General features: G+C 39.8%; 3 protein-coding genes across 3 annotated transcripts; 1 reads left to right on the top strand and 2 right to left on the bottom strand.

The window, feature by feature from the left end:
* Positions 1-15,779: 15,779 nt before the first annotated feature.
* Positions 15,780-35,328, top strand: ntrk2b (neurotrophic tyrosine kinase, receptor, type 2b). Its single transcript, XM_055019103.1, has 16 exons — positions 15,780-16,578; positions 18,585-18,659; positions 18,736-18,807; positions 18,896-18,964; positions 19,053-19,204; positions 19,367-19,503; positions 21,429-21,561; positions 22,026-22,339; positions 22,643-22,714; positions 23,552-23,651; positions 25,034-25,222; positions 25,799-25,929; positions 26,050-26,222; positions 28,345-28,585; positions 30,548-30,706; positions 32,391-35,328. The coding sequence occupies exons 1-16, from the start codon at positions 16,376-16,378 to the stop codon at positions 32,574-32,576; spliced, it is 2,406 nt and encodes an 801-aa protein (XP_054875078.1). The 5' UTR covers positions 15,780-16,375; the 3' UTR covers positions 32,577-35,328.
* Positions 35,329-37,673: 2,345 nt separating this feature from the next.
* Positions 37,674-48,635, bottom strand: kcmf1 (potassium channel modulatory factor 1). The gene is made up of 7 exons (XM_023264684.3): positions 48,439-48,635; positions 46,504-46,671; positions 46,178-46,317; positions 43,673-43,774; positions 43,373-43,556; positions 41,484-41,778; positions 37,674-39,269 (listed from the first exon to the last, which is right to left on the bottom strand). Exons 1-7 carry the CDS (start codon positions 48,452-48,454, stop codon positions 39,005-39,007), a joined length of 1,170 nt encoding a protein of 389 aa, XP_023120452.1. The 5' UTR covers positions 48,455-48,635; the 3' UTR covers positions 37,674-39,004.
* Positions 48,636-49,442: 807 nt separating this feature from the next.
* Positions 49,443-116,099, bottom strand: itga1 (integrin, alpha 1). Its single transcript, XM_023264690.3, has 30 exons — positions 115,696-116,099; positions 88,691-88,811; positions 83,683-83,792; positions 79,017-79,105; positions 76,301-76,415; positions 74,207-74,334; positions 73,364-73,512; positions 71,978-72,128; positions 71,575-71,749; positions 71,326-71,399; positions 69,583-69,730; positions 68,059-68,204; positions 66,435-66,578; positions 66,064-66,315; positions 65,676-65,806; positions 64,591-64,766; positions 64,331-64,482; positions 59,718-59,828; positions 57,271-57,347; positions 56,617-56,746; positions 56,444-56,521; positions 56,246-56,322; positions 55,563-55,652; positions 53,278-53,380; positions 53,012-53,128; positions 52,832-52,930; positions 52,653-52,757; positions 52,392-52,487; positions 52,161-52,274; positions 49,443-51,409 (listed from the first exon to the last, which is right to left on the bottom strand). The coding sequence occupies exons 1-30, from the start codon at positions 115,742-115,744 to the stop codon at positions 51,353-51,355; spliced, it is 3,564 nt and encodes a 1,187-aa protein (XP_023120458.2). The 5' UTR covers positions 115,745-116,099; the 3' UTR covers positions 49,443-51,352.
* Positions 116,100-125,467: the final 9,368 nt, after the last annotated feature.

The following is a 125,467-nucleotide window of genomic DNA, read 5'->3' as shown; positions in this document are numbered from 1 at the left end:
AGCACCTGTCTAATATTGTATGGGTCCCCTTTATGCTGCTAAAACTCCTCTGATCCAGTGGGGCATGGACACAGGACCTCTGAGGTTGTCCTGTGGCTGTGAATTCTGTGGGTCCTGTGGGCCAGAGTGGGACCTTCCTTGATCAGGCTTGTCCTGGCACATCCCATAGATGCTCAGTAAGATTTGGATCTGGGGACTGTGGAACCCGGGTGAACACCTTAGCTCTGTCGTGTTCCCCAGGCCACACCTGAGCAGTTTTTGCGGTGTGTCGGGATGCATTGTCCTGCTGAGATGCCAAGGAGGGTTGGGGAGGTTGCTTGACCTGCAATGTTTAGGTGGGTGGTACATGTCAAACATCCACATGAATGTCAGGACTCAAGGTTTCCCAGTAGAACGTTGCATTATAACAAGATGATCGATGTTATTCATGTCACCTGTCAGTGGTCATAATGTTGTGGATGATCGGTGTACAATTATGAAAATAAATATAATTATGTTTAACTGTCTTGGCAGCAGTACATATTTATACAGCAACTTCTATACATTCCAAAGTCTATTTATCTGAAGAAACTGGGTCTGATAAAAGTACATTATTTCCTCCCACAGAGAATTAACTAAAGAAGGAAAGGGAGGAGTGGATTCTTCATTTTTAGAAACAAAAAAGTAAGCCAAACTGATTGATATGTGATGACACTAGGAGAAGGCTATTGGTAAGATGCTAACTGTTGAGTACTGTAACATCTTTCTAAAATAAGATTAACTTTAGCAATCTGCTCTAACTGACAGACACATCTCTCTAGCAGAAACACAACCTACCAAAACGGCACAAGAAACACAGTCCGTCGCCACAAATCAGGAAATTAGTTGCTTTTTTTTTTGCCCACAGGGAACAGTGATATTCCAGGTCAAGACAACATTGTTATCAGTCGCTAAACACTACTATCTACTACTAGATAATGAAAGCCTTTTCACAGTGACATATGACTTTAACGGACAGGCTACTGTAGCAAGATAGAAAATTAGTAAATTACACCTACCTCAACTTGATTTTAATCTGTTACCAGTTTTGTTTTATTTTTGTTAGCAGGTTCTATGTTGTTCTTGGAATTCATCTGACAATATCATCACTGATCTCACAATCAAACATGAATACTATTTGATACAAGAATTTTAAAAACAGTTTCTGGTTTCACCTGGCCATTAGATGTTCTGCTCCTATGGTTGTCTTTGTGTGTTTACATTCAAGAAGTTTTATGTGATTGTGTCACTTCCTCCATGCACTTATTTGAACTCTTAGTGACCGAGCTCCATCGAATCTTAAAGACCTTATTGTACAGTATCATCCTAACAGAGCCCTTTGCTCTCAGACTGCAGGTTTACTCCTGGTTCCCAGAGTTTCCACAAGCAGAGTATGAGGCAGATCCTTCAGTTATCAGCTCCTCTGTTGTGGAATCAGCTCCCAGTTTGGGTACAGGAGGCAGACACCTTTTCTATGTTAAGAGTGGGCTTAAAACTTTCCTATTTGATAAAGCTTGTACTTAGGGCTGCTTGGGATCTCCTGAGCTGTCCCTTAGTTATACTGCTATAGGTTTAGACTGCCGATGGACTCCCATGATGCACTGGACTCCTCTACTCTACTCTTCCCCCGAGGTCCTGTGTCCTGTACTTGTTCTCTCCGCGGATGTCTCTGGATCTGGAGCCACATGTCCCTGATTTGCAGCTGCTGGTCTCACCTCCTGCTATCCTGCCATCCCCCTCAGCCTCACTCTCACCCAGCCAGTCAAAGCAGATGGCCGCCTTCCCTGAGCCTGGTTCTGATGGAAGTTTTTTCCACTTCCCTATTTAGGGTCCGAGCACCGAATGGTGTGAAGACCCTATTGGAATGCAAGGAATTATTTATTATTAGGGTCCGAGCACCGACTGGTGCGAAGACCCTATTGGAATGCAAGGAATTATTTATTATTATTAGGGTCCGAGCACCGACGGTGCGAAGACCCTATTGGAATGCGAGGAATTATTTATTAGGGTCCGAGCACTGAATGGTGCGAAGACCCTATTGGAATGCAAGGAATTATTTATTATTATTATTATTATTATTATTATTATTATTCTTTTCCGGACTTCTGAATTGCCTTTTTGGCGGCCTTATCATACCCCAAAACGCATCAAACGTGGCATGCTCATCAGGCCTCGCAAAAAATTTGATATTTTATGGGAGTTGCGCATGTGTGTGGCAAAATGGCTCCATAGCGCCCCCTGGAAAATTGAAAATTTGGTCATTTGGCCAACTTGCACGATGTTTCATGTACAGCTACAAAATTTTGTATGCATATTCAGCACATCAGGAAACCCAAAAAAGTCAATCATGACCACGCCCTAACACCAACAGGAAGTCGGCCATCTTGAATTAGCTGTAAATTTTTCAAAATTAATAACTCATCGGGTATAAGTCCGACAGACGTCAAATTTGGCCAATATATGCAAACACGCGACCTGATGAAAAATTATCAAAATGTTCATTTCATTTCAAAGGGCGTGGCCATGGCGACTCCCAAAAAAATGGATCCTTCGCCATGAAACAGGAAGTGGTGTCTAACTCAGCTGTACATGGTCCAATCTGCCTGAAATTTGACATGTGTGATCAATGTCCAGCCCTGACAATATCCATGTGGTTATATACATTCACAGTCATAGCGCCACCTTGTGGTAGCAGGAAATTGACATTTTTCACACTTTGATGCACTATTCTTAGCACGTTGACCAGATTCACCTCAAATGTGGTGACATAAGCCTGAACACATTGATGATGATTCCCAAAGAAAATGGTGACTCGTCGTCAAGGGGCGTGTCTGTGGCATTGCGGCGAATTTCGATTTCTCGCCATAAAAATTGAATTATTAATATCTCAGCTGGAAATGATCCAATCCGGACCAAACTTGATGTGATGGACACCAGTCCGGTTCTGAACACATCCACATTCATAAATTTAGAAATACTCATAGCGCCACCTATTGGCAACAGGAAGAAATTGTCATTACATTTGCACGTGCCCTTGCCTGATACTTTGTCATATGATTCTGAAAATTGGTCAGGTGAGTGACCACACATTGACGATGGCACAGTGTGAAGATTTTGACGATTCATAAAACGCTGTTGCCGTGGCAACGTATCGTTGCCGGAATAAACAAAGTACTTTTTGACAGGTTAAAAATGCTCAAATGCTCGCCAAAATTACCACACATATCTGGACCGGCAACCCATTTCAGATTTTAGGGAAACTGCACATGTGTTTGGCAAAATGGCTCCATAGCGCCACCTGGAAAATTTCAAACATTTACTACGGCCAGTACGTGTCACCTAGAATTATGAAACTTGGTAGGCATATGTAACTCGTCAAGACACACCAAAATGTAATTGACAGCCATGCCCAAAACCCAACAGGAAGTCGGCTATTTTGAATTATATGTCATACGTTTCGTCGCAGCGCCACCTGGTGGTTGGAAGGAAATGCTCTATAACTAGCCTGGTCATGGTCCGATCTGCCTGAAATTTTACGTGTGATCAGAGTCTGACCCTGATCACATCCATAGGCCAATATACACTCTCGGTCGCAGCGCCACCTGGTGGATGGACAGGAAAAGCTCTAGAAGTAGCCTGAATATGCTCCAATCTGCCTGAAATTTTGCACGTGTGATCAGAGTCCAGCCCTCATCGCATCCATAGGCCGACATGCACTCTCGGTCGCAGCGCCACCTGGTGGATGTGCGTGGATTCGCCGACCAGCAAGGATGCGAGGACCCGTCCAACGCTGCTTGCAGCTTTAGTTTACTTTTTGATCGCAACAACTTGTCAAGATATGGAAATGATTTTAATTTGATATTCATTTCCACGTGTAGTAATCCTGACACCACAGCATACAAACTAAACAGGAACTATTAAGGAAGAAGTTTCGGTTGCCTTTTCGGTTCCCTGCCTTGTAAATGGAGAAAATTTATTTTTAAAAAAATGCATAAAAGTTTTCTTGGTGCATGAACTGAGGCTGCTGACTGACCTTATATTGCACAATGTTCAATGTCTTTAAATATTTTCACAGTAAGGATTCATCTGTCGATCTATCTATACCTGAAACCTGATCCTCTGTATATAGTCTTCTACATGTTTGTTGTTTTTTTTTTTTAAGAATAAAGTCATCTGTATATAATGCTATGGGCAATTTTTGCACCGTTTTTTTCTTATTTATTCTTGCACTGCCTTTATACTCTTATACTTTCTCCTTTCCTAAGGAAGAAGTTTCGGTTATTTCCCCAGTTATGTTTGAAATGTAACATTACTTCTTCAGCTCAGTGCATCAGTGATCATATTGGTTTAGTGGTTGGAAGTCAATAAAACATTAGCGTCAGTCAAATTGAATGTGTCAGTGGATGGAAGTGGTGGTTGCCTTGTGCTGCTCTTCACTTGACTGCAGCTCCATGGCTCCATCTGCTGGACGGACAGAAGTGCAGCAGCTGATGGCAGCTTCTTTGACCTCACGCTGCTGTCAGACCCACAGATTAGGGTTTATTTCAGATATATATAATAGAAAATAGTAATTAAAAAATAAGCTGATGTATTTTTGCAGCAGTGAGTTTTACAGGGTTAAGAGCAACCAGTCAAAGGTTATTACTGAGGATTTTAAACAAAAACATTCAGGCAAACAGTTAACATCATAGGGTGCCTGACATGTTTGGTTTTTTTCCGGGTCGATACAGATTTTTTTTGTAATCAAGGAGATCAATAACCAAGATTTGGAATCACTACACATTTGCAGAAAAAATAAAGTTTTTGAACAGCACATAAAGTTAAGTTAAAATTAAAATAATCACGAGTTGCAGCCTTTGCTTATTTATGTTTTACATGCTGAAGTTGTCCTTAAGTGTTTCACTGATCAGATTGTGCTGTGGGCAGGAACAAGATCAGAGGGAGGCAGCTGCAGCAGACCCAAAGTAGTTTCACATTCATTTATCTGATCAGATTTCAGGGGGCTTTTTTTTTTTTTTTTTTTTAAGAAATGGGACCAATAATTGAAAACATGCTAAATATCAGATGGGATCATTGGTGTCACAGGACATCTGCAGACACAGGTCAAAGATTACAAGGAGTTTATTTAACGAATGAAACTAAAACCAACACAGAAAGGATAACTAAACCAAGGTGAAAACAAAAAGGGGAAACCAGACTAATTGTAGGAGAAAGGTTCTGGTTTCAAAGTCTGTGGTCTGGCAGAGAGCGGAAGAATGAAGAACCGGGCCTTCGTGGATTAAGGTGATTGAGAACAGGTGAATCAACCCCCACATCTGTGAGAGAGATGGATGGATGGATGGATGGATGGATAGATGGATGGATGGATGGATGGATGGATAGATAGGTAGGGAGGTAGATGGACCATAGATAGATGGATGGATAGGTAGATCCTGCAGTGGGGAAATTTTCAGTGTGGCAGTAGCAGATAGGAAAAAAAGTAAAAAAAAAAAAAAAAGCAGCACTCAGTGCACAGATATAAATAGATGCTTTCTCCTTAGAGAAGAAATAGAAATGCTTGAAAAAAAAAAAAAAAACCCTGTGAAATTGCACATATTGACTTATTTACATTTTATTGCAGTTACTTCGTGGGTGATCTGAACTACTGGGAGCAGGCTTGATTGAACACAGTCTGACTGCTGCAGGAAGGAAGGACGTCCTTCAAACATCGTGGGTGAAGCAGTCTGTCCCTGAAGGAGCTGCCGGTGATGGTCCTGTTTCCTGCAGGGGGTGGGAGATGTCCTCCATGATAGACAACAGCTTTGTCATCATCCTCCTGTCTACCACCAGCCCAGGACAGAGCTTGCTTTCTTAACCAGTTTCTTTAGTCTCTTCCTGTCTGCAGCCGTGATGCTGCTGCTCCAGCAGACCAGTCCATACAGGATGGCTGATACCACCACACAACCATAAAAGGTCCTCAGAATTGCTCCCTGCACCCCGAAGGACCTCAGTTTCCTGAGCAGGTGAAGTCTGTTCTGACCTTTGTTACACCGTGCGTTGGTGTTCTATCTCTAGACATGTTTGAATGTCTTTATCAATAAATGCTCAAACATATGTTGAGTGTCAGCTCAGCTCTTTGTTCCATACATGTAAATGTTCCTATGTGATTGGTGTCTTGCAGTCAGAGTGTAAAGAATTGAAGCTGTCAGAGGCTTTCTGTGGTGAAGAGGCTGCAGGACATCAGCTGCTCCAACAGGTGAAGCCTTTGTTCTTTGGCTCCAACCAGAAGCAGCAATAAATCAGCATGAGCTGCAGCTTATCCACCTCATAGAGTGTATAATAAAGAAACCAAGAGGTTTTAGTTGATAGCTGTCGCTAGCAGTGTGTTGTTCAGGTTGTGAGGAGAAGTAAAAAGCTTACAGCACGTGGTATTCCCAGGTAGTCTCCCATCCAAATACTAACCAGGCCCAACCCTGCTTAGCTTTGCAGATCAGATGAGATCAGGTGTATTCAGTGTCAGAAACAAACCTCACATGATTCAGATCTCCACTCACACCTTTTATTTGTCATTTGGTTGCGCCAGTAATAATTGATAGCATCATTTAAGCAAAGTTAGAGCAACATCTTGTAGGACAGGTGGTGTAGAGGTAAGTTTTTTGCCTCCCCGGTACCTTAGTACCTTTATTATCTTCACTTCCTTAATACTTTTGTGTACCATCATTTACGAAAACTAACAGCTACACCCAGTAGGAAGGATAGTGCAGTGGTAAGTTATCTGCCTCTCATCCAGGAGGTCCTTGGTTTGAATGCAGCTCAAGGCTCTTTTTACACTTTGGCTGCATGACAACCTCTTGCAACCATCATTACAACAAACTCCACCAGGGACCTTGTGTGACAGATAGCTCACACAGAGGGTGTGTGTCTGTCATGTGGATGGTCATGGTTCGAATCCCCGCTGGGAACCTTGTTGAGGATGATAGTGGAGTGGAAAGGTTGTGGTGTGGAGTGTCACTGGACTGGATCCTGGGAAAAAGGAAAACCAGGAGATTTACCCATAAGCAAGGCACGAAGGCACGAAGGCACGAAGGCACGAAGGCACGAAGGCACGAAGGCACGAAGGCACGAAGGCACGAAGGCACGAAGGCACGAAGGCACGAAGGCACGAAGGCACGAAGGCACGAAGGCACGAAGGCACGAAGGCACGAAGGCACGAAGGCACGAAGGCACGAAGGCACGAAGGCACGAAGGCACGAAGGCACGAAGGCACGAAGGCACGAAGGCACGAAGGCACGAAGGCACGAAGGCACGAAGGCACGAAGGCACGAAGGCACGAAGGCACGAAGGCACGAAGGCACGAAGGCACGAAGGCACGAAGGCACGAAGGCACGAAGGCACGAAGGCACGAAGGCAGATTTTTTGCAAAATTTTGCCCTTTTCTTCTATTCGTCAAGGCGGTGACATCAACACTGGAAGAAAAAAAAACAATCCACAAAATCAAAAAAAGAAGATAATCTACCTACAACTTTTAAAGAACACGCTAAAAAACACAATACTAAAAAGTCACACTCTTCTCCTCATCACTCATTTTTACATTTTAACACAATTTCAAAGCCACACAAATCACATTCTTCATGTCAAATCACTTCTCTTCACTACAAATGGGAGAGAACAGCAAACAAATAAAATACAACTTATGGCTTAAATATCTTCAAAATCTCTTTGCTATTCCTCTACATTCAAATTCCTCAACACCACTCAACAATCACCTGCAGGATCTCTTACTTCTTTCTTAGCTCTGACAAAACATCTTCAAGAGTCTGAGAAGACAACTCATTTTCAACACATTTGCTGTTTCGTCTAAGTGTCCACACACATCTCCAGTCATCCACAGGCCTCACCACTGATCAGCTGCACAAACTTACATGTTAAACTTCTCCAAAGATTAAATACAGGCCCTTCTGTCTGATCACAACTTTTACTGGTGGCTCATATTTCAAGTTCATTTCCTTGCAAAGTCTTTATTTTGGATTAAAGTGGGATCTGTGACCAGGCAGATCACTTGTTTATTCTTAGCATTTGGATTTCACTGACATTCCTGTCATGTAGAAAAATAGAAATATCTTTGCATTGATTCAGCTAAACTAACTGCAGACACTGAGAGGCGTAAAGTTCAACAAATGCTGTTTTTATTTACTTCACTGGTGACATCAGTAGATGCTTGCAGTGAAACCACCACTGCAAATATTTATGCATTTAAGTATTACAACTGAAAACTCCCTACAAACGTCCACTTCTAACACCACAAACATTGTCCAGAGGAAATGATATTAGCTGAACATAAAAACATGTAAAACAGCTCTGATGCTTTCATCCTGAGCTCCACTCAAACATTTCACTGTGCAGCAGCTCAGCAGTTTGTTTAAGAAAAGCATTTAGGTTCAATCTGTGAAGCCCAAAACCCACCAGCTTTGAAAAATGACACCATTTACCAGAGTCACAAACTGTAAAAACAGAAGGAATTGTTGGATTTTCTATGTGAATGTGTCGCCTCTCTAGTTAACTCACCCGGTTACGTCTCCATCCTGACGCTGCTCTGCTGGACCGGAGCTTCTGGACCAGCCGGGTGGACCTTCCTTCACAGATCTTCCCGGTGGGAGTGATTCTGAGTCGGCCTTGGTTGACTGCAAACTCCTTAAAATGGACACATGGGAGGAAATCGTGGACAAATCGATACAACAGCTTGTTCGGTTTGTCCTGTTCTTAAATGGGTAGAAAACTGCTGAGAGCTCTCAGTTCAATTCAATTTTCAATTCAATTTTATTTATATAGCGCCAATTACAGTCAAATTGTCTCGAGACGCTTTACAGAACCCATATGCCTGACCCCCAGAGCAAGCCAAAAGGCGACAGTGGCAAGGAAAACACCCTTTTAACAGGGAAAAAAACCTCGAGCAGAACCCGGCTCTAATGTGGGGGGAACCATCTGCCTGCTGGCCAGGCGGGTTGAGAGGGACAGAAGAGGTAGAAAGGTAGAGATAGAGGGATACAGATAGAGGGGTAGAGATAGAGAGGTGGGGGGTGGGACACAAGGACCATAAAACACAGCCACACATCTGAAGCATCCAGCATCCAGCTCTGGGACCAGGGACACTCGGAGAAAGGACACAGAAAGAAACAGAGTGAATGTAATGCAATAATGGTATATGTAGTAAATACATAGGTAGTTAGAGAAGGGCTCAGTGCATCAAGAGAGGTTCCCCAGCAGCCTAGGCCTATAGCAGCATAACTAGGGGCAGAACTAAGGGACGTCAAGAGGGGAAGTCAGTTGTGCAAATGAAAACACAAGCATACCCCGTCAGGGTCCCCCAGTCAGCCCTAACTATAAGCTTTGTCGAAAAGGAAGGTTTTAAGCCTGGTCTTAAAAATAGAGAGGGTGTCCGCCTCCCGAACCCAAACTGGGAGCTGGTTCCACAGGAGAGGCGCCTGATAACTGAAGGCTCTGCCTCCCATTCTACTTTTAGAGATTCTAGGAACAACAAGTAAGCCTGCAGTCTGAGAGCGAAGAGTTCTGCTAGGATAATATGGTACTATCAGGTCTTTAAGATATGATGGAGATTGGTTGTTAAGAGCTTTATATGTCAGAAGAAGGATTTTGAATTCTATTCTAGATTTAACAGGAAGCCAATGAAGAGAATCCAATATAGGAGAAATATGATCTCTCTTGCTAACTCCCGTCAGTACTCTGGCTGCAGCATTTTGGATCAGCTGTAGATGTTTCAGAGAGCTATTGGGACAACCTGATAATAAGGAATTACAGTAGTCAAGCCTAGAAGTAACAAATGCATGGACTAGTTTTTCTGCATCACTCTGAGACAGGATGTTCCTGATTTTCACAATATTTCTCAGGTGGAAAAAGGAAGTCCTACAGATTTGTTTTATGTGCGAGTTAAAGGACATGTCCTGGTCAAAGATAACACCGAGGTTCCTCACAGTAGTACTGGAGGCCAATGTAATGCCATCCAGAGTAGCTATATGCTTTGAAAGCAATTCTCTAAGATGTTTGGGGCCAAATACAATGACTTCAGTCTTGTCTGAATTTAGTAGTAAGAAATTATAGGTCATCCAGGTCTTTATGTCCTTAAGACAATCTTGCAGTCTAGCTAGCTGATTAGTTTCATTTGGCTTCATAGATAAATACAATTGAGTGTCGTCAGCATAACAATGGAAATTAATACAGTGCTTCCTAATAATGTTGCCTAAGGGAAGCATGTATAATGTGAACAGTATTGGTCCTAAGACAGAACCCTGAGGAACTCCATGATTAACCCTAGTATGCTCAGAAGAGTCATTGTTGACATGCACAAACTGGAACCTGTCTGATAAGTAGGATTTAAACCAGTCCAGTGCTGTCCCTTTAATGCCAATAGAATGTTCTAGTCGCTGTAATAAAAGTTTGTGGTCGATTGTATCGAATGCTGCACTAAGGTCCAATAAAATAAGTATAGAGACCAGTCCATTATCTGACGCTATGAGAAGGTCATTAGTAACTTTCACCAGAGCTGTTTCTGTGCTATGATGCACTCTGAAGCCTGACTGAAACTCTTCAAACAAGCTATTCCTTTGTAAATGTTCACATAATTGATTTGCAACTGTTCTTTCCAGAATTTTGGAGAGAAATGGGAGGTTGGAAACTGGTCTATAGTTGGCTAAAACATCTGGATCTAGAGTGGGCTTTTTAAGTAAAGGTTTGATTACAGCAACCTTAAAAGCCTGTGGTACATAACCTGTTACTAGAGAGAGATTAATCAGATCTAACATTGAGGAATCAGCTCTGACAGAGTGTTGCTCTGACTCCATGTGTGACTGAGGCTGGAGTGAACAGAGCTGCTGCTGCTCAGATGCAGCTTCTTATTAGCACAACAACAGACGCTGCGTTCACTACGTCTGTGGGTGTGGAGCTGATAAAGAGGATCTTCACCACTGACCTGAGCTGCTGCCACACGGTGAGACGTCCAACAGAGTCACTGAGCAGCTGATGATGAAGAAGATGAAGGCTTCAGGAGGAGGTGGAGGAGGAGAAGCTGCAGGGCCACATGAGACACTGAAGAGACAAACCAGAAATGATTCACACACTAGACATGAAGAAAAGAAAACATCAGAGAGTGTAAAATACAAGAATGAGTCCTGAACATCACAGGCGTAACCCGTAGAGCTACATGACCACACATGTTCTGGTCTTGAAAACGTGTATTAATCCAATAGAAAGTCTAGGGGTAGGGTTAGGGTTGGAGAGGAAGGTCCTTACAGTTGTAATGAAAAAAATAGGGTAATTAATATTACACATAAATATTTTTAATGTTAATACTAAGCAGCCGAATATTCTGAGAAATTAATCCGTGGTTTTTCCTTCAGCCGTTGTAGATCTAGATAACCTAAAGGTACAGTGCAACCACAACGGCTGAAGGAAAAACCCCAACTTTATTCTAAGAATTTTTTGGCTAGTGTGACTTAATATTAAATTATGAAAAAATGTATAATTTTATATCCATGTTTTTGGTACATTGCTACTGTCAGGACCTTCCTCTGTAACCCGAACCCTACCCCTAGACTTTCTATTGGATTGATACACCTTTGCTGACAGCCAACATGTGTGATCATATAGCTCTGCGGGTTAAGCCACTGATGCATGTAGTTGGTCCTCAATGCTGAGGCCCTGGTTCGATTCCCGCTCGCAACCCTGTGCTATATTAGTTGTTCTCATTCTTATTTCTACCCCATTGTCTGGCTGTCTCTCACTACGCCTATCCATCAATTAACTGCAAAAGACTACAACACTTATTTACAAATTTCCTGTTTATTTATTAAATACAATTCTTTAATTTCTTACATCTTTTTTCCCCCCATACTTTATAAAAGTTTAATTGTCTTAACTTTTTCCCATTTATTTAATTGCTTCTTTTTTATGTATTTTCTTTCTTTAATCTTCTTCTTCTTTCTAGAATTTAACACCAACCTTCAATTTTGGGTCATTTTTAGACATTTTGAAAAGCTATCAACTCAAACAGGGTAACACCGACAGATATGAAATTCAGCCAGGATGTACTCCAGGCATGGGTGATCAAAAGTTATCAAAATGCTCCACAAAAGTCTGAGGGCGTGGCCATGGCAGGCTCCCAAACTTTGATGCTTCGACATGACACATCAACTGCTGTGTAACTGCCCTAAACATACTCTAATCTGCCTCAAACTTTACATGTATGATCAGAGTCCCGCCCTGATGACATTCACATGCTGAAATACAGCCACAGTCATAACGCCACCTGGTGGATAGAAGGAAAAGCTCTATAACTAGCCTGGACATGGTCCGATCTGCCTGAAATGTTATATGTGTCATCAGAGTGCGGACGTGATCACATCCATAGGCCAATATACACTCTCGGTCGCAGCGCCACCTGGTGGACGTGCGTGGATTCGACGACGAGCATGGATGCGAGGACCCGTCCAACGCTGCTTGCAGCTTTAATTTGATTTGAACTTCTGCATGTTATTAACCCTCGTGTCATCCTGCGGGTCAAAATTGATCCATTTTAAAATTTGAAAATGTGGAAAAATAAAATATATTTTCACAGTGAAACGTCTGATGTCCACATTTTCAATATTTTTGGGAAATCTTTGAACATTTTTTGGTGGGAAAAAAAAATGTTTCTTAAGAACATTCACATAAAAATCAACCAAAATCCTATGAAATTCACTTGATTTTGGTTGATTTTTTTTGTGAATGTTCTTAAAGAAAATATTAGAAGTTGTATTGATATATGTATAATGATTTTTTTATATTTTTAGGATTTTTTTGGAAGATTTTTACTCATTTTTTTGAAATTATTTACAAGAATTTTCTTGCCAAATTTGGGGGATTTTTAATTATAAAACTTTATCGGAATTTTCTTTCTGAAGGTTTTGCAAATTTTCAGAAATTTGGGGAATTTTTTTGCAAATTTTTGGATTTTTTTTAGACAAGGAAACTATATTTTTTGGTGCCCGTAAATGAGGCCAACAGGAAGGTTAACAGAGAGTTTTCTCTTTCCCATAGTGTTGTCCTCTCCATCCTCTTTCCTTGTAAGTCTTTGCAGGTATTTCTGGCTCTACAGCTGCACAGGTCTGATCTGCAGCTTCTGGTCCCACCAACCCGTCCAGTTATGTTCTCCTGTTTGTCTCTGCTTGTCTTTACTCCCTCCCCTTCACCCTCACCTCAACGAGTTGTGGCAGATAGCTGCCCTTCCTGAACCTGGTTCTGCTGGAGGTCTCTTCCTCCTGAGTTCTTCCTCTCTGCTGTCACAAATACATTTGTTCAGAGAAAAAATAAAACAAAAAGAAAAATGAAAATTTGAAATAAAAAGTGTTGCGTGTCAGCCAGTGTTGCAAGACAAACAGGGAGCAATTGTTAGAAGTCAAATCAGCAGTAAGTGTGTAAATCCAAGAAATCATATGAGTAATAGAAAGGTTTTAGATATTTTTACATGAATGAAATTATTCACCTGAGAGATTGCAAGGGTACATAATATGGAGTGTAACTTTACTTTTAAATAAAGTTAGTTAAATGTGTATTTTATATCATTTTGTACAGGGTTTTAACAGGAATATAAAGTTTACTTAGGTAAATTCACAAAATAAATAACACAGTAGCTGAAATCTGAGATTTGACTTGATTAACATCAAGTACAAATTCAGGTAACAGTATCCACATTAAAAACTATTTATGTAAATTGTAATCAAGAACACAACAGTAAGCATATAGAGTACAGAGAGTGTTGGGATAAACACTAAATTACTTTGTAGACATGAAGCTGGTGATGTGCAGCACATGTGCACATATATAAGTGATACGTAATGATGATGTACACATAAAGTACAGTCTTAAACTTGGCATTTCTATGCAGAGATTGCTTTCTGGCATTGCATGACTGATCTGACAGATCTAAAAATAAATCCAATTTGTTGTTCCAGAATCAGAACTATTGTTTGTGTGTGTAACCAAAAAAGAAAAAAAACACTAGCCTGAGAGGGGTTGGCTAGTCCAGGATATAGATCATTGGAGTCACAGCTGCATCGCTGTATACGAGGTTCAAGACAAGTCTGCCACCAGCTGGTTCAGTCAGAGGCTGGAGCAGAGATGGATGCTGCAGACGTTCAAACTGTATGTGCAAGAGGAGGCAGATCTTTTTGTCTGGAAAGCAACAAATATGTTACATACACAACTTCTCCACAGCTGATCTCACTTCTTTCTACAGTTCAACCTCGTGTTTCAGAGGAGGAAGCACCTCAGAGTAGGAAACCTTCCAGCTAAGAACATTACCAAACTACTGAAAAGTTATAGAAAATTTAAAAGGAAGTTTCCCCTTTTTTCAAAAGAAAAAAAAAACACCATGCACTCTGGTGTGCAGCTAGATTCTCCTTCAATCAGTGTAAATAAAATGTATGATAAATCAACAAGGCCATGAGATCAGACTGATTCATTCCAGAGCCTCCACCTCACTGCCTATTTATTGCAAATCCTGAATTACGTCCACATTTCATCTGTTAAACCTCCCCTTCTCTCGTAGCATTGTCAAGCTCCTTCAGATATAGGCAAGGATCTATTGCAAAATAAAGAACTCTCTCTTCCCTCTCCTACTCTGAGGTTACCATGGAGACAGATATAATTCAGTTCTTGATGTTTCTCATAAAAAAAAAAAAAGCCTGCGTACATATTTTCATCTGCAACCATAGCGACACTTGACATTGTCCGCGCTATTTGTAAAAAGCAAGTCACCATAGCGACACTAACCATCCAGGCTGTGTCATAGATCATGTGTCCTGGCTGAGCATGCCTCCTCATCAGCAGTGAAATTTAGGAATCCACTGGTAAACAGGGTTCTGTCTGACACACATCATCACCTGGGAGTGATGCTCAGAGGAGGGAAAAATAAACACATCTGACATTTAATATAGGATATTAAATTAAAAAAACAATATAAATTTTAAGAGATGAATATGCACATCAGTGAGTGAGAAACAGATTTGGATATTGTTCCCAGACACTCAGGTCAGGGTTAAGAGTTTGTTTACAGTGTTTTTTTGTGTAATAATCCGTGCAAAAAGTAAAAGAAAAGTGTGTTTAAAAAGACTTCTCATTAGGAAAGGGGGGAAAAGACACTTAAACACAATTCCTGCTGCTGTATTGTGCGCTGATCAGTGATTGGAGAGAGACCCACTGGGAGCTTGCAGACATAGTATAGGTAATTATTTTTCATAGATGCACCCCGTCTTGTGCGTCAACCGTACGTCACACTAGGCCTAATGGCCAAGTGTACAACAGTGCTGTGCGTGTGCGGAGAGAAGAAGAAGAAGGGAAAAACGCTGCTTCCATCCAATGCATGGCTCCAGAGTGACAACAAAACCAGAGTTTGCATCACATACTTGTTGTTGTTGTTGTTGTTGTTGTTGTTGTTGTTGCACAGTGGAATCTCACTGTGCAGCGTCTTCATAAAAAGCTGTGTGGTTTTAAATCTAAAATTCCTATGAATGCAACTTGCCAAACGTGAAGCCTCCGGGGTGCCAGCAATAAGCCCCAGTGATGTGCGGTGGGTGAGGATGGGTGAGGTTGGAGGGAAGAGATGCGCTCGTCCTCGGCTGTTAATCGATAGAGGGATGCAGGTAGCCTTCCTCCCCTCTCCACACACACACACAGGCAGCATCAGCACCACGCATCCTTTTACTCCACTGTGCTGCCTCCCTCTCTCTCCCTCTCTCTCTCTCCCCCATCAGCACACACATGAGAAAAATCATCGCTCGTGGAGGAGGAGGAGGAGTAGCGCTGAGAGGGGGTGTGGGGGGGCTCCTGCCTATTGATCTCTAAAACATCTGGAACACCTCATATTTGTTTTTGTTTGTTTGTTTTTTTGGTCGCTGTTTCTTTTTTCTTCTTTTCTTTACCAAGGCAAGAGAGCCGGTGGTGCGTGTGGCCGCGGCAGGAGCAGTGAGACAGCAGCAGGACGGACCACTTGACACCTTTGCTTCACGGCATCGATATGCAGTAGTGTGATAGCAGCTCTGCGGAGACGAGGAGGCCAGTCCATGGCATCTTGATATTAAAAAACAGTGGTGCTCTGCGCATTCCTCACCGACAGCCTGATTTTTTTTTTGCCCCCCCTGCGGAGCCGGAGAAAAAAAAAGGGTTAACTTGGGAAAATATATGAAGCAGCGGAGGGGAGGGAAATCTTAATTATCCAATTTGATTCTTGTGTATTTTTTCTATTTTATTTTTTGGAGGGGAGCGTGGTGGTGGTGGTTGGCGGAGAGGGGGGGGATTCGTTGGGGATATCATCATTTGGACCTGCGATATGGACTCCAGCGCGGGGGAATATGGCATGGCTCGTTTTGGATTGCTTTTGGTTTGGATGGGGCTGCTGCTGTGGAGAACCGCCGATGCCTGCCCCGCATCCTGCACTTGCAGCATCTCAAGGATTGTTTGTATTGATTCCGTGCCGGGGATCGAGGATGTCCCTGTCCTCATGTTAGATGACATGGAAAACATCACCGAGATGTAAGTGTGTGTGTGTGGAGACGATCGCAGCAGAGGGGCTTATTAACTTATTAGGATGCAATGCGTAAAATAAAGACGCGATCGTGGAGGTCGCAGTAACACGCGCAAAAAATTAAATGCTTAGGCTGGAATAAGGAATACTAAAAAAACGTGAATAAAGGTGGTGATAAGAGCAGCAGCGGCGTTAATAACTGGAGGCCTGATGTTATTTTCAGGTGTGGATGAAACAGCAGCAGATCTGCGCACAACACAGCATTTGTGGTTTTCTACCTACAACCAGCATGTTTGTCTGATCATATATATATATATATATATATATATATATATATATATATATATATATATTGATATTGATATGCGTGTGTGTGTGTGTGTGTGTGTGTGTGTGTCGAAGATAGTGGCTGCTCGTGCGTGTGCGCGTAACGGTGGCGAGAGTGCGCGTCAGGGGCTTATTTGGATTAGTCGGTGTTTTCCTTTACAAAACAGCTCCAGAGGCATCGTGGTGGAGTAAAAAGGCCCGGCGCAGCCTCCCTCAAAGGTGTTTCTTTTTTTTTTTGGGCGACAGTGTGTTGAAGCAGCCTGCTGAAATATATATATATATATATATATATATATATATATATATATATATATATATATATATATATATATATATATATATATATATTTAAGATGACCACACTGTTGGCACATCGCACACACGAGATCAGTTGTATATGGAGCCCCGGCAATAAGGGCTGCTGCTGCCTACAGCTCTGTAGCCTTATCTGCGTCAGTGTGTGTAGGCCTGTGTACCTGCTCCAACCCTGCACAAGTACACAACTGCACGGCACCCAGTGGAAGATGGATGGATGGATGGATGGATGGATGGATGGATGGATGGATGGATGGATGGATGGATGGATGGATGGATGGAGAGGGGGGCAGACAGACAGACTGGAGCTATAGGCGTCACATCATCAGCCCATCACGGATACAGTTTACTGTGGTAACATGATTAGTCAGTTGGTTGCAAGAAAGTCTATCAGGAGCCTGTGCCTTATGGATTTTCCTCCATTTGTCTGTCATTTTTGCAACAGATTCAGCAGCTGTTATGTTTAAAGCACATAGAAAACTTTCCTAAATAATACTAGACCTGTCAGCTTTGGAAAATAAACCTTGATTTAAAAAAAAAAATCTTATACTTTGGATAGATGGTGTCCAGTCCACTTGCAAACAAGCGTCTCCCCACATTTTCAGTCCTTGAATCATTAAAAGTTTTTCTTGAAAACAGTCAAATCCAAGTTGTTTCTTCCCTGATCATTTGAGAAGCTGAGTTTAAAATTCAAACTGTAATCAGTATATTAAAATAATCCCTAAAATTGCCGCTGTTCACTATCAAGTCCTGGAAAACATTATAAAATGTTTCACAAAAACAAAACAAAGGACTGACTGTGTTTTTAAAAACAAATCATGTACCAATTATTAATTATTTTCCACCTAGACGTCAAGTGCCTATTACATATTTTATAATACATTATTAGAGCTGTGATTTAATAAAAACATTGCTAAATGTTGAAGAAATTGTGGCATTATTAGGCCACAAAATGCATTATTTTTCTATCTTTATTAAAAAAGTTTCACATTTTTCCCATGTCTAGTAATAACTACAAGTATTATGAATAATGTCTACAATAAAAGATGCCACTGTGTCAATACTTTTCTAGTGGTTCACATTATACTGACCTTCCAATGTGCTACAGACTAAACTCTTAGTGAAATCACATAGAGCCTGTAAAAGATTGACCTCTCTACAAAACCAAGCTGTTTCAGATGGAAACAAAAGTTCAGTTTCATAAAATAGACGCAATTCTTTTTTTTGCACTTTTGATCTTTTTATGTGTAAAAATATAGCAAGCAAGCAAGCTAGTTTCAGTATCTGCATCTATTTTAACTCACATTTTTGGCTCCAGATTTAACGGTGTGTGATTTTGAAGTTTTTCGTTTGTTTAAAAATTTTTCCACAGATACATCACCAATCAAAACAGGCTGTTCGACATCAGCGACAGCAGTCTGAGGCACTACATCAACCTCAGAAACCTGTAAGTATCACACAGTTTTTAGCTTTACATGTGGTTAAAGTAACTGAGAGTAACTCTACAATTTAACCTCCAACAGGACGGTGACCAGGACAAGACTGACGTCTATATCATCAGGCGCTTTTTTTAACAATACAAGACTTCAATATGTGTAAGAAGCATTTTAAAGTCAGTTCTTTTATTGTGCACACATGAGATACCTTGTTTGGATTTATAATGTTTGTTTTTTCCTTTTTTAGAAATCTCAGAGACAATAACCTGTCAACATTGTCATGGAGAACGTTTCAGAACTTTAACATCTCATATCCGTAAGTGACACATGCACATAAAATTGCTAGTACATCTCCCTCCCTTTGCACAGTCCCTCATATTTGTGTTGTTTTTTGGAACTTTTAGGCTCCTCTTGTCTGGAAACCCTTTGGACTGTGTTTGCGAGAACCTATGGATCAAACTGAGGCTCCAAGAAGAACCAGACAGTCCAGAGCTGACATGCATAGACGAGAGAGGCGTGGCGAGGGACTTTGTGACGCTCACCCCACCAGACTGCGGTAACTTCAAACCGTGTTATAATAGGAGACACTTTGTGTCCGATATTGACCATTAGAGAGGCTCCAAATAGAAATCGAAACAAAGACCGAAAGAAACATGGAAGCAAATCGATCTATTGTGTATTTGATCACATGTTTAGTTGTGCTGTTTGTTTCTTGCAGTGGTTCCTACAGTGGAGGTCACCCCCAAAAATCTGACCCAGATGCAGGGGACTGATGCTAAAGCTGTGTGTCGGGCCTCGGGCTCCCCTCCTCCTGAGATCCTCTGGAACCTGGATTTACTGTCGACCCACTACGAGGTGAGATAGAGTTAAAGCTCACAGTCTAACACTTTTGGGCTCCTGATTTTATTAAGATTTTGCTCTATGAGTGAAGAGATAATGACTTGGACGCCTTGGTAATGAGCTCCAGTGAAATTTCAAAGCTGCCTCTTCACTACAACTACGCTGAACTGAAGGCCATGGGAGAGCTGCAGACTGGAGACTTCACCCTGAGTTTGGCTTAAAGGATGATTTTAGGGATTGTCTTTTATCAAATCCAATGAAAAAAAAAAAACAAACCAAATATTAAGTTGGTCCTACTAACATGCCAAACCCTGATAGAGGTTAGTCCTCTTGTCATAAAGCTCCATTGTTGTTTAACAACCTTTAAACAAATATTCCTTCATTAACACATTGCCTATATATACAGTTTCAAAACTATGTAATCTATATTGAAACAGTCTAACTCCAGTTTGAGTAAAAATAGTGGCCACCTGTTTGAGGAAAATATAATCAAGTAACGAAATTTGTAATGTCTTTAAAAATTACATTGTCACAAGGGACCAGTGGATGTAGAGCTGAGCGCTATTTGAGTGTTGAGAGATGGACATGTTGGTCTCTTCATGAGGAATAAGAAAACATAGAACATAACTCCAGCCCCCAAAAGGACTTCCGTACACTTGACTTGGACTATAGACTGCTCTGAAACTAGTTAAGCACTACAGACTCTTTAAAGTCAAGTTAGGCTGCTTAATTTGAGAGTACATTGATGTAACTAACCTATGTAAAAACATGACCAACACAGCTTTGAAAGAAAAAATACTAAAATGACCAAAAAGCATTCAGGGACTCAAAATTTGTAAGACTTGTGAGTTATATGCTTGTATATTTGAACATCCAGACACATTTTACTTATGAAAATATATTAATCAGCTCATATAAAAGTGGACATAGGTCGATTGGATTTCTATTCTACCTTTAGCTAAATATTGCAGTAGAAGAAAGGCATAAATCCATAACTGTTGGACAACTATTCTGGTTGTTCCATACAGATGCTTCTCAACGGCCACCCCCAGTCAGATAATGTTTACACTGATTTTGTAGCAACTCAAAGATTTTCTATCATTGTCACTGAAAAGTGTACACACAGGACAAAAAAATAAAGAATCACTTTGCGCATGTTTTAGTTAAAGTGTGTATGATTTAGGTTTGGCTGTGGATTTAGTTAAAGCTCTTGTACAAACGCTTAAACATTGTAGGGATGAAAACGACTTTGAGGAGCTCTGAAAACAAACTGCAGAAAAGTAAAGACTGACCCAGAACCTGCAGGCAAAAGACAAAAAGTGAAGGGTGGATGGACACTAGGACACTTTTGACATTAGAGTCTTATATGGACTTATCTGATGTAATTTAAGTTGTCCACTTGTAAAAAAAATCGAAACTTTAGCAACTATTCTCGGTTTTAATTCAACTGAAGTTTACATAAAAAAGCTTATCATATTGTAAATGAGATCTCATGTACTTCTACATGGCTGTATCACCTGCATAAGCAAATGATAAGAGTGAGTCACCAAAATACGACCATTTGACCAACAGTGATTTACTGGGGAAAAAAAGACTACAAGACTTCGTGCCACCCAAAGTGACTGATAGTCTGAGCCCCTATAAAAATGGCCAGCTGATCCTGTGAATTATATTCCGATAGTTTACTGTTTTAACTGGTAATCCATATATACTTGAACTATTTTAACCATTTACTGATAGAACTGAATCTCCAACAGTTTTCCTGTAGCCAATATTTAGCCAACTATTTTCCATTCCTTACTAAAGGTGACTATTCAAAGTTTCTGGCTTGCTTTGCTAACTTCCCTTCATGTCGTCTCAGTCAGTTGTCATATTAATGTGTTACTGCTAACACCAGTTTTCCATAAAGTTAAATGTAACTAGTAATGTTGCATTTGCAGATCGAACCTCTGGACACTGAGAACCGCCTCACCTTGTCAGGCCTGTCTCCTTATGATAACGGCAGGGTGATCGTATGCAGCGCCGAGAACATGGTCGGTCAGACGGAGGCCACCCTTCAGCTCAACATTCTCTGTAAGGACTTTAACCATGACATACATCTCTAGAAATTATATTTACATTGCTGGGTCTAATTTGTCTAATTTCCTCTGTGATGAGCTTTTAAATGCTTCTTCTAGACCTTGTTTTTCCAGTGGAAGCAGAAGGCTCCTCACTTTGTTATCATTAGTGTCTCTCGGCAAATCTTATTGACTCTCCGTGTTTGCTGTCCATAACTCTTCCTCCTGTAAAGCTCCTCATGCCTCACCGTGTCCCTCTGCTTGTTCAGTACCGCCGCTCTCCTCATTCTCCCCTTCCCATGTTTTCCTGTTGTCACTGTTCGACTGTTGTGCGATCACTCTCCCTTATCTTCCCCGGCTGCATCTCGGCTCTCTGAGCCCATAAATGTTGCTTTTCCTACTGCTTCTCTCTCCAACCCCCCGGTGTTTATTTCCTATCATCCCGTGATTACTCTTCCTCTACTGTTGCCTCCGTGTCAGTTGCCCCCACCATCGAGCAGCTGCTGGGTCCAGAGCGGGACCACCACTGGTGCATCCCCTTCACCGTGATGGGGAACCCCAAGCCCGAGCTGCAGTGGTACCTCAAGGACGCTCCCCTCCAGGAGCAGGACTACATTCGCACCATGATCCATGTGTCCACCGAGAACGAGGACCACGGCTGCCTGCAGCTGGTCAACCCCACGCACATCCACAATGGCGAGTACAAGCTGGTGGCCACGAATAAGTACGGCCAGGATGAGAAGAAGGTCTTTGCCCAGTTCATTGACCCGCCTAACATCAGCCACACAGGTGAGGTTCATTCACTATGAAGTGAGTTTATTTCTGAAGCTGACTGCTAACATGCTATTTTATTCTTTTCTTTGTTATAGATGATGACTACTGTAAGTAATGATTCCTCTTTATAATATATATTATCATGATAATACCCGGATACGAAGTTTAAAATGAACTCTGATGATGTCCGTCTATCTTTCCTACTTCGCCCTGTGCCTCCATCATCGTCTGCCCAGACATAGGTAGGTGACTCCACATATAACACTACACCCATTAGACTCCCTTAGAACATGTTTGCACTTGACATTGTTTTTACTTTTAAGTGTTCAGTATGTTTATTTCCAGCAAGTGTCTCTCCAGACCCACCGCTGCCTCCGCTGGATGACAGTGTTGCAGTAAGTAAAACTAACCAGTGTTTGCCATCTACAACAGTGGTTTAAAACACATGTTTACGATATGTTTTTCTTTGTGTGTTTGAGTTATTTTAATTTCGTTCATTTCAGCGTTCCCTCAGATTTAACCCTCTCAACCCCAAAACCTACTGGTGGCCTTCAAAGACATGTTTTCCTGTTTTAAAATCCTCCAAATGACAGCATGTATCCAAGTCTGAAACTGTATAAACTGTCGCATATAAAAATCCTCAAAAAATAAAGCATTTATCAGAAGAGCCTTTAAAAAACAAAAACCTCTGCATTCACCAGCACAACCAAAAAGCTGCAACCGACAGTCGCCTAACAGGACTTCAGAGACTTTTTGGCTGAACTGCAGGCAGTGTTTACGCAGAGCAAAGAGAGACTGAGAGCGAAATAAAACATATTTGAATAATAAAATAAATGCAGCATAGCTCAGAAACAGTGTACACAGAAAGGAGTTGCCAGTAAGTTGCTGGAAGATACATTCAGCATGGTGAAATATCTTTGTAGAATTGATATAAGGAGTAGTATGAAAAACACCTATTTTGTAGAAGTGCTAGAAATGTAAGTAATTAAACACCTATATCTATAACTATGTCATACTACACAGAGAACACTTTCAGTTCTCTCTTTCTATTCATGGTTGTGCTGTTTCCATAGAGGTGCAGGACTTTATATTGCAGTGAAAAATCAACCTACAGTAAGTAAAAATGTGACAGGAGCCGAATAAGGCCAGAAACCGTTTGGGGTTCAGAGGGTTATTTGTGGCTCCTTGATGTTTTGTAATGTTTCAGAGCGTCTCTTTCTTTCTGTTTCCAGGTATATGTAGTTGTGGGAATCGCTGGAGTTGCCTTGACAGGCTGCGTTCTGATGGTGATCATTCTAAAATATGGAAGAAACTCCAAGTTTGGTATTAAAGGTGAACTTTCTTAAATTAATTCATTTACATTTTGGGAACTATACCAAAGTGCTTCCTTGCCTACAGTTAGAAGAGAAGATTGATGCCACTGTCACAGCTGTTAAATGTGAAGCTACGGTCAGCAGATAACTAGTTTATTGGACAGACCCAAGCCAGTGGTTCAACCTTGTTTCCAGTTCTTGTGCTAAGCTAAGCTAAGTTCTAATCACTGGCTGGTTTGTATTTATTGTTGATATGAAAGTGGCATCAATCTTTTCATCTTATTCTTGATAAGAAACTGCATTTTCTAAAAGTGCTTTACACCAAAATGAGAATAAAATTAAATTAAAAAACGATAGTGAAGACGATAAAATACAGGAGCCCATAATTAAGCTAGTATAAAAGGTCTGATACAAGTAAATGACAGAAAACTACGTAAATGTGAGCCTAAAATGTGCGTTTTAGGGTTTTATTTAAAGCTGTTCACTGAATCAGATGCTCTGACCTCCTCTGGATTAGTTTCCAGCAGCTTCATGAGGGCCGATGACACTGAATACAGCATCTCTATACGTCCAAGTTTTACTCTGGGGAATGTTACACAGACCAGAGTTGGAGGATCTTAGAGATCTTGAAGTGGCAGAATGAGCCAACATGTGAGATAATAAATTCTAAAATTAATGAAAAACCAATTAACACCCTTTAAAACTGGAGAACTGTGTTTTTGGTTTTAATTAGAGGAGTGTTTATTATTGAATCTCTTGACAACATTAACTTTTCCAGTGGTCTATCCATAACTGACCTGTAAACAGTTCATGAAAACACACTAGATCCATTTTTTATTACTGTAAATTAAATATCTGTCAGTTTTGGAGCTTTTAATCTAAATCTAAAGACAGCATCTTCTGCTCTGAAAGACTATAACTGGTGTTTTTGGATATCTTTTACAAATCAACAAAGAAAAATGTCTAACTGATGTGAAAACAATTCCAACACTAATACTATACTGTACAATTACGCACATTAGAAACCCATTCAGTGTGTTGTCAAGCATGCGTGTGGTTGCGTCATTAGATTAGCAAATGGAATAATAAAATTTGAAATGCTGTATTAAGTAATTATGAACCATTTTTCAGGATGTTAAAAGCCAGTGCTAGTGCTGACTCAGAGCTACTTGCAGTTTCCACTGTGTCAGTATAGAAACGACTACAGGAATTTGTGAGTCATGCTTTCATGTTGTTCAGGATGTCACCTGCCTGTGATCGTCTGATGTCTTTTACACGACCTGGAATCCCTCTTTCTGTCGCTTTTCTCTTCCTCTGTTATGACCAACACCCTGCACTTCTTCTTCGCTCATCTCTCCTCCTTCTATTTCCTCCTCCTCCTCCTCCTCTGTGGCTCCCTAGGCTCCTCCTCAGTCATCAGTAATGACGATGACTCTGCCAGCCCTCTTCATCACGTCTCCAATGGCAACAACACCCCGTCGTCCTCGGAGATGGGTCCAGACGCAGTGATCATTGGGATGACAAAGATTCCCGTCATTGAGAACCCACAGTACTTCCGTAACTCCGGCAGCATGCTGAAATCTGACACATGTGAGTTACCGCCTCGGTCGACAGACGTCGGGTAACCTGCGCCTTTTCTGATAAATCCATGCAGGGATCCGTGTGAGGCGCCGTATTTGTTGTCAGCATCCTGCTGCATTGTGATCAGGACTCCTGCTCTGTGGGCCATCGGGGCAGCTGGTCCTTAGAGGATGTGCGGGAAACACAAGCTCAGCAAAGTTTATTATGAAATTTTCATTAGTGCTGAATCAATAAGTCGATTGATTGAAAAATAATCTGCATTTTGAAATCCTGTGTCTATTTCTAGCCTTTTCAATCTCTAATTGTGACTGTGATCCACTGAAATATCTCTCAGTCTGGAACTTTTCATCAGACAATTCCTACAATCTAAGAACACTACTTTGTGACTGGTATTTTGGATATCTGACACAAATTGACGAAGAAAGTATGATTTGGGACATTAATTTGACCTGCATACCTGTGATATATTTCAACCTAATTCCAGTGAAGGGAAGTCTATGCACATTTTCCATGCACCAAATATCCACTTTCTGATCAGTATGCACACATGACCTTGAGACTGATTTGACATCTTCTGCATTAAAGTTGTCCAGCACATCAAGAGACACAACATCGTGCTGAAGCGGGAGCTGGGAGAGGGAGCCTTTGGGAAGGTCTTCCTTGCTGAGTGCTACAACCTGACACCAGACCAGGAGAAGCTCCATGTGGCAGTCAAGGTACAAAGCAGGAAACCATAGATAATCAATGCGCTGGCCATTCAGTTCATTTTTCTATTGATTAGATGTACGTTCTTCTCACCGTGTCCCCCTTGTCCTTGTGTCCTTGCCTTTGGTCAGACCCTGAAAGAGGCCAGTGAGAGTGGCCGAGCAGACTTCTACAGAGAGGCCGAGCTCCTCACCAACCTGCAGCACGAACACATCGTCACCTTCTATGGAGTGTGTGTAGAGAGCGATCCATTAATCATGGTGTTTGAATATATGAAGCACGGTGACCTGAACAAGTTCCTCAGGTGGGATCCTTTTGACTGCAATGTGTCAAATGAATAGTTTTATTTTTATTGTATGATGAATAATAGTTTATTTATTGTATACAACTGTTTTTGTTATCAAAAGTTTTCATGAGAGGTTTGATGCTTCTGTCACAGCTGTATGTTTAATCCTCTGAACCCCAAACCCTGGGACTGAAAGGCATGCTATTTTTTTTAATAAAACACCAAAATTATACCATTAATCAGAGCCAGAAACTACACAAACAGAAGAAGAGCACTGAGAAAGCGCAGTACTCCGCCAAAGCTGCCCAGTTGTTGTATCAATTCCGACGACTGAAATCTTGAAAAAACTTGTGGCAGAAATCACAGCACTATAGAATGTGGCCATTTAATATAGATGCGCCCACAAACAAAATGACCTTGTGCTGAGCACAGGCGTGTGTTATGCATATGTAGACTACGTACAGATACCAAATCACGTGACCTAAATATGTAGCGGGCAGCAGGAATTGATGGAACTCAGAAACACCCCCATAACTTAATCAATTATTCCTTGTATCATTTCCGATATGGATGGATAAGTCCAGATAAGTCCGCAGTGGTGGATTTGTAGTAGGATCACTATCATGCAATCGTCAGCAGGCAGCTGACGTAGTGTTCACTTGTTGTCATAGTTATAGTGACGCTGTGTTGTTATCTCACAATGATATAGAAATCTTTAACAAATCCATGGATCCAGACTTTAAGCTGCATCACTGCCAAACCTGATCAGTTGGTCCTTGTGTCCTTTCTGACCTTTCCTGAAAATTTCATCCAAATCCGTTGGTCTATTTTTGAGTAATGTTGCTAACAGACAGACAGACAGACAGACAAATGTAGAGCCGATAGTCACATAACTCTGTTGAGGCTCTGCCTCCTTGGCAGAGTAATTATTGGATTTTTAAGTGTTTCATTGTTCTTGAACTGTGCTATCAGGAAAACTATCCAAATTTAAGCTTGTAGAAAAATGCAATATTTCATCAAAAGTCACTTTGTTCTACAGGAAACCAGCAGAGATTCCAGGAAGTCCTCTCAGCCAACAAACAGTTCAGCACAAGACCACAACTTATCAACTTTATACTTTTGTGTTTTTGTGCTGATTAAACAAACTAAATTTAAAATGTTAGTTTTAAAGGTGATGGTGTGTTGATTTTGTTTCCCCATGTATCCAGTCTTAAGCTAAGGTAAGCTAAGCGAAGCTAACCACTCTGTAGCAGAAAGATATGAGAGATACTATTAGGGTGATGTTTGATTAATATTCTGACATATTCTGTGAGATGACAGAAATTTCAGAAAATATTTCTACTGAGGAAACAACCTATTTATTGCAGCATGCTGAAGCAGTATTACAAATCTGTCATTAGGTCTGTTTAATATTAGAACTGAATAGATTCACAGGATTTTTGCTTAAATCTGATTTCTGTATGTGTTTAAATTCCTTGGTTTACCAACTGACATCCCTATCTGGATATGTTATTTACACATTACTTCAACAAATGTATAGCTGAAATGACTAATCAATGAGTTGATCAATAGAAAATTAAATCTGCAATCATTTTGGTTGCCAGAAATTCAGAGGGTCCAGTTCTCAATGTTTTTTTGTCAGTTTTCGTAGTCTTTTTAAAGCACCTCATCTGAAACCATCCCCAGGCCTTGAAAAAAATGTGACAGAAAGGTTTTTTTTGTGTGTGTGATTTTACAGATTACATTTATTGGTTAACTGAGAAAATAACCTATTTATTGGTTGCTGAAAATTACAATTTTCTATGCCAGTTCTAATTTCTGAGAGCAGGGTCATGGCTTACTTGTGCTATCTTACCAATAGTTCAAAACCCAAAGATATTTAGTTTACTATCAAATATAACAAAGACAAGCAAATAATTGAGTGATTGGAATAAATGTTTGTCATTGTCATGTTAAAAAAAAAAAAAAAGGCAACTGATTATCAGAATATTTCTAAGTCAATATCACAAAATTTACAATGTCACAGGATGAACGCCAGAATTGTCCACTAATAGCAGATGGCTGCTTTTGGTATTTTATTTTTTTCCTCCTGCTGTATCCTGGTTTATTTTCTGTCCTACTCACTGGTTTCTGGGTGCAGGTCCCACGGTCCTGATGCAGTGCTCATGGCAGACGGTCAACACAGTATCCTGGTGGAACTCACTCAGTCCCAGATGCTGCACATTGCCCAACAGATTGCTGCTGGCATGGTCTACCTGGCCTCCCAGCACTTTGTCCACAGAGACCTGGCAACGAGGAACTGCCTGGTAGGAGAAAACCTGCTGGTCAAGATAGGAGACTTTGGCATGTCCAGAGATGTTTACAGCACAGACTACTACAGAGTGAGTATTTTAAATAGTTTCCCCTTTTCTCGCCTCATTTTGCTCCCAGTCACTTACTCACATGGATGCACACTCATGCATACTCACAACCTTTCTGATCTATATACACAGAAATATGGAAATGTTCACTCATACGCATAAATGTGTAATTAGAATTTTATTCCAGTTTGGGTCTGGAATAACTGTGTAGCTGCAGAAATGACAATTTTTAACCAGAGGTATTTTATCTATTTTTAATGCCATTTAAATGCAAATTCTATAATCTGCATAAAATTACTGTTTCCATGGTAATGAGGGCCAACAGTGCTAAGAATGCATGGGCAGTTTTCCTTTTTCCCAAGGCAAGGTGTTAATGCGTCCCTTCACTCAGAGGAACAGCATCACATTTAACCACATCTCATGTTATGGTATACTGTATGTAGTGACCCACTGATGTGCAGATTACACTCATATAAGCACCCGCTTTTACAACATAGGTCAATGAAACAAAAGGATAACATGTAACATTATGTTGAGGAGAAGATGGATTCATTTTGTTTCCTCAGCCTTTGTGTCCTGGATCCCAGCTTGAATCCCACAGTGCCCTCTGCTGCCCAAAGTGGAGTCAGGAATCCAAACTCGCACAGAACACACGTCTGAGATGTATTTCCTTTCCATCTGATAAGATCACCTTAAAGACTGCCAACACCAACTCTTGATGTCAGATGTTTTTATCAAATGGAAGGCAAATGCATGAACAATCTGTCTAATGCTCTGTAATGCTGCTCTCATTTTAAAAATCAAAGGCGATCAGTAAATTAGATGAAATAGGAAAATAAAAGTAGCATTTAACTGACCATGCAGCAGTGAACAGCACTAGAATTCCATATTTGTGCACCATTGTTGATCTTCCAATTACAAAATCCACCAATGGATGATGAATTAAGAATATCCAGCTGTTTTTGAAATGTTTCAGTCTGTACAAAGTGGTGGAACGACCCACTGACATTTCCATTCATGGTTCCCCACCACAGCACATTCAATCTAATCAGCAGCTTTAAAATACAGTCATCGACACAGAATGTATATAAAAGATGGATGCAGCCACCCTCAGCCATTGGTTTGTGGACTACTACTTTGAGGCCTTGAGTTTGGAATCTGGCCATCACTGTCTAAGTCTTTCAATAACCAATGTAACAAATGAGGGTTAGTTTTAAAGATACACAGTGACATGGACGTGACCTGTAGCCCTGTTGGAAAGCAAACCCTGCTTTATCATATATTCCCTCCAAATGGGAACACAATTTACATAACAATCACTGTGCTGGATTGAGGGGGACTTGAAACTACCACTTGATACCATAAACACATTAGGAAAATGTTCACTGAAGTAACTAATCAAAAGGGTAATTCTACATACCCCCTACAATCTGACTGCTTTTACAACCAGATGAGTTGCCCCCTGCTGGCTGTTAGAAAGAATGCAGTGTTGGCTTTAGCTGTGTTAATCTTTTACGTTGTCTATGGACATTGATTAAACCCCTAAAAAACTCATCTCTGTGTATCAAACCTATATATTTAGATGTTTTGTCATAAAAAATAATGCCTTAGATGCCTTAGAATGACTTAGATGTAATGCTACACTGTTGCTTTCCTGACTTGCTGCAACTAAAACATACCAGCTCAGCTCTGACTCTGCTCAAACAGTGCAAAACTACTCTGTGCTACACTTTGGCAAACCATAACATTGTAATATTATATAATTCAGCTGTTTGAGCCAGAAACTGCTTCAGAAGAAGAATAATGACACAGAAAGTCCCACCACAGTTTAAGTTGGCCAGCCATGACTGCGTATTCTACTCATGATGTGTCTTTTAGCTTTTAAAAAAACCACCATATGAACATGTTAATCAGGTACAGAACACTTGCCTTCAGTAGGCGTTGCGGTGTTGGTCTTTCCGAGTTGCTGTCCTCTCCTTGCAGGTGGGCGGCCATACGATGCTGCCGATTCGCTGGATGCCCCCAGAGAGCATCATGTACCGGCGGTTCACCACGGAGAGTGATGTGTGGAGCCTCGGCGTGGTGCTGTGGGAGATCTTCACCTACGGCAAGCAGCCGTGGTACCAGCTCTCCAACAACGAGGTCAGAGTCACGTTTACATCCGTCCTACTCAGAGTTACACAGTCATATAGGCATTTCACCCCATTGTCTTGTTATAGCAAAAGTCTTAAGTTAATGGAAACATTGTAGTCAATCAAAAGTATTTAACTATCTGAAGAAACTCATAGAAAGATTCACATTTTAACAGAGAATCGGTAAGCCATCAACATTAACATTATTTCAGTAGTGAACTAGATGAAGTAACAGAAGTAATACTTACCAAAGTTGTTTAAAATAATTTGATCAGTGATTAATTTTATCAATTTATAGAATCGTGATTGAACTTGTTAGATAATCCTGATTAGGAAATATTTCACAGTTTTTTAAAAATTAAATGTCGTTTTGCCAATCATGAAGACCAAAACTTGCAAAAACAGTCATTCCAAGTCTTTAGTGCCACTGGAGGAGTTTTGTCAGGCCACAGAAAATATAGAAAAGGATCAAAAATGTTTTGCATGAACACGATAACATATCATATCAATATCATGCCCATTGACTTTGGGTTTAATTACACTGAACTATGGCCTTGAATGTGGAATGGAAGGCATCAACTACTTCTATATTTAAAAAAAACAAAAACATTTTTACACTCTACATGTTCGAAGTTCAATAAGACAGGGACATATCCTAGAATATGCTACTAGTGCATTATGGGAAATTTAGCTTCCATTGTTTTTGGACACTGACTAGTGACTAAAAGCTGTGATATCTCCACCACTGGTGCTTCAGCTCTGAACATTACTAAAACACTTTAGATATTCCATAGTATTGAAGTAAATGTTTGAATTTTGAAGCTTGTTAAGCGAAGAAAATTCGTATCTGGCTGTTGCTAAAAGAAGCTTGATGAAAAACCTGATGTAGAACTGGCTGCAGTCTGGCCTTCAGAGGCACAGCGCTGACAAGTTATGACCATCATCATTCTTTTCTGGTCAATATTTTGGGAGAAAGACAAAAACACTGAAAGCTACGTCTCTGGGATTAGAAGTCCACCTGCTCTTGTCTGTGTATTAAACATTTTCATAAATTTGACAAACTATACATTGTTTGAATGCACAAAAAAAAGATGCCATTATAGTTAGGGTTAGGGGGTTATAATTACTTTTAGTTTAAAAAAGGACCTTTTACTACATAGTGAGGACTTTTTCAGACCAATTTCTTTCCCTCAGATTTTTATTTCCTTAACATCATCGTTGTCCTGTTAATAAAAAAAACAAACAATATGCATATTTAGTCCATATTGGACAGTGACAGTAAGGACATGACTGCTAATGAGGGACTGGAACAAGACTGGACCAAGCTCATTTCCTGGACATGAATCTTGGATTTGTTCATCAAACAGTTTGAAACAACAGGAAAATACACATTTTTCTGCTGAATAAGGTGAAACAGACTCATTTTGTTTACTGTATGTGGACAGATGATACCCGCTGTCATTTGTAGCCGCACCCTTCCCAGGCTTACTGTGAGCAGGAAAAACCCTGCATGGTTGGTGCTTTTATGCTCAGACCACTGGGCCACCTCTACTTTTTTGTTTCTACTGAGAAAAATATGCTTCCAGAATGATGCATGCTGAAACAATTTTCCTGATGATGACATTTTATCTAGATAAATCGGTGTCATTTGAGTATCGCAGGCGAATCGAGTCTCGTCCTACTGTGTCCTGCAGGTGATTGAGTGCATCACACAGGGCCGAGTGCTGCAGCGACCTCGCACGTGTCCTAAGGAGGTGTACGACCTGATGCTGGGCTGCTGGCAGAGGGAACCCTACATGAGGCTGAACATCAAGGAGATCCACAGCATGCTCCAGAGCCTGGCCAAGGCCTCACCTGTGTACCTGGACATACTGGGCTGACGTGTCCGTGTATGTACTCTGCGTGCATGTGTGCTTCGTATGTGGACAAAGTGTTTGTGTGTCCGACTGATGGGACGGAGACTAGAGGCGAGGAGGGAGTGAAGGCTGAGTGACTGCGTCTGTGTACAGAACCTGACTGTAAAATGTCACTGTAAATGCTACTGTCCGTGTCCTCATCACATCGAGAAAAGCCTTAAATTCTAAGTGATTCCGGTTCCGCTTTTTCTTTTCTTATCGGTTTGCAACTGGGGCATGTTTTCACAAACGGAAACCAAAATACGTACAGGATTATGTAACTCTATCCCAACCATTAACACTCCAGACATAAACTGTATGCTAAAGGCATAAAAAGAAATGAGACAGCTTATTCTGTCCATACTAAACCATCATCCTGCTGTAATTCCATATTAGCTGGGAATGAGCAAAGGAAATATAACGTGCGTCCCCATGATGGACAGTATGTGGACACATCTTTGTAGATAAAGCTTTTTTTTTTCTTTCACACATATTCTACCAGAAGACAAAATTAATTTATAGCTGAAGCTTTTCCGTTAATATATCACGGACTATTTTAATATTTGTAGAATTTATAAATGTTGACTCTGCTTCATAGCAGTTGATTTAAATCTGTGGCTTCGGAGTCATTTACAGAAATTTGTATATGATTAGACACATACGTTTAAAAAGGAACAAGTAAAACCCCCTGTAGATTCTTATAGATGCCTGTTATAACAACCTCTTCCACTGAGGGACTCCCCAGCGTAAAATCAATGTTTAAAACACAAGGGCATACAGCATTTTAAGTTGTTTTTTGTAATACTGCCATGACCATTTGTCATATCTTCTGTATATATCTCCTCATATTTTACAGTAACTACACATCTATAACTACAAATGTTTTCAATTTTGCAGCCGTCTGCTCATTTGGCGTAGCTAAAGCACAGAGAACGAGGACTTGGCTGCACATTTTTGTTTTTCTTTTTTTTTTTCATACACCAGCAAAGCCATTCAGCAAATCTTTGTTGTTCGGTGGCCCATACCTGTAAAGTGATGTGGTTTGTATGCATCTTCAGAGGCAGGTTGTGGCTGCCGAAGAGATTGTGGGAATTTCTTAATGAGGGGTTCTTAGTTTTCAGCACTTTGGTTTTGTATGCACTGAAGCCGTTAACTGTTTATCTGTCATTTAGTTACATTACAAGAGTGTACTTTGAAGATCTAATCGTTAATTCTACATAGCGGGCTATGAGAGGGCAGTAAAAGGATTAATTACGAGCCCTTGAAGTGTCCCAGGGGGGCTTTCATCGCTCCTCGCAGCCCCACACTCAGGCCTGGTGGTGAGGCTAAACGTGCACGGGCGGAAAATGGTTTTAAAATTCACTCTTGTAATATCTCTGATAGTTTTGTTTTTCTGAGATGAAAAATAAGCAAAAATATTAAAGCAAACTTCTGTAATAATCTTTGCATAATAGCAGCAATTACTCCCTCATACATGTTTTATTCCATACGGAGGCGTAAAGCAGCGAGACAAGAAGTTACGTTTGTTAAGTGCACTTTGTAGCGTTACTTAACCCCTCAATGCACAACTCAGCTGCACCTACTAACAGAAGAGAATCACCTTTGCTCTGCTGGCCGTGACTAAAGCAAGTCCAAACTCTGAAACTCTTATCCCCTATGAAAACAGATTTCTGTGTCCTTCTATGTTTTTATTCTGTATAAAAGTCACTTGTCTGCTGTACATAAACTGCTGTCCATTCTGTACAGTTCTGATATTTGTCTATATGAACAGTAGGCTATGTTTAATAGTATAATCCGTTTTAAGCAGGTATCATGTCAAAACTGTGTGACATCTATTGAAGACAACGTGTTATGGGCCACTGGCAATACATACTATATGTAAATACGATTTTATTTGTGCTACATTGTATAATTTCTTTGTGCTCGTTCATAATACCAGTGAGAATACAATCCTTTTTTGGCAACTTTTGATCTGCAGAGGACTTTATTTGAACAATGTGTTTTTCTCTTAAGAAGAAAAAAAGAAAAGAAAAATGATCTCCTCTTTCCTCTCCACTGTGATGGGGAACTCACACAGAGGCTGCCTGAGACGCTGTCTGTCTGTAGGAGGACCACAGACTCTAAACATCAGGATCTCTCCTGGCCGACAGACGTCCCGGCAGGCACGTGGCCGATGGCGAGGAGGTCAGAAGGTCGCCTCCTGGCCAACCCCACCACTCAACCTCTGACTGACTGTAGCCTATTTTGATCCTCTTTCAGATGAATAACTGTGACTTTGCATCATGAATAGTATATTATTTTGAATGTAATCTAGAAGGGTGGGGACCTTTTTTGAATGTAATCTATCTTGGGGGGTGGGGCGTTAATGACTTTTTTGTAAATATATGGTAAAAGAAGAAAAAAGATGAGTTTTCATTCCTGTGCAGATAACAGATTTTACTTACCGTGTGAATACAAAGACAGTGTGCTTGTGTGTGTGTGTGTTTGCACATACAACTGAATGCAAGCGAGCGTGACTGAGTGTGTGTGTGTGTGTGTGTGTGTGTGTGTGTGTGTGTGTGTGTGTGTGTGTGTGTGTGTGTGTGTACTCTCCTGGCAGATTTAATCCTGCTTTAATCAGCCAGTTCTATCAATCAATTCAATGCTTTGTGCATCATGTGAGTAGCTTATCCACAATTAATGGAAATGTTCCTTGTGATACTGTGCATTTAATAAAGGTGGTATGTCTTACAATACGCTTCATGCCCTCAGGATTCTTGGTGTCTCCTGCTGCAATTCAATTCAAGAAACTGTGGATACACTCCGTTACATAATGCGCCTTTTGGGAAATATGAAGCTAGCTGCAAGTTAGCTTAGCTCACAGTATGTTTTTTCAAGTACTGTGGAGAAGCAGTCAAAATCTTTGATGATTCATCCGTGGCTAGTTCAAGAACCGGTGGAAAGTTGAAAATCTCTCTGTTTTTACAGTTTGTAGCTCATATAGACTTTATACTTTAGAAGCATTGCCTTTAAAACCTGCCAGTGGGATTTGGGGTTCAGAGGGTTAATGGGCTTGACACCATCAGCTGTGTTGTAATGAGGTGGTGTTACACAGCAAACAGGTGCATGCAAGTGCTGTAGTAATCCATGTAATAGGCTAGACCTGCTCAGCTAAGTAAATACAAACGACAGTCCATCATTACTTTAGGACATGAAGGTCAGACAACCTAGAAAATTTCTGTGTTTGTACTTTGAAAGTTTATGCAAACGCAGTTCAAAGCACACTAAATGAAGACCAAGAGTTTCTCCTGCAGCAGATCAGAGTCTCAGCAATCAACAGTTACCAGCAGCTCAGATTAAAGTGGACATCAACACTTCCCAGAATTCAAGCAGCAGTTTTATATCAACTTAAGGTGTTGGGAGGAGAATATGAATCTGGACTTTGTGGTTGAACTGCTGCAACAAAACCACCACTGAGGAAGACTAGGATGAAGAATGTACTGCTTGGACTAAAAGGCACAAGGTATGAAGGGTAGACCAGAGATGCATGTGCACCATGAAGCATCAAGGAGGCGCTGTGATGGTGTTTTGTAGTTAAGAATGCTACCATAGCATTCTGCAGTGACACACCATAGCATCGAACCCAGAGCCCAACTCCAGACTGTAAGAACTATTTGACCACGAAGCAGAGTGATGCATCAGATGTCCTGTACAACAAACTGACCTAAATCCAACTGAGATGGTTTGGGACGAATTGGACTGCAGAGGTAAGTAAAAGTAGCCAGGAAGTGCTCTGCATATATGGGAAGCCCTTTAGAGCCTGTTGGAAAAGCTTCATGAGATGATGTCATGAAGTTGGAAGGGTGTTTTGAAATGTTTACACTTTCTTTGCTTACGACATAAATCCAAAGTTGCTGGACAACAGTTTTGATGTCTTCAATAAATTGTAAATAATAATTAAGAACTCTGTATTGAGTATGTCTCAATTCCTGATACTGTACTTAGTTAATTCTGATAATTCTATTTCATCATCCATTCTTAAATGTAAATATAAGAGCTTTATGTGCTTAAGCTATACTTAAAATTCCAGGTACCTTTCTCAGTTATTGACCCAGTAGTTCCTCCTCTCAAGGTCTTTGACAAACCCAACACCACACACTGGCATATTGTCTCCCAACGTGTGAATGACATTTAATCTGCTTTGCTTTTGGTGTTACGACTTTAAAAAGAACCAGCAGCCCAACATGTGTCGTGAAAACTATCCCGCGGGCACCATTTGTTTCTAACAATAACTATGAGAGAGTGACAAGGACAGCTGGCCTAAAGGGCCTCACACACACAAGGACAAACAAGCTACAGCTGAGGAAAGCATATTGTACGGTTAGATGTGTGTTTTTATGCGACAAAACGCTCAGATATGGAGGCCGGTGTGCGGCGTACCTTGGTGCGCGTTTTGTTGCGAGGAGCTTCACTCTGAAGGCGAGGACACACCGCAGGGTCGAAACATCCATCAAAGCCAAGGGCATCTTCCTCAACAGATTTATCTGGTGTCTTACATGAGGGGTCACCTGCCATCCTCTGAGGGAAGCTTCACCCTGTCTGGTGCTGGAAGAATAAATATCAGAACTCTCCTTTTGTTTCTCATTCACTCCAAAACATGCAATGTTATTGTTAGCACTTAATATGGTCATATTAACATTGTTTAAAATAAAAGTGTCATGAAAGCTTTGTGAGACGCTAAGCTGTATGAGGGTAAAAAAAAAGTGTTAACAATTACAACTTTTCCTGTAAAGACACATTTCATAATATTACAACTGTACTCCACTACAGTATCATTCATTATCTGTCTATACAAAAGTCTGCACTTATTTCCATAAAGAGCAATTACTGTTCTTACATTACACATCATAGTGTTACAAACCAGTAATTATTTGGCCCGTATCAATTCTAAATAGTGGGTTTTAAAAATAAAGTGTCACAAGTTTATTGTTGCTCTAAACCTTGAGGGGTGTTCACCAGTTAAAAAGCGGCTGAAGTGGCTGCTAACGTTCCCAAGATGTGAACAGATAATTATGAAAACAATAACACAAGGTGCAAAAGGCATGGTGGTCTCTTGCTTTCATCAAAAGCTGTGCGCAGTTTATATTTATTGTATTCTAAATTTACATTTTTTAAAAAAAGTCTGCCCATGTCTTAGAACCATTATGAAAGTTAACGCACAAATTCAATATACATCTCATTGTATTTTACATAGAGGGTAAAAGTATAGGCATGAAGGTGGCATGATCCATATCAAGGCTCAAAAGAATCAGAAAACAAACATGAATAAATAGAAAGTGCTAGCTTTAGCAGAAAAAAATAAGAATGTCTTCTTTCAAAAAAACAAAAAGGAAAAAAAATGCAGTGTGGAAAAGTCTCAAGCTCCTGATATCCAGCAAAGAAATTCATACAAGCCATCGAAAGCATGTGGTCTGACATGAGCAGAGTGTGGAGGAGCACTGGGTCGAGTTGGGCGTCTGTCTATAAATAATTAAGCATACTGTGCCTTAACAGCTTACAACTAAACATAAACATCTAGGAAACATCTTTTCTTCTGTTCCTAGTTTTCATCTGATGCGTGCAGCCGCAGTCGACAAATTCAAAAACAGTCGTCACAGAGAAAAAGGCGAACCGAAGCTGAGAAACACACATTGCAGCATTTCTTCAGAAGCCACTGCAATCTCTTCATTTGAAAATATTCATTCAACAAAAATCTAACAAAATTAATTGTTAGAGTTTAATTTCTGCATGTCAGTTTTGTAAACTACTCAATTTTCAATATTTAACCATATTTGAAGTAACCATTTAAAACAGTTGAAAGCTTTGGGATATTAAATAAAAAAAGGTTTTAATGACAGGGTCATTAAAAATCATGCACGCCGCAAATAACTGCATGCAGTAGTTATGGTAACCCATCCAAGCACTTTTTATTTATTAATAGTCATAAACACACACAGCAGCTTCATCAGAGGCGCCTGTGCCCTCTTGACTTTTGAATGTGGAGTATTTATACGGAGAGCCATTTGCATGTCACAGGAAGCAAAGGTCTGCCACAGCTGCCTGCAACATTTACCTGATAAAGAAAAGAAAAGTTATGTGGATTGATTATCAACTTCATATATATTTTATATATATTTATATATTTCTCTTCTCTTGCTCTCTCACTCAGTTGCTTTGCGCACTCGCACATTTATCCCACTTGCTCTCATTTATTTTTGTTTACAATGTAACAAATATGGTGACAGGCCTGAAATTACAATCACCGAAAAACAAACTCAGAAAATAGAGGAGGGAAAAAGGAGGGCGAGGCCGGGGTGGAGGGGGGACTGCTGCTGTTTGCTGCCCATCACTGACAGTTGCAGCACAGAGGACACAGTCTGCTTGATGCTCGGACATCAAAGAGGAGGCGGCGGAGGCTCCTTCCCCGTAGAGCTGCTCTCTCTAAGCTGGAGGTTCTCCAGTGCCACATCTAAAGGCATGATATCCACGCAGCCCATGGCTCCGAAGTCGGCGAAGTCTCGGCGCTCGTCCTCGTCGGAAGAGGAGCTCTCTTCGTGCATCAGTGTGGACAAAAGCAGCTCCTGGACGAACAGGCTGCGGTCAGCTCGCTCTCCTTCTAGAAACTGCCGCTCTGCTTCGGACATCTTGGGTTCATTCAACCTGAAGAAAAATAGTAAATGTTAATTCAAAGGCCATCAAAATGAACGCTTGAACATGGATTAATCCATCATTGTGATTAACCTGATTAAAAATTTTAACACAATTAACCCATCTGCAGTGCGGAATGACCCAAAATCCCTGAAACGTCTCTGGCAACGCATTTCAGGCAGTTTGTCCAAGTAGACTAAACGTTGTGCATGCTCAAATGGCCAGTTGATCCGGTAGTGGCAGATATATATATATATATATATATATATATATATATATATATATATATACACACACGCACGCACGCACGCACATATATATCCTTCTTTCTTGAGTCTGCTCATGCAAAATGAAACACGATGAATATAATTTAAAAATGAATGATATGTAATCGTGATTTATTAAAATTAATCCACAGCAACCCTGTGATTAATCTGATTAAAAATGTAAATTTTTTTGACAGCACTGATTAATTTAAATAAATTCAAACGATGTGATGCACGTTATGACTCCAAATACAGAAGGAACATAAGCTGGTCAGTTTCCTTTGTTAGGTTCTGAGGCTGAGGCTCAGAGCTTCACTTCAAATTCACTAGGAAATTACTATCAGGACAGGGAATAAACTAAAGGTTTTATTCAGCAAAATTTTGCAAAATTAATGAATAGGAAACACGGTGTTAGACATCAGTATGTTTACCAGATGCTTCCATTTGCTGATAAAAGATGCTAAGTACACTGGTAAGTGCACTGCAAACAGACTGCAGATCAACTGATGCAAATGAGACAATTCAGGTAACAGTAGAGTTCAATAAGTGTTCTTTCAAGTTCAGTAGTTTTGTGTCTAATTTTTGTATTTTATCAGATGGGAAAAATTTAACAACAAGATGGTATCAGCATTATATATCATACAGTCAACTCTCTAAATACCAGCACCGCTTGTTAAAAAAAACCTATCGGTTGACCACAAGTGTTAAACTTTGCATTGATCTGCAGATTCAGCAGCTTTACTGTGGACAACAGTTAAGTTATCTCTGAAGATACTTGGTGGTAAACTGAATCCCCTTTAGCACCTTTTCAAAGTCACAAAAGCCACTCACAGGCTAGCATAGCATCCCCACAGGTACTAAAACCAACTAGGACTTGAGATCTTTTGTCCAATCAGCCTTTAGCTTTGTTAAAAAGAGGTGGTTAAAGTCTCTAACCAGTATCTGAGCTTAGTTATTCTCCACCTACTCTGCTGTCCTAATGGTGGAATTATTCTAAATAAACATGGCAGCAAGCATGGAGGCAGCAGCTTTAAGAACTTTGTGGTAATTGATGTTAATTTGTCTGTTAATTTGACTTTATCTTTCTGAGAATGTCTTATTATAAATGTTTGTTTTGAACATGTTCTACTCAGGGAGAGCCATTGAAATTTTGAAATTGTAGTGCTGCCTTGCACTGCGACATGAAAGTTGTGTAATTGTTGCTCTTAAATGTTTAAGTATTGTGTTGATATGTGTGAGGATGTTTGAAAGCTGAGCTGTTAACTGCTGCTTGCAAACTAAATTGCCCCCTTTGGGAATAATACCGTACAACTATATTCCAAAAGTCATTAGAGGATTGAAACTTAGGCAGGGAACAGAGGTACTGCTAATTATATTCTCATACTTTACATATTTAAAGCAGTAGTTAAGCCTGGTTATTTCTTTACTTTTCTTGTTGGCAAGAAATCTCATGAGACGGCCAAAACAAACAATAAATTGATCTTTCTAATGAGTGTGTACTGAGCCTGGTGCAGGTTATTCCTCTCTACCATAGATCCCTGCTGTTGTCCAAAAACTTAAAAACACATCATTGAACACACTAAATCTGCAGCTGAAAATAGTCCTCTAAAGGCTCTATTTCCAGACACAAGACTATGACTCAGTGTAATTTGTTAATTTTAACATGAATATAGAATACCACGAAACTTATTCTTGGAGAACATAATATGAATATCTGTTTCTCAAAAGAAATAGTAAAAACTATTACCAGAGATTAGTGTCTCATCAGTAACTAATCAGGCAACCTAACATTCTAGCAAGACGACATCACTATTATACTCATTAAAATAGCATTACTAAATGGCTATTTGTACTAGTAACTGCTACAAATTGCAGTCAGAATAAACCTTAAACAGGGCATACAGTGTTTTTTTTTGAGAGCATTGATTTGCCGCCAAAGTATAAAACTGGCCTCACTCACCGTGCTAATAGGAACTGGGAGCTGTGGGATGAGGACGAGGGATTGCTTTCACCCACAGTGGCGGTGTTGGCAGTTGCTGTGCTGGGTGGAGGGATGGTGGTGCCAGTGTTGCCTGGGTTGTTGCTGCGTCGCGTTGCATGGCGGCCCGTCTCCACTTGCTGTCGTGCCGCCTGAGCCTGCTGCCGCTCCAACTGCAGTTGCATCTGGAGCTGCTGGAGCTGGGAGGCTGAAGGCCCCGACGAGTTTATTTGGCCCCCTGCAGCACGTCGCACACCTGACAGCTGAGACAACAACTCTGCAGGAGACAAAAAAAAGAGAAACTGGTTTCAGTGTTGTTTGTTTCTAAATAAATCATGCTTTCAAAAGACTACTCTGTAGATACCTAAGAAGATATGACAGACAGAAGGAGGAGAAAGAATACTGGAAGATATGGTCACGTGTACTGTTGGACTTGAAAAGTGAGTAATCAACATGATTTAAGAAAAAACCTCGTCATTGTATGTTTTGTTACGATGTTCTCAGATTTTTGTTCTTTAAAAATTACATCAGAAAGCTAGATTACTTTAAAACATGTCCTGCTGTCAACATTACATTTTGTCCTGGCAAACAAAAATAACACAGCCACTACTGTCATTCACAAATACACACACACAAAAACCGAAAGCATTTTGTAGATCAAAATAAAAGAGACAACACATTTGTATACTAGGAATCATATCTTACGTAGTAAGTCATATGGTACACACTGCACACATAGTTATAAAATGACAGGATGTACTACAATGAGAGAAACAAGTGATGCTAAATATAGATAGCAGAGTTTTCCTGATCATTTTAAGACTGTTGCAGCACCTACGCTGAATGAACGGAAAGAAACTGCCTTCAGAGTTTTTCGATGCTCTGGACAAAAGATTTTAATAAAAACTGAGGCCACAATGATCTTTCACAGCCATAACCTAAGCAGTTCATAACTGAGTTCAAGTGAATGCACGTGCCAAATCTGAAGGAAGCATTGACCTGAAAAAATAATGTGTCCGGTACAAAGCTGGCTGATGGCTACAACCACTGACAGAGTGACGTACCTACTGACCAACGACTGTAAATACATTTTGGTAAACTATGACCCAAAACTGCACTACAAGTCTTGCTCCGCGAATGTTACTTTTTATGGCACATGGTGCAAACACACATATGTGAAAGTATCACTTCAGGAGAGAACACTTCAGCGGCGAATATAACTGTTTTGCGTCTATTTGTCAATGTCTGAGTGTTAAAAAAAAAAAAAAATATATATATATATATATATATATATAATTTGTGATGTTGATGATGCAAAAGTTCTATTTTTAATTAACATTTTTCCAATTTGTGTTTTCAGTTTTGTTTGCGTTTTAATTGCAGCATTTTTCGATGTGGAGCACATTTCCTTAATGTTTGTCCTTTAACTTTTGTATGTGTTAAGAGCCACTTGTTGGTTAACTGAGGTACCTTTTGGTCTAAGAATTAAGTTTGTCCATTTCTTTTGCAGGAATAATTCTCATCAAAGTGATGGTTAATAGAAGTTAATGATATTTTTTAAAAATATATATAATTAATGTGTTTTCTCCACACTCGAAAAACACAAAATGCCAAAAACCAGGGCGGCATGCATGCAACACACAACAGTGGAAAAAAGCATTTTACCAATTTTGGATGCAAAGTCAAAGTACAAGAAGTTAAAAAAGTTCACATTCACCAATGGAAATGGATGGTTATGACTCACACAATATATAATTAGTAGTTTTTTCCCTACTGATGGTGCTTGAGGAGGATTCATCTCTTCTCTGGGTTTGAAAAGCTTTGTGTGGAACGTTAAGCAGACAGTGCATCAGTATGACTCTGATTCTCACCTGCGATGGGGTCCATTGCTTCTCTGTTACTGGGGGTGTAAGTGGAGCTCTGTGATGAGGAGGATGAAAGTCCCCCCGTAGAGCCGCTAGTAAAGTGCATATTTGTCCGTCGTGCCCTTGGGCCGCCCAGCCCTCGACCAGGGTGGAACATCCTGCGTACATGTCGGACACTGCTGGACTCATCGTGAAAAGGGACTGTTAAGGTTAAATTCAGTCACAACATTCAATAACAGCACAATGTTTAAACGTTTAAAACAATGGTTACTTGGACACAATTGTGTGGAGGCACAAAAAGGATATTAAATCTCTTGGCGCTCTGTGTTCGAGGGTAAGGTGAGCTGTGAAGTCGTCTGTGACGTGGTTGGGGTCCCCTCCTGGCAAGGCAGCACATATTGGACAGATCTGAAATGAGAGAGTGAGAGGTTTCTGTTTGAGATGCATCAGGGAAATTCTTTTAGAGTCAAGCATCATGTGTGATTTTTATCAATATGAAGCATGATAACTACCTTTCATCTTAAAGTTTAGAGTTAAATCTATGCAGCAGAAGCAGAAATAATGTTTCATTTTTTCTTTTTCCTTGTTAAAACCCGGCTTCTACTTTATCCGCAATGCAACTTGACAGTCAGCAGCTGGAGATTCAGGTGTGTGATGCTAGTAATAGCAAAAAGTGCCTCAAGGTTGTAGTTTCAGGGTGATATCAAGCAATGATATTTGAGTCAATTTATCACATAATGGATGGATGGATGGATGGATGGATGGATGTAAACAGCCTTTAATTGTACAATCTATGGAGTTCCCCTTTAAGACTAAATGAATGGTCATGAGCAAATGCTTAATGTACCAAAGTCAAAGCATTTGCAAATTAGTACAAGGACTGTACATGGGTCAGTGAGCGCAAGAAATCAACCAAGTATATTTGACTGGAAGAGACAGAGCCCATCTTCATGTTTTGAGTAGGGAATGGTGTCCTTTAACTTAAGTGGCAGTAATCTCTGTCCTTTCACATTGCAGAAACAATGCCTACCAACAACTAACCACAATATTTTAAAAGAGGGCTTTAAAAACTGGGCAATTAACTGATAGATGAAGGGTTGAAAACCCAGAAAAAAATTAGATAAACTGGTAGAACATTATTTTTCAATCCAAAAACACAAAACTAAATCCAAATATTCCCTGGCTCCAGCTGCTTTGATGTTTTTCTATGCCAAACATGCCAATAAATGGATCTGAATACAGCATAAAATGCGTTGCAGGAAACTGAGACAGAAATTTTTCACTATTTTCTGCCAAAACAATTAATTGAGGAACTAAGCGGCAGACCAACTGATTACAAAAAATAACCACTAACTGCAGCCCTAAAACAAAAACATTGAAAAATAACTGTAAAGGCAGCAATACTGTGCAGTAAGTTCAAGTCTGCTCCACAGCTGCTGCTGATGTTTCAGACACCGATCATTCTATCTGCACTTAATGCATTTGAGAACATCAAACTTGTACAGTACATTTCACCATTAAGCCCATTAGGATGGTAAGTACTCATCACTAGAAAAGTCAACAACACTCTTTTGTTCACTGAGACTCTATCATACTGTCACCTGTATGCATCAGATTCTCAGTGTAAAACTCCAGCACATACCATCCTGTACATTAACTGACATACATAAGCACAGAAACATGCTAGCACTTTTTTCGCTCTTTGTTCATCTTTAAAATATTATTTTAAAGCATGTGGCTGGCATTATTCTGTATATACACCTGTAGTTGTTTGGTTCGTTGTCACTTCCACATTTATTTACTAAAATATCAAATGAGTATCAGAGCTAAGTATTCCTGTTTGAGTAATGTTAGCTAAAACTACTGTTTCCAGCTGACAAAATTGCTTAGCTGATCTAAAAAGTCAAAAAAACACAGTGAGCTGTTTGTGAGATTTACATCCACAGTGGGAACTACTCAGCTTGAGGCTGACTGCCAGGCAAAAGGTATGGAAGTTGGAGAAGTTTATTCATGGTATTTCCATGGGATTTGTTTAGAAATTAAACAACATATTAATTAAAAGAAACAGGAAATACATCTGCAACTACTTTGACAGACAAAAATCGATGATTTCATCCCCTTAGAAATTAAAGATGTGCTTCATTTCTCTATCATTTTGTGGGTTTGGCTGACAAAGTTACAGAACATCACCATGAAAAACTGTGTCAGTTAAATGAAAAAAATAATGAATTTTGTAAGCAATCATTAGTTGCAGCCCTCAATTCATGTGGTTGCGATAGAAAATGAAGAAAAATTTAAGCCTTATCCTTACATGCTGCTGTGGCAACATCAACACAATTCAACAAAAACAGTCCACGGTGGAACTTGCTGTTTCAGTTGGCACTGGTGTTAAACTGGAGCACAAATACTACTATAGATGGCTCCACTCATGCGCTCTAAGAGTCCCTTCGTCATAACTAGTTGGACAGACTACCTGCTAATCTGCCAACCAGGTGTCAGTGGAGTCAGCAGCAGCTTGACCCTTTGCCTTGCTTTACCCAGCAGTGGATGATGCTCATAAAAAGTCATTTTCTGACAACAGATCATCTATAAATGCCCTTGTATGTACACTCTGGGATGCATTTTGAGCTGACAGAAGGGCAGTAATCAACAGCAATAAATTACTAAAAGTTAAAACGAAATCTCTCCATATAATCACTCAAATACATAGCACATCAGTGAATGGCAGATACATTTGCAAGTATATATTATTGTGCACATAATACAGTACATAAAACTATGATTTACAATCTGTAAACCCTTCGTACTCACCACCTCTGTGGAGGTCTCTGAATGCTCTGAGGTGACATGCTCCTGTAGGGATGTCTCTGTGAAGCCCATCTTGCCACAGTAAGGACATGTGAACGACTGCGGTTGTTCTACTGAAAAGGTGTCTCCTCCATAATACAAGTCTGCAAGAAGACAGCAAAACATAGCAGCTCTTAGGTGTAGTCAATCAATATTTTAACGATTATGTTGAATAAGTCAGTCATCAAGCCATAAAGTCTAATCATCACGTACAACACAGTCATTATGCATCAGTGTGTGATAAGTAAGCCATGCAAGTTTTGTGTGTGTGTGTTCAGCCTGGTCCTTACCATAATCTACCCTGGTTAATATACACTGCATTGGGTGCTCTGTGGTGTGTCTTGTTGTTGTGGCTCCGCTCTCGTAGCACGATGCACAGAGGTCGTAGTCGTAGCAAATTAAACACTTGAACCGTCTTCCTCTAAAGTTGCCTTTTAAACACGCATCACAGCTCACACCTGCAAAAACAGACAATAATAGTGTGAAATCAAACATGCGGACCTGACAATAAAGTTACAAATTCCTTATAACTGTGTCTGCGGGACAAACAGTGAGAAAGGAATCTTTATCTGAGGTCCACTCTCACTTACATGAGCATGTGCTTTGGAGTGGCACCAACCCACAAGTACCAGCAATGAAGAACCCTGGCATTCCAACTAACTTCACAAACAGCCAAGAGTCATGACACAAACATCTGAAAGCTGTTTTCATTGCAGCTTTCGTTACTCATTTACAGCGCAGATCACTAATTTCCAGGTAGAACGCACCTTCCTTTTTAAAAAAAAAATCTACTTCTGCATGAACCGAACAGTTCAAGAGATTAAGAAACTGAAGTGTACCCAACCAAAGCAGAAAATAAAGCTAATTACTATTTAGTAGGCATCACATCAAATATTACTGCAATTCTCTGCCACTCTTCAAACACCCCCTCACAACTGTACAAACACAACCAGTTATTTTCTGAGGCTTCATAGTGACATTTCCTTTGAAAGTAAAAAAAGAAAGAAAAAAAAAAGATTGACTAGTATGTAAACAAGTATTAAGGGAATTTCCTCTGACTGATCTGACAACTTACTACACAACAACTACCAAACTGTACAAAGAAAAATCTTCAGGGTGGTAACATTTATAAATCAAGTACTGATCTGAGCAAACAAATCAGCTGGCAATATGTAGCTATAAGCTTCAAGTGTTGATTAAAGGTTTGGTTGTTTTAGTGCAAATTTTACTGAGGCTGGTAAAAAAACCAAACAAACAAACTGAAGTATGAGTGGTACAGAAAACTGCGTGCTTTCTTTCCTTAGATGAGCTTACAACATATTTACACAGAGCGCTGCCTGGACAATGCAGGTGTTATCTCAAAAACTAGCTTGTCTACTAGAAGACAGTAAAACGGGTTACCAAGCACATTTGTTGTCCTCTGACTAAGTAAAAGTAAGTTATTTCAGTTTGCTCCTCTGTCCTAAAGGGGCTAACTAAGACTACAGTGCCCATGTTTGCATTATGATTTTAACTTCTGATGGGATTAAACTGCTAACATTATGCTATGACTAAAGAGCCGAATTTCCTGAAAATCAATTAAACATGTCAACTAATGATTCAACCCCAGCTAGCCAGTAGCCGGCCAGCTAGCTAACTTAGTGACTGGTTTATGGTGAAAGGCCTCAGACTTTCTGTCTTCTTGATGACAGTGCATTCGCTAACAACAGTATGGGACTGGACGGGACAGTATGGCGCTAATTTAACAGCTGCGGGCTCTTAAATTATCAAATTTAAGACAAATGTGAAGCTGGCTATACCAGCATATGTTATAGTTCACAAGTGGGGAGGTAATAAATACAAGAACAAGCGACATAAAGTCATAGCTACACCAACGACTCCTTATATTAGCATGCATTAGCTTGCTAGCTAGCCTGGCTAACCTAAGGTAGCGCAGCACCTAGCAACGGCTAACTGCTAAGCTCCGCTCTGCTGCCGTATCATTGCGAACAGGCTGAGTGAAGTTCCGGCCGCTAACCTCGAATTAGCAAACATGAGACATTTGTGTAAAACTGAGCTGCTGACAGCAAATGTATATGTCAAGAGGCGAGCCTGGAAACACGCCGCGGAAAACGCAACATAACCCCCCTCCTCCACCACCCCCCTGACTTGAATAAGCACTTAGCAGAGCTAGCCGAGCAGCTAGCCGCTCAGGTAATGTAGCCAGGAGCCGCTTATCAACTCACCCTCATGTCGGGACATCCTACAAACAGCGACACAGCCCCTCCTCGGGCTCCCCAGCGCGCTCAACGGGGGACGATACAGTTTCTGAGATACTAAACTTGGAAAAATCCTTCACCCTCGTCGCTTTTTCGAGCAAGATGGATCCCCAGCAGCTTACAGTTTGTTCTGCTTCCCCTCCCAGAGTGTCACTTCTGGCTGGCTGCTGCGGGTGAACACCAGGCGGCGCTCGGCTACATGAAATCACTCGGCTCTCATCTGATTTGCATAAATGCCCTTAGTTTAGCCTTGCAGGGCATTTGCCAAACGAGGCGAATGCAAGCATTACCAGTGTCGTGATATGTATGTACAGTCATGGAAAAACATTTTTAGACCACCTTTGTTTTCTTCAATTTCTTGTTCATTTTAAATGCCTGGTTCATAAAGATACATTTGTTTGGACAGATATAATGATAACAACAAAAATAGCTCATAAGAGTGTAAGACTTGATATCCAGACATTTTCCATGGTTTTCTTGATAATAGCCAAAACCACTTAACTTCCTAGATCAATAGCTATGGCATTGTACTGCCAAAAACAATGCTTTTAGGCCTTCCGTGTTTTCTTTTCTGTCTGTTTTAGTCACATGATGCACACAGGCGTTAGCACCTGATTGCATAACCATTGTTTTTGATGACTGCAGTGTTCATGACTGAGTATTTTCAATCTCAAATGATAAAGACACAATAAATCAGCAAATTCTCACATTTCTTATGCTGGAACCAGATCATTTAGCAAATCTTTGCTCCGTGAATGTCTTAATTGTTAATGGCTTATCAAAACTATTCAACAGTTTTCTGTCAATTACATTATCTTTAAATACACAAATTATTGCCATCCACTGTTATGAATTGCATTTTGAGAAAGAAAATGAGTTTTTAACAAAATGATTGTGAGCAGGCTAGTAATTAACAGAGCCTTTTAAATTTAAATTTTAAACAAAACTGAAAAAAAACAAGGATCAAGAAGTTCTTTGTAAAAAGTCTTTATTTTTGTACATAAGATTCAGTTCATTTCTGTGCTGATGAGGACACATACAGTCTGACAAACCAGTGCATTACAATGAAGACTTCACAGCAGTGTCGAAGGCTGGGCCGGAGCTCACAACTCTCACTTTGTGCCTTACACTTCCTCAGAAATTATCCGAAAGCAAATCTGATCTGAGAAAATGACCCCAGACCACCTCAAATGAGCAAAGAGAGACCAACAGCTCCACCCTCGTGCATAAGCCCGATGTGGCCGTACAATCGTAAAACGACTAACAGTTACACATTCTGTACATACAATTTATTACATGTGCTTCGTGTCAACAGTGGAAAGTAAGAGTTGAGGAGTATTAAAATATTCCAAGGCTGCCTCTTCTTCTTTGGGTTTTCCCTCAGCTTTATTATACAACAACGAGGGGGGAAAAAAGTCAAGAAACAATCAGGAACACATTCTCCTCAATATACAATATAATCTCTTCTTACATTTCGTGTAGCTGTGCAACTTCTGGAAACAAAAACAAGGGAGAGAACCTGAATGAATAAGGTACTGTGTACCGCTTATGGGAGGCTACCTGTGAATCTGTTTAAATGGATTAAACTGGCGAGTGGGGAGACATACTTGTGTGTTTCTAAATTGAGGGAACAATTTGCAAATGAAAAGGTTGAAATTGGTGGAATCTCGTCTCAATCAGCCTCGACATTCAAATCACAGCCATTCGACGGGTTGGAAATGTAATTTTTGATCAAATAAAACCAAAATAGTGGATACAAACCCTCATCTTTGTGTATATTTCAGTACAGAATAATTATACTTTCATTTTTCATCAAAATATAACACTATTTACATATTTGCATCAGCTCTGAAATTGTGACAAAAGCCAGATAATTTTCTAATGTGTTAAACGTTAATGTCGTCATTCATGATACTTGTAGCACCTGAGCGAAATCATGTCTCTGATCACAAGAAAAAAAAACATTAAATTAAATGCAAACACAATTATATACATTTTTAAGCTTTACATTTGTGAGCACTTATATTTACAGTACAATCAAAGTTTTGGATTTTGAAGGCGCAGCTTCCTGTATGCCTCAGTAACCACGGTGACATGTAACATCACAGTCGGTTAACTAAAATTAAAAGTATAAAAAAACTAAAGCATACGCACTGCACCTTTGCTTAAAATATGTCTCTGTCTTTAGACAATTGGAAATTGATGATGTGCCATGTTATACTGTTAAAATTCAAACAAACTGCTATAAAATGCTAAAAGATACAGTGTTTCATTGAAAAAAAAAGTTTTAAAACAAAAGTTTAAGCTATCTGAGCTCCAACACATGTACAGTTCACATATCGTCTTGTTAGAGCTTTGGGCTTTCATGCTGTGATGCTTTATATATGTGTAAGGTGGCTTAGGCAACTTTGGATCCTCATAGTAAAAAACCTGAGTACTTTTTTGTTCTAAAGCTGGAGTGCTGCTAATTCTGCTGTATGTAATACAGATATATGATGCTACTTTGCCAACAGATTCCTGGTAAGTGATGGCGTCTTCCTTCTCCCCTCTGGATCCTCTTCTTAAACTGCTTGACCTGACGTCATGTTTACTGTATGTCTGCGATAAAGAAGCTGGTGTGGAACAAATAGCATTTATAAATACTTCAGATACAGCGAGCGTCTGTGTCTCTGTACGTGAGACCATCTCAGTGTTGTAACTCAGTGCTTGAAGCAGCACGGTAAAAGAGTGAGGAAGTATTTGCAAACACTATCTGGTTCATGCCAACGTAAGAAACAGTCACGGTGTTTTCCAGGTAGTCGGTGTGTCACAATACTGAGGTGTCTGTGGGTCTTGTGGCGTCTCCTCCATCTGTCCGACTGATGCCGGGTGTCTGGACATCTCAGTTCGCCATTTCCTCCTTTGAGTAATCCCTGGATTTTCTTTTGAAGAAGCCCAACTGGAGGAGCAGAAAAGATAATTAAAAATCTACTAAAAAGAGACACATTCTCAATTCACCAGATGTTTTGGAAAATAAACCTATTTGGTGTCTTGCTGAGAGTTATTATGGAGAAGAAGACTCTTATCTGTCTGTTGAAAATGAAGATGAAACCAGGAGACGATTAAATTAGCTTGGCATAAAGACTAAAAACAAGAAGCTGGACTGGATCTGTCCAAATCATTACCATAATCTATTAAGCAGCACTTCTAAAATCTAAAAAACATTATATCTTACATGTCCAATCCATACAAAACCAGTGTAAAAGTCACATTTTATGGTTTTATATGGGATTTTATACTTGTGTTTATTTGGGTCTCAACTTCATATTAAAACAACTATAAAACATATTCAGAAATACTATATTACTGTTGTTATGCACATACTATGTGGCCAGAGGTGTCTACACATCACCATGTACCAGCTGAGATACTTTTATGCTGTGAAGATGTACTGTGTTTGTTACGGATATATATTAAACAGAATAAATGTTCCACCCTGTTTCTAGTCTCTATGCTAAGCTCACCTTTCTCTGGTTCTGGATATATATTTAACATCAAGGAAGCAGTCATGAAAAAAGCAAATTGCTTTTCAACTGATTTTCCAAAATCTTGAACTGTGTTTGCACTGCAGGGACAAAATGCCACAGCTGGTCGGGGCGTATTAGAAGATTTGAAATACTCCGCTTTCAGTATGATTCAGGAAATCTCACCCTCCAAAGAATGAAGATGACAAGTGCTAAGATCAGCAGTCCTATAAGGATGCTGAGGATGATGATCCAGAAAGGGATTCCTCCTATGGTCTCTTTCGAAACCTGGATCTTGACCTGGTTAACACACACACACAAACATACTGTAAATCTGCGCATACATGTAAACACACAAAAGCATTTGCCAAAAAGCAAGACAATACAAGCATATAATAGTAAAACTTTACGACTTACACTTCTGGTCTTGCCGTTGCTGCCCAGTTCAAACAGCTTTGTGTTTCTGAGCATCAAAGTGGCGTTCACTGTCATGTGCAAACTGGAAAACTCGCCCTGTAAGACAAACCTCCTTTAAATGTTTGCTTTCTTACCTTTCCATGAGTCAGACAGCTGCCAGTCTACTTTACTATTGTCTTGGTGTGTAATTTATCAGCATCCATGACAAAGCAGTGGCCAGAGAAATCCAAAATCACCAGTCACATGCCGTCTTGAACGTACCTTGATGAACGTAGGTTTCCACACTCTAAACGTGACGTTGACTTGGCTGATTTTAGCTTCGGGGATGGAGCAGCTAAATGACACACAATCTATGTTTTCGCAGCGCTGTAGAACAAATCACACACACTGTAAGACAGGAGCAGCTCAGCAGTCTTTAGAAAACAAATGTGATCACTCACCAATAGGAAGGCACTGAGCGTTTCTTTCTTTGGTTCGAGCTTTATAGCGTTCGGGTTAATTTTATCAGGGTTGATCCAATGTTCTGCGTTACATTTCACCTGCAGAGCAGTGAGAAGTAAACATCAGAGTGGGTCTGTTTGTTTAGACACTATTGTACGTCCATGTGTGTATATACATACCTGTGGGCTTTTGGCGACATGTGTCAGGTACAGTAACCTGTTCTTTAGTGGAGACAGACGAGGATACGCCACTGTGAGGTCAAGAGGTAGAGACACACTGCCACCTGACTTTTCCACCTGAGGACATGTGAGGGAGAGAAGAGTCAGGAGTGGCCTCTATTGTACTGATATCCAGGGAATACTGAAGAATCCCATCTGCATGCAGCTGTATACTCTACGTTTAAATGAATAAATCGTCAGGTATGATCATAATGTGCAGACGTTACCGTATAGCTGATGTTGACCTCTTCTCCAATCATCCTGGTGTCATTGATTTCCGCTGCATATTGTTCGCCGTCTTTTACTACAATATGTTCATCGGCATGCACCCTGGAAGATGCACATTTTTAAAAAGACATGTTATATTTTTCACTTCTCAGTAAGAGCTTCAGGTAAAGACAGAGGCTCAAAAAGAATCAAAATTAGATTATAAAGTTTTTAAATTCCAAAGTCTTAGATTATAATGTCTGCTCTTTTTCTTTTTCTTGCACTATTTCTTGTATTCGCTGCTGTAACATCAAAAACTTCCCCGCTGTGGGATCAATAAAGGCTTAATCTATCTATCTATCTATCTAAAACTCTTGGTCCTACTGTACAACAAGAAAAGCACTCAGAGAGCACAGTACTCCGCCAAGGCTGCTCAGTCGTATAATTTCCGACAGAAGTCCGCAGTAGTCGATTTGTAGCAGTATCGCAATCATGTGATCGTCAGCAAGCAGCTGATGCAGTGTTCACATGTAATCATAGTTACAGTGATGCCGTACTGCTATCTTGCAATGATACAGAAATCTTTAACAAATCCGTGGATCCAGACTATAAGCTGCATCATTGCCAAAATCTAATCAGTTGGTCTTTGTGTCATTTCTGACCCTCCTTGAAAATTTCATCCAGATCCGTTAGTCTGTTTTTGAGTAGTGTTGCGCACAGACAGAATAACAGACGGACAGACAAACGTACGCCGATAGTCACATAACTTTGTCGCGTTCCTTGGCGGAATAATAAGGCACTCTTGGTATATCTGTGGTTGCTAACGACTTCAATATAGTGTCAGTATATCATTTATCAATGTTTTAATAGTTATTGAAGTAGGAACTTCAGCCCAATTACCAGTAAGTAATAATATGTATTTACTAATTCTATCTGCAATACTGCATTGTTGGGCTGCTTTGGAGCAGTACAAGAACATGTAAACCAAACATTAATGTGTTATCACCCTATAAAGTTTATGCAGTGCTGGGAAACAACTAACACAGAGCAGCAGCAGTAGCATGTGCAATGGTGTTTCTGGCCACTTAATGGATGTAACTGCAATATTCACCCACCTCTTTAGCTCCGTTTTACTGCCTAAGAAGAATGCTTGGTTATTTGGCAGCTAAATGCTCCACTATGTTAATCAGCTATTCACTACTGTTTTATCTGCCTGCCTTCTGGTGCTTGGATGGAGGCATACATTTGGTTTATAGAGCTGTTTCATCTCTGAAAACAGCTGCTTACTACATCTGGAAACAACACTGATGAGAACAGTGAGAGTGAACACAAACAGTAAAGTTACAGCAAAGCAAAGCACTTAGTAGGAAAAACTGCACAGTTGGGTAATAATTATCCATAGATACAGTGCTTTAAATTACCTGTTTTGCATAATATAATGTTGATCTCTCTGAATCTGAACAAGTAAATTGTGGGTCTCATTCATAGACTGCATCACACTACAATAAGCCATCAAGCTACTGTAAGAGTGGGAGCATAAATAGTTACTCATAAAAAGTTACTGGACTGCAAACCCTCTTCCTGAAGGTTAAAGGTTACAAAAAAGTTACAATTCTCTGATTTCAGCTTCCTTAAAATGAATATTCTCTAGTTCCTGTTGTCCTCTATGACTATAAATTTGATATTTTTGGATTTTTGACAATTTCATTTTAAGACGCCATCTTGGACTGTTAACACTGATGGACGGCTTTTTACCATTTTTGATTAGTCAACAAAATAATCAACACATTAATCAACAAATATATTTACTGCAGCCTTGCCAGAAGATGAACCTGATAACATCTGTGAGTGTCTGACTTTTCACTTGGCTCTATCATCAGGTCAAACTAAGACAGTAAACTCGGAAACATCTAATATGCTAACAGCGTTGATGTAACATTCTGTTAAGCAGGTTTTATGTTTCCTCTTAAAATAGCACACGTCTTAGCTAACCATTTTAAGACAGGATATGCAACATTGCGTTATTGAACTGTGGTACCAAGATGTCTTTACTCCAAGTAAAGGAAAACACAAGAAATCTGATATATTATTATTGTTACTGTAAGAATAGACATTTCCTGTGGTGGATATTTTGACTTGTTAAAAACAAGTGTGACCTGAAATACCTAATTAGACATGAGCATCAAGAAAGTATGTTGTTACACCATGACTAGTTAAAATGTCCACTATGAAAGGACTACAGACACCAGCACTGCATTTATTATTAAAACGATGCTGGTTGGCTGGTATTTTTACAGCTACTCACACTTTGAATGTGAGTCCAGCTTCATACTTCACAGGGATGGAGATCTGCACGCTGTTGTCACCCTGAGTAGAAGGCAGCTCCTCACTGTCACTGTGGCAAATTAAAAACATGTTTGTTTAATTGAGATGCATATTATGTTATATATACAAGAGAAGAAATTCACTCTTTGTTTTGCATTCATCCCCTTGAGTTGTAGGTTATTTTTGGAAATTTCCACATGAAAAACATCCCCAAATTCAGTCAGAAAAAGCTCAAAAACTGTGATTGAACAACCTTGGGCTCTGTAGATCAGAGCACTTTGAAGAAATTTAAAATAAAATAAGTCTCTCTGCCCTCATCACCAGGCCAGAGTGAGATATGACAGACTTATTCTCTGGCCTGATCAAAACTGTAACTCGGAGAGTAAATAACAGCCTTATAACAATGAGTCACTGACACTGATGTTATTGAACCTGCTCAACTGCATGAACCACAATAAATATTACAGTGATTTTAGTCAGAGTAGTCCTAGGTGGCCTCTTTAGTGAATGTGCAGCATTTGACAACCTGGGAGAAATTGAGCTGGTTGTGTTTTTATAACAAATACAGCCTGTTCCTGGTTTAAGGTCTTTCAAGTGGAAGAAGTTAATTAATCACAAAACATAAGAATTATCAGTTTAAGATGTAAACACTGATTCTCTCACCTTGTAGCTGTCACATTGATCTGAATTTCCTCCTGAACATGATTAGGATTGACCTCAAATTTCACTTTGAAGTTTTCCTGAGGATTTCAGAACACAGCATAGCTTTAATTATCATCAGTAAAGACAGCTATTATATATTTAGATATAATGCACAGGTAATATGTGACATAGATCCTGCACAGCACAGCTGAAACTAACCTCCGCATTGCTTCCCAGGAAGGGGTATCCGACAGCACACTCCACCTTGGTGTGGTTCAGAGTGCAGTCTTTCTCTGGCTGATAATGAAAAACAAAACATAATGACACGTATTGGCTCAATTCATACTGTGTACACTAATGTGAGGCAGAAAGAGGAGAAGCAGGAATCTCACCTCGACTTTAACATAGTTGATGTTTGGTGAGAAACTGAGGATAACTTTGGTGTTGTATGCGTTGTCTTTGCTGTTTCTGACGTTGATGTTCACATCAATCTTGGCTTTGTCGTTTACTTTGATCACCATGCTGGAGAAGTAAATAAAACCTGTTAGGTTGTGATGCTCACATCTCCCCACAAGGGTGCAGTCATGCTCTGGAAGGGTTTGCAGCTTAGAAATCTAACATTACAGCTATATAGTACACAATAAACAACCTCTATGGGGAAAAAAAGAGACATATATACATAAAACAGTTAGCGGTAATAGTTACAGTTCCTCCTGCCCATACAGGCTGTGAAGAAATCCCAGAAATGTGACAGGAAACAACATTCAGTCATCATTTTGTGCAAATCACATTGCCAATACTATGGCTACAGCAGACAGCATTACAACTGTGGATGTTTTCCTGAGTTAGCAAGGAATTCCTTCTTTGTGTTAGCGTTCATCCACTGCAGAAACTGGAATGATCTCTTTGTAGTCTTGGTAAACAGGAAGAGAAATTATAGCTACCAGTGCTGCTCTCACTGCACATACTGACAGTACTTTTTAGACATTTTTAATGATAGACATTGTCAAAAGGTGACTATATCCTTTAATGCCAATTCCACTCACCTTTTCACATTAGGCTCTGCTTTGAGGGAGAGATCCGCAATGCATTTTTCATCACCTCCACAGTCCACTAAAGGAATCTACAGGGCACAAAAAAGAGAAAATAAATAAAACCTTAAAGCTTTCCTCCACTCCAAACTGTATTTTGCTTATTGTTGTTTCATTAATGTTTGACACCAACTGAGGTTAACACTAGAAGACAGCTTCAAACACATATAGGCTATTTTGCATGCTCTCATCCCATCATGTCAGGATTACAACGGCAGCTTTTTTACCTGCCTGAACCAAAAATCTATTGATCAAGTACAGACTGTACACAACTCAGCTGCCAGGCTTTTATCCAGAAACAGGGGACATTAACACATCATTTCTGTTTAAACCTCTTTAAGGCTGGCTCCCAACCCATTTTGGGTAGATTTTAAGAGTTTATTGATTACTTCTAGGCCATTCATGGCTTCTCTCCTAAGATTATTGTTGGCTTCTTAATACTATAGATGCCAGAACAAATATGTGCAAATGTGACCCTAAAGATAATAGAAAAGGTAAGAAACTACCGTTTTGATGTGCACAAGAAAGTAAGGGGCTGCTGCTGCTGCTGCTATTATACATTGCTGTGGTATTGATGTCTTTGGGGTTAATTCCATTAAAAACACAGCAGTGCAATTTTCACTTGGTCTGTATTTGGGCTGGTGTTTTCAGTGAACATCCAGTCAGATGTAACCACAGTTCAGTAAGTGTATATGCATGTTCATACATGAGCATATATTCTCTACTGACAGTTTATTCGGCACACCAAGCTAAAACTAATGTAGTGTTAAGCAGCAGTCTAGCAAATATTCAAACCTTCATAAACCATATAATCAGTTTATGTAGCAATTGTTTCAGAGGGGTGATGATTAAACTGTAGGATCATTTTGGAGGATGTAGTTTGTGAGGTTTTTCACTTTTTTCAGTGAGGGTCAGTAAATTTATAGTTCACTGTTTTATTTAAGGCTTATGAAGTTGTATGTATTCCCATAAATATAAATTACTTTCAGATAAAGCATGCAGAAATGAGTGAGATCTACTGATAGAAATATGACAATACTCAGAATTACACATTCATTATTGTATAATTACAAATAACTATAATTGTGGTGTTTTTAGGAGCTTAGAATGTGTTACTTTTCCACATTTCTTTTCTTTACTTAGGAGAAACAAACCAAATTCTGGTTCTACACAGGCATTTTGCATTGAAGTATGACACTGTAGATTCTCCAACATCCTTGGAGGAGGAGGGTGGGATGCTGGGTACCCACTAGAGGTCACTAAATCCTGCATATTGTCTCTTTAATAGGAAATAATGATAAAAATACTGAAAGATTAAAAAAACAACAACCAATATTTGTGTATTGATAGATTGTAGTTTTTCAGTTAAATGTTAAATGTTGTTTAATGGAAATCTAAGGGAAAGTCAGTCATATGAGACACACATAGTTTTCAAAGCTCAGTATTTGTTTTAGTCCTAAAACAAGTCCCGGACCAATATTTCAAATGAAATTGTGATATTTGGCTGCAAACATGAGCAGAGAAATGAGAATGAAAATGAGCTGCTGCTGCTTCTGTGTATTTGTTTAATACTGCTGACTGAAAAGGGTTCATTCAAATGACCTTAATTTCCTTTGCCTTTTCCCTCTGAGTATTTGAGGGTCACAGTTGCATTTGTTCCCATTCTCAAAAGTCTCCCACTGGACTGTCAGGATCAACAGCGTCTACTCTCCCAAGAAAGGACGAGAGACTAGAATATCATGTGCAGCACAATGTCAGAAGAAAAACGGCAGCTTCCGTTTGATGACTTCCTCTTTCTGTGTGTGTGTCCCTTCTCTTCCTCTGAATAACAATAACAGGAGAGGTCCTAATAATGCTTCCTCGCCTGTGGAAGTGCAGCCTGCGTTGCTGGTACGACAGTATCTGACACCGAGCGGAGTCAGGATGCTTTTAAACACAGCTATGATCCTGTGTTTACAAGTGAGTCAAAGGCGGAGCTGCTACTCATGTTTATTTCACACACTCCCAGGCTTTAATCGCAGCCTTTGTGATGCGTAAAAGCGGACTTTGGAAACATCACTCATTGCAACAATTATCTAGAAAACCCTCTTGTTAGAACAAATATGCATGTGGGAGTGTGGGAAGAACGTCCTGGCTGTTGGTGTTGAAACACTGATGCAGACTGGAGGAAGCCCTGAAGAATGGCAGTCAGCTGTTGCAGATGCTAATGTTCTGTAACAGCAGCATGCTTGGAGCCAGAGGAGAAAAGCCCATTTCTCTTGGATTATAAAGACAGACAGATGGAGGATGTTTGAGACAAGGTTCAAATCCTTCCTGTCTGTGCCTTTAAATCTTCTGCTTACTGTTGTCTGGCAGTTCATTTACTGAAAGCGACTCTTGTAAGTGATATAAAGTGGTCTTACTGTCTTGTTGATGGATTTGGGAAGGTTTTCATCCAGGACGGGGCCTTGGTCCTCATCAGCTAGTCCAAACTCCAACGACACCAAGAGAGGGTCTCGGAAGTCCAGGCGGGCCTGAGGGGGAGGAGGATGAGGAGTAGGGAGGAAATAGAAGACGAAGGAAGAAAAAGAGGATGAGAATATGAGCAAGACAGACTTAAAGGTCCTGCAGTTCATTTCTTCGGGTGATCAGACCTCTATTTAAAACTGTGTTGGTGTGTGCAGAGGACTGATGCCATGAAGTTTTGCTGTATCTTATTTTGTTTATATGACATGGTTCAAACTGTAATTAGGAGCAACTGATACTTCAGAAATGTTCACACCAATCTCTGAGTCATTGCAAGTGAGAGATATCAGGGGTTTCTGACAGTGATGAAGTCTCCCACTACCACAGTGAAAAGAAAACTGTACAGTTGAGGATTAGAAAAACATAGATTAGACTGATGGATCTCCATGTGTGCTGAGGCGGCAGATGGTTGGGTCAGAATTTGGCATTAACTGTGTGAATATATGAACCATATGAGCAAGTGTTAAACAGTCCAGGCTGCTGGCGGGTGTTGGGAATGTTTTTTCGCTGCACTATGTACCTCGTAAAATCAATCAATCAAAGTCTGAATGCCAGAACTAACAATGTCCATCCATCACAACATCCACCACAATTTACCATTTTCTAAGGCTTCCAACATGCCAAAAGCAAAGCCAAAGTCATCTCAAACTGGTTTCATGTACATGACAAAGAGCCCAGTGGATTTTGGTGACCTACTAAGTCACCAGATCTCAATACAACTGAACACCTTGGGGATATGGCAGAGGCTTGCTGAAAAACCTTAAGAAATGATATGACCATGTCAATGTTGGCTACAGAGCTGAAGATTTTGTGGAAAATACCTCATTACAATGTTTTTGAAAGATATTGTGATTTGATATGTGATAGAATTTCTTAAACTTGTGCTTCACTTAAATTTTCACCGTGTGACAGATTTAAGATATGATGGAGCACTACGCCATCAAAAAGATGGCATGAGTATGTAAAACCATTGACAAGACAGTTCCAACATTTCATGGCATCCATGCAACCAAGAACTGATGTTGTTTCAGGAGCAAATGGAAGCCCTGCCCGGTATTAATATGATGCACTCAATAAATGGCTTACTGAGACCAAATACACTGACAAACCATCCAACATTTCACTCTAAACCAGAAATGCCAAACTGATGGTTTGAGCGCAAAAGTCAGAGAATCATCAGCCACTGGAAACCATGAACATCTGTATAGTTTTGTGCTGGTTTATTTAGCAGATGCTGGGATGATTCATTCAGTCATCCACTGATTTAATGAAAACTTAATCATCAGTTTGTGGAACTGTGGTACCACAGGAAAAGCCACAGAGTCACCAATGTCATAAAAGTCATATATCAAAGGTATCTGATTAAAAACCAAAAAGATCGAGCATTTACTGGTGCTAGAGGAAAGGACACAGTCACTGGGAAACACAAAATACTATTATTACCATCCTTAGAGCTGCACCATGTGTATAAAAAGAAGCTTAATCCACCAGAGTAAATGAAAAAGCATGTGTGAGTGCGCAGGGCTTTAAGTGATTGAAACATGACGATATCATTTTAAAAGAGCTGCTTCACATTGAGGCTTGGCATGTATTGGAAAGTCACAGTGAGGCGGAAATATAGGACTATGTTGGGTTTGTTCCAAATGGTGATTAAACTGAAAACGACCCTGACAAAGAGCAGAACAGGAGAGCGCTGCATCTTTAGTCGGGCACATGATCAACCAGAGCGCAACGTCATCAGTCCAGATTTCCAAATATAACAAAGACTGGTCATATTGACACCCTTGTGAAATAATGACGTCAGTCATTTTATCAGGTTTTTCAGAAAACACAAAAAACTGAACCACACCACACTGAACCTTGATCTAGGCCATTATACAGGGTTATTCAAAAAGCATGAACCGATTTCATTATGTAATATTTTAATAAGGAAAAGCAATAGAAAACTCCAGCCAAGTCACAAGTATTCTACTCACAATCAACTTTTATTTGATGTTTAAGGTCATCAAATGTCATTGAATAACAACAGCGATCAACTCAGTGGATCGTGATATGCTGATACGTGTCTTGGAGGAATTCTCTTACTGCATTAATGTTGACCGTGCTGCAGGTGGTGGCCACATTAAACACTTGTAAGACAGGAAATAAACATTGATTGTAAGCAGAATACCTGTAACTTGGCTGCAGTTTTCTATTGCTTTTCCTTATTAAAATACTGCGTAATGAAATAGGTTCATTCTTCTTGAATAACCCTGTACTAAAGGGTTAGCATCGCATGACCTCTTCAACTGAGGATGTAGGTGATTTTATAAGAGGTGGCCAGTGTTACGAGGAGATGATTTAGGCAAAAAAATTATATTTTTTGTCCAAAAATGACTCAGGCCATTATTTTAGGAAGGTAATGATATTATATGTAACATGCCACCATGTTAGCAACTGAATCCTTTTCACCATTTAACCAGCTCCAGTGAATTTCATTAAAGTTCTTTTTTACATGTTAGGCTGTAGTGTCCAGATTAACTGGACAACTGGTTGGTAGATATGCTCTCTGGAAAATCTCTGGTATTGCTTTAATAAGGAGAAAAGCGCCAGATAAACAGCCTTCCAGGATCAGTCTGGTATTTTTGGCAACTGGAGGAACAGACTGCTTGAGAACACCTCTGCGTTTTCTCAAATTTAAACTTTCCCTAATCTAATGGAGACAATGACGTCTAACTCATTAAACATTTATTTTCTGTGTACTTGACTGCAAATGAATTGACACTATGTAAGCCAAGAAGTCGTCGGTGTGGCTACATTTTGATTAAATAAATAGTCAAAAAGTTGTGTAAGTTTTGCAACCAGTAGTTTGCATATTGCAGCTCTACAACCAATATGGCAGATCATCTAAAGACACTAAGCTGAGGCTTGACTCCACTACAGGAGTTTTAAATCCAAGCAGATTTTGAAATCAGGTTGTTTCAGAAACATAAGGACAAACTTACCAGATATTTTTACTCCCTAATCTGAGACATGCAAACTTGTCTGTGCGATGGAATTATATTCATAACCTTCTTGATTTTGCCTTGTAAATATCAAACATGGTTGATGTTAATCAGGGTGGCCTTAATAAGTCTGTGAGAAGCTTTCGGTGACTTCAGAGTGAATCTGTAAACCTGTCGCATTACCAAATAATCTTGACTGAACATCAGTTTAGACCAAGATCCCAAACTGGATTTCTCCTCTGATTGTTGGGAGATGAGAAAAAGGGATAAATCAGAACCAAAACTCCTGTGGCTGTGCTAAATTTCAAAAATATTTCTTGTGCTGTGATCACCAGTTAGATATAGTTTTATTATCAGAAATCATAAGGATATGTGCAGGTTCACACTGGTCAATTCATTTCTGCCAATAAGACTAGCATTTTGAGTTCACTTAGTCCAGTCTACTACACCCAGAGATAACATGCAGATTTTTTGGCTCTGTAACTAACTGATTGGTTAAAGGCTGGGCGCGATTTCTGCCTACAAAGATGTTCTTCAGTTGACTACAGACCTACTGTCTATGTGCAGTAAACACAGTAATAAATACTAGTGCTCTGACACAGAATAGGAGACCCTTTAATACTGATGTGGACGAGGCAATGTGGAAGATTTGAATCCAGCATTCTGAGGTTTTCCTAACAGGTTTGGAGACACTGCATCAGCACAGATTAGGCATGTATATATTCCCAGTGCGTCTTCTTTTAGTTCGCACAGCTGTTGTCAGATCTGGGTTTGGTCCATGTTGGTCTGAGAGGAGATAGATGTAACGCTTTTTGCAATTGGGACAAATTTTCTGACCTCCGAAGACCTCTGCCCTGAAATATGTGGGAAGCTTCTGCACAAACTGGCACACAAGAACAGAGCAGGTATTCATGCTCAGCACACACAGCAACAACAGCTGTTTCCACTGATTAGTTCCTCTTTGTCTCGCCTAGGGGCAGCTAATCAGAGAAATCCATGGCTGCAGTGAAAGTCTGGCTAAGAGAAAACTGCTGGACACTGGCCTGGTTTTCAGTAGGTGGTGCAGTGGTAACGTTCAAAGGTTTTGGTTGTGATGAACAGTGTGTGATGACCTTGTTAGATCAGATGATCTTGTTGGGTCACATGGAGAAATCTTGATGTGAAATGTCACATATATTCACCCACTTATTTATCTTCGCTCACTCTTGTTCTCTCCCCATCTCTCCATCTGTCTACACACAATTTATCATCCAGAGCAGCACGGGGCTGAACTGAGCCGGCTTTGATCAGGATGGGTCTGGTTCATGTTAGAATCAAGGTCTTGCTGCTCTGCATCGGCCTTCTCACAGCTTTTTCCTGTCTCCTCTCTGGACAACAGCCCTCTAACCTCATTTACATCTCCAACAACGCTACAATACAACTTTTATGAATGAACACCACAGAGATTTAAGGCATCGGGCTGATCTGAATACTGCGTTTACTGGATAGAGGGCTAAAAAAATAATCATAAGGATCAAAGTACTTGCCGACATCATGAAGGTTTGATTCACGCATCTTCTCTCTCTGTCTCTGATGAGGAATGCCTTGGTAATCCGACGATCGCTTTTATCGTCCATGGCAATAAATGAAGCTCTGGCTTTTGCACGCAGAGCATCCAGAGTCAGACTATAGCTGATTTCTGCAGGACAAAACACAGAAAAAATATGCAATGAGGAAAAGTGAGACAAAAATGAATTATGAAAGGGTTAGGATCATTAACAACATTGTGTTGTGCTGTGTAGTTCACCTGCAAAAGAGTCTAAGTCCTGCTGGTCAGATTTGATGCTGTAGAAGAAACACACTTCGGTCGTCACGCACACAGATTTGCGTCCACCGTGTTCACACTGGTGCTGAGATTGCTGCAGGTTGATTTTAGCCGGGTTGAAAGTCATGTTGGCATGCAGTTCTGCAACATCTCTGGACCTGGAAATATGAAAGAAATTTTTAAATTTTTAAAGAAAGCAGCACTTAAAAGTGGACATGTAAGATGATGTCTCTGGGATACAGCACCTAAACACAGTGTATTTATCAAAAAAAAAGCACAAATTTACAGTTGATGTGCTTATTTCCATTTTCTGATACTTCATATTATCGCTACATCATGACCATTTAGATTTGTCTTGTGACCCTTTGGAGGGGGCCTAAACCTTATGTTGGGAACCCTAACTGCTACATTGTACATAAGGTAGTAAAACTAAGTCTGCCTCAACCAGCTACAACAGTGACATGCTAAGTACACACTAGAGAATTATGTAACATGCTTGTGTCACTCAAAGCCCATTTTTCTGCATGATAAGTACCTTTAATGCAGCATGTATGTCTGCATGCACACACATTTTCAAAGGACGAAACAAGGAACGGATGCATCTTGAGCACAAAACTTGGCTCTAACTCTCTCCGTCCAACTGTTAAGCTTCCTAAAATATAGCCAACAGTCCAGGAAGAACCGTCGCTTGCTGCCAAATCCCATTTAAACTCTAAGCCATTTGGGAGATGAAGTTTTCACACAGCTTAGTTGAGCTTCTGCCAGTGGAAGCTGTTGGGAAAAGGTCTGCCTGGGAAGTTAAATCATGGCGTGGCCTGATGTTTCAGAACTTTGTGGGTTGAAGTCTGAAGTATGCAGCCGGGCGTTTAAACAGAGGGATCATTAGGAAGTTGTTGGTCTCCAGCCTACAGGCCCAGTGGGACATGCACAGCTGTCTAAACCCCAGTAAGACAATGCAAAGCGGACATGTAAGATGATGTCTCCAGGACACGAGCGCTGCTGCTGGTAATGATTGAAGTGGAATGTGTAGCTTTTGGAGTGAATGCTGACATCTAAAGATGTCTCACCAGAATAGAGAAGCTCCTCCCAGACCTCCTATGGTAATATCAGTGATTCCATCTCCATTTAGATCCATGACTCCGTGAATGGACTGACCGAAGAACTTCACCTTTTCACCATCACCACCTGCAGGGATACGCTGAGGACAACAGAGTAGAGCACATTTAAGAAGATATTTGGTGTTTTTTAACCTGGCATTTACCATAAATGGGAAATTGTGGCAGTGTGGGATGTGCTGACTTGACAAAATGAAAACATGCGGAGATCATAAATAGGGGAAGATTCTGTTTAAATCTAAATTTGGAAAGCTAATAGGGCACTCCTGCAGCACACAGGTGGAGACAGAAACAGATGTGGATGATAGATTGTTTGGTATTAGCAGTTCAGTGGTCTCACCTGCACATATTTCTCTTTCAGTGTCGTCTTGTCTCCGTGATAGATGTAGACGGCTCCTCTGTGATCATTCTCAAAAGGTGCTCCGATCGCCACATCATTAAACCCATCAAGGTTCATGTCTGACACTGCTGCAATGGCCGTACCAAACCGGGCACCACACGGTTCATTTTTATTAGTGCAGCTGTCTGAGTGAGCAGTACAACATGACTGATGGATTGGCTTCAAAGTAAACTGGTGCTCGAACTTGCCGGCCTGGTAATGAAGCAAAATAAGACCATCAGAGAGGATGATCAGTGGTTCTAGCATCACAGCTTTCTCATTGTGAAATCTGACCAAAGAAATCAGACAATGTCCGTGTCAGTGTTCTGTACCTTGTTGAGCTTGTAGACGTAGACTTGTCCCTGCTCGTTTCTCTCTGAGCCCATGTACATTGGAGCACCGACCAACAGGAGGTCCGTGTAGGAATCCCCATCAACGTCGAGAGTCTGCAGGACGCTGCCGAAGTAAGAACCAATCTGCACACAGGAACCAGAAATCATTTGACAGTGTTTATTCTTTGACCACTGAACTTCTGTGAAAAGTCAATCTAGAGACTCCTTAAGCCTGTATTTTGCAGATGCTTTGATGGTGTGACTCGTGGGAGCTGTAGTTGAATTCCCAGAAAGAGACTGTGCCTTCTTTATTAACCCTCTGTATGACAGAGCAGTTTCTGGGTGTTTTATGCTGATGTGGAATCATTTTTCATTGATTCATATCGAAACAGCACAACCATGGGCAGAAATCGAAAGAGAATTGAAAATAGCCTTTGTGCAATATGACACAGTTACAATGCCACGAATCACAAAAAAAGAAAATATTTATTATTGAATTTCTTTGAATATTAATAATAATAAGAGCGACAATACAAGCACTCTGAGAGCACAGTACTACGCCAAGGCTGCTCAGTCGTTGGATGAAATCTTAAAAAATGACGTGGTGCTGAGCACAGGTGTGTTATTCATGTGTACGTTATGTACGGATACCAAATCGCATGATCTAAATATGTAGCAGGCGGCGGGAATTGATGAGACTCGGAAGCACTCCCACAATTTTTTCAACTGTTCCTTGTATCATTTCTGATGGATAAGTTCCGGTCGATTAGTAGTAGGATCGCAATCATGTGATCGTCAGCAGACAGCTGACGTAGCGTTCACTTGTCGTCATAGTTACAGTGATGCCGTGCCGCTATCTGGCAATACAGAAATCTTTAACAAATCCGTGGATTCAGACTATCACCATCACTGCCAAAATTTAATCTCTTGGTCCTTGTGTCATTTTTGATCTTCCCTGAAAATTTCATCCAAATTCGTGAGTCCGTTTTTGAGTAATGTTGCATACAGACAAACAGAAAGATTCACAGATTAACAGAAGGACAAACGTATGCAGATCATCACATAACTCCGCTGCATTCCTTGGCGGAATAAAAATGAGAAAACATGGAATCAACATTTTTCCAAGTGCCCACAATTATTACGAGCACTGAAAAAAAGGTGGCTCCTCACACTTTGGATATTAAACTAAAGTACTTTTTCATGTGTTTCCATACTTGTATCCTCTAAACTATGTGTAAACACAGCCTGCAGTTCAACCTAAAACTCATAGAATTTTTTTATATGTGATGGTTACTGAGTCACTAATGAGTCAGTTGTGCTGAGGAGCCTTGAATAATTTATTTTTTTAATAGAATCTGGTTAATGCAAATGTTGGAGCTGACTGTGGACTAAACGCAACCATAAAATACAGACAGCACAACAACATAACAAGAAAACATAACGCTATATTTTCCATTGTTTTCTATTAGTTATTGGGTATTGCACCTATTCTTATTTAATCTTGTTTTAGGTTTATTAGCAAGTACAACAGAGGAGACCCAATTAGCTTAGAATATGAACAGAACTTGCAAAAATGCACTGAGAAACAAAGTCTAGCCCAAACGCCAAGCTGACAAAGACTCACCTGATCTCCTTTCAGTATCTGTGACACGACAACGTTGTTGGTTTCACTCAGACGGTAGATAACGACTCGACCTGTGTGGTTGTATCGTGGTGCACCTGTGATGTACAGCACTCCATCTGGGGTGGATGCTGACTGAACATCATAGCCTGCAGAGAACACAAACACAAGCGCATGTTGTGTTAAATCCAGTGTTTACAACAACGACAGGCTTCCTCAGGAATATGTGAAGAATTATCTGCAATTTACAATGCCACCAGGAAAAAAAACACACTCTAGCTCCCTTTGTGAGGTATTTTTAAAGGCTTCTTCAGGCGGCTGTTTACATCTGAGTGCGTGGAGGAAACTATAAAACACGAGTGGAAACTGGCAGGAACACACACCCTCTCAGAAAAGCACACAACGCCTCAGTATGCTGCCGTCTGACCATTAGGTACGAGCATGTGCCAGCGGCTGAGTTTACAGTACGCGAGCCTGGACCTACCAGTGCTCCATCTAATGACATGTTGATTAAATAACTTGATATTAAGATGCTGCGGTTGCTTTACAAGCCATAAAAGGCAGCAGGATGGAGAGAAGTCTGTGTATGTTATTTATGTGACAGAGAGAAGCATCTGCTGTCAAAGATAGACAAATTACATGTCTTTCTCCTTCGCAAGGCAGATACTCTATATTTATTCTGCAGCTGTAAAATTTCACTTAATCTCTTTAAAGATCAAGTTTAACTCTCTCTATCTCTATTTAAGAACTCTTAAAGTCTTGGCTCAAAGCCATGTCTGTGCAAGTGAATAAAGTTGTGTACTATCTGTATTAATAGAAGTAGAGTGGGTTTTTTTTTTACATCTTAAGTATTTCTTTGCAACATTAAATATTGATAACTAAAAGAACAGCAGTCTGAAGAACTGAAGAGAAATGGCAATTTTGCTTTTCAGCTTCAGACTGAAGAGTGTGTGGGAGTAGTTTAATTAAATTTGATCACAGAGAACAAATTACCATCTAATTCTCATTAGTTTCTTGCAAAAATGTTGCTAATTTCTTGCAAACTAAGCATTGCTAACTTTTAAATATTTACAAGGTCACAAAGAAAACCAGTACAATCAAAAATCTCTAGTGCAAAACAACCAAAACCACAATTATCATTTATAAAAGGCAACATTGAAGAGTAAATTTCATAATTTCAAAAACCCTGGCACTATGACCACAATAGATTTGTCACATTCTTGAGGTTTTGTGTCTGAACAAATGTGTTTAAAACATTTTCAGAAGTGTTAATTCCAATCTATAACACTTACCTTCAAAAACAGACCAGGGCCAAAGACAGTGTAGCAAAGTGACATTACATGTAATCAATTAACATCAAAGTTGATTTAGTGTATGCTGACAAAACAAAGCAAACTGAACACAAGGTATTAAGATATTTCATCCATGAAAATGTATGAAATATTTGTAAAACTTTCTGGGAGTAACATGTAAAGATTTAGAAAATGGATGCTTTTCGGGTCTTTTAAATAATTTCAGTCGACTCACCGAGGTACCCGGCCAGCCCTTCGTACCCAGCCTCAATCTCTGGGTCGTAGAACTGCTTTTTCCCTGGAACAATAGTTTCTCCAGCAGCCTGCATGACTACTGTACCGTTCCAGTCATACGCTCCCACTGCTCCCAGTAACACACCGTCCTGTGGGAGACAGACAGAACTGATATCAGGAACAGCAGGATGGGAGATTAGCAGCATCAGGACCATTTTGGTTCATGAGTGATTTTACTGTAGTCAAAAAATCCGGATGGAAGAAGAACTCAGATGCTTTAATTAAGTAAAAGAATTGAAAAAATACTCTCAAATTACAAAGTTACCACCAAGAAAACATAAAGTACTTATGCAGCCTTATAAATCTTTGAGACTCTTATTTAAACTGTATGTATTATTTTAAAGTAAGTGCTGACATGTGAGATACCTACCACTTGAAGCAAAGCCAATTTTAAGATGCGCTAGGCTATTTTAATCTATGAAAACATTATATTCCATTTGTAAAACCTTTGTTTTGTAAACATTAACATATAAAGTTATTAAAGTCAAAGATATCCCTCAGAAATGTAATTGAAGTAAGTAGTACACAAAAATTTAAAAAAAAGTTGGGCATAAGTGCAGTATTTGTACTATATCTACTGCTGATACTTTTAGCTGCATAACTGATCAGGCAAAAGTTAATCAACAACTCAGATAATGAATGTTTTATTTAAGCTATTGAGGACAAACATTCAGTGAATTGAGGCTCTCAAATGTTACTTTTTTTTTTCAGTCTTAGTAACTTGATAAAATTGGGTTTTTCAGCAGTTCTGAAGACACTGATCCTTAAATAATTAAACTATTACCAGATTAATTGAAAAAATGAAGAGTTGATCACAATGTATAAATAAACTACAAATATAGGTACATGTCGGAAAATGAAATAAAACATAGAAGAATAACACAAGTCAGATCATTATCTATCAATCTTTTTCTGTCCAGAGGAAACTGAATTATCTAATAGGAAGGGGATGGGTCACACAGGACACAACATGGATAATTTGACACTGAACTGCATCAAGTGGCTCTTTCCTGCTAATGACCGTCAAAACGTGGCGTCACGTGTTTGGCCTTCAAGTGGCACAACCAAGTTTGTTGGTGTCTGGTTTTGTTAAGTTGAATGAGCCACCTCACGCACAGAGATGGTGTACACAATGACAGAGGAGGTGATAAACATGAGTCAGGAGCAGGAAGAAACAGACGTAGGAAATACCTACTGAATGAACTCAAGAAGCGTGTGAAGGGGCAAAAGCAACAAGCATCTGATTCAACCTTCCTCGCCGCCTGTCGTGTTGTATGTGCCTCGTGTTTGACTTTCTATCTCTGTGTGTCTCTCATGCAATCAGACCAGTCTGCAGCGGTGAGAACTCAGAGGACAGAGAGAATCTGTGTCTGGAAGCTTCTGCTGACCGAGATGAATCACCCGAAGGCCTGAAGATGCTGATAGAGCTGTGGCAAAGTGTCTGGATGAGTTCAGTAGCTGAGCAAACTTCCGTGCCAGTGCATACATTTGCACGCAAGCAGATTAAATAAACGTTTCTTTTTAGACTAAACGCCTGCAGTCATGTAAACTGTGCTGTGATCTAAAGATATGATTCACTCGTTTGTCACCCGGTTCAGTCTGGCTCAGTGACTTTTGCCTTGCAAATATGGTATTTGTGTATTAACATAACATAAACAACATAAACAATTGGATTTGGACTTACTTTCGAAGTGTGTGCACTAAACCCAGTTTGAGACATCTCCATCTCAAAGGAGGAGGTGAAGTTGCCAGTTGTAGCTGAGGAGAGAAAAGGTAAATTTAGGTCCATATAAACAAACTGCACACAATTGAATTTTGTTAGTATGAAACATGGCGTACTAATTGTTTAGTAATAAATATGAAGTAGTTTGACATTTTGGGAATCGTTACAATTTTTGAAATGAAAACATTCTCTGTGTGTTCACGTGTTTACCTTCCAAGGCAAAAATCCTGCTTCCCAAAGCATCTACAATGTTCAACAAAGCAAACTCGTCGGACACGTTGAAGAAGTGATCTCGTAACGGCTGACTGGAGATTGACTCAATCTCTTTGATAAACTTATGCACTTCTTCTGCACTTTTGTTCTGACGATTGTAGTCTCCCAAAACCTGAAAACAACAAGGAACTATTTCAACATCATCAAGTGAGGGACGAAATAGTTTAAAGAATCCAAACTTCTGAGGACAGGTAAATGTTTGTTGACAAAGTTGCTCAGAAGACCGTTACTTGACTTACTTTTACTGATTTGTGCTTCAGATAATTCAGTTATGGCAAACACAAAACTTCCATACATATTTTGCAAAATGCGTGAAAACACAAAGGTAATTGGTACTCACAGCGATGCCAAACCTCTCAATGTCATCTTCCTCACAGTCTCCAATGACCTTGTCTAGATTATGGAAATCATGTGACTCTCCGTCCGTCACAATCACCATGACCTTCTTCACTCCAGGTCGTGCACCGCGTTCTGGCATGAAGGCCTCCTTCCTGATTGGTAGAAAATTTTAGTCAGAAGAACAGAACGTGTGAAGTATCAGCTGATCAGTCACCAGCTGTATGTTATCTTCACTGAGAAGACCAGTGAACATTGTCATACAAGCATCAAATTTGGCATGTGCATCATTTTTAGGCAGCCCACTAAGAAATAAGCCTAAACCAATACAAAAAATCAAAATGGCAGACATTGACATATCAATTTTTGTTTTTTTGAAATATGTTTTAACTTGGCTATCTAATTTTTATGATATTAACATGCTTTCACACATTTTGGCACCTTAGAATTGGATTCAGGCAACAGAAAGCATCTATGAACCTTTTAAATACAGCAACGTCTGGTTTGGTCAAAGTCGTAATCGAACAGCAAATATCTTTGAATTAAATTAAGTCTGAATTCACAAGAGCTATTTTAAACATTTTGATAATACCAAGATTTTACTTAGCTGGTAAAGCACACATTACAACTGACACCTGCTTGTTCTTAAAAATGTTTGGTTCTAATGATGTGTTCAGGCTAGGTTCAGACTAGAACATACAGAACATTTAAACATTCGATGTGTGCCATGCTGGCTTCTTACCCTTTAACCAAAATAAACAATATAACAGCCTGTCAAAGAATGGAAGAAAGGTTCTACCGATCCTTTTTAGAATAGGGGATAATATGATCTGGGATCCACTTCAGACTGCGCAAAAGCTAGCTATAAAGGTCTAAGTTATCGTGGTAAAATGTGCAAAGTTAGATTTAATGTGCTACATTCCACATATTTTTGAGAAATGGTGTCCATCTTGAAAAACTGCTGCAACTTTAAAAAAAACCTTTGAGTTGGATACCTTTAATACTGTGATGACAAAAAGATTCCTATTTGCAGTTATCTAGCCCCACTATCAGTTACATAATTATATAAATGGGTCAGACAAACTAACAGAAACACCTGTCAGATAATTTACCCTTTTAAGTTCAATTTTCTGCACAAGATTTGGGTTTGGACAACATCCACATACATGTTAAACCAGTCAGGGATCTTCTGCTTGATAATTCAGGAAAAATGTGATCATGACAGCCCAGTGACATGTGTTGCTGGGTCTATTGTCCAGTAACTTGAAATGACACTCTCCCATTAAAATGTCCACTAAAGGTTGCCAGACCACGATGAATCAATTGCAAATTGTGGCCCAGCGTTGCCAGGCTCACCCAAATGTGGAGGGGGGAGGCTAGTGTTGAGTACCTGGCAGTATCGATGCCCAGGAAAGTCATGGTCTTGAAGCCGGTCTGCTGAGGAAGGTCTTTGACAAAATCCAGCAGAGCAGGAGTGTTGTCAAACTGGCTCAGGTTGACACGGTGAGTAACAGTCTCTCCATAGGACACAATGCCCACCTGGAAAACACACGCATACACACTTTTGTCTTATAAATGTAATCCAACGTTACATTAGTTTTTCCTTTCTCTTCTCTGCCGCCCCTCCCAGACAGTCTGCGGAGGATGTGGCCGGGTCTGGTGGGGTTGATATGACACAATGTTCTTTATACAGAAGGCACAGGACTGCAGCCGCCATGGAAGATGTGACTTTCAACCACTAGGCTCCACAGTTAGAAGACTTTCCAGTGCTTCCCTGTGGAAAACTCCACAAGCTCCAGGCCAGATCAGTGTAACCATAATAAAAACTAATCATCCATCCGCAGAGCAATCCAAGATGAGCAGACAGAAATAGACTGAAGGTATAACTTGGTAAGACAGAGTCTGAAATTACTTTGACGACTGCAAAACTTCAGTTCATGAAGTCTGTTTTATGAAGGACATCTTACAGTTATTCTTACTGCTGGCACCGTGTGGAAAATTCCACAATGGAGGACACTTAAGTCATCAAGCCTAGTATGAAAACTTGAGTTGGCAGCAAATAAAATATTCCTTCATTCATTCTTTTTTTTTTATGGATTACTGTTATATAACCATTCATTTATTCATCCGTGTTTGATTCTACCACCATATTGTTCAACACTGCATACATCCACATGTTTAAGACAAACAGTCATTTTCTTTTCAAATCTGTTCATTCATTCATGCAACTGACTTGTGAGAGTTTAGGTCCGATCTCAATCTTCTCAAGGAAGCGGCTCAGAAAATCGGTGATGCTGGACCAGGGGTAGATGCTGTTGGATCCGTCCAGAACGATCACAATGTCCAGCTCCTTCGCACACTCTGGAAGAAAGCCAGAAACTATAGTTAATAAAACGGTAAGTTCAAACTGAAAGCTGAGACATATTTTATACATATTTAGTCTTTTCCAAAGATGGATGAGCTGGTGGTAAATAAACAAATGAAACTACTGATTTGTCTCCTCAGAAAGACATTAGATTATGTAACACATCCAGCCTTCATCCTGTTTACTTGTGCTGCCCGCAGTAAACACACAAGCCTCAAATCAAAATGTAATAATGTAGAGCAGAGCTTCAGTGTATGTGTGTGTGTCTAAAGGGTCTTGAGATTATGAACAAAACAGAAGAAAAAAAAATTTTCCGCCACAAAAAAAAGTTTATTTTAATACTTTACTTCCTTTTAGTTCTCAGGCCAAAAAAGTTTATAACCCCTAATATAGAGGATCAGAATTGTTACAACTCGGCTCCTCAGTTGCAACAAAGATGCTGAGACCACCACTGTATGATGCAAAAACAAAGCTTTTATTGCCCAACAAAATACTGTGCCACGGCTGCCCAGGCCCAACTCAGCCAGATCTCTATGAGGGACTGGAGCTCCCCGGACACAACGCTCCTGTCAGCGAGAGGGCCCCGACTGGAAAAGGAGAGCGATTAAGTACTGCTGAGCCACTGATTGCAAATGTGGCTTGGTCAGGTGGCGACACTCAGCTCCTGATCAGGCGCACCCGATGGCGAGCTGGAGGGTCGTCACAGAATTAAAAAAAAAGTAAAGTAGTGCAAGACAATCTTACTGAGTTCAGTATTTAACCAAGGGTTGTGAGAGTTTAACACCCTTGAGTTCTGGTCTGAGGAGCAGTGGTCTTAAATTTGATCTAAAGCTTTTAAAGTACTTGCCGAGGCTTTAAAAAACATCGATTAAGTTTTCTCACTTGAGGCAAGAAAGCAAAAAAGCGAAGTTATGTGAAGACTGCAGTCCCTTAATTAATTTTACTAGGATTCAGTAAAGATAAGATCTGTTTATGATAAAACACTTAGGACATCTTAACCAAGTGAACCAAAAAATCCCCCAGTGGGTTTAAAAGGCATGCTATCTTTCTTTTTAATCTCTCCTAGAACTACTCATGTGATGTGCAGTTCCTGTTGGAAAACTTTACCAAATCCAACCTTAAAAACGGAATTTTTCATCAAGATGAATTGATCATTGAAACTGTTTGCATAACACGCTTCTATAAGGAAAAAAAGTTGAGTCACCATTATTTTCTTCAGGTATGGTAACACCTAGAGGTCCTTAGAAAAATATTGTACGTTGACTCCAGTTTTTTTCCAATTTGTGTAAAATAAACAATCAAAGATCTTTTTTTCAGTTTTTTTACGATTTATGATAATCATACCTGTCTTATACTACACAAAAGACATTTTAGAGTTCTCTGTACCTCCAGCCATGGTTGTGCTGTTTCCATAGAGATGCAGGACTTTATATTGCAGTGAAAAACGAACGTACCGTGAGCAAAAATGTGACAGCAGCAAAAAACGCCCATAAACTTTGAGGTTCGGAGGGTTAATGCTCTGCGTCGTTTTAATGGGTTTTTGCTTCACTATATGGTCAGTCTGTGTATTTATGCTTGCTCCTAGCAAAGTAATGGTGACTTCTGAGAAACAGAAACAGAAGAAAATGACTGTAGATTATTTACTCTCCATTTTTTCTAGGCTGTTTCCTTCCAGGGAGACTGAGTGCAGGCCCAGCGAACTGTCTCCTAACTTGGGCATACAAGACAGCAGAAGGGCTGGGCTATGTTGGGCCTGAGAGGGTTGGGGGGTGACAGACAAGTTTACATTAAGAAGAATGCTCTAATCTCCCTCTTCGCTGAGGGAGGGTGAGTTTAATGTCAGGGTCTTGGGTGGTACTAGCGAAGAGTAGATTTTAATCTCTTATCCCGGGCAGGCGATTTGTAAAGATGCCGCCAGGTCCTGAGGAGCTCTGCGGTGTCTTACTCTGACAGGCTGCGTACCTTGCACAGCCGGTGCCACAGAGTTGAGGATCTGGAAGGAGGAGCTGACATTTGCACAAACTCCCGAGATGAACTGCTGCTGGCCGCACATGTAGCCGTACTGAGGACCACACGCCTGCGGACACAGGACACACACACATATACAAACAAACTGAGAAAGTGAAACTCACAGGCTGCGACTGGTTAGCTTTTCCATCAGTGTGAGGCCACATGCGAGAGGAGGTTCAGTGCTACTGAACACAGAAGCCAAGAGGAAAGAACTACTCAAACTGAGGATTACAAAGAGACTATTAAAAACCACTAGAGATCCCTTCAGAGTGTGTTTCTCTACAGTGGGAAGGAGAAGAAGGAACAGAGAAACGTGAGGGAGCAGGGCTTTAAAATTACCAACAATAACTGGAAAATTGAGTAACATCTATTAATCTTTTGGCCTTGTTTCCTGAGATTTCACTCCAGGCTCCACAACCTCAGTGCTTTCCTTGTATTAAAAGGGAGTTGCAGATGATTTCTGCAGTATGAAACATGCAAGATAATGGTGTATTTACCATGGTCATTTTGTTTGCTGTAGTCACCATCCTATTATTAGAACTGAAATAAGCATGCTATGATTTGCTAACTAGCCATAAACAAAAAGACACGCTGAGATTGAAACATTTTGACTCATGCTCGTGCTGAATGAAAGGTTAGTGGATCACAGAATGGTCCACACCTTTAAAGAGCCTTTTTAACTTAGCTTGGTTCTACAAAGTGTTTTCCGATGTGTTTGTCATCCACTCACTCATACACAGTAACACAACAATGATGGTAGAGCAGCCAAGAAAGTAGCTGACCTGCCATTAAAAACCATCTGTCTTTAATGTTCTGTTTAGAGGTATTTTGACACATCGAATGGCCAGGGATCGAGCCACCAACTTTGCAAGCGGTGGAGAAACTGCTCTACCACCTGGGCCAGAGCTGCCTCCACTAAATTCATTAGGATTCCTCCACTTTGGACTATTAATATCTAATCAAAATTTCATGCTAATCCATATATCAGTTTGAACCAAAGTGGTCAATCAACCACTTTTGTGTATAAGGATGGGTGAAACCTTCATGTCTGTAAGCCTGTAAGTCTCCTGCAGAGCCTCCACACTGAAAGCTCAGTATGGTGTCATAAAGCTTTCAGGGTGATGACTGAGGTCCTCGTCATCTCGGCAGTGCCGGGTTCCTCCTAACTTCTGGCTAATCCAAAAATGGGCAAAAAGGTGGAGCGTGATTGGATCTGAGGTGAGCCGTGGATGCTACACACCTTCCACTGAAAGTGACCATGCCCTTAGTTACAGATAACTTTAAGCATTAATACAATTTAAATGCATGAGTTGTATAAAAACTCACTCCTTGTATAGTTGTCATGAACATGGAGATTACCTATAAAAACTAAACAATTTTTTATATGAGGCTGCAAACATGTTTATTTCCGCTGTAAAGTTGGGCATTTTATAGGGACTGACTTGCTTTTTAAGTCAGCCTCTTGTGGTCATTTGAGGAACTGCAGTTATTAGTGCCATGACCTTGCTCTTGCATAGTAAAACCCTTTGAGAGCACTGACAGTGCTGTGTAGAATGGCTTCACTGCACCTCATTAACTGTCTAAAAATGTTCTTTCTTTATTGTATTTCTTTAAGCCAATCACAATCATCTTGGGGAGTGCTAAGCCAATGCAGCAATGGTGTCCCCTCATAATAAAGACAGGGAAATGGTTTTGCTTGAGCATTTGGATGCAGAGAAGTGAGAAGTGTCACTGATTCATGGACCAAAAAACCAGCAGACCTGCTTTACTGCATGATCAAAGCCTTCACAGTCCATGAAATTTTGGCCGTTCACTAGCCGGGAAGTTTTTGTTTAATCTACAGTGAAGTTGATTTTGAAAACTGTAAGACGTAGACAGCGGAATGTGAGGAGTAAGCCGTGTGAAAAGGCAGGCTTGTATCCGTCTACATGCGATGCATCAAACTACATCTGTATTGGCTTAATTTGTAACTCTGAAGGGTTTCTGTTTGGAAGCGTCAGACAGGCATATCCAGTGGCATGACTAATAATGAGAACTGTGAACATCCAATAAACTCCAAGCATATATACCGTCCAGTTGGTATATATACTGCGTTTTGATAAGTGGTGTAAAAGAGCATTTTATTCATCATTCAGTCAAAATTCAGATTACAATGCTATTCTTGGCTTGATGCAAAATCTGTAAGTGTTTTATATTAGTTGTGATATGTGTTGAGTTCCAGCATTTAAAAACATAGTGCTGAAAAGTCATCAGAACCACATGAAGGGTTGAGTTACACATGCAGCTGTACTGGATCTGCTCTCACAGTCCAACATCATAAAGCACGCTCTTTCTCAGCTTTTCTTGGACCACTAAACAAGTCGCATAAATACACGTTTATTGGCCCTTTGCCCAATCTGTCAGTAATTTTCACACCTTGTTAATCTGATCATCAGTTCAGATTGAGGTTTACAGGCGTTCTTATCCATTACCATATGCGTCCATACATTTATGCATGTGTACGTTTGATTCACAGCATCCTGTTATATTCCCAGGACACGGAGCCTGATTTAGGAACACTGAGCGTCAAACCCAAAGTTTCCACAGAGTCCAGAGGTCCAATGGAAAGTACAAAGATCAATCCTTCTACTCTGCTTAGTATAGACAATGTAGACCACTTCCTCCTTACCAGAAACCCTCCGTTGGGATTGGTCACCAGTGTGCTCCCCATGGTCATGTTCTCCTTGACTTCACGCAAGTTGGGAACGGTTGTGTTCTCTAAAAAAAAAAAAAAAAAAAAAATTGGATGAATAAACAGAATGAGACAATCAGAGAGCAGCACAGAAGAAGAACAGCTGGACAAATTCCTCTCTTTCATTTTCCCACAGGAAGAAAGCTGCTCTACATTCTTACTTCCGTCCATCCCAAAGATGTAATAACCACTGACATGTGGTTAAATATAGTTTGTTTCATTACTTTACCATGCCTTTTCTCTGTGCAAAGCTTATGGCTCTAAACAAAGGATGCGCGCACAAATATTTTGCTGATAGACATCCTAGTTGTGATGAAAAAATAGACCAATCGAATCATTAAGCTAAAATTAGAATCTCCTGCCTCAGCTCGGGAATGCTTTATTTTTTCCTTCTGAGGAATCTTCATATTCACACACACACATTAACATGCCATTTCAATTTTGAATTTCGCCTCCCAAGAGGGCATTTTGATGTGAATCAGTTTTTGATTCTCATTAGCATGATACTGGCATGTGCAACAGAACTGTTAGTAGTTATTTTTTGTCTTTTCTTCATCTTTGTGTGAGTTCAGATCCCTATTTCCTCTGTTTCCTGTCCTCAAGCTCACTCAAGTAAAGTAGAGAACACGGTGGAGCTGTTCGAGACTCCCTGCTGACCCCAGAATACAAAAACATCTCGCTATGACTCAAACACACTTAAGATTTGACACCGCATTAAACCGAGAGGCGAAAATAACCTAGTTTGTAAAGTGACCTTTCCTTATTTCTGAACTATCTGATAAAAATGATTGACATAGATTGAGATTCTGCACCTCATGATGGTGCACATGGAACTGGAAGCAGCTGCAGAGGAGAAAACACACTTTGTCCTCAGTGACCTGAGACTTCTGATAACTATCAGAACAAATCACACCTTTAACACAATCCCTCCTGGTCTGGAATGACCTCTTGAGAGGAGACACAGGTCAAATGTCAATTTGTAAAGTGGCCTCTGCTGAAATACATAACCATTATAACCAGTGATTTACTTAAGAACAGTGTTGGGGATAACATAACGCTATAATCTCATTACACTTGTTTGTAACACAGCAGTGAAACAACATTACTGTTCCTAAATTCAATAATCACATTCCAGTTACAAATCAGTTCCAGCTACTACTTTTATTTTGAGGCAGTACGTACTTAATTCTGTTTGACATGAAGTTGTGCCTTCTTCTCTCCACAACATTTTTCTGTGAACTTTTCTGTTGCTTTAGCAGTAATACTTGACTAAAAATAGCATAAAAGAAAGATGTGTTTGTCCTACTCATTAGCTCCAATTCATGACCGATGCAGACTTTGAATGTGAACAGTACATGCTTCTGTAATTCTATTCATACTGCAGCATATACATGTTGGTCTGAATGCAGACGGCCGCATTCCTCTCATATCGAATACAGAAATACATGTGGATGTTACTGAAAGCCTGGCTGTGACTTTGTTTTTGTTTTTTTTTACAGGATGTAGCAGTTAGTTACAGATCAGGCTGCAGCACTGTGTCATGGATTCATCCTGACATGTGTCGAGTCCAGTGTTTAAACACTGAACAGAATTTCTGTAGATTTTGAAGATTGCCCCTGTGTTTGTACTCCATCGATGGAAAGCATGTACAAATCAAGGAAACTCCAAAGTCCGGCAGCGACTACTTCAAATACAACTATTCAAATGATGAATTATAAAGGTGTGGATGATGGAGAATCTCCTTATACAATCTCTCCACATATTAAAAAAATTTTTGACACCATTTGTTTGGAAAAAACGAGCAGTTGGTGGCCTTGCAGTGTGGTCACAACTTTCAGACTGCTTGCAGACATCCATAGGACTTGGGTGGATGATGACATTTATGACACAAAGACCCTTGTGGGCACATGGATGCCTTAAGCATAAACTGGATGAATAAGAATCTGTGCTAATATTTGGGCTTATGCAAGGCTTAGTGTTAACTGGTAAGACATGAAATTGCATCTCAGGTGAAATGTGAAGAATAATATGTAAATTATATGTTTTTTTAAGTAATTATGAAAACAAGTATAAAATATCTTCAGCCATAACCATCCATCATTAAATGCACAATGGTGTTTTGTGTATTTTATATCAAGCAGTGCAGCCTGAGTTTGCATTTGTGCAGTCAGCAGATTATGTTTATTGTTTTTCATTTGGACTGTTTTTTTCCAAACAGAATGTAAACATACTGCAGAACTGTTTAGCAGACAGCCCTGAAATGGTGGGCGTCGGAGTCTCTTGCCAGGATTTCGTCACACATGATTGTCGCGGCAAAACCGACCTTCAGTTTTATTGGTCGGATGCAAGTGTGATTAAATATTACAACACAATAACCACACAAATTTAACTTGGCTCATTATGGTTTGGCATCACTGGGAAAGTGTAAACTCAGTATGGGACAGATCTGCCAGTGTGAGTCTGAGGCGTCAGTGGGCAGAAGCTGCAGTGACTCAGAGGACCGACAGGATCTTGTTGTGTCCTGCTGACTTGTCCTCGGTCTGCTTTGTGTTCAAGGATGCTCAAGTAATATCTCTGTAAATATCCACCAACAAGTCCAAGGTAACAAATAGGTCACACACTTGCTGAGTCATACCTTGTTTCACTTTAAATTCAACATACACCACTGTCGTTTTTATCACCATGCACATCCCTCCCACTTTGTTGCTGAGAGTTCTGACTCCAACTGTAAGTCCAAATCAATTCCCAGTGGAGTTTTTCCCAGACTAAACTTAAGCTTGTGAGATTTAGATTTCTGCCCTCCTAACTCATCCAAGATAAAACAAATACGGGGCTCTTCACTGGTGAGTGGGGCAGTGTGAATTATCAGCACATGAAGCCAATAATGGAGCAACAGCAGGATGACTGTTACTCCCGTTACTTGATAATTCTGAAGTGTAAACAGCTGTGCTGAAGCACTGAAGCATTAGTCTTGGAGCTGAGAGTTTCACATCTACTGTGCACGTTAATGTTTGTATTATCATGTGTAGACACACAGATGAGCACTAATAGAGGCTTTGCAGACTGCTGACCGGGAGCTAAGTTGTGTTTATCCGTTTAATTACGAGAAATTGGAAGGATGAAACATAAAAACTTTGTTTATTTACAGTCTTCCGGTTCAGTCGGGCCTAACTTCCTTCCTAGGAGAGAGAGTCAGATACGCGGCGTATGTAAACACACAGTAGTAAGCTACAATTACACACTGAGATTCACAATGTTTGCACATACAGCTATGCACATTTTCATGCTTACACAGATTTGCTCACACACAGGCATCACTTCTGTGCTGCTAATGTTTCAAAATCCTATTTATCTCACTTGTTTTTATTGTTTAGAGTTGATAATTTGATCAAAGAGACGTGAATTCTTGGTGTGACTTGACCAAGATACATAACAGTGAAAGAACATTGTCTATATAACCTGCATGATGTCATTGGAATAAAAGGAGTCAGAGACTAACTATCGGAAAAAACGGTGCAAACAAACAATGACAGGAACGATACTATTTAGTGCTCACAGAGATCCAACATAAAAGAAAGAAAAATCAACTGAAGACACAGATCGCACATAGATCACAATTTGGGTATTATTATCTTTAGCTGATTTTTCACTTTTCTATGTTATGAGTGAATGTATGCTCTGCACTCCTATTGGTCAACAATGAAAGAAAAAAAAATCTGACGTGTTGGTTTTTGATAGGACGACACCGATGCAGCATCAGTTGTTTCCACCTCTAATTTTTTATCTTGATGTCCTGTGTCTTTGAGTTTGGACTGTTTTTTTTTCAAGATGACATCATGTAGTCTTAACCCAGCATTGCCCCTTGACTGCCCGGCTACTAAAATGCAAATAAGAGAAAATGTGAAAGAACTAAATGGTTTAAACAGCCTGTATGCTGATGATAACCGTGCAATAGTAATAATGTAAGGAGCAGAGAGTGCCTTACAGAGTGCTCCTATATTACTGGTGGAGGTAGATGGCTTCATATGCAGCCTGAAAAGAATCCATGCAAACACTATTTAGGGCCTCAAAAGTACTAATAAAGTGCCCCAGTGTTCGTTACAAATGCAGTGATCACTATAAATGCAAATACTACTGTACATAATCTATATTAACTCCCTGGATGGACAATCATTAATTCAAAGGTTGCTATAAAGGAAACAGGTCATTGTTTCAAGTCTTTAGTGTTTTAACAGTATAGAGGTTTTGCCTTTTCTTTTTATTATACTGCCATTATTGCAGAAATAATGCACATTTTTATCCTAATTTGCCATATGTTATATACTGTACTATGCACTTTACATTTTTAGACTCTTACCCATCACCCAGTACCATGAGAAAAATGTCTGTCCAAAATTCAATCTGTCGTAAGCCCAACAAGCCCGGACATGATGACATAGTCTCACAAAACTGTCTTCAACCACAAGAAGAACAAGAAGAAGTCCAGTAACAGATGCTGTGGCCCCAACTGAGCCCTGATCTCAACATCATGGAGTCGGTCTGGGGTTACAACAGACAAGACTGAGACAGATTCATACAGTTTGCACACAGACAGTTTTCTTACTGGGCAGCTCCAGTTTGACACATTTGTTGTCCCCCGTTCCTACTGGACATTTGTAGACGTCTCCGGTTCGTTTGGCTGGCTGACCCGACAGCGGTGATCCAATCAGAACCCTGGAAAAACAAACAACAGTTGGGACCTGGTTGGTTCGAAACGGAGCCAAAAACCACACAACAGCATCATGGTTTTACAATTATGATAACAAGCACAATTCACATATTATTACAGAAATTAAGGGTTGGCAAGTAGGAATCAGTGAGTTTGAGGTTCATTTCTAAGGTCCACACTAATTTAAATGTGGCCTAATTATACTCAGATAGTTAAATTAAACATAAACCACAGGTTGTGATTGACTTGTAAAGCTGTTATAGCTTATTATTATTGGCCTATGGGTCTGTGGCTGTCGTGGTAAATGTATTATCACCCTGACACACTAACAATAAAATAGCTGGGAATAAAAAACAACAGTTAATCACGATTTAATTGTCACTTCACAACATACTGGTGGACTCATACTGATGGATCAGTGTATTGTTATTGTATGTGTAGCTCTGTGCTGGACATGTTGGTACAATATGTGTGACTGTGTTTCAGTACATGTCCATGTGTGTGTTTCATAACATCATGTCGCTCCATCAGTACTCTGATGCTAAAAAGAGCCAGTCATCTACCTTCTTCTAAACACTAAGGCTTATTAACATTCCTCATCTCTAATGGGCCCTGGTCATCTAAAGCGAGATGTAGACTACAACAACACACTCAGCTCAGTCTGCTGTCAGCTGCCTGTGAGAAACAACACAACTTTATGAGTTTTTATGACACTCAACAGGTTTTCTTTTTCTTCAAAGTTAGATAAACAGCAACATGATAAACTGCACCGAGCTATGACAATGTGGTTTCTCCTTTGTGTCTTATTGTATTTCATGCTTGTATAAGTGCAAAAAAAAAGGCAGTTCAAGGAATCAAGGATGGTTTTAAGATGATTTAATCTTTCTTTTTTTTCTTTTGGTTCGTCAGTCCAATGCTAAAATATTTGAACAAACTCCCACATGGATTGCTGTAAATGTTGCACAGACATGTATTGTTTCCCAGCGGATGAATGCTTTCATTACTTTGATGATCCACTGGCTTTATATCTCACACCAGCATCAGATCAGAATTTAGACTGTCCAATATGGACTGACTGCTATGGTGTTAGTGGGCCAATATCTCATTGTTAGTAATCAGGAGGTTCATAACCAATATTTGAAACTGATATACACTCAGAAAAAAAACAAACTTTGTGAAATGCTGCAGCTTATTGTGTTTTATCGAGAAAGAGTTAAAAAATAATGACACACATAGATATAGATCAGAATAATGGTGAATGTAAGATCAGATAATCAGCCAGGTCAGTAATCTGTTCACTCCTTTTGTCCAATACTTTGGTTTATGGCAAAATACCAGCAAAACTAGTGATGCTCACATCAGTCCCAGCAGAACTTTGTGTTTTGCAAATGTTAGCTTGATCACATGTTAAATTTAGATGGTGAATATGCAAACGTATTCCTGATTAACATCAGCACATTGGATGGTCATGGTGAGCATGCCGGCATTTCAGAGCAGAAAACAGTTTCATCTATTCAATAATCAATCGATCAGTATTTTTTGTCAGAGCTAGCAAGTGTGAAAAGTGAAAGGCATTACAATTAGCTATTATCAAACATCTGTTTACAGAAAACGAAATTTAGGAATCAGACAAATTTTGGAACTTTGCACATGTGGAATTTCTGAAGCTATATAAAATAATTGAAAGTAAAAGTTCAGTATTTGGAAAAATATTTTCTCTCTTAAAATCTGTCCATTAAACATAAAGCTAGAGACATAACCCCAGTTAGCTTATTTTATGTATAGAATAGCTTTTATGTATATATAAAAGTGGGAAACAAAGACTGCTCTGTCCAAAGGTATAATCCACCAACTAACACCTCTAAAGCTCACTAATTAACATATTACATCTATATACCTGATAAATGAGACATGCATGAGCATGTTTCCCAAAATGCTGAACAATTTCTCAGGTCAGAAAGTCTTTGTAGACAGCTAATTTCATGCTAGATTCAAGAAATCTAATGTGTCATTGACATGCTGTATTTGTTTGATACCAGAAAGAGTCTCCAGACTTTTCACAAATTCTCTACACAAACAAGACATAATTGGTTTGTTTGCACGAGGAAATTTTGCTATTTTTCTAAGATCTGTTCCAGAAATGTTGTGGGAAGAAGACAAAATGAATTATGAGCCAAAGTTATGAAGAACTATGATGAAAGGATGAACCGTCTGTGCCACATGTAACGTATTTTCTCAGTGCAGCTGAGTCACCTTTCAATGCTGCTGAGGGTGGAGGCCTGCTGGAGACATCTGCGACTAATCAGTCCCCTCCCACTTATGGCAACCAACGTGTTACATCACAATATTTTGTCATTAAAATGTTCTCCCACATTTAGCAGTGAGAGCTACAAATCATCTCAGATTTTACCCTTTTAAATCTCTCCATCATTCAAGCATCTCTCACTCTGCTCTCCGCCTGTTGTTTCTCTCAGGTTCAGCTTCCTTACTGAAACTCTTATCGCTCAGTCTAAGATTTTTCTCTGAACTACAACAAAGCAGTGCTATTTGGAGATGTAACTAAGCCAGCGTGTTTTCAGGGAACATGGAGGACGTTCCATTACAGTCGGCTCCACTGATTAGCGCTGAGTGGATTACTGTAACTGATCTCATATGAGCTTGATAAGACCATTAAGTCTGAGCAGCACCAGGTACAGACACATGGGAAGGAATCAGACTGCAACGGGATGGAGAGAAGCAAACAGAGTAACTAAAGGAGAAATGTAGAAAGAACATGAGACAGAGAGCCATTAACCGCACTCGAATAGCATTTAACAGGGTTTTTAAAACGTGTTCCCAGACTGTTTCAGCGTGGAGCCACGGGTGCTTGGCTTCAGTGTATTTACAGGCTGGGTATGTGGATGCTCTGGCGGCCAGTTTACGGTTAACAGCCAGCAGTAAAGACAAGGATCCTCATTACAGCAGCAGCTGCTGGGCTCGCCTTCACTTAGTTTTACAGGTGAACTGGTGGGTTTTAGAGTTTAATCAAACTGAACTGAGTCCTTGTCGTGGAGAAATAAAATGTTCTCAGATGAGAATCTTTTTGGCCAAACCGCTTATAAACAATAAATAGTTTTTGGATACAGAGATGGAATAATTATGTGCAGAGGTGTCAGTTTGTGCCTGTCCGACACCTTCCTTGGCAGGCGAGTTGTTGTTCCTTCCAGCTTTATTCATGATGCATGTTTGGCACCAGCTGCACGGGAAGAAGCAGTGCCACAGATGGAAACAGGCATGAGTTGAAAAAGGAAAGAACAGACTTTTGTTGTCCTCTAGCAATAAATGTTAAATAGTGATTGCTTTAGTTATTGATCATCATATGCATGACAGACATTTTCATCATTTCTGAAACCGAATCCTCAAATAAATTCTTGATTAGTGAAGCTCTGGTGCCTGTTTTGTAATGTCCATAAAAATGCAGCGACGTAAAACTGAAATTTTAAACCCACAGTAAATGATTAATTGGTCACTGAGGGGCAGCAGAAACATGCTGTAAACACAGCACCAATTTATTGTCACCTACAAAGGAAGTGACTATTTGCACATCCAGAAAAACAGGAACATTTAAAATAACTGGGAGTTGTGTTCCTGCCCAGCGGAGAAATGGACATCCAACATTCGCCGTCTTTTAGCTCTGTTTTTGGTCTCCGTCACCTCCTTTGGAAATATCTGGCTTTTTTTGCTTTGAAATAGTCTAAATGTGGGGATAAGCTTGTCATTTCCACCACATATTCCATACAGCATTCTCTTCCTTTTCCACTATCTCTGTGTTGCCATTTTTAAAATACCCTGTGGTATGAGTTACAACATCTCTGAGCAGCAATCTACATGTTGAAAATGGGAGCATTTGCTGAAAATTTTGATCATACAATAAGGCCGACGGTTTTTTCTCTACTCTTCTCTTCTTCTACACTATTTTGCAGGGGCATCATTACTGTATCCTGGGCTTAGCACTGCTCAAAATTACCGTAATTATTATTAAAATAATACAAACAGGCCAGACTACACATAAAGCAAGTGACTATTTATACATCCAGATTATACAGAGCAACTTTACCATTAATTTGGAGTCATGTTTCTCACCAATTTGAAATGTAAGTCCAACATTCACTCTCTTTTGCTCTGTTTTAGGTCTCTACCAACTCCTGAGGGAAATATCTGCCTCTTTAGTTCCTCAGCACTCCCCCAACAGCTTTAGTACTGTTTGGTGTGGAGCAGGTCTGCAGTGAGTTTATTAAAGGTTTTCCAATGGGGGCCTGCGGGAGCTGAAATAAACACTATAACTGAAAACATCCATGCAGTTGGTATGAGTGAAACTTAAGCTTGCGTTTTGTTTTTTTTAAAAACTTTTTTACACCTATTTTAACCCTCACCACAAGGATAAAAGTCATTCTCTTATGTACTGACTGAATGTGAGAAGAATCACCTTGAATTCAGCTTGAAACTGACAGACATTTTGCGGTTTAAACTGAATTTTTCACATAAGCTTTTCACATAAGATAACTGGGGACAATGTTATTACCCTTCCTGATAAAGCCATTTAGATTTCGTTTAACTTTGTGTTGCTGCAGCCTTTACATTTATTTGTCCACATTCGGTTCAAACTTGCACCATGCTGGAAGTATGACAGAAATATCATTAGCAAAGATGCCTCTGGTGAATTTTAAATAAAATATTGACACATGAGATCATCATTAAGCTAAATTTCCATCACATATATGTAACAAGGGCCATATTTGAGATGGGTTTGTGCTTCAGTAGACATCTGTGAGATACAGAGGAAATGCTACAGTAGCGACAGATGACATATGTTTGGCCTCTTGATAACCTCACATCTTCGAAATGTCCTGTGAAAGACACTCACCATTTCCCCTCACTGTTCTCAAACTGCTGGATGGTGTAGCCAAACATGTCCTCCAGTGGGCCGCTGAAGGACAAACCATTCTTCTGGTCCACGTTGAAGGACAACACACAGGCCAGCAGCACTGCAAAGACGACGAGAGGGAAAAAGGTTACATATAATAAGGTTGTTGAGAGCTGTATTGCATTATTGCGCATTTTAGTCAACTGAACTGCTCTCCAGAGTGTGTTTATATCAAATAAACTGAAACTAGAGATGTGTGTACAAATATTTGCATTTCAGAAAGCCATAAACATTCCCAGCAAATATTTATTAAATACTCAAGAGGTAATTCGGGAATGAAAAACAAACAGATTTAGTAAAATAACATATTAAGGTCATAAATAAAAATGGACATTTGAGTAATTTAGCCACACAATGCATCTAATTACGTCAACAACATTTAGTGATATATAGAAATGGAATACTGGGATGACAGATGAACTTTGTGGACTATATTTCATGCACACAGTCATTCTGGAGGATGCTGGAGGAATTTCAAACATCAGTGTGAAGCATTTTGGTCAGACTTCAGTCTGACCTGCAGGACAATGGCTTCTTCTCTGCACTCTGCACAGTCTGGGTCTATCTGAGTATATCACAGAGGCTCTATATAAATCCATCCATGTGTCATTGTGCCTGCACCACAATGACACTCTTTATATTTACTGTGCCACGGAATTCCTGCAGTACAATTTATTCAATTCCCGGACTTTTGAGGGAGTGCAGAGTAGCAGAACAGTGGGATTAAAAACAGAACGTGCACACACAGACCACATACATAGAGACACAAATAAAAAGCAGCTATTTGTCCTTTGATGATGATGCTTTGCAGCCAGTGTGTCTGGCCCTATAGAGACTATAGCACCATATGAAGTCCTTTAGCAACGCCGGTGGTGAAGCTGAACAGATGATGTTGGTTGTTTGGCCAGTTGGTCCAACACTTTGAGCTCAACAACCACTGGATGGATTAGCCTGAAATTTTGTTCAGACATTCATGATGCCCACAGTGTGGACACAAATCACTTCCCCTGCCACCAGTATGTTTATGTTTTCACTTATAAGCCATGAAATGTCAGACTTCTTAATTATCCTCACATGTGCCTGGTTAAAGAAAAGTTTTTATATGCTTACTGAGCGTTACTACCATGACACTGAACCGATGACAGACTGAAAAACACAGACTCAGACATGCAGGGTTTCAGACATGACAAACCTAAAGAATCAGTCCTGTCAACTTGCAGGATGAGAGTTTCCACAACATTATTATTTTATGACTGTGACTGAATTACTCCAATATTACGACTTGCCACCGTGCAGCGTAGAGTAGTTTTACAGTGTTTGAGCAAGATTGTAGGTGAGCTGGTGTGCTCCAGGTGCAGTGAGCAGGAAGCGATGTGAAGACAGAGGCATAGATCTGCACATTTGCAGGAAAGCAACAGTAAAAAGTTACATTTAAAGCCATTTTAAGGCATGAAAGGACTATTTTCAAAGACTTCTGATTATCTAACTTTGATACACAGAAGTATGTTTAAGAGGATAGTTCAATGACCAGGGAGGGACTTTAAGTGTTTTTAATGATTTTAGAGTCTTATTTCTTACATTATTTATAAATCTATTTTCAACAATTACCTGTGAAGCTCTTTAATCTTGTAAATCTTCATTGTGTTTATTCACAAATTCATTTTAGGTTCTTGCTAAGTGAATAACCATTGTGGCTTTAACTATCGACTGTGTGCATATCTGTTGATCTGGGTGGTGAACTGTTGCATACCCTTACAGGAATAAATCAAATTAAATGGAATTAAATTGAGTTCATGTTTCTAAATGACAAGTGCTAACGTTCTATGAGACAGCTGTTGTAGTAGTTTGTAAATGCAATCACTTTTGATTCATCAACTGTCACATTTGGATCAGTCTCGAAATTTAACAGCTTTTTCAGTATCATTGTTTAAATTTGTCTTCAACCGTATTATCACTGTGCTATTTTCAAGGTAATTTCACTGTCTTTACTTTAAAGCTCTTTTCTTGGTCATTATAAGAGCCAGTCAGAGTTTAGGCTATCCAGATCTTCCATCATCTGATCTGATTGTACTCGTAAATTTTTTTATTAGCCTGTACATAAAGAAAAAAAGAAGCTGTTTTCATTTGTATCTCACCATGAAATGCTGGTAGTAGAGCTATTTCCTCATAGCTGTGTAATGGTGGAATACTGGACAACTTAGCAATTACAAAAATTTGAGCTTAGCGCTTAACGGAAATAAATGTCATTGTCTTATTCACTGTCAACCTACAGCATCCTACTAGAGGTGGCAAAGCAGGCAAATGGTGGTCTTATTATTATTTTTTCTTGCTGATATTTGGTTGCACAGATAGGCAGCTAGCTTTGCTGGAAAAGTTAAGTCATGAGGATTCATTTAATGGGCTACGTACATCTCGCTATTTGAGCGCCAGTCTTCTGAAAAGGAAGGATGTGAATTTGGATGTAAAATGCATTCTAGGAGTTAGATAAAAAATAAAACGGCTCAAGCGATAATTTCCTTTGAAAACCCATCTTTTAAAATGCTTTTACTATTCCTGTGCCCCTCCAGGCTCCAGACGATCTGACTGGACTGTGCTATGAAAATCACAAACCTCTTGTGCATGTTAACAGCATATGCTTTGTGAAAGAAAGACAGGGAGAGCGATTCAAAGAGGGATCAGTGCATGTATGTAGTCCATAATTCCAGGAGGTTTAGAGGCATAAATTATATGCAATAAGCTGTCACAGGCCTTCTCACTGCTTCTTATAAACAGAGGAGTTATGAAAACATGCTGCTGCCAGTCATGTTTAGATGCTGACCACTTAGATTTCATATAAGATTACACTTTTTACATTCCCAGAGAGACAGAACCAGACCTGCGGAGTCACATAAAGGAATCCCAGCCAAGAAATATTACACCTTCTGTTTCTCCCTCAATCCTCTCTGAATTTCCTCTGTGATCCCCTCTTTCCATCTCTGAGAAGCTCCATTTCCTGTTCCTATTAACCTGATTATAGACATCCCCTCAAATCCACAGGTACACACACACACATGCACGCACACACAGCTAATTTAGGAGATTTAGGATGGCCTCTAGCCAACCGAGCCTTTATCATTTATCACAGTCAGAGCTCAAGTACAATTCAGAGTCACGCTGGCCTGATCTGTAAATCATTGAGGAATGTCCTCTGTCCACTGGCAGACACATACTTTGTGTATACCAATCTCTTTTAGCTGTACTTGGTGTCTACTGGCTCTGCTCTGCTCAAATCAAAACCAGTTAGTTATGTAACTGGCTATTTTCGTGAGCTGGGCAAACATCTGCCCTGGAAAACCAATAAGCAGGCTTCTCCCTCTCTGGATGGAAATGGCCTCATGAGCCGCTGAGGTACCAGCATATAAAGATGTCCATCACTGTCTGGAGGGCCCACATGGTTCAATCACACATGGTGTGCAGAAGAAGGAGGTGTTGCTTTCCATGTAAGCTTCTTTCCAAGCACAGCAAATATCTCAACAACTACAGGAAGGATTGTCATTCATGGTCCCCAGAGGACAAATCCTACTGACTCTGGTGAAGCTGTGGCTTTTTCCCTCCCAGCAGCTTAGGCTTTCAACTTAACCAGTAAAATATACATCTATTCAATGATTGGTTCTACATATTACACAGGTGTGCATTAAGAGGTTGAATCATACTGACCCTGTCTTTTCCTTTAGCTCCACAATGAGGCTGACATTTGTGCTTTTAGGTGAAACAGTCTCAATAAATAAAGTAGCGTTTCATTACATCGCAGCAGCCAATGGGCTGTGTTTCCATCCACAAACATCACAGAGAATACAAAAAAACAGAGTTTGTGCTTTCAGTTGATGGAAACAAATACACAAACCTCAAAACATTAATATAAAGAAGCTAAAGTTTAGTTTATTGCCTTAATCTTACCTACGATTCTGAATTGTTCCCAACATGGAAACAGGATCAATCCAGAATCTGGAGATCTGGAGTGGATACTGAGATTTCAGGGGTAAACTATGCTAAACTATGATGCTGAACATGGTAAATTTCATTTCTTTTTCATTTACTTTTATTTTTAAAATGGGACAATTCGTATTAATGTATATTTTCATGTAAATACGATAGATTGTAGCCATACGGCTAATTTCCATCTCAAGTCCCATTGGCAGATCAAAAATAGAGAACATCATAAGACCATAACTGAACAAAGACATATATATATATATAAAAAAAATAAATAAAAATAAAAAAATTAAAAACCGATAACACTTACAAAACAGATAACACAGACAAAAGCTGAGATATCGAGGCAGCTACCAAGCACTAATTAATTAACATTTACACATGATTATATTGCAAATGATGTCTAAACATAAACATGTTAGCACTGTCAGTGTGCAGATGCTAGCATTTAGCTGGCGCTACTGTGCAAAAGTACAGCCTCTCAGAGCGGCTGACATTGGTCGAGCGTACAGCTGAAAGATAAGCATGAAGACATATGCTAATCATCCAGCTGTCTACACAGACTACATGATGTCTCGTATAGCACTCAAGCAGGCATTTTTTAACTTCAAGTCTGTTTCATGTGCATGATCGCTGTAATTCGTGTGCTCAGTGCTACTAGAACCACATTCACCATTGTGCCTGAACGCATCCCGAGTAAACACAGAGGACTGAAGCTGCTGCTCTGCTAATATTCTGTACTTGAGATCATTCATGTCATTGTTAATCGTAAGAAAAATCTCATTCTTCACCAGAAATGTACAATTTAAATTGGTTTAAATATCACAGCCGTAAGAGGCTACAATGGGCCTGTTTTCAGTCAAGCACCATGTGGCCCTGATTGGTCCTGGCAGCCCGTCTGCCACAATAACCCGCAATAAAACGCTACTGCCCTCTCTGCCATCAAAACCAAGTCATCAAAACCAAAATGACTGCATTTCAGCCCTTTAACAATTCTACTGGACATCAAGCGAAGTGGCAAAAGTCAGATCTGGTTGATACAGGCAGGGCAGAAAGCAGCATAGATCAGTACCTGTTGGCCTGGGAGACGTCAAACCAGCTTTAAAAATCACCCAACACAGCACCTGTAGGCTTCAAAGCCTGGTTCAGCTACAGTAAAATCACACACCCAACTGGCACCTGCTCATCTGTAACATATCTAACCTACTATAAACAGCTTTAAAGCTCAACGTAAATCAGCACCTGTGGGCAGCAAAGTCATTAAGTAACCCTGAAACTGGACCTTAATTAGCTGTGGTAAGAAATGCGTCAGCTGTAAAGTTGATCCAAGACAGACAGTTGAAACAAATGTCCTAAAATCAAAGCAAGCAAACATCTGTAGTAGCTCAGAAACTGCATAATGTTCATGTCAGAGTGAACACTGACTGAATTAATGTATTTATGATGCACTGGTGTTTGACCCTTCAAAGGAATAAGGTCAGAAAGGGCTTTGGGTGGGACCTGGACCTGTTCTGCACCATATGCTGGCATTTAACAGCAGACAACACTGGCATGAAAGACAAGCTTCATATTCTGGCACGGCCACAGGCAGCCTCGAGCCATGGAGAAGTTATGAAACTGAAATATTTCCAGATTTCCTTCTTTGTTCTTTTATCTTTATCTGTTTTCTTCTTCTCCACTGCTTTTCTCTCTCATCTTTTCCCTTTAACTTCCCCATAATCCTCCTCTCACTGTTCATTTTTGACCAGTTCTACCATCTCCTGTTGTTTTGAGCTGAAGCAGTATCCACACTTTCCTCTCTGATCACTCCAGGAATGGTTATCACGAGGTGAACCTCTGACAGGTTTTAGCTCTGCTTATTTTGACTTAATTTTTCACATTTAGCTGTCTGCTCAGTCGCTGCTTTATTCTTGGCAAACGTGCAGTATGTGGGTGTGTAGTGGACAAAAGAGGTCACAAATGTGGGCGTGTTTGTGTCTTTATACGCCACAAGGGGCTGAATTCCTTTGAGTTTTAGTGATAATGTCTGTAGGCAGAGGAGGATTGGATAAATAAGACCAGATAAGACACTGCATGATTAGAAACAACAGCAGACATGCTAGGAGTTCTGCACTGATGCGATCAACACAAAATTACTGTAGTTATGTAAATTAAACTCAGGAAAACAGACTTGATTCTAAAAATGCACATTACAAGCAGGAGTACAACATGTGACCGGAAGATTATTAACATTGTGAGACGAACAGGAAATGAATTACTGAAAAACAGAGCTGAAATGCATGAAAACCAACAGTTCGGAACCAAAATTCCAAAAATCTGACAGTACTTGTTCTTTTATGGTACTGTAGATACAGATTTGACAACTGGGAATGGAGGCAGCAACAGATATACGACAGATGATCAGGGACAAGTTATAGAAAACCAAAAGCTGGAATGCAAACAATTTTACATTTGAAATAAACACAAAAGACATCTCAAAGTCGCTTTTTATAGTCAATTTTATATTAACATGTCATCACATTGTTCATATCCTGAAACATTCCTGTTATTGCACCAGTTTTAGACATTGCCAGCACATTAAACGGCCATCATCATTGCAGGTCTTTCATGGTCAGAAGGGATCTTCTCCACCTTCTAGTAGGTTCTGTAGGTTGTTATGGCAGCAGAGCTGCGATTTTGCACTTTCAGAGAGGAAACATAAGCCCACATTTGGAGGTTGGAGGGGATGAAAGAGGCAGTAAAATTTACACAGGAGGCTTGAGTTTGAGTTTTGTCTCAGATCAATGCTTTCCACATGTTACAAAACTGTATTTTATATGTTTCCATAGTGAAAACTCAACCAGAGATTTATTGTGTGCTTATTAATATAGCTGCAAGAGGTTGCCGACAACATTGGGGTTACTTTCTGTTTTTCATTGATCAAAATGGATGATAACACAACTTTTGGTCTGCTAGATTGTGGAGGAGGTCTGGACTGGCCCATATGTATATATGGGAATGATGTGTAATGGTTATTTAATGTTCTGAAAACATATGAATCGGGGAGTACGGTACATATTGCACATTGTGGCATTTCAGTGGTACTAACTACAATATTTCTAGTATGATCTGGTGACATTCATAATAGATACAGCCTCACAAAAAGTTGCGCTTTGTGCTGATTGTGATTTGCCAGTCTTATACAGAAATGCAATGACGATGTTGTTGTGTTGTTTCTTTTGATTAGTTAATAAGTCAAACTTAATAATTTCATTTTAAGGGGCAAGTAATGTGCTTTTTTAATGGCTGATATTCAAACTCTAACACAAAATTTCACTGGAATGTCTTTGAAAAGAGAACTTTTCTACATCTTTCCTTCAGTGTTGCCAAACAATTGTTCATGATATGTAACCAATCAGATTTTGCTGTGTGCAAAACAATGTTCAAGACCACTAAGTGATGACTACAGATAGGGAGAGATGGCTGCATTAGAGGCAAAGTAGCACATTTTGAAATATATTTACGTTACTGTGAATCAGTTTAAAAAATAACGATAAAGTCAGTTGGAAAAATGTAGAATATTGTATCCGACAAACGGCCAAGCTGATGATCGGTTGATCCTTTGCTTGAATGTTGAGCCCCTGATGTTTATTGTGTTAGTCTGCCAACTTTGGTAATTTACTCTAAACTTAAATTAAGGCTGAAACTGAAGGGAAGGTCAGTAGTTTCATGAGTATTTGATCATAAAAAATTTAAATAAGGTGAATGGAACACCAGAGTTAAAATTACAAGTTCAACCTCATGGTGGTGCGAACGAAAACTACAGGTATCGCCAAAATCGTTATTAATTATCCTCAGTCATGAACGTCTGTACAATTTAACGGCTGAATTGTTGCTAAAGTATTTCACTCTGGACCAAACCAGCAAACTGACTGCCATCCCAGGAGCTGCTTCACCATCTCCCTCAACCCTGCTCGCTATTTAAGCTGCTTCCTCTCTTCCATCCATTCATTAATTCATTTCACTGTCCCTCTGTCCCTCATGAGCATCATTCATCTCTCTACCATTCATCTCCGTCCCTCCCTCCCTCCACCCACTCCAGCATCTCTCTGCTTGCATCCCTGCACTCATTGACTGAACACGGCGGCTTAACGGTGTCAGATTCCTCTTTGTGAAACTTCCAGATGTATCCTCTGGAGCTCCGTATTTTTACTGGTGCAGAAAACATCCAGGTTTACAAGCAGAGACCCACACATGACATCATCCCCCCTGATGGTTGTCAAAGCTTTCATCCCCGCTAAAATCCTCTCTCTATAATGCAGGGGTGGCTGGCGCTCTCCTAACCATGACACATACGATAAGTGTTAAATCTGCTGATCACTACAGTTTCAGCCTACAGGGAGCAGCTGGGAGGAAGGCAGCTCATGGGTTAGATCAAACTAAAAATACACACACCCAGGGGTCAACCAGTGACCTCCATCCAGAATCAATGACCAACATGCAAAAATAATCATGAGGGAAACAGTGAGAGAAAATAATGTAACCCAGAGTCCGAAAGTAAACCCCATATCACCAACTCTTAGAACATCACCGCAGGTTTATTTTGCAAAATCACTGAAAGCAAATAGAAACTTGAAAAGAAAACAGAGATGCAGGGAAAAGGGAGTGTCACTTATTGTGTGCAAACAGGGAACAATTATCTGGAACATGATAATAACCGCATGTCTCTTTCTAACTAATGAGTTTTGTGTATTAAACAACAAACATTACAACTGCAATTATAGCTCTACACAGTGCTATTTATTTGTGCTATCTTTAGTGTGTTCTTAATAATGAAGTGATGCTAAAGCTCTCAGACTGACTTCCACTTAACAGACCAACTCATGGATCTGCACTCACCACTTAATGTTGTTTAAACTTTCATTAGTGCTACTGGAATACACAGACAGAGTGCTTCTAGCTGTCTGTCTGCTGTTTACATGCACTGATGCTGTTAATTTATAGAGAAAAACAAATATACTTTAACTTAGTTTTGTAAAACTCACCAGGGTGTCATTATGTGAAAAAAGCTACTTTTAGGGAAATAGCCTTTAGTAAGATTCAAATTCTCTCCAGCAGATAGATTTGAGGACTGCAATAGGGAGGTAATTAGCTTAGCTTAGCATAAAGACTGGAAACAGAGGGTAATAGCTAGCATGGCCCAGTCGAGATTTCAAAATCTACCCACCAGCATTTTGTAAAGCTTTAATTATCATGTAAAAGTGAAAATAACACGTACTGTATGTATGACAAGCTGTTTTAACATCTAGTGCCTGAGTTTGACCGTCTGGAATTGAAATTACAGATACCAACCAGGTCATTCTGACAAGTTCAAACCTAACTTAAGATCTAAAAAGGACAACGTTGATATTAAACTGTAGATATCTGTAACTGGAATTACAACTGGTCATAATTCAGCTGCAGATATCCACAATGTGATTTGCAGATACCAGCAGCTGAATTGTAGATATCTCTAATAAGAAACTCCAGACACATGAATGGTAAAAGTGATGCCATGTGTCCTCCGAAGAATGACGACATGACTGAAATGACAATTATGGATAGAAAGAATGTCGCTGTGGACATGTGAAATGCTCTTTCTGAGGAGGAAGGATTGGATTTCAGATATCTGTGATATATATCCAGTTGAGCGGTTAAATGTTGAAATAGCTTGTCATGTGTATGTGTGCTACAGAAACTGGATAATGGACTCAAATAAGGTGCATATTTTAATGGAAATGATTAAATTACAAAAATAAAAACTCACTTTTCTTGGTTGTAGGGAAAATTCTGCAAATATAAAACCTGCATGGGTTAGAAATTCATAATGGATCAGGAATAGTGAGCAAAGTGAAGTCAAAGTTCATAGATTTTAGGTCTGAGGAGGTCTGAGGAGCAACAGCATGAAGGGATTTCTAGGAGGAGGATATAAGATACAGAACCTGACTGAGAGCCAGTGAAGGTGGATGTGATGGCTTGTTGCAGGTAAAAACCCTGACAGATAAAGTCTGCACACACTGGAGTCTGTCCAGGCCTTTGCCAGATATTCCTGACAGGACTTTTTTTTGCAATATTCCAGATGGAGGGGGATGAAGGCATGAATAAGCGTCTTGACCACACAAGTCTGTTGGTCAAACTCTGAAGGGGTTTCTAAGGTGGTAGAAAGCGGATTTTTGCGATGAACTAGATATATGACTGGAATGGGAAGGTGGAGAATGAAACCTCAATTGCAGGAGAACACAAGAGCAGAGCAGTCGTCCATGTCAAGGAGGAGATCTCTTTCCAGTGGAGAGCCTGGGGAGCCATCAACATGAGCTTATTTTTATTGCTGTGGAGCTTAAATAGACTGAATGACATCCAGGTTTTATATTGTGAAAGCTGACAAGACACCGCAGGGGGAGATGAACGGATAGCTGCATTCTGTTTCTATTTTTAGGCTAAAAAGAGACAGTTTTGGCATCACAGGGACATTGCAAACTAACTTCTTTTAATACCACAAATAGCCACTTTTACATTGTTCTTCTGTACAAATCAAAGAAAGTGGATATAAAATGTCAATTAGAGAGCTTTAAAGGCGTCGGTACCAACATAAGAGCGATACCATCCCCTCATCTCGTTCCTAAAAAAGAGAGTAGATAAACATATTTCTGTAAAAGCAGCAATTTCCACTCACTGGGTGTTTGTTTAATATTTACTTTGCTTTATGTGTCATTCTCAAAGCAGCAATTAGCTCAGAAACACACCCATCTGACTGAAATCCTTCAGAAAGACGCTCCAGTGTTTGCTGATTATGGATAATAACAGCAGATTAATGTAATGGTGGGTTGGGGGATGTTTTGCAAATACATCACGTACTAAACAAAGATTGAAAAGGAAAAGCATCAGCAGCAGACATAATGATATGCTTAGAACAGACTGTTATTTAAAGAGTGCACAGTCAGCTAACACACGACTGTTTAAACTAATACAATTTGTCTGTTTCATTTAGCGTTACTGCCATGTGACAATGAGTTTTATTGTGGAATCATCCATAAATCACATTAAGAATCACAACAAATGGCATTCTTATTGCATTTTCAGAAACAAAAATATAGAATTCTGTCAATATCAGTTCATTTTAACATTTTCATGATTCAGTAGTTTGTTTTTCTAAGTCATGGATGTAAAAAGAGCACCCATATGGGGTGCATGAAAACAGAGATATCGACGGTGCAAACAAATCAGCCACTGTTTCATATTCCATTTAACACTCAAACTATATTTTTAGGGGTGAAAATTTCAGCAGACTCTGGATTAAAGCTTAAAGAGAAGAAAAAACTGAAAAACGGGCTTTTAATGCACCTCCACAGCAGTGTGGATGTGGCCTCAGTGGGGGAAATCTCTCCCTGTCAACACTGTGAAACACACAGAAGTGTTCCAGGAGGGTCACAGCTCCCCTTGAATTTTTGTCTCGTCATTATTATTTCAAGGCTGCTCAAGAACACTTCAGACAAGCATCACACACGAATGCTGAATGCTGAATGCTGAAAATGAGTTACATAAAGTGGCAAGAATTTAAATCTAATATCCACAAAATCGAATAAACGCTGATAGTAAGAGTCTGTGATGACAGAAATAGATGACTTCAGGTCTTTCTACGACTCTTTAAGTCATGTTTTTCTAACATTGTGTGACCAAAGATAACCCAGTGAAGAATTTGTCACATGAGCTTTTCCTCTTCACTATCAAATATGTTTCCTCTCTGCTGCTACAGGATGACAATGTTGGCCAAGTAGATATTTTCTCATAGCATTGTAGTCTTTATATTTTCCCATGTTGTACAAAGTTCCTACAGCATCACCGGAATTATGTTTTCTTTTTTAAATAGTGCATATATACATGGTCTAATTCTGATTGCTGCCAAGATGTCTCCAAAATCCAAAACGAACATGACATAAATAATCCTGCAGGGGTTTTGTGAGATTTGCTTGTCACGTGAATCTTGCAGTAAACATTTCAGGTAGAAACAGACAAGTTGATGTCACAACCAAACACCTTTTTGCCATCACGAGGGAAACATCTTAAACTTTAATGTCAGATCTCATGCCAGCTCCGTTCTTTGATTGTGTGCTGCTGTCAACAAACCAGCTCCAGTCGAGATCTCTGGAGATCGTTTGAAAGCATCTAAAACTATGGGAAAGTTTCTGTTTTCTATATATTAAAATCTCAGGTCAGTTCATGCACACACATGGAATATATTTCTTTTTAAGAGCAATCGCTTTGCTTGTCATTTAGTGTGACTGAAAGTTATGCTGAGTGATGGTATGAAATAGGATGCTGATAAGCCCGGTGGAGACAGCATAAAGAGGGGAGGAGGATACTGGTAGATAAGATGAGAAGGAGGTGGATTATTAAGGGAGGAACTTTTTTTTCTTTCTTGATGATGCCAAAGCTGTTAAAAAATAAGAAGAATGAGCACAATTTTCAAAATGTAGGTTCCCAGACTTCCATTTCCAGTGTGATTCATTTTGTATTGATTATAAGATGACTCTTGATCAATATCTTACATCTACAGAAATATATACTTTCTACTTTTTGCTCTGTGAGCTTGTTTCCACACTGAGGTCCAACCACCATCCCAAATATACTGCCTGATGTCTTTATATGAATCAGAGTGGATGAAGTTCTATCAGCTACCAAACTATTTTGGCTCATGCTGTCTATTCTGATCTGTGGGGAGCTGTCTGCTGGATGATTGAGTATCTTTGCGACATCAGATTAGGGAGGGCTGTCATTTCTGCAACTTTCTGGAACAAACAGTGTGACTTTCAAACTTATTTCATGCTGCAATTTGTCAGCCATGTGGAGGCGATAAAGCAAACTGTCAGCTAAAGTTGCTACACAAACACGTGAACAACTGAGTTCAACACTGCAAATGTGACACTTTATGAAAATGAGAACCACTATCTTCATATTTAAACAAAATCACATCTTCTCACATGGCAGTAAAACCAGGTCAGAGCTGTGAAACATTACAAGCTCCTGTAAGTTCAGCCATGTTTTGTTTCCCATGACGTTTCTGTCTTGAGGGAAGAACGTCATGACCAGCGTGGTCATTTGTGTTGGCCTTTTGCAGGAGAGGTTAATGTGAACAAGTTGCTCCAGGCAGACGCCACAGCTCCTCTGCTCCCTGTATGATGCCCGTTTGATGGATAGCTCTGGCCTGCTGCTGGCCTGGGAGACAGACGATGGGGTGGAGGGCTGGACGGGCCTGCTGCACAGATGCAGCATTACTCTGGCTGCAAAAACACACACAAACACATATGTCCAGGATCTGAGGCTATCAGCACTTCACAGGTACTGAGAACCCCAGTGGACTGCAACTATGCATGTCTGTGCAGGCATTCTTTAAGTGTTTCTTCTGGCAGGGCGCTATGGAGTCTTGGTTGGCGCACACTGGCAAAAACAAGGAAATTACTTGAGACAGGCCTAAATCCTGTTCTACAAAATATATCGCTTTATCGTAAACTACACCCCAAACAAAGCAGGTTTTCAAATTTCCATCAAACCTGGGAAATGAGAGAACTTGAACACTGGATCAGTCACAGGGATGCTGTCTTCACTTCAAAAACAACACGTTTCCAGACAAACTCCTGCTGGCAATAAAGACTTCCAGTGCCACAGAAGGAAGCCGTGTGACATTGTTACAATGTCGCACAAAAGGAGGAGGGTGGAGTTGATGGTGTAACTTGATTTTGAATTTTCACAGTCACAGTTAGTTTCGTTCTTTTAACAATGGCGCTTGTTTCCCCTAACGGAGGTAGTTTTAGTGTTACACACATTCAATGAACAAGTGGATATTTTGGGGAATATGCACATTGAAAATTTTATAAGAAATTAGATAAGAAGCTTGATACTACTCTCTTTTAAATTCAACGCTACAGGCAGCAGTTGGTTAGCTTAGCGTAGCATAAAGACTGGAAGCGGTGGGAAACTGCTGGCTGGCTACGTTCAAAACCAAAACATTGTGTCTCGTTTGCATCATCCTTACACAAATAGATAGTGAGGTTGCAGGTTGCAGCTTTTGGCAATAATGGGCACACTGAACTCCCATCTTACCAAGCTACCAGCCAAAGATGGTGCAAACTAATGCTGGAATATGCTGTTGTTTATAAGTAAATAGATGTCCCACCAAATTTGGATGTGACTGCTGCATAAATACATATAAATAATAGCTCTTCCATCTGCTAGTAGGACAGATGGTGCGTTATCATCTATTTTGATCACTGATAAGCAGAAAGGATCTATGATAATATTGGCTTGTCTCTTGCGGTTGTGTGAAAAAATATTTCTAAAATCTCAATACAAAATTGAGCTTTATAACATGTAGCATAGAACAGGGAGTACTTTAACCCAAACTCATATTCTTTTTTCAAACCTAACCAAGCAGTTTTGGTGCCTGTAATCTTAACCAAACACTGAGTGAAAGACAGAATGAAAAACTGCAGGTGAAAGCGAAATTAAAAACAAGTCTTAAGTTACAAGTAAAACTGTAACTGTGGTGTTAAACAGGACTCAAACTCCAGAGTGAAAGTCTGCAGAACTGTACCTTCAACATCCCCTCTAACTTCCAAATGTGAACTTATATTCCTCTCTATAAGTGCAAAATCCCAGCTCCATTATCACTAAAAGGGGTGATAACAGCCTGCTGGGCCTACTAGAAGGTAGAGGAGGTCCCTATAGGCCCATATGTATGGGAATGATCCGTGATGACGATGGTCATTTATTGGGCTGATAACATCAGAAACAGGTGGTAGTACCATTAACATCAAAAATAGGAAACTGGTACAGAAGGTGTTTAAACTTGGAGAGAGCAAAGCTGCTTACAGTTTTAATGCCAACCTAACATAATCACCTCTTTGCTCTTGCGTCATACTTGGAGACAGATATTGATCAGGTTGATGGAGTGGAATCAAGACTCAGGTATTCAGCGAGTTAGTAATTTCCTAAACATCCACTGATGAGTTTAATGACAGAGATGGCAGTCACATTTTGGAAAGCACTGACAAACCACTTGGTTTGCATTTTGAGAGCTTTTCAACCATAGTGACACCAAAAACAGAAGCTGCAGAGATGACTAACCCTCTCCCACGTTTGAAAAACAGAAGCAGTGTTTGCCTAGTTTCCCTTTAACCTCTGCACCTTTCACTCTTATCCTTGTTTTTGCTCAAACTGAAGATAATGCAATCTCCTCCCACCACGAATTCTCTGAAAGTGACCTCCCCTCTGACTCCCTATCGTCTCGCCGGCGACCTCCTTTACACTCTCTCCTCTGCCTCCCTGTCTGCACTGCTGCCTCCCTCCTATTTGCTCCTGATGCCTCACAACAACTGTGCAGTGCCAAAGGTCACATGACCGAAAAATACCTCAAGCTATCTGCGGACACGGCTGGAGAGATGGGTCTAAATTCCTGGAAATAACTTCTGCTGCTCGGACAAATGCGGGATACGAAATGAGGGATGCACTTGATGCCTAATATTCTGTTTTAGTAAAACAATGTTCTTTATGCACTTACTATGACTAACTTGTAACTTTTTATATATTTTCAAAAATGCCTCTTCAATATGGAATCAATTATAGCAGGGCTTAACAGGGTTAAGAGGATGCTCCTGAAGGCTAAAATTGTAGCAGACTGAAGAAAAATGGGGAGAAGTGACGAAGTGTGAAAACACATGCAGAATGCTTTTATGTGCTCAGTGTGTTTATACATGTGTGTGGCTTGACCTTCTGTGGAGGTTAAGACCTCTGTAAGCTGACACGATATGCGATGCTGCACCTTCACGGGTGTCTTGTTCATATCTGACAGATATCAGCGTCCCTCCAGAGTGTGTGTGTGTGTGTGTGTGTGTGTGTGTGTGTGTGTGTGTGTGTGTGTGTGTGTGTTCGGGGATTACTCGGCTCTTATCTCGCTATCATGTTTATTTTCGAGCTTATATGTTGCTTATAGGAAGATTAGGTTTTCAAACACTTCATAGAGATAATCCAAACAATTCAAACACAATCAGTAACTGTCTCTCACTCAGTATCTAACAGAAAACATAAACTGTTAACTGAAAACATTAAACATACACATCATATGTGCACAGCTTTCAAGAATGACACAGAGAAAACTGACTTCTGCAAGACTTCAGGAGATGACCTCACATTTTCAGTCAGAGAACAGAAAAAGTTTGCCACAAGTGTCGGCTTGGCAACCCCGAATTTCATTTTATTTCTGTCGCAATTCTCTGTCTGCTGCTATGGCAGAGACCAAACATAATAATTCAGTGATGACTCAGTTCTGTAGCAGAGCCCAACCCTGCTGTGCAAAACTGACAGTCATCATTCACATACACAGAGCAGACATTATTTACTTTTACAGATCCTCCACACATGCCACTGCAAGTACATTTGTGCCTAAAGTCCAGTACTGGACTCCCTCAAAGTCTGACAATCCTCACTCAGGTCTGTTTGAGAGTTACTCAGGTGCAGAATTGTTCAGGTGTAATAAATACACAGCAGCAAGCCATTTTAACATTTATTAGCTGAGGCTGACTATACAGAATTAAAATTGTAGACATCAATAGCATCTTTTTGACTTGTCACAAAGTTGTCCAAGATATCTATGATTACGTTTTGACTGAGTAGAATTCCATTTTTATATATGTTCAGCATTATTTTCAGTAGTTTGAAGCTATTTGAGATGCATAAAAATGACAGTGTAGATATCTTAAAATGAAAGGGAATTGAAGATATTTTAAGCTAGAATTATGACTCTGATTTAAAATATGGTAATTTGAAATTGGAATTAGAACTACTCAGAACAGTAGGTATCTGTAACGCAAAAACCCTTAAACACGGATGATCATTTGTTCTACATAGTCTAATACATATTCAGTCTAATGATTAAAAGCAAAAATGGCTTGCAGTAAGTGTAACTAAAGAGTTGCTTTGGTCTCATGGTGATACTGAATGGTTTCCAGATATCCATCCATTTCTGATACACGATATAGAGATGTAGCATTGCACATTGTAAAGTTATCTGTAGAAACTGTATCATTTAGATTTGGTGTACATTTCTACTGGGGCAAAGTGAGTGTAAAGTGTTGCACGGACAGCGTAAGCACACAATGAATTTGAAAGTGTAATTATCTGCGAATGTGTCATGCAGTCCCGTCCTGCAATCCTTTAAACAATAACGACATGTAGCTAATAGATGTTTCACTCATCAACCATCAAGTGAGTAGAAATTGAATCCAAGTGTTGTTGTTTTTCTTACTCAGTAGAGGTAGCTGTAGTGGTTTGTCTATTTCTACTGTCCCAACTATGGCTACATTTCAGTGAAGCTCAATTGAATGATATGGACAGATCTGTAAAAAGTGGGTTTATGTAGTGGTCTAGTGATTAAGATGCCTATCATCCTAATGACCAGTGTCCAGCTCTGACTGCCCATCTCTCTTCCAAACTATACTGCAAGATGTCCAATAAAGGCACAAGAAATTAAACATTTATTGCAACCAGATATCTTTAAATGCTGTCTCATGGCAAAAAACAAAAGCAACAGCTGCCATCATTTCTGCCAGCAACGCAATTTCTGATGTTTAAAACTACATCATCTTTACCTGACTATGAACATATGTCACTTCCACAGTTGCCACGTGCTGCACAGACAATAGAGTCAGTAACAGCATCACAGTTACACATCTGCACGCGGTTGAGGCAGCAGAGTACGAAACCAATTCATGTGGGTGGCATTTTGCGGTTTCACAGGCCCTGGGCCATATCTTTAAACCTTCCTGACTCGCAGCGCTCTTCAAGGAAATACACGCTCTTCTGTCTTGTTGGTTTAAGTGCAACCTCCTGCACAATATTTTCTGATACCTTCGCGTGTTCACAAGCTGCACGAGCTCATCATCAGCTGAAAAAGTTTCACATGATACTTCGCCGATAAACACAGCAACAATTAAAGCCAAGTTTTTAAAGTTAAATGTTGACTTTTCCTGAAATACAATACCAACGTTAACCACTTACAAATCACAGTACAAATGGACTCAGTGACTCCTTCTTGTCTTTGAATGTGGAAATGCTGGCCGGCCAGTGAGCATATGAAAAATTGCAATTAATCATTACTTCCTTTACTGACATATCGATTACTAGTTTCTTTAAGATGTATACCCATTACATTTTCCCAGACAAATAAGCCGTCTTCAGACTGATCATTTTGTTCAGTTAAACACCCAAATATTCAGTTTCAGTCGATGAAAAGCTGCAAATCCTCATCTCTGACAAGCTGGAGTGAGGAAATGTTTAGCACTGATTATCAAAATGGTTTCAGCTCTATGTCTAGCTGTAACAGTTTTAATTTGGGCCTCTTACATCCAGGTTAAAAGCCACTTGTGTGTTTTCTGTCCTTCCAAACAAAACACACATATCATCACCGCAGCTGTATAATAACCACAAGAAATCAGCTGATGAAATGGGATATTGTCATACAGCCTGCAAGCACAGATGCCATTGATCTGAACTAGTATAGACTGTTCCCATCTTTCATCTATGAGTTCATGCAAGCAGATGGTGCTGACTGTTTATCTTACAAACATGTTCTTGTTTTAGCTTCTTCCCACAGGTCAAACACACACAACTTATCTAACTGTCTTCACACAGCAGCTAGCGGGGTTTGAACTTCCCTAAAGCGCCCTTTTTGATGTACCACATAACTATTTATATCACTTTTTATGTGCAGAATTGAGTCCAACACTTTGAAAACCTGCATTAAAGCCTGCATCCTTGTCTTTATATGATCCACTGCATCACTACTACAAAGACCTGCAAAAGAGACATATTTCTGTGAGAGATTAGTGAGGCAGTGGGACGCAGCTATGAGGGGGATGTGCCGGCCCACTTCAGATGTTGTCAGGCATATGAATCTGTTTGTTTCAAGCATACTGTAGCCATATGATAAACTGTCCAAACTGCTTGACGACCTTTCATCTACGGCACGCTGCGTTTGGCTCTAAGTTGCCTGTGACCTTCAAACAGATGTAAAAAGTGCAAAAATTCAATGAAATCCATGTAAATGAAGGATAACTTTGATAAGATAAGCTTCTCTAAATGTCTGCAATTGCAACAACACTTGCAGCTGAAAACCACTATGACCAGCAAGCCTCTTATAATTTTCCACACACTTTGATCAAGTTTTCAGTATTTTTAATCCTTTCAGACATTTTTCTATACGCTGCCACATTGTGCTTCATGTAAAAGTGGCAGCTGGAGTTCACACTGTGACTTCTACTTGTTGCAGGAGCGTGTTGCATGCACTACATGACCTCAAACCAGGCTTATATTCGCTGTTGGCAAGCCACGCAGTTTCAGTTCCTGCATGTCATTGGCAGGGCAGCTCAAATGAAATTCTGTTGTATATGAAAGTGTGCAATGACTAATAAAGCATCTATCTATCTGTCTATCTGTCTATCTATCTATCTATGAGGGCTGCTGTGGTGAACTTTGGAGGGATTCTTAAGAAGCACGCTTTACCTCAATGCTAGTGTTTCACCTTCAACATCAAGTTCACCGATATATATATCAAACTGTAAACATTGCCATGGCAAAAAACGATGCTATATCATTTAATACTGTGACCCTGTGGGTTATCTTTCTGTCACCACATGCTCAGTCTTAATGTTGAGTTGCTTCTGTTTTGTGTCTGAGTTTTCTTTGAAGCATCAACTCTTGCAGGTCTCAAGAACAAAATGTATTTCTGTTAAAATAGAAAGTGAGGCTGCATCTCTGCATGTTTCACACTGAACAGCCAGAGAGCTATGTTCACTTTGGTTACAGCAGTGTTTCCTTATATTCTTGTAAAATCGGAAAATGAAAAGTCTTGTGTTTTGAACCTTGACTCTTTATATAGTGATAACATTCCAAGAAAGAGCAGGTACAAAGAATGCCAGGATATTGATGTTCTGATAGAAATGAACAGGATTTTAAAATATTTTAGAACTATCTTCTATCTTTATTTATATGTTTTACTAATTATGACTAAAAATTTAAGCTGGAACAGTGATACAGGTTAAAACTTAAAGCAGCTAAAGGCTGAACACAATATGTGAACATGTATGGGATACATTCAGAGGCGTTCAGATGGTTGTTTTGTACAATCACAAGAAGATTTTGAGCAAAAACTGGTAAGTATGGATCAATCTAGATGTACTGAAACTTCGAGGCTGCAAGAAATTGCATAACTAAGAAAGAGGTGCTCATTCAAAGAGTCACAACTCGGTCGAATCTGAACACACACATAATACAAAGTTGTTTCAGTTTTGTCCAGCAGGGCCCCAGTGTGTCAGGTTTTGACAACCCCTGGATCAACCAATCAACTAGTGCAGTGTTAAGCTCTGCAGGTTGCATTCTCGGTGCATGTTGGCCTCTCTGCCAGCTTGTGTAACCAACAGCTGGAAATGACTCATGATAGCCTGTCATATACTACAGTTCTAGAGAAATTAAGTCTAGATGCAGGAAACTTTACTTCTACTTCTCGTCCTGTGTTTAAAAATGAAATACAGAAAAGAATGTGTGAAGAGAGCGGACGAGAGTTATGGCATTCAACAAAGGAGGAGACTTTGCAGTGATATTTTGTGTTTTACCCACCAGACCAAAGTCAATTGTTGATCTTGGAAAACAGTAGGTGTGAAGTTCTCATCACAAAGGTCAAAATGATCCATCAGGAGTCAGCAGATGATCTGGGAAACTTGAAGGAGGCTGTTTATGCATTCCAACACCAGAAGTTATTCCTATCTAACATTAGCATATGTTTGAGGAATATTGGGGAGGAATATTCTGGGGAAAAACCTGGGGTCATTGTTTTGTTACTTTCCAGCAGTTTCAAGCAGGCTTTCATATCTTACAACATAAATGGTAATACTAATATACCTCTGACGGGTCTAAACTAGCCAATAATTTCAGTCCAATGATATATTGGTTGAGCTTTAGTTAAAAACACAGAAACTGATACAAAGTGGATCCTAATTTGAGGTAATTTCACACAGTCTTTCTAGTTCTTTGTCATTTATGAGTCACCTTCCAGAGTCAGTTTGGTTTTAGCTGTACATGTAAGTGTGTGTATGTATGTACAATGTCAAGACGTTCGATATTGAAATCCATCCTCACACTTGCTGTGATACATCAGACAGATAAACAAGCTGTCACAGACTGTCACACTCTAAACGTATCCCATGAGGTAAGTGTTAAGTCTGTCATCATCTTCATGTGAAAACCTGCACGTCTCCTCAATCTGATATATCACTATAACCAAAAGCTGCCAGGAAAAAACATTTACGAGAAATACATGCTGCCTGCATGGTCATATCTGAGCAAAGATTCACTCGACAGCCGTTTAAGATTAACATCCTCAAATTATTTCAATAACTGAGCAGGATGCTGCTGTTTCTGCTGTCATGCAACAGAGCACATGAGCTTCCTCTGACAGAAAACAGGAGCGTTTTTGACATCTAGACAAACAGAGCTTGATACCCTCTACTTCTACTGACTTACTTAATGCATGGAATAAAAGCATTTGAGGTATCCAGGGTAGGAATTAGATAATGTTAAAGATTTGGATGACACCCACCCGGTTCAATCAGTGAAAATGGTGATTCTGAATCTTTGGTAATTGATTTTCTTTTATTGTGAAAATCTAAACACTGTTGTTTGTGGGAAGAAGTTCAAATTCAATTCTGCTTCATGTTTTGAGTCAGTGTCAGATAGGGCAGGGAGTTCTGAAACTGCAACAGCAAAGTTTTCTGACTTTGGCGAATGATTGTGGTTGTTGTGGTATTTAGAGTTATCTGCAAACTGACAGAAACAAGGCAAAAACATAGCAGCTCTATGAAACACTACACCATCTCTGACTAAACAGCTCAGGCTGATGTCAGCGTCATTACTTTCACAGGTATTTCGCTAAAAATTAACAGCCTATGTAAGAAAAGTTCTGGTCTAATGTTGTGTAGGGATGTTGCAATGCAAGAAATTTAACAGTCAATGCCAGTACCATAGAATTTTCACAATTCTCCAAGTGTGGTGACTGCAGCTTCTTGATATGGGCAGCAGCCAGCTCATTATTAGCTGTCATTAAGTTAGTCACACAGAGCAGGGAAAGCCAATCATGTCGTTGCACTGATAGAAGCACAGCGTTGTGAAACTGTGCGCATAGTAGAGGTGGAGAAAAATGGTATTTTGACCTTATTCTGGTGAAAAGTCATCACATTTTTTAGCAGGTGGTATAAGATTTGAATGGTAATTATATACATGCAATTTCTAGGTCAAGCAAAACTGCAGTTATGGCTCTCTCCATTCATTTAGGAAAAGATGTGGTCATTTTAATTTGACAAAATCAATAAACGATGTCACCGTGATCGCTGCAGAGTGGAGAGACATTCCTAGAAAGACTTTGACATTGTGTGTAGAGCATTGCAACAAGAGATAACGAACATTTTGACAACCTGGTGTCAATATAAAGCTAACTAAAAGCTGTTCACCTTGAAGGCTGTCTAGAACTGTTAAAGGGGTTTTTCTTCATTCATTCAAGTTGCTCTGTGACACTGTCTACATTCTGGCTTTTGGTCGCTTATAACTTGCCCCTGATCATCCAACTTAAAATATGAACTACAAGCATGCAGTAGTGTGGGCATCATACAGAAACAAGTAGCTAAATGCTGACCTGGTAAAGACGCATCAGTTTTCAGAACATTCCTGGTTGTAGTAGAGAAAGTTAGGAAAACTCCAACCATCATTATTAGGTTTCATAGTATGGGGAAGATGCATGTGTGTAGAAAGTTTTGTGGCAATTCATCCAATAGTTGTTAGGACATTTCAGCTAAAATAAACCGGTTTTGATGATCACTGCAGGATTCAGTCTTTGGGTAGCATGAATTTCTGCACAAACTTGAAAAGCAATTAATCCAAAGATAATATCCAAATATTGAAAACTGACTGCCTAAATTAGATTTTTTTCCTGTGATGGTATGTTGAGGAACAACAGCATTCAGAGTTCTGACTCTGTCATCTTCATGTTCATGTTTCTGAGCTTCTTTACCGAATCTACATCGAGACAATTAACTATAATTTACTGGCACACCTTCAGAGGGTTCAGTACCAATGGCATACGTTTAGGCATCAGGAAAAATAAGGAGGCTAAAAGGTGCAGAAGAAGACACAACGCAAACAGATTCAGACTCTAATTACTCTGCGTCTCATAGCATCTTTGTGCCACTGCCAGCAGACAGTTTATGTAAGATTAGTGCTGATTTCTACAAACCAGGGAGAGAGCTGATTCAAAAGAAAGATAGAACAATCAGTGTAGAAGAGGAGGAGGAGGAGGAGACATATTGCTAATGACGGAGATGGCTGGGTTCACTACCAAGTCTCGCCAAGCTCATAAATTCAATAATGTCTGAGGACTTGCATCCCCTGACCTCACAGCTTTCACTGAATTAACCGTCCTCTCTGGTCAGCTGCTGCAGCGTTCAGTGTGCTCAGGAAAATGTAGGGAAAAGACAAATTCCCAAATCTGAGATGTGGGAAACTGCAGGAAAAAAAGCTCCCCAGTCCTCAAAGGAATGTTGGGGAATGTAAATCAGTTTGCGTTCGACTACGTCTTCACAATTTCAGCATTGCAGCAGACATTGAGAAGATATTAACATCTGCTAAATTCATTTGTTAAACACCTTGTGATACCTGGGTCAAGGTGAAAATACCAGTCAAGCTGAGGCCCCAATACAGCTTCAATTTAATTAACAACTTTGTAATCAAATAACAGGCCATTTAAGGCTGTGACTGGCTAGCTATGTGAAATCCAAAATGTCCTGTGGCTGTTTCTCACAAACATCTTATTGTGTGGTGTCTGCATTTAGGGCACGGTTTACAAATAAAGCTTCAGTTTATCAGTCACAAGGTCGACAGGGAGAAAAAGATCAAGGATAAAGAGTTTTAAGTAGTGTCTAAATACTTAGCAGATCAGCTGTTTTGATAACTGTTGGGGATTTTTACTCATACATCAGAAACTGAATTTGGAATTTTGGCTTTTTGGTCAGACAAAATCAATTAGACTTAGATTATGTCACCTTCAGCTTCAGGGGAATAATGATGGACGTTTTTTACACTACAGATATAGATGGAAAGAAATATATATCATCAGAACTGAATGGTCATCAAGACACGAATAATTTTGTCAAAGTCCTTGGGGAAGAGAAAAGTCTTTATCTGATAAAAGTTTCAGTACTTGTGACCACTGATCTGATCCGCATGTCAAATCTGTAGGAGATGTCAAAGATCAATCCAACGTTTTTTTTTTTTTAACCAAATATTTAACCAAATAGCAATATGTGAGGCTAAATTGGATCCAACCAGATATGATCCAGTGGGTCTATATTAGCAGCATTGAAGCAGTGAGACACAGCAACTGTTTCACTAGCGTGCACACTTCAGTATTTATTGCAGTTCTCAATATTGAACAATGTTATCATGCATCGTATATTTTCTTCATATCATGCAGGGAAGAGATGACTCCTTCACGAGGCCATAAAGCAGTCATCTCTTTAGTATCTGCAGTGTACAAAATGCAGCTGCTAACACAGGAAAAAGAAAATGTGATCACACAACACCAGTAACACCTCCTCCTACTGGCTTTCTGTCCGCTTCAGACTTGGTTTTAAGATTTCACTGGTTGAGGTCAGTGCACCTTATTTGACAAAACTCTTGCAACATCACACATCCAGGATCAACCAATGAGATGCTCTTGGACGTTCTGAGATCTATTGAACCTCACAGTTTCCACCAAATTAATATGAGGGAGTTGACAGCAAGCTCAGAGCTTCATCTGATTGTCCAAATGGTGTCAATATCTGAACAGTGTATCCAATCTGAGAGGTCTTCAAATGCTGAGTATAAATAAAATTATGTTTCCTTTGATGTAATGTTCAATGATGATGAAAATACAAAATATTCATTAGCACAATAAGATGCAGCCCTAATCTGCAATATTTCACTGAAGATTCACTGAGTCCATCTTTTCAAATGTGAGGATTTGATATTTTTTCCTGTTTTACACCACTTTTAATTGCATATGTTCTGGTTTTTGACAAAGTATCTTGGGCTAGGAGGTTTGAGGTTTTCTTTTAATACAATATAAAATGTATGTCAGTAATTGTTAGTTGCAGCCCCGACTGAGGGTTATTTTAAGTTAACTAAGTTAATTGTTTATGTCATTTATCAAACACACGTGACTGAAGTTGCTGGTTTACATTTTGTGCCATTTCCCTGTCTTATACCACTCTAAACTGAGTATTTTGGGACTTGGTCAGACAAAATGAGGAATCTGAAGGCTTTATCTTGGACACTGGGATCTTGCTTTTTTCTTACATTTTACAGACTAAGTGATTAATAGAAAATGATAATCAGTAATGTAAACGATAACGAGCTGCTGTCTTAGTCTGACCTATAGGTGTTCATGCTGTTCATGTCCTTAGTCAGCTTGGTCATTCCCCTCTGACACATACTGATTGAAGCCAGATGCCCCTCTCCTCCGCAGTACCAAACTCAAACCACCTGTAGGCCCATCTCCGTTAGGAATTTGCAGAGATTAAATGCTGCCACTACAATAACCACATGTGGGCCTCTGAAGCAGGCCGAGGGAGCTCCAATAGCACAACATGGGATCTCCCAGTATGGACTCAAAGCAGAGCTTCCAGCCCTGTGTAAACCTACTGAGGTCACACTCCAGCAGCTCAGGCTACATCCAGTAGAGCTGTGCTGGATGGGACATAAGGGGACAACTTGGTTAAGTAACTGCAACCATTTACACAAACAATCAGCCTGAATGCGCTCAGAGCCAAGAGCAGCGTGTGATGACCCGCAGGAGCCAAACTGAGGACACAGAGGGATACATAACAACCCTGATTTCATTCTTGATGTAATGATTGGATGGTAATGATTTGCAAAAACGAGCTCCAGCTGATGTTGCACTCACACAGACAAGCATTTATCTCTAACTCAATTCTCTAATGACCATCACAAGCCAGGATCACATGTATCCAAGAATGAAAGAGAGACAGGCACTGTTTGCTCTGCTAGACTCAGAGGAGAGACTCTCTTCTCAACTTCTGCCGGTACTTTCCGTCATGTTTGAATGACTTGGACTTGACCTAGAAGTTAATTCACCACTGATGCTCTGGAGCTGGTCCTGAGGGCGCAGCATCACCTGAGGGACACCCCAGCAGATATCCATTACTGGCACATAGTCCCAGGATTCATTCCACCTCCTACGAATGACCACCTAATGAGCATTCATCCAAAGCTTTGTTTTAAGACGTGACGTGACGTGATTTCACACGGTGATGATGTTTCACAAGAAAGAACAGTGTTTCTGCAGAAACATGATGAATCCATGACGCTGCAGAGACACTTTTCCAGGAAGCCTTGGCACCGCTGCGCAAACACTGGCATGCGCAACATTCAATTAGTGCGCCATACGGTAGTTTGACAGACTGTAATGTCTCCGTTATATGAGGCTGTGCCATGCTTCTGAGACCGAGCCGTTGCACGTAGAAACAATTAAGCGCGCTGCGGTTTCCCCTTCAGTCAGAATAAGTAACATCTGGGCAATACGGACGGAAAGTATTTAGGGGCAGTTAACGAGGACACTGCGGTGCCACCACCTTTTAACAGGGCGCGCAGGCAGCGTGAGTGACACACCTAATGGATGCTTTTAGCTGCTTAGTCGTCAATTATGCAGACTTCCATGACCGAAGCTGCAGCCTGGCGTGTGCGCAAAGACGCGTTTGGAGACCTCGGCGTGGCACTAAACGCGCTCTCTGCGTCTGTCATTGATCATTTCATCTGGAAACCAGCACAAAACGTCTGCTTCCTTTTCACATTTTACTCACCAACAACTGCCGCTGCTGTTAGAGTGAAATGTCGACTCAACCAGAGCATCCTGACGCACCGGTTCGCGTCCTGCAGCTTCAGTTATTCCACAGACTTCTCCCGCTCGTATTCAGATAAACAGATTCCTCAGAGGAGCAAAAATCGCTAAATGCCTATCAAGAGTCCACAAGGCATTTCCTGAGCCGCAGCATCCGCAGTTTAACAGTCTGAAGTCACGTTTTAAAACCGGCTCCACCGCCCGGGATGAGATCGAGTCCACTGCGCGTCTTCGGAGCTGAGCGGGACCGACAGAAACAGGGAATAGGAGGAGGAGGAAGGAGGCGGGTGGGAGAGTTGTAAGGAGTTCACTCATGCACAGGACCTTATAAGCTACGTTTGCGGGGGCTTGGTCTGCCAGCATGGGAAAATCTTAGCAGTCCAATAACAGCAGCAGCAGCAGCAGCAGCAGCACACTGATGTCTGGAGACAAGACCACAACTGAACGGTTAGACCAGAATAGACTCAGTCCAACAGTCAGGATTCAGCCTGTGACAGCTGATCCGTCACTGGGATTGTTTTCATAACCCAAATTCATAATATAATTGCGCCATAACTGAACGACAGTGTGATTAGGGTAAAAGTGCTTACAAATATGGCTACTTTAATTAGGATTTACGGTGTGAAAATACATCTTTGGCACCCTATTTGTAAGAAAAAATAGCTTTTTCCTCTAAAATCTTTAAAACTTAAACAGTAAAACTTAATAATTCAAGTGGAAATCTTAAGGTTTAGATTGCAACTGTGACTGACAGCTTGTGAACCTTCAAAAAACAGTTGAGGAATGAAATGTAAATGGGGTTCTATGGAAACATCAACACTGGTGTTCTTGCTCCCTGATAAATATAGTAAAATTGGCCTCTCTGGCACTTGGCCCTCTGTATAAGTAATGCTTTTCCCAGAGGTCAGTGTTCATTTACCAGCTGTGGTGCTGAAAGTTGGGGCCACTGTAATATAATAAAAATAAGTTTCAACATCTCAGTGTGCAGCACCTGAAAGATGTTCAAACAAGTTGTTTCCCATCATATTATTTACAGTCAGAACACCGTTTAATCTTATGATCTTTTGGGTCTTATTCAGGTCATTAAATAAAGAAGTCAGCAAGTTTGTTTTTAGGTAAAGTAATGAGCTCTTGTCCAAACATTTGAGGCTTTAATCACCCCCCCAAAAAAGTATAGAATCGTATGATGATGTGACTTTTCTGATGCCTGGGTTAGTAAAAAAGTGAACATTTTTAATAGAGTTTTTATTGTAATTTTTTAACAATTTACTGGTCTTTTACTGTTTGTCCCCATTTTGTCAATTTACTGATTATTAAGAAAAATAAAAGAAAAATGTGCACATTTATATGTTACCTCTAAAAAAGCAGGGCAAAACTGTAAATAATGTCCACCAAAAAAAAGAAAAATTTACAAATAGTAATTTGTTCCTTTAAAACATTTTTGACATAAAATCAGACCATTTTTGCTGTATTTAAATTAGCAAAAATATCAGAATTTTACGGATGTTTGCTGTTATTTAAAAGAGCAAAATATGTATATTGAGGGTTGAAACACGACAAATGATTTTTAAATTTTGTTTACAGATAAGCAGTAAAATCCCAGAGAAAAAAAGTGTAAACTTACAAACTGACTGTAAAAAACAAAAACAAAAACAAAAAAAACAGCAACAACAGAAAACACAAAACAACAAAAAATGCTGTACATAACCTTCACATAAAAAAACACTATTTTGACATAATATTCCGTTCCTTTACAATGTATATATTTAAGTCAACCTGAAAATGTGATTATTTTTGTGACATTTGCAATTATTTTCTATGTTTTTATGTTTTTTTTTTTTTTAACATTATAGGATTCCACTATATTTTTTATATATTTTTCTCTGGAACCCTTTTGCCAGATTTACACTTTTTTTTCTTACATTGTATTTTCTGGAACTTTTCAGTTAATGGATGTCAGAACAATATACAACTGTTTCCAGTGATGACTGGTAATAGTCAGCATGAGCACAATTAACCAGCTCTAAATCAGTTACTGACATGTTTATCTGACAATAAAACAAACATAATGTCAATGATGGAAGCTCAGTTGTATTATTTATTCACATTGCCCAGTGGTTCACTGGCATTGTGAGTTAGAAGTCTAGTTGATGAGGTACAGAAAAACACTCACAAAATATGACTGACACATTTGTTTTGCCAGTGGCTCAGTTCTTGGAATGAACAAGTCATTCACAAGACTATGGTGATGCACTTTACTCTGGTAGCAGCAGAGGAAAACATCCGACAAGTGCAGCTGATGAGAAACACTGCTGCCTGACTTTTAACATACTAAGAGAAGTGACAACATTACGTCAACACAATACATTACATCCTTTCTGACTTTCATTAGCGACCTGAATTCATTTTAAGATTTCATTGATTGAAAAGTCTGACTCCTGTCTATGTTTCTGTTGATATGAGCCTGATTGTTGCTTGAGATCCTCTAGCAGGACTTCAGCCAGGCAAACTCAGTATAATTAGTTGTAGATCTCTTCATAAAAGTCACTTTTATTGGTTCTTAATGAATGGTAATTGTTGTGTTAATTTAACTTATTTTATCTTGTTTATATCTTAAGTTGTGGTCTTTACTACTGTCATCACATGTTTTTATTGTAAGCCACTTTTTCATTTTGCTTTTGAAAGGTTCTATCACGGCCTACATACATTTTATATTACTATTATTACTCAGCACCTGAGGGGTTATGTCATTACAACGAATTTGAAATGTTTTTTTAAATGAATTTCTGTGGTCAACAGCTGGAGAGAACTCACAAAAATCCCAATATGATTATTAAGGGATTAGTACAGGGTGTTGAATGGTATTTATTCAGGCGGCCAGTTTAGATTAGAGCCTTGATTACAACCAACTATACAAGTATAGTGTTACCCTGTGATGTAAAAAACAGTTTTCCTGTCAAACACATCATCTTAAGAGCAAACAGGCTCACTTACATGACACTCTCTGCAGTATTTTCACAGTTCTGTCCATAATCCTTTAATAAAGTCTCCCTACTCCTCATATCCCTACACCAAATCTCAACAGTTTTGGTCTACTTTGTATCTTATTCTCATCTTGAAATAATTAACAAGCAAAACACCTAAATCCCCTGAAAGCAGGTTGAAGTCATATAAAACTGCTGGGGATAATACCAGCAGTATCCACCTCCTAAAGCTAATTACCAGTAGGAAGCCACATCATTACACCTTAGAAACCAGCAGGATTTACCTTTCAGATGCCTGCTGACCACCATTCATCGACAGCCAGACATTCTGGGATAATTTAGCTCATGCAAAAATAGCTACAGCTACCATTACATTAGCTATCCTCTCAGCCAATGGAAGAAATAAAGTGTTAACATCTGGAAAAATTCTCCAAAAGCTGCCAGATCTATCAGGTATGTTGGTTTTTGTACATATTCTTTAAAGTCTTTGGTTTTCTGATTGTTTATCATATTGTGTTGTGTTTCAGGTGTTGCCTCCAGTGGCGTTTCAGTTGGATCACCTGTTAAAGAATGGCATTGTTTTGAGATATGTGTAACTATTTATGTGTAATGTCTTTGTCAGTGCTGAGTTATACCACATATGCATTACACATAAAACAAAATACATTGTTTAATAATGCTATCTACAAGGACACGTAGCATTTTTTTTATCTGGAGACCAAAGTGGCAACATAATTTCTCTCTGCTTTTTCAAAATTGCTACGAATAACTTAATAAACAATGATGAATACAACTATAGAATATTAATTGCTCTGTTTAAGCATGGAGACAATTGTGAACAGTGGTTATCCAACCACCCTGATCTTCTCCCTACATTGACTTTGTTGTTTTGTAATAACCACACCATGTTTGCTTCTTAATTACTGCAGCAGCTTCGTCACGCCAGAATCAAAAGACATCGTTTTGTTGCCCTTCTTGAAATTGCTAACACAGTCTCATAAAATAATCATTGTGAGAGCAAAAAAATGTTTAAAAATGTAGAAAAAACTGTACATTTTTGCCATAAAATCCCCTTTCAGACACATTTAATCTCATTGAGTTCATTGCTGTAATCATCTCCTGAAGAATATTCCTCAGGAAAGAGACTCACACCTGACATCTTGTATTATTGTCTGCTTTTCGATCTACTTCACAGCCTTGTGTTACTTTCTGTCTCTCATGTGTATATCGACTACTTGCAACATTATACTCTCTCACTGCACCCACACAAACACATGGAGTCATGCACACCTGCATGATCGTATCCATTTCCTCAATAACTGAGCAGCAGAACCACGCTTATCCTTCTCTATTTCTGTGTGTAAATATTATGAATCACGTTATATACAAAGAACTACAAACATAAAGAACATCTCATCCGCAAGCATGCAGGATGAGTTATTTAACATTCAAGTACATCCGTCTAAACGCGCCATATGGGGGAAGAAAAACGTGGGATTACACAGCAAACAACAAACACAACACATGCACACTTTAAATATGCAGCACAGATCTGTATCAGACAGAATCTCAGGAACTCCCTGTGAATCAGACAGTTTACAGGAGTCCTTCCTGTCTTCAGCCCTGCAGATATCTCTGACTGAGACTCAGGAAGACTCTGATTAGCTTCCATGCACTTCCTCACTGTAACATACCCTTCCCCACCCATCTCCCCCCTTTCCTCATCCTCTTACATGCCTCGGCCCACTCATGCTTTTTTTTTTTCTCATGGTAACATTGTATAGAGAGTATACTAATGGTGCTCCATGGTTTCATTTGTGACCCCTACACAGTTTCCTCCCCTGTTGCTCCGTCCCCTGCCTTTCATTCAGACATACTATATTCCTCTATTAGCTGTGGAAGTCTATTCTAATGTGCTTTTCTTCTCTCTCTCCTCTTTAACTGCCTGTATACATACAGACAGGAAGAGAACATTAGGAGTGTAGGAGAAACAAAACTCTCTGGCTCCCTAATGAATCAAAGGCATCTTGATTCAGTTTCACCGATACTTTGCTTGAAGAGTACAAAAAAACATTCATATTGTCCAATCACAGCAGCTTGTCTGAGCGGCTTTTTGTGGCGTACAGATCCTCCAAGGTAATGAAGACAAACAGTGCATCTCAGACACAGTGAATCCCTTTAAGTGAAGGAAATTAGCTCAGTTCATAAAGTGTGACAGACAATATTTCTGCACAGACTAACTCAATCGCTGGCTCATGCTAAAGCCGAACGGCAGACTCTTTCACCAATAACAACCGTTCCCCTCCAGTGAAAGCTATTTCCAGTGAGCATCTGAGGAATCTGTAATGTATACAAGAGGATAGTGCTTGTGGTGAAGGTAGATGACAGCTCACAGTAAACATACACTTTCTATGGTCTTCACTGTTTGCGGCAGTGAATACTGACGTGATACCTGGAAATTTGAGACTCTATTCAACTCAGTATCTGCTGAGAGAAGTAAACCGTCTTCGACAATATCAGTTAAAACTGAAATTGAAGAAGTTTTGTAAAGGTATAATTTACAGTCGAGCTTCTTCTTATTTTAGATACTGTATACTAGTATATATACTGTATATAGGAGCACAACTGCTGAATTTACTTTCGATTGGGCCTTTTGTGTGCTGAATTTTTACAAGTCATTATGAATACACCTAAAATTATTAGTTTTCTATCACTATGCATCTTTAGAATAAAGAAAAAAAAAACACAGGTCAAATCAGTCCAAATTGGTCCAAAAGAGAGAGTTGAGGAACCAGTGGAGGAAAGTCATGCTGTTTTGTACTTTAATGTGTGTAATCTTACAAGGGTAATATTTTCCTGAAAAAATGTTGCATCAATAAAGATCAGAGTCTGAGGTGATGGGACACGCAGGGTGATGTCACATTGACAGTGCTAATAAGTAATGTGATGTTCCCTTCAGATCTATGGAACTTTGTTTTGGTCGCCTGGCAGCAAATTTACTATTTGGTTCACTCTCACTGCTCACATCAACCCTGTGTCCGATAAAAACACTGAATACTATCAGCCAGCAACCAACGACAGACAGAAAAAGTTAAAGACCAGCTGCTGAATATCAAAAACTGCTAAAGAGGAGATAGTGGAGACCAAAACAGAGCATAAAGAAGAGTAAATATTGGACTTATTTTTCAGGTAGCCAGAGACATAACTCCTAAAGTTACTTTGCTGGATGCGTACAAAAGCAACTATTTGCAACAAGTTTAGCAAATCAACAATAAATCTGAAAGGTCATATGTTTGCTTTGTTTACAACTCATTCTGCTGCCCCAAAGTGGCTAGAAGCTCAATTCATACAGCTTTAAAATAATATCTAGATCATTAGAGGCCGATGAACCCTTGCAGTCCTTCATATCAAGCTCCAAAGACTCTCACACTTCAAAGATGGCAAGTAAAAACTTTCTTTATAAGACCCTTCATGCATGGTAAATGCTAGTGTCTTTCATACTCTGCAAAATTGGTATGCGGCACAGTTTTTATATTAATTATGTAAGCAAACCATACCTGTTATTGCTTTTGAGTGGTGGGTATTTCATTTAATAGATCAAATTTGTGGACAATCACAGTCTATGTAGCCGCATAAATGTAAAGATCCTTAAAGGGGAAGTTTTAAAGCCAAAAGAGGTTACAGCAGCTATTTCTGCTTTTGAAGTTTGACTTGGCATACTAATAAGAGGACTAATACATGAGCTCATAGCTATATAAGGGCATGTTGGCTCTGAGCTGTTTTTGAAAGTGCCTTAGCTAGATTTTTTTACTGTTTCTTAATCTGCAACAAACCATGTCGACAGTGAATGTGTAAGATAAGATTTTAAAGTTTTTCATGCTGTTGCTTTGGGTGGTGGCAGTGCGCCTGGTTGATTGTAAGCATGACTCGGCAAGACCACTGTCGAAGAACTTCAGGGAAAAAAAACTGAGTCCTGTGTCAGCTCAGTGTGAAAGAAAGCAGATCCATCCGAACTGATTCCTCTTTGATGAGAACAGCTTTTGACTATGTTCTGAACTCTAACATTAACCAGACCAAGGAGAGCAAATGGAAATATCTGGAGTTCAGAGTTCAAACTCCCCCCATGTTCCTCACTGTTTCTTGTTCCCATGTACAATTGTCTCTTTTGTTCTTATATAATGAAAATTTTAATTATTTTACAGTCATCAACAAAGAGGAAACAACCAATGATAAAAACAGACAAATTGATCTGCTTTATTACTTGGGTATTAGACACTGTCTTGTCTTGGAACATCACCCTTGAAATACTTTCCACTGCATTGCCACAACCTGCAATTCTACAATTTCATTTAGCAGATGCTTTTATCCAAAGTGACGTACATCTGAGAAAGGATACAATACAAGCAAGGACCTAGTCAGCAGAAAACAACCTGGATAAGTGCCATAAAACAAGTTCAAAGACCTTGGTGCCTACAGACAGTGCGGGAGGTACCTTTTTGTCATCATGCACTGATTATTTATGCACTGATCATTTATTAAGGACCTGACAGAAATCCATTTTTCTTCTTCAGGGAACTAAAGACGAGAAAGTGGCAGCAAGGCATTCATCACTGGTCAACAAGTGTGTCAAAGAACAAGCTAATCGCTCCTTAATTGACACCGATGGTTAAATAGGAGCATGTGACTATCAATTAGCACACTATCTTCAAAGTAACTTTGCAGTTCCCCCTGAGTGGCTGAAAACAACAATGTGACACTTGTGGACAGTAATTAGATGTCTCATCAGCCTCCTCTTTTCTCCCCCACACTCTGATTGCCTGACAAGACATGGACCACTTCACTCTACAGAGGGCCAACGCAGGGTCGAGACCCTTTGACTCTGTCAACATCGAGCGAGAGTTTCAGTTTCAGCCTGGCCACTGGTTCTCTGTCCCCGACTTCTGCACTCTGTTGCAGTCATGAATCCTTGCAACTCTGAAATTCCTGACTAGAAGCATTGGACACTTGTGCCCTTATATTATATTGAGATTTAAAGTCCCACTCTGTCTGCTGAGCTAACCTCTACAAGCTCATCTCTTTGTATCAAAATGGCATATTTAGAAGTTTTTTTCCATGAAAATAATGCTGTCCAGCCTCAAACTGGCTTAGATGTACACTGTTGCTTCCTCTAGAATGTGCACATCTATCTCAACTCTATGCAACACAAGTTGTAGCACCGGAGTAATTAAATCATACATGTTCAAACTGGAATCCATTCTGAAGACGAACAATGATTCTGAAAGTCCCACCCTATAAGCAGACTGGATCGGTTTCTTTAGTTTGTTACGAATAAAACCCTAGAAATCTGTCCTGAAGACTGTCACTGGAACACTGCAGTTTCCTGTTTTCACAAGAGGGGTCTTTAAAGGCATCCCTGCTTTAAAGAATTAATTTACAATTGATATTAACTGAAATATATATATATATATATATATATATATATATATATATCAGCTATAAAACTGTACACTAGCAGAGGTCTTGATGTGCACAGAGGTTGATTTTCCAATGATCCCCTGATTTCCTAAAATGCCACTATCCATCCATCCATCATTCCATCCATCCATCCATCCAGCCATCCATCCATCATCTATACACCACTTAATCCTCACTAGGGTGACTAGCTGACTTGGGGCGAAGGCAGGGTTCACCCTGGGGCAGGTCATCAGTCTATCACAGGGCTACACACAGACAAACAAACACACTCACATTCACACCTATGGGCAACTTACAGTTATCAATTAACCTTAGCATATTTTTGGATTGTGGGAGAAGGCCCACGCATGCACAGAGAGAACAGGAAAACTCCATGCAGAAAGATCCTAGACCTAGACCGCGACATGAGCCGTGGATCTTCTAGCTTCAAGGCGACGGTGCTAACAACCAAGCCACTATGCAGCCTCAAATGCCACTACGAGATTATGAAATGCTTCAACACTTAGGGGATCCATCCATCCATTTTCTTCTGCATATCCGGGGTCAGGTCGCAGGCATTCCAAACATTCCTCCGCCCATTGACCTTTTGCACCTCCTCTTGAGGGATATCGAGGGGTTCCAGGCCAGATGAGATACGTAATCCCTCCAGCGATGGGTGCAGATATTAACAGAATGAAGTCTTGTCTTCACAGTTGCTTTAAGCCTATTATGAGGTCAAAGTTTTCACTTATTTATTCTTCTCAACATCTACTAAATGCTTTAGCACACTGTTTTGTACTGGTGAAACTAAATACATTCTCATCAGTTCCATCTGTAATCTGTGTTTAGTGCTAATTAGCAAACATTACAAACCTAAAACATTAATTACAGATAGTAAACATTATAAATAATTAGCCTGTGTAGCATTAGCATGTTAGCATAAAAGTGTGGGAATATTTTCATGCTGACGTTAGTATTTACTTCAAAGCCGTGCAGCCTCACAGTGGTATAGCTGTCCCCCCTGACAAGTTGCATTATTGTGGAAGCAGAGTTGAAGTTGGAAGCCATTATGTTTCTGTTTTTTTATGACTGTGAGTGCCTAACAATGACAGGAATGTGATTTCCATCTCAGTTTGTCCCCAGTCCATGGTGTCAGTATACAGGAAATTTGGTGGGGCTTCACTCAGTGGACTAAATTGTTCGAAGAATGATGAGTGCCAAAACAGGACTGCAGTCCCTCCCTGCGGGCAGTTTCACACCAATTTCCCCTCAAAAAGCCAGAATAGCTTTAGAGGA

This window comes from Amphiprion ocellaris, chromosome 17 (genome assembly GCF_022539595.1).
Source record: "Amphiprion ocellaris isolate individual 3 ecotype Okinawa chromosome 17, ASM2253959v1, whole genome shotgun sequence".
In the NCBI taxonomy this organism is placed as follows: domain Eukaryota; kingdom Metazoa; phylum Chordata; class Actinopteri; family Pomacentridae; genus Amphiprion; species Amphiprion ocellaris.
This window is presented reverse-complemented; position numbering and strand designations above follow the sequence as displayed.

Coding starts and splice junctions, on each gene's coding strand:
- kcmf1 (XM_023264684.3), bottom strand. Junction 46,318..46,503: donor ATTAACCAGGGTAGATTATG/GTAAGGACCAGG, acceptor GTCTTCTTGCAG/ACTTGTATTATGGAGGAGAC. Junction 39,270..41,483: donor TCCCAGTTCCTATTAGCACG/GTGAGTGAGGCC, acceptor ATTTTTCTTCAG/GTTGAATGAACCCAAGATGT.
- ntrk2b (XM_055019103.1), top strand. CDS start 16,376: ATGGACTCCAGCGCGGGGGAATATGGCATGGCTCGTTTTGGATTGCTT. Junction 19,504..21,428: donor TACTGTCGACCCACTACGAG/GTGAGATAGAGT, acceptor TTGCATTTGCAG/ATCGAACCTCTGGACACTGA. Junction 28,586..30,547: donor ACAGCACAGACTACTACAGA/GTGAGTATTTTA, acceptor CTCTCCTTGCAG/GTGGGCGGCCATACGATGCT.
- itga1 (XM_023264690.3), bottom strand. CDS start 115,744: ATGCTCTGGTTGAGTCGACATTTCACTCTAACAGCAGCGGCAGTTGTT. Junction 74,335..76,300: donor TGTGGCACCGGCTGTGCAAG/GTACGCAGCCTG, acceptor GCTTTCTTCCAG/AGTGTGCGAAGGAGCTGGAC. Junction 55,653..56,245: donor ATCAATGTGACAGCTACAAG/GTGAGAGAATCA, acceptor AATTTGCCACAG/TGACAGTGAGGAGCTGCCTT.